The 144,179-nt window shown below is 39.9% G+C and overlaps 1 protein-coding gene and 5 long non-coding RNA genes across 10 annotated transcripts; 3 read left to right on the forward strand and 3 right to left on the reverse strand.

Annotated features, from left to right (window-relative positions):
* On the reverse strand, nucleotides 19,340-27,949 carry LOC110389565. Its single transcript, XR_002433297.1, has 3 exons — nucleotides 27,429-27,949; nucleotides 27,281-27,342; nucleotides 19,340-26,426 (listed from the first exon to the last, which is right to left on the reverse strand). It is a non-coding gene; the product is annotated as an uncharacterized LOC110389565 (long non-coding RNA).
* Nucleotides 28,041-85,660, forward strand: PIK3R1 (phosphoinositide-3-kinase regulatory subunit 1). Of its 5 annotated transcripts, XM_021380218.1 has the most exons (17): nucleotides 28,049-28,186; nucleotides 28,962-29,047; nucleotides 32,580-33,335; nucleotides 59,955-60,047; nucleotides 61,631-61,705; nucleotides 64,560-64,691; nucleotides 65,569-65,770; nucleotides 65,966-66,045; nucleotides 75,505-75,607; nucleotides 76,296-76,394; nucleotides 76,520-76,700; nucleotides 77,168-77,293; nucleotides 78,313-78,455; nucleotides 78,731-78,907; nucleotides 79,000-79,068; nucleotides 80,613-80,783; nucleotides 81,180-85,660. In XM_021380218.1, the coding sequence occupies exons 3-17, from the start codon at nucleotides 33,002-33,004 to the stop codon at nucleotides 81,367-81,369; spliced, it is 2,175 nt and encodes a 724-aa protein (XP_021235893.1). In that variant the 5' UTR covers nucleotides 28,049-28,186; nucleotides 28,962-29,047; nucleotides 32,580-33,001; the 3' UTR covers nucleotides 81,370-85,660. The 5 variants fall into 5 exon arrangements, with proteins under 5 accessions (XP_021235894.1, XP_021235895.1, XP_021235893.1 ...); XM_021380219.1 differs by lacking the exon at nucleotides 28,962-29,047 and having other exon boundaries at nucleotides 28,041-28,186; XM_021380220.1 differs by lacking the exons at nucleotides 80,613-80,783; nucleotides 81,180-85,660 and adding an exon at nucleotides 79,672-80,260 and having other exon boundaries at nucleotides 28,045-28,186.
* LOC110390096 lies at nucleotides 87,975-97,877 on the reverse strand. Its single transcript, XR_002433539.1, has 3 exons — nucleotides 93,978-97,877; nucleotides 89,193-89,385; nucleotides 87,975-88,697 (listed from the first exon to the last, which is right to left on the reverse strand). It is a non-coding gene; the product is annotated as an uncharacterized LOC110390096 (long non-coding RNA).
* LOC110390095 lies at nucleotides 89,406-98,646 on the forward strand. Its single transcript, XR_002433538.1, has 3 exons — nucleotides 89,406-89,729; nucleotides 97,920-98,124; nucleotides 98,417-98,646. It is a non-coding gene; the product is annotated as an uncharacterized LOC110390095 (long non-coding RNA).
* LOC110390097 lies at nucleotides 114,963-121,073 on the forward strand. The gene is made up of 2 exons (XR_002433540.1): nucleotides 114,963-115,345; nucleotides 120,961-121,073. It is a non-coding gene; the product is annotated as an uncharacterized LOC110390097 (long non-coding RNA).
* Nucleotides 133,187-139,087, reverse strand: LOC110390322. Its single transcript, XR_002433694.1, has 5 exons — nucleotides 138,940-139,087; nucleotides 137,194-137,280; nucleotides 136,726-136,922; nucleotides 134,977-135,057; nucleotides 133,187-133,302 (listed from the first exon to the last, which is right to left on the reverse strand). It is a non-coding gene; the product is annotated as an uncharacterized LOC110390322 (long non-coding RNA).

The following is a 144,179-nucleotide window of genomic DNA, read 5'->3' on the forward strand; positions in this document are numbered from 1 at the left end:
TTTATCACAAATGTCTGCTGACAGGGAAGAAACAGCAATATACCTTTACCCTTCAGGATGTTCTCTCTTTATTCTTTTTTTTTTTTTTTTGAGGGTGGACAGGAAAGAGGGAGAAGGAAAGGTGAGCCTATAATTTAGCAAAGATTAGGGCATATTTTCATTTTCTGAATTGCGTTCTGAGTTGGGTACTGGAATCAACACTATGCAATTTGGAATAGGTTGGAGAACTTCCATCATTCTACAAAGAAAGGAAATTTATTGTGCTTGCAATTGAATGCCAGCACAATCCTTCCCATGCAACATCTCAGTCCCTTACAGTGGACTGCATACAAGGAAAGCACGGAAAAAAAAAATCAGTCTTCTTGCATTAACAGGAGATGACTGAGGGAGAGAGAAATTTTTAGGAATGTTAATAATTTATGAGTGACATGAGGTGAGGAAGAACACTTTGTATTCCATCCATTTCTGCCTGAACAATTCTCACGTTGTCATACTGTTCCTGCTAAAATGAATATTAAGCATTCCTAATGGCCAATAAACCCCATTGCATTGTTCAGAGCATTTCCAAAATCCATTTTTCATTTACATCTTTTACAGAAGAAATCTCAAAGATTTTCACCAAGAGACACCTCAAATCCTGTAAAATAAGTATATATATATATATATATATGGAATATACAAGAATATATGTTGCTGATGAATTGTATTATTAAGTCAGTAAGATATGATAAAGCAATGACTAGCTGACATGATGCACCATTCATGCAGTTTTTGCAAATCTGCAGACAAGGAATTGTGAGAACCCGACAGTATTGAGTTACTATAAGTTTATTAAGTTCTTCAACATAAATAAAAATTAGTTAAATATTTGAAAGCAAGTAGAAATAGCTAAATTAGCTTAGAAATATGAAAAGGAAATTGTATTTTGTTGCTTGTCTCAATTTATAATCAAAGATCTATTAACAATGCCATAGTATGAAAAATAGAGAACATGAAATTTTCAAATATACTTTATATTAGCCAGCTTTTTGAATTTTCTTGAAGAAAAGCTTAATTATATTTGCCAAAATATGATTTAAATGAGAGATGTTTAGAAGAGCATTTGAAAGCAATATGAATAGGAAACTTTCAGTTAGGTCTTTTCATGGTCAGTATGTTTGGACTTTGAAACTAAAGACGCTGCTCTTTTTCAGGCAATAAGCAACTTGTTACCAGTAGTGGAAGATCTAAAGGAGTTGTAGGTATTGTGAAGAAGTAACATGTAAGTATTAAAAAAAAATTAAATCTCAAGCCATTTACAGTTACAGCACACACACACTCAACTGTTACAACAAAAAATAGTAGAAATGCTAATGTCTGCACTGTGATAAAGGCCGGGTTTGAAAGATAACATCATAAGGATCTTAGATCTGGACCTCAGTTATTTTGGTGCCTCACTACCATTGCCTCTGACCATGGAAATGGAAGTTAATGGGGATTTTCCAAAGGAAAGAGGTCTCTTTTGGTTTTGGCCATTGTAAAGAAGTTGTGCAAATGTTAATATCTGCTGTCCTGAGGATGGAAACTTAAATAATCTATTGGGCATAGGCTTTGTGCTGTAGTCACAAACAGAGATTTTGTTCCAACTTCCAGTTTAGATGATTTAGGCTAAGACATGCAGACCTGTAAGTAAGTGATTTATGTAAGTTTCTGCTGTCTGGGATTTCTGTCAAGATGTATATCTACACTGATCTGCTTAGCCTTGTGGGTCCTGTAGATTCAGTACCCAGAGAGTCACTCAAGGAAAATGGATTTGATGTTGCTGTTCCTTAATAATATATGGACAAGTATGAGGAGCAAGCTAATTTTGGTCAGTACCTCAGCACTGACTAAGCCAGGGACTCAAGCCATTCATTGTTATTCATTCAACTGGGAAAGCTAATATGATACAAAGCGTACTAGATGGTGTGTAGTTGTACTCTCTCCAGCAGCAGTGGGATGCTTACCAGTGACTTCAGTGGGTGGGGATGGGACCTTGAACTTCCATCCTACAGCTCTATCTTCCGTGGTTGCACTTAGGTGCTCTGCCTACAAATGAACAAACCAGGTTCTCATTGACCACTTACACTTTCTACCCACCCTTTTGATTAATTGCAAAGAGACAGTGCATGTGTCACACCTTGCAGACAATGAGACTTCTCTTGCCTTTTCAAACAGAGTTTCATACACTGGAAACATCCAAACTGCAGAGAGAGACACTTACTTGTTGTAGAACAACAACTATTCTGTAAGAAATTACTTTTGATAGCTGGGATACACCCAGTGCAACTGGGAAGTCCAGTGCTTTCTATTGTTGAGGCAACTTCTCTCCTTCTGTATGAATTTGCTACTGTGTCAATGATACTGATAACATCAGTTGCAGATGACATTTGAAATGTGAACGCAGATTGATTCCACAAAGTTACTCCAGATAAGGTTAAAATCAATCTATAAAATGAAGTGAAGAAAGTTCTGCTTTTGAAGCTTGTTATTTACCGAAGAAAACACTTCCAGATAGTGTAGATAGATATGGAAAAAAGGAGACATTAAAAATCAGGCCATATTCCTGCCTTCTGGCTTTTAGACAAAAATGATTACCAGTACAGAAGATGAGAAACATCCTCATGGATTTATTTTCTGTCAAAAACACTTCATTTGGAGTTCGTTCCATTTCTGCAGATTTCTACTCTAACAACTGAATTTCTTATTAACCATCCTATTTTTTATTTAGGAAAAAAATTGCAATGAAGTATTTTGATGACACTGAAACAAACATAATGAAAAAAAAAACCTCTTGATAAGTTGTGCTTCTGGCCTCTGGCCATCATATTTATATCGGCAGTGCTTCCAAACTCAGGTGGAGAGTCAGCACATAAAAAGCCATATTCTACTTGATTGGTTAGTACATCTTGTCGTACGTGTCTTTAGTGGAGAAAACCCAACAAACGGTTGGTTGCAGAAAGGAGCAAGCACTGGACAGCTTTGCTTTGAAATTCTAATTCTATAGTAATTTTATAGTTTAGTGCCAATAAAGCAAAGACATTTTTCAAATAAAGCTTTAAACTATGAACAATTTTTCTGATAAGTAGTTTTTCTAGCATCTGTGTAAACCTATAGAAGACCCATTCTCCCATTAAACAAGCTTGATGGATTCACACTTTTTAGGTGTTCTGAAAGCTGAACATGTTTTGTGGCAGCCTTCTGCTACAGGCTGAAAATGGAAACTCCTGATGATGGGATCAAAGCCAACAAAAAAAAATCTTAACACAGAAATACATACTTACGATATGGTAGTAAATCTGAGGCAGAAATACTGGCAGCAGTAGATTGAGCTGCAGCGGGAGCTAAGATTCAGTCTCATTCCATTGCTGCTGAAAAGCAGTGAAGACCCTTATTCTCTGAAAGACCAATAAGGTCCCTTAAGCAATTTATATTAGAGAAAAATCTGCATCTAGTAAAAATCTGTCCCTCTGTGCACAAAGATTGAGCAAACAGGCATGTGATTTACATTTTCTGGACCCTGAAACCTGTCTGGCATGATAAGCTATGCAGTGAGGTGTGTCCAGCCCACCACCTTCCCAAGCCTACTGGCTTCATTCTGTGTTACCAGTTCCCTGCAACTGGATCACAAAGACTGTACAAATTATAATCTATAACTGTGTTCATAAAAGCAAAACAAATCGAGTAGATTGGTCATTTGACATTTCTAGCTGAAAATAGTTCGGTTTTTTTTTCTTTTTTTTTTAATAAAGACCTTGGTTCAAATTTAGAAGGAAAAAAAGTCGTCCTGTCAGAAAGATAAGTTTTCCCTTTATCCAAAGTATATAATATACTAAATATCTGCTTCCTACTCAGTGTTTATTATGTCTGCAGTTTGGCCTCGTCTTTCTATTTCCAAAGCCATGAACTGGCTTACAGTGCTGGAGTAGCTGTGGAGTGGTAATCAGCAAATAAGGAATAGCAGACCTGTTCCACTACTGGAAAACATGCAGATTTAGGTAATGATGCTCAATAGGAATTGCATTTATTTTCATTTACTTATACTAAAATACATTTAAAACTGAACAAATGTAGTGAAAGTAACATATGATTTCTTTTGCACCAGAAAGCTCCCTGAGCTCTTTGGAAAAAACTGAAGTCTACTGTACATTTTTGTCACCTGCATACCTCCAGCCAGCATCTGCAAATGGGATAAACGTTTACTAAAATGCAGTACAGAGGAAGTTTTACACCAGTGGCTTAAAGTGGAGGGAAAAGACTGTTTAAAAAAGTCATAATGTCATAAAGAGTTGGTAAGTGGTGTATAACTGTGCATGCCTACAGTTAGTGTTGGCAAACATTAAGACCTTCTAAGTATTTCAGATGAGAGTATTCTGATTTATTTATAAACCTCACATACTCTGGAATTTTATTAGTCTGCATTCCACTCCCAGGAACAGGTTCCAAAGAGCTCCAGAAGAACAGAAAATGAGACTGTCTTGAGAGTGAACACTGTGGCTATAAAGTAATGGCACTCCGTGAGGAGTGGCATCTTTTGAAAGAAAAAATGGCATTAGGTAAAGGGGTGGGCTATTTGCTTTTTGGTTAGAGGCTTAATGCAACAAAATTTGCATGAGAGAAGGACAAAGGCCTATGTGAATATTAAAACTAAGGACTGACTATGAGTAATGCAAGTCACAATCATCAGGAAATAAAAATCAATGCTAGAAATTTAGGAAATTGCATTTATGGTTGCTCTTATTATACAACAATGCTGATCTCTGCAGGAGTATAAAGGTTCTGGGTTTTTCGTCTCTCACCTCTGTGCTGAAATCCTTCAAATACTTCAAGAACAAAATGTGATGTTTTTCTTGCGCCTTCACATTATAGTGGAAATATTTTTAAAAAATAATAAAAATGCTATCTACAGTCTCTCCCCTGCCATATTTCCATGCCTGAGTTTCTCACAGGACTGACTTGAAAATGTCCATATCTGTATTTATGTCCAAAGAGTAGAATGGTGGAATTCCTTACCCAACAAGGAAAAAATAACTGATGCTCATTTTACTCAGCTTAAACTTTCAGTCTGCACCATTACTTTGTTTTTCATATTTGAAGAGTGGTGATAAGAAAGTTATAACTGCTGTTCAAAAGAACAGCCTATAAATCCTTACGTTTCTTGAGGAGTTATGTGACATTTATCTCAGAATGTCATACTTCCATACCTTACTACAAGTGCTTCACTCTGAAGCCATCCTGAAGTCATTAATAGCCATCTGTGAGTCAAAGAACTTGAATTTGAGAAATCTGGATGGTAAATATTTATCAAGGACACCTGCCATTTCAAGAGTCATCTATAAGAAACCCAACACTCAGCAGTATATGGAAGGGCTATGCATACTGAAATGCCACCAAGATGTCAGTATGTGTATAGCTGCCATATGGAGCAACAGCACATGAAGGAAGAGGAGCAGCCTTTGCTCTCTGAAAGCATGCCTGTCTGCAGAATGCTGCCTGGTTTGTGTCTACCACATATATTTAAAATCCAGCAAATTTGGTAGGATTTATGATAACTTATTTCGGCACTTATCAAAGAATCAAAGAATCCTTTGAGTTTGAAAGGATCCTTAAAGGTCATCTAGTTCAACTCCCCTGCAATGAACAGGGACATCCACAGCTAGATCAGGTTGCTCAGAGCCTGGTCCAAACTGACCTTGGATGTCTCCAGGGGTGGGGCTTCCACCACTTCTCTGGGCAACCTGCTCCAGTGCCTCTACACCTTCACTATAAAAGACCTTTTCCTTATATCCAACCTAAATCTACCCTCTTTAACTTTGAAATCATTTCCTGTTGTCCTATCACAACAGACTTTGCTAAAGTGTCTGTCCCCTTCTTTCTTGTAGCTCCCCTTTAGATACTGAAAGGCCGTTAATCAGGTCAGCTCGGAGCCTTCTCTTCTCCAGGCTGAACAGCCCCAGCTCTCTCAGCCTGTCCTCATAGGGGAGATGTTCCATCCCTTGGATCATTTTTGTGGCACTCCTCTGGATGTGCTCCAGCAGGTCCCTGTCTCTGCTGTACTGAGGACTCCACACGTGGACGCAGTACTCCAAGTGAGGCCTCACCTGCATAGAGTAGCATAGGATCACTTGACCTGCTGGCCACACTTCTTTTGATGCTGCCCAGGATGGCTTTCTGGACTATGAGGGCACATTGTTGGCTCATGTCCAGCTTACCAGCCACTAGTACCCTCAAATATTTTTTGGCAGGGCTGTGCTCAATCTTCTCATCCCCCAGCTTTTGTTGGTAGTGAGGGCTACCTTGACCCAGGTACAATACCTTGCACTTGGATTTGTTGAACCTCATGAGGTTCACCTAGGCCCACTGCCCAAGCCTGTCTAGGTCCCCCTGGATAGCATCCTGTCCCTCAAGCATGTTGACAGCACCCCACAGCTTGGTGTCATCAGCAAGCTTGCTGAGGGTGCACTCAACCCCACTGTCAGTGTCACTGATTATGATATTAAAGAGTATCAGTCCCAGCACTGACCATTTGGTGACTTCAAGATGAATTCATGTTAGTTTGCTGTCCCTTCTGAAAAGCAGTAAGCTATTTCAGTTCTATCTTTTGTAGAGGCTTCACAAGAGGATGCCCATATTCCATAAATGAAAAGTAGACAAAATAAACTGAAACTAGTTTCCTTCCTTAAAAATGAAATGCCCAGCACCGAATTCAGACCAGCCTCACAGTTCAACCTTATAGTACAAAATGTTCTTGAATTTACTTACCTGCAAATACAAGTCAACTTTTAATTCATCAGTCACCTGTCACTGGCATGGGAGAGAAAAAGAGACGTAAACTAGCATTTGAACTGGAGAAAGAAGCAGCAGCATATTCACATCATGGAATAAATTTTTTTGGCGAAAGCATGATATTGACGTAAGAAGACTATTGTCTTTCCAGCTGTGTTTTCCTTTTTGACTAGTGAATTTCTTAATGAAAATTAAATAGGACTTTAATAATTAAATAGGACTTTAATTTTGATTAAGTATAATTTTTCTTTTCCATTATTCAAAGGAAACTATGACCACCGAGACACTGCCTGCAATAACACAATCAGTGAAAATGAGACAGAAAAGGGATCTCAAGAGGTTATTTAGTCCAGTACTTTGTTTTGAAGATGAAAAAATATGACTTCACACTTCATGTCAGATGCTTGTCTTTCACGTTCATTAAAATGTACATTGTGGTAAGAATTTAGGGAGAGTAGCAGAAAGAAATGTTATTTTCAGATGCTGCCTAAGAGCTGGACTGCACCATGAACAGCACAACAAATTCCACTTCTGGAGATGACTATAAAGTAAAACATGAAATTCATGTCTTAATACCAATGGTGTTTCTTTGGTCCATGTCTTTCCCACTCAAAATTATTTATTGCTGAATATGAGACCCAGTTTCTTCACTTCTTTGCACTTTTCTGAGTAAGAATTACATAATATTCACTATACAGATGGAAACAGAAATTGAACGACAGGGTAAACAGGCCTTGGGGATTTAAGTTCAAAGGGGAAGAAGAATGATCCAACACCCTTTTTTCTGAATCTTTTTGTAGAGAGAGTAGCACAGGGAGGAAATGTTCATTTTGTTCATTTCATTCCTTTCATTCAGAAGACAAACAGCTGTTTTAGCTGACACTACATCCAGCCTGATAACAGTATGCTTTATTGGTTGGTTTGTTACATCTAGGAAAACTTTGCTCACAATATACTATCTCAGGCCTGCTGGTCTGTGACATTGTCTGTTTGAAGTTAGCCATGCATGCACAGAAATCTAAATCTGGTAAAAAAGATTGCATTGCCTTTACTCAGAAAGCTAATAGTAATCTGAGCTGTGTTTCTACCATATTCAAGTGAAAGTTGCACTTTGCTCTTTTTCTTCATGGCAGATTATATACTTTCTTAACAGCCTATACATGCGAATCCAAAAAAACACATTTATGGCTCACTAGCCAATCTGCCATACAACAGTCATCTCACCTCCGGATGTAAGATTTACCACTGATTAGAAAACCAAGTGTGTCATAACAAGTCCCCCAATGTCATATGACTGGACTGGAAGAGGAGTTGCTAACCTGACTGGTTTTTCGAAATTCAGTACTTTCCATGAACTTTATTTCATCTGCGCTAACATTATTGGTGTCAAACAGCCAGCAAACAAACTCAGGCACAATTAACAGAGTAACACAAAAAAAGACCATGAATGCTGAAGCAAGGCTAACAATAAATATCCATAAATACAAAAATCTAAAAATGGTATATTCTTTGCCTCCCTTTTCTCAGGAAATTCAGAAAGAAGGCATGGAAAGAGTTTTGCTTAGTAGGGAAAAGGTCTGTGACATTTTCCATTGAAACAAAAATAATTCAGGTAAAAGAGAATTTCTTATATGTTATACATTCAAAGCAATACTATTTGAGAACTGCTCTTACTCCTGACAAGTAAGAGTGAAACCTCAGTACTTCTCTCCTGCTCAGTGAAGCCGTGTCAGTGTGATATCTGATGCATGCCCAGTTAACACATTCATACATGAACGTCTATATATAGCAGCCTATTAGCAGTTTAACACTATTTCAAATTACTATGAGTCTGAATGAAACTGTTTATTTCAGTCTGTGACTGAATACTCTGTGTAGAAGTCAATGGAACCAGTTCAGACTTGCTGAGAATTTGCCCTAAAATTCTAAGTCTTAGCTATTCTCGTAGCTATTTTCAGCAAAAAGTAGGCTGAAATATATAATAAATAAATAACCCTTGCATCCCACAGTAACTATGTTTAATCAGAAACACAAATAAGGTAACTTCCCAAAGTTGCATCATTAATGACAGATACAAAGGCAAAGATAGGACATTTTTTTCACAAAGTAATCCAGGTTCCTAATATGTACCCAGCATATTTCCTTCCTGCCAAGCTTTTTGCAGAGGTAAGCCCATTCCAATATTAATTTCAAAAACTGTCCTGGTTTCTGCAACACAAAGCTTCACCAAAGCTTATCAGATCTATGGAAAACAGGGTGATAAGAGCACGCTACAAGGAAGAAAAAGTTCTCTTCACAAAAACAAGTGGGAATAACTATGTTTACCTCAGCAATGCAGTGTTGCTGGGAGTAGACAAACCCAGAGACCAACTTTTTAAAGGGATTTGTAGATTTGAACAAATGCAATTCACATTTTATCTGTCCATCTGTAGGATAATGCCCGAAGCTCATCTGCACTTGATGTGCAAATGCTAGGTCTAGCATTTGCATGCACAAGTGATATGCAGGGACCCATTTGCACTTACATATGTAGAAAATGACATTTGAAAAACTGGCTCCTAGAATCATTCCTTCTGTGAATGTTATGCAGCCATCTGTACAAAAGTTAGCAACCAAATACTTTGCCATCAGCAGAGTGTTACCCTTTCAGATATGACTGGTTGAGATTTGTTTTTTGTGTTTTGTTGGTTTTTTTTTTTTTGGTCTAAACTTCTTTTCAACAGAAAACAGTTTTTTCAACTAATATAATTTTTCAACATAATGTAAATATGTTGTTAGTTTTCAGCTGAATCCTTCCTTTTCACACCATTGCCAAATTTGATTGATCTGATAGCTGCTAAGCTTGACTGTGCCCTGGAACTTCAGCTTTCTCTGTGGTACTCTGATCAGAGATTCTCAAGTCAAATCCTAGCAGCTCAGCAAGAGAAGTGCAATCTAATGAGGGGCTGCAGCTTACAGAAATAAACATTACCTCAGATAGCACCAAAGCATTTTAGCGGTTGGTGAGGATTAAGGGGTGAGGAGGCAGAAGCCAACATTCTTTTTCATACCCCACTTCCCCAAGCATAAAAAAATCCAACATGGAAAGAATTATTTCTCCAGTTTATTTTCAGTGATTCTGAAAACCCTAACTTGCCACAAAATGGTGCACCGCTCTTCCAGGAGTGAACTATTCAAGGACAAAGGTCTTTTCCAGAGAAATTATTGGGACAAATTGTCAAACAGATCTCTTTACATTAAGATCAATGTAAAGGCAGCTGCTCACAGCCAGTGTTCTGTTTTCAATGAAATATGCTGCTACTTGATCGATGGTGTGGGTGGACAAAGCGTGCCATGGGAGAGGCATGAAGGCCAGGGCCTTGAACGATGAGAACCACATGTGGAATCCATGGGTTATGCACTGTGCAAAATGCTCAGTATGTTAAATCTATCAGGAGACTCTGCAGGATGCCCAGTTACAGATATTAAATACGCGTGTTGCATGTTAGATTACATCTGACTCAAATAACCTAGACACAGGTGATAGCCAATGACAGAACCCATCATAGAGTCATGAAAACAACAGTGTGGCAGTTTTCCAAGATATGCTGAAATTGCACACATGCTAGGACAGGTGCTCTCTACTTCCACACTATGCCTGAGAAATTAATTAGGTAAGTGGAAGTGTAGCCTTTATTTGCCTTGTATTACTCTGTGCAAATACTTATTCCATTTTATCCTTCCTCAGTCCTTCAGTATTTTGTATGAGGCCGAGGTCATGTGTGCACACATGCATGCAGATCAGAGAGAAGGACTGTCAGTTTTATACTTTTTCTAATTTCTTCTGGTAGAAAAGAAGGGAAGGGGGGGGGATTAGAAGGTCTGTTACACTATACCTATGTATTTAGGACAAATTTTGCTCTCATTTACATGAGAACAAAATTGGCATAGAATCATAGAATTAGCTAGGTTGGAAAAGACCTACAAGATCACCTAGTCCAACCATCCACCTACCACCAACAACCCCACTAAACCATGTCTCCCAACGCTATATCTAAACGTTTCTTGAACATCTCCAGGGACAGTGACTCAACCACCTCCCTGGGCAGCCTGTTCCAGCGTCTGACCACTCTTTCAGAAAAGTAGTATTTTCTAATGTCCAGCCTAAATCTCCCCTGGCGCAACTTGAAGCCATTCCCCCTCGTCCTGTCACTAGTTACAAGAGAGAAGAGGCTGACCCCCAGCTCACTACAACCTCCCTTCAGGTAGTTACAGAGAGCGATGAGGTCTCCCCTGAGCCTCCTCTTCTCCAGACTGAACAATCCCAGCTCCCTCAGCTGCTCCTCATAAGGCCTATGCTCCAGACCCCTCACCAGCTTTGTCGCCCTCCTCTGAACACGTTCCAGGGCCTCCATGTCTTTCTTGCAGTGAGGGGCCCAAAACTGGACACAGTACTCGAGGTGGGGCCTCACTAGGGTTGAGTACAGAGGGAGAATGACTTCCCTACTCCTACTGGCAACACTATTTCTGATACAAGCCAGGATGCCATTGGCCTTCTTGGCCACCTGGGCACACTGCTGGCTCACGCTCAGCCGAGCGTCGACCAATACCCCCAGGTCCGTTTCCTCCACACAACTTTCCAGCCACTCTGCCCCAAGCCTGTAGCATTGCCTGGGGTTGTTGCGGCCGAAGTGCAGGACCCGGCACTTGGTCTTGTTGAACCTCATCCCGTTGTCTTCAGCCCAGAGATCCAGCCTGTCCAGATCTCATCTACTGAATCAAACAGAATTTTAACCACAAAACTGAATAAAAATAAAAAAAATACTCCCAAGATAATGTTGCTGCATGGCAACGTCCTTTTCTCACTTGTAAAGCCTCTGAAGATCTAAGGTGCCAGACAATGTTTATCTTCCTCTTATGAGGAGATACTTTAAAATTCTTCCCATGCCCTCTTCTATTCAAGGAAACGTAATGCAGGAGTAAAGTCATCTTACCTCACTTTGGTAGCACTTTATCTTTCCATCCTATTCTCATAGCTTTTTACACTTATATATAATATGTACAGTGTATTATTGCACAGGATGCAAAAGAATGACAAATTATGATCTAAAAGCCAATGGACTTGGGATTTTGTTTTGGATTTGACTAAAAAATGAATTTTGACACCCAGTCTTCTACTAACAATTGAAACCAGTCAGCAGTGCTTTGTTGTTGCTACCAGAAAACTTTCTGAGTCATAGCAAAAAAGATATTAGCTAGCTGACAGCTTTTATGAAGTACTTGAAATCATTTTCCTCTCTCAGGACTGACGTCCATTTCCATAGAAACAGAGGTGGAAATGGACCATTAACATCCACGAGTCAATTTAAGCTACTAGGTCAATTTCTATCACTGAAAAAGATTCTGAATTAGTGAAAATGGGAGTTCTAAAATGGCCCCTAAAACAATATTTTCATGTATTTTTCTGTACTAACCAGGCTCAGACTCTATGGAACAAACCAACAAAGGCACTTGCAGCCAGCAGTGAAGCAGAGGATGAGGATGAGTACTCAACATCCCATGCAACAGCTGGAAGAAAAAAGCAAAACAAAAGGCAGCCAAAATGTTGGGGTTCTACAGCCCACAAATTAAAATGGGGCTTTCAATTCATGGAAAATTGCATAGACTTGTTTTTTAAATAGTGGCTATTTCATAACTTTGTTTATTAAAACAAATTCTTGAGTTCCTTTAGCAAGTGCATCTAGACTTTTTAGGAAGCCACTGTCCTTGGAAAGGTGCAATTATGGGAGATAAGCAGGTATATAGGTCGAGGGGATGTTTAGTTATAATCATATATACTCTGATATGTTGTTTTACCGGAACAGTCTATCCCTGATGACATAAAAGAAGCAATTCTAAAGTATCTTTTGGTATATACATAATTGCAGAATCCTGAGCTGTAAGAATGTTAGACTTGCAGTCTGGAGATTATGGTTTAGCAGCATGGTGCAGATACAGAACATCACTTTTTTTTTTTTTCTTTTTTTTGTGGTATAGCTCCATTGCAATTAATGACATTACTCCTGCTTTCTAAGCATGACAAGCTTCCTTTGTGGGAAATCAAGGCAATCAAAACTAGTTTTGCAGTGGCTGCTTTCAAGCCTAAGTGTGCATGTACTGTGCTCTATTTGCACATTACATCAGCCACAACATTCGACTGCCATTTTTGCTCTTGTGTCTTTGTATGCAGTTAACAGTCTGTATGTTCTTTCTGGAGTTGATAACCACCTCACAAGGCTTTAAAAGCATCAGCTAGGAGTCTGTGCTGCAAAATCATGCTTCTACCTGAAGACAGAACAGCAACATTTCTGCATAGCAGTTTGGATGCCTGGGGCTCAGTAGCTTTGCATCTCTTTGGACAAGTTTTGCTCCCCCCCTCACAGATGGTTAAAGGATGAAAATTACATACTTAGTTTTTTTTCTTCAGGAATTCTGCCTGATTTCTACAGTGCATTGATATAAAGGTCAAATTCCATCAGCTTCTGCCAGAGAATTCTCTGAATTTTGTTATTTTTTTCCCCAAGACACATAATAAAGCAGAACACTTGCCTTAAATATGTTTCAACTTTGGGGGGATCTGTCAATTTCTTTTCTTATAAAAGAAGTGTTACCTCTATATACAATTTGTTAATTTCAGTATTTAGCTCCATTATTTCAGCATTTAGTCTTCAGCATTGGGTTGAGTCCTTTTTTTCTGTCTCCATAGCTCTCAGAAGTGAGAAAGAACATCGTGTTCCTGCGGATTGCCCAGGACACATGCTTCACAGCTGTGCCAAGTTTGCAGCTGACCAATTGGCCTACGTTGCAAGAAGACTCATTTTCAAAATTTACAATCGTTTTTTTTAATGTGTGCCAGATAGGCCAATTCACTGTGAGACTTCTTTGATTTTATTGACGTTTAGAGCCTCATCCAGTTCCCAGTGAAGTCAATGGATGTATTTCCAGTCCTTATAGCAAGACTTGGATGAATCCCTAGTGGGCAGAACCGTTTCCTGTCACCTATTTTGCCCACTGAGACATTCAAAAGATCACTGACTGCCCCATTCTGTAACACTGGATAAAGGCATCTATCCTAGAATTTAAAGGAAATGCATGGTCGTCAAAGGTAGCTACCAAAAAGGTTGCAAGTGACTTAAACTAGCAAATTCACCAACATTAAGGCTTTCATGGAAAATGGCAGTGCTAATGGCATTACTTTATTTGATCTGTTACTGAAACAATATGTACCTTCTAGAATTCCAAGCCCTGCTCCCTGGAAATGGCAGCTTGTCAAGGTGAAGGAAATGCAGGAAAAAGCAAACTTTAGGCATCCAGTATAAAATTATACTACTATTTCATTAGTAGAAATTTTGTAACAGTGGAAGCAGGCATAATTCAACCATAAAATGTTTTGATTAGTGTTTAATGTCTGAAACTATTTCAGACCAAACATTTCAGTTTACAGAGCGTATAAACAAACTTCTGAAACTCAGCATTTGCAAAGATGAAATCATAAGCTGGAAGACTCCAAACCCAGATGACATTTGAGTCTGTAGCCAACAATAGCATCCACTCTGCAAAGTAAAACCAACAGGGGAGCAGCAATGTTAGTATACGTACCTTACGCACAAGAAACTTGTGTACTATACACACCCTGATGTGACTTCTCTGCTAAGTGCAAAAAGAAACAGAACAAGTAAAAAAAGAACTGTGTAGTTCAAGGCTTTATATTGCATTCACCAAACAACTGGGAGGAAATGAAAGAAAATGAAGCTGATTAATTCCTTTCCACATTTGCTGCGGAAATTCTTTCTAGCAGCTTCAAGCAGCACCATATCAGTACAGCGTACATGGGAAGGAAGGAGGGAGGCAAGACAGTTCACTTGCTAAAAGAATAGGATATTTGTACCTTCCTTTTCTCTACCCTCCTGGGTCTAATCTTCTTTTGCCTCTAGAGCTATTATAAGGAAACACAAAGAATTATGAACTGAAAAGATCACTTTTTACAAGAAACTAAAAGAATATTTGTCCTTTAAAGAGTGCATAAAACTCCTCCTCCTTCTGCTGAGACATCCCAAAGACCTAGCGATTCCAGCACAGATGAAGTTATCAGTTTGTGGTGTCTGAATTCAGGGTTGCTTCAGGCCCTAGATTCCTTGAAATTCTAGATCATCATGCTAGCCAGTTTGGCACTGCAGACGTCTTTAGAGAAGCACTCCTGAAAAAAATAACCAAAATCAGAGAGCAAGTCACCTACTGTAGGCACAAAGGGACATGACTTGTCTGAAATTGAGCTAAATCAGGGTGATAGATTAAGAAAAGTTTTTAGTAGTAATGTCAAAAGGAACTTGAAATGCTACTCCAGATGTAAGAGTAGGAGAAACACAGAATCATAGAATCAAAGAATGGTTTGGGTTGGGAGGGACATTTAAGATCATCTAGTTCCAACCCCCCTGCTATAGGCAGGGACACCTCCCTCTAGACCAGGTTGCTCAAAGCCCCATCCAGCCTGGCCTTGAATGCTTCCAGGGAGGGAGCATTCACAACTGTGCTGGGCAACCTGTTTCAGTGTCTCACCACCCTCACAGTAAAGAATTTCTTCCTAATATCCAGTCTAAATCTACCCTCTTCCAATTTAAAACCATTTCCCCTCGTCCTGCTGCTACATGCCCTGATAAAACTAGCTTCCCGGCAGGCCCCCTTCAGGTACTGGAATGTCCCCTTCAGGTACTCCCAATGCTTTTGCTCAAGGTGCTTGAGAACATGCTACATGGAATCATTTTGATATGGAAAGCATAAACTAGAAGCATAATCTTTTTCATCCATACTTTCTCTACAGTCTAACATAATTGAAAGTATACTGACAGAATGCCTGGCAGAAGGTACAGAAATGATTTTCAATAATTCAGTAGAGAGAAAGAAAATGCTATGAAGTCAATTAAGAGAAGAACTGGGACAAAAAACAAGCAATTATGGAAGAGGGGATATTTGAATTCAAGAAGAAAAAATCTTCCCCCAAAAGACAAGCAAAGGCAGGATAAAAATCTACGTCACTGCAATTGTTAAAATTTTCACACTAAAATCGTTTTCATTTCCAGTTGTATCATTTCCTAAAGAAAACAAAGAGGTCAGTCATAGAAAATTGATGAGATCATGCTGTCTCTAATATGACAAATCCAAAAATAGGAAAAGCAATAGACTGAGACACCTGGACATATTTCTTCCAAGACAGTTTGGAGTCACACAAGGACGCTAAACCTATTTTCCCTCTCCTTTTCCCTTTGCTGTCGTGGCTTTCAACACACCCATCTCCATTCCCATCTTTGCCCTTATGTAGAAAAAAGAAGATGAATATAAAGAGAAGGGTCAAGAAATGACTTTTCATGAGCCACTACATCTGGGCTTCTGCGAAGTCTGGATTTTGTCATTATAATAAGAATGCAAAATATGAAAAGAAAGGAAATCTGCCTTAGCTACTGGAATTAGTCCAGTGGCTAGCTAACGTAGCAGTCATTGTTATACTACAACATCATTCAGCAGGCTTGTCCAGACTGAAGTTTTGTAATTTAAGGTGCTGCATAGGCACAAAGAAAGGCACCCTCTCCCAGGTCAGGAACTGTAAGGCAAAATGAGCACCTTGTGGATTTGGTAACCAGTGAGGTACAAATGAAGTATGGGGGGGCAGCAGCTAAAACACATGCCAAAGAAAGGAGCTAACAGGACTTGAGGCACTATTTCTGCCTAAGATAATAATTATTATTTCACTTTGACAGCTGATACTGTCCATGGATCTCACAGGACACTCAGGAATTTGGCCTCCTTGTCTGAACAAAAGAGACTTTCACAATGGGTGAATCTGAGCACAAGAACTGCAGTGTGTGAAAGCAATGCAGCGCTGAACCTGGGGAATAAGGCAGATGCCAGGAGACATTGTGCGTGCGTGTGCGCATGCATGTGTGGTGTGGGAGAACCCACGTCATCATCCTTCTTGTGTTTTGTTACAAAGGTTTCTTTGCTTTTTTCTCCCATTTCTTTACTAACTACTAGCTCATCAACAATTGTACCAAATATCTATGAGGCAGAGCACAATACTTTAAGATAGGTTCAATAGATCCTGTAGAAACATGCTTTGCCTATTTTTTGGAAATACACAGGTGGGAGATTGGTTCTGGACTGCACACCTGGATTAGATAGCAAAGACTGCAGGAGCTGACCAGGGCTTTGTACCTCTCTTATTTCTCTACATCTACAAAAAGGGAGGATGCATTAAAATATCCTTAGAACATTACACCAGGGAGCGCTACTGGTGAGGACAGAGCATCCTTCTGACCCTACAGTCACTAGGTCTGCACCTACAGTCCTACCATTGATCTTTAAATGGAAGCATGAACTGAACTGCAGAACACAAGAAAATGGCCCCAGACAACCAGCTCCTCTGAAGCCCCAGCTGAAGCAGCCATGATGCTACTGGTCATGAAATCCTCTTTTTAGGAATATCTGTGAAAAGATGAGACAAAATTTCCCACTTAGCTTATTTGCAGCAATGGACTTTTGAATTCTATAACAGAAGCAGATAAACGTACAAAGAATAAATGAATAGTCATGTTTTGGAAATGATGCTAGATATCATATGGGCTAACAATTCACTTGGAAAGACACAGGAGAGGAAATTGTAACTAGTTCCCTACTCAATTATTTTTACTTTCAGCACTGCCTCAGATAATATTCATACATTGCCCGCTGAACAGTTCCAGCTCTCCTTCTCAAAGATAAGCATACCCGCAGCCAAGATGTTCTCATAAAAGATTAAAATTCCTTCCCATATCAACAACAAATTAGTCATTCATTTTCACAGTATTGCACTCTGGAATCTGAAAAAATATAAATTATTAAATATTCTTATGCTCCATTTTCAAAAGCAACTATTTTAGTTAATTGCTAATTTGAGCATGGCTTAAAAACAAATGAGAAAATATACTGTAAATGTTAGCACTCAAATATATAAAGTGCATTCTACCAGGATTCTACCAGCTCTACTATTAGAGCTTAACAGGGAGATCTGGTGGAATAATCCTTCATAGGAATAACTGCTAATATAAAAAAAGAGAGATTTGCAGACTGTACTTGGTATTATAAAAATGGATCAAGATACTTAAGATACTATTTAAGTTAAATATGGCTTATAACAAAGATTGTGTTTTCTTTCCTCCTATAGCAGAGTTATTTTTATTGGCAGATACAGGAATATGGTTAAATGCACTTGTGACTATTTCAGAAACCTGTGTGGTAACCCAATGATAAACTCCAATGAAATCTTATCTATTGACAAGATGAATAATTATGACAAGACACTTGTCAAAGTAACACTTTAACTTCATAACATTCCTGAAAGGGAATCCTTGAAACAGATCTATCTGCATCACACCCTTTTACTAGCAACGAACCCAGATACATAAATCACCTTCTGGCATAAATAAAAGAACATGCCAGTTCACCTCAGGTGAGGACTGACAAGTAGGCTTCATCAGGTCTTGACACAAGGACATTGAACTATGTGATCTGGTTCTTTTGTGCAACTGGCTATTGCAGTGGTGTTCTAAGGAATAAAATGTCTTTTCACACAGAGGATATGTCCTGAACTTGCAAATAATGTTCACTGGAATGTATTCCATCCAAAGTTATCATCCAAAGCACTGGACATGTGAAAAAAAATACCAGGCAGCAACTTTGTGGTTTGACATGGAAGGCTCTTAAGACAATCTGTTCTATGAATTAAAAAATATATTCAAACATTAAAGCAATCCCAGGCAGACAATTTTCTTTTCTTTTTTTATGCTTTTGATTCACGGAAAAAAACTGCTACTGTACTGAGTTGGTCATCTGTCACTGTACCACTGCCCTCCTGCAGATGAGAAGGCTTCGGTACAATGCTATGTACCTGGCTATGGCCAGGTGAGGTGGGCAGAAGAGTCTGCAAGCACCATCCATTGTAATCCTCCAGAAATATTGAGGCTTCAGAGTGAATACTGGCAAGGGAAGTGAAATCTATTTCAGAATACCTCCAAAAATCATCTCCTTTCGTTTTTTTCTTGCCAAGACTCACTAAGATTCCATACAGTGCTGATACTGAAAGAAATATAGCACTGTGCAGGAAATAGGCTCACCAGGTTTACGGGAATGACTTAATTACCACTTCAGCTGTTACTTTATTATATGGGTCCCAGATATACATAGATCAGACATCTATTCATCCTGTGCTTGCTCCTACTACAAGTGGTGGAAGAAAACCAACTTTGTATTATACAGTCACAGTCCTTAAACAGAAATGCCACGCTTTATTGAAAATCCAGAAAAGGCAGTACTCTCCAACTCACACTACAGTAGAACTTCCAACCCACAGTGTATCTGTAGACTCCTTGATTTTTCTTTTAAATGCTTTTCTTTTCAGCTCACTACTACAAGAATTGAAATGACTCTTTAAATATTCCCTGAATCATTTTGTAAACCAAGAGCAATTACAGAAAAGGGGGAAAAAAAAAGAAAAAAAAGACACAGGGAAAACTTTCAGTGATTGAAAAGTGGGACAGTGGGCTGTGAATTCTTGAGGCTGTGCTTTCCTGCAGCCCTCCTGAGTACAGCACCATGCACAATACCTCTGCCTTTCCCTGTCGAAAGCAGAAACACTAAGAACAACTGCTCACAGATTATCTCACAGGTGAATCTACCACACATGCTGCTATAACTCATTTTCCACATAGTTTACATTAGCTACATTAGTTCTCTAGCCTCTTTCATTTAGCTGTTACCAAAAGCAACCGATAGCCAGTAGTGACTATATCAAAGTACCTAACTGAGGCAAGGCTTGACCTGGGATCACCCAGTTTGGAGATTCTGTGGGCGATACTGAAGACCTGGATATCTGAATTACTGTGGCATGTAAAAGTCTGTGCCAAGCGTACAAATGCTGAGAAAAACCACCCTTGCAGAGACACCAGCTCGCTCTGGATCCCCATTTTCTGCCTTACTGCCTCAGGTTGGATGCGGGGACAGTCTTCAAGTGGAGGATCTGAGATGGGGGATTTGCTTCCCACAATCCATTCCCCTTGGCAGTTTTCAGTTACCACATGCAAGACAGATGTAGTTTCTGAATACGTCACACTGCTCTAAAAGCACTTCCTCCCATGAGCTCCCAAGAAAAGGTTTGCTGTACCAGCAATTCTTACGACCTGCATCTTACCGTGATGCCCCTTACAGTGCACCTCACCCACACTCTGCTCTGACAACCTATATGTTTTGTTTTTTATTTCCCACACTCAAGCTATCAGCATCTTCTGTTTCTTCTATAATTTTACCTCTAGAAAGATCTATGAAAGTCAAACAATTTTTTTGTGTGTCACATTCATGACTTTTTATGTTGGCTTTTTTCTTAATTCATTTTTGTACTGACTTCAGGCTATTTCATCTTCAAGGCTGCCACAAGATCCCTGTGAGATCTGACTTATGATATGACACAGCTCATAAACTTCAAGTTCCCCAAATCCCTTTATTTTAAAAAGTGACACTTCAGGAAACAGGCCAGAGGGCAGTCCCATCTCTTATGATGCTGGTGACCCTACCACAAGCCACAATTGCATCAAAGGATTTCTTTTCAGCAGCAAGTTGCATAAACTGCACTTTATAACACAGCTTCTGCTTCAAGGAACTAGAACATGCAAACAAGGACAGTGACGGAGCAAACTCTACTGCAAACAACATAACTCACTTCTACCATGAACTGAAGAGGACCCTGGTATCTTGACACCAGCCACTATTTTATTTTGCCATCCCAATGCATGCCCATTCAATAAAAAAGCCCCAACACCAGCAATAAATATTCCCAGAGAGTACACAGCTCTGTTCTAGGTTCATTTCCCTCTCTTGTAAATGTTACTGGCAAGTTCTCCTTTTCCAAAATGCAATGTATTGCCAAACACTGTAGTAGAAAACACTTGATCTCATATGAAACATGCAACAACAATGTACAAATTGGTGGGTTCTCTGCAGAAATTACCACCCTTATAACTTTCATTCTTTTTCTTAGACCCCAAAACCTTACTTTACAACTGTAGCATTCTCTCTCCCCACCCCTTTTCTTTGTGGTTTAACAGATAAAGTCAGAAAGGGAGGAGGTTTCACCACTTTTGCTACCTACAAAAACATAACATTATTCTGTTTTTCTGACACTTGCTGATAGGATGAATATGACCACTGAACACCAAGGATAGCATTCTTTTGTTCTGCTAGTAACAGAGTGCTTCTTTGGTTGTGGGTTTTGGTTTTATTGCATTGGGTTTTTTGTTTGTTTGTTTGTTTGTTTCAGTTTAGCAAATATCTGATGCAATTTGATACCAGTTCTATGGGTATTTAGCTCCAAATTTTTCCAATATTTTTTCTATTATTTTTGCAAATAAAGTAATTTCTAAACTGTTAAGTTAGTACTGAAATATACTAATTCAAATGCATGTCAACTATAATTCTTCTATTGCAATAGTATCTCAAAAACATATACCAAGAAAGTATTCTTATAGAAATATCACATATAATACACTAACTACTACATTTCAGATGAAAATAAAACCAGTTCAACTTTCATAGAATCACAGACTCGTAGAAGCAACCAGCTTGGAAAGGATTTCTGAGGATCTCTCTAGTCTAGTCTTTCCAATTTGCTCTAAGCAGTGCTACTTAAAAGTTACATCACATAAACAATAAAGGGTTCTAAACACTAACTTGTCAAATAATTGCTTGTTTTACATTGACATTCATATTAGCACAGTTAAAAAACAATTGCCAATTGTACATGCATGTGTGTTAGTATTCATGTGCACGGAGGATACTATGATGAATCACTCTGTCCTGCAGCAGCAAGGTGGGACTGGCATTGTTGGTATCCTTCTGCTGTTCCTACCAAAGAAAAGGTAGAAGTAGGTAAGAATAGTAAAAGCAATTAGCCACCATGTCACTTGAACAAAGTGACAGGCAAATGTTCTCAGCCTTCTCAATTGTTGGGGAATTAAAGAAGCGTCTCTTTCTAAGGTGCAACGCAGCATTTACTCGACCATTTTGTGCTTGCTAGAATGACAGCTGTCATGCTGTGATGCTACAACAAGTCTAAGCTTTGTTGCTGTGCAGTCAGTTGGCAACAGAATACCATGAAACAACTAATTAATCATATTTCAATTTCACCCCAAAAATATAAAAATAGCTCTGGCCCATTAGATTAAAAAACAAAGATTTGCTGCAATAAAAAAAAGAAGTATTTTCCTAGCCCAGCCAGCAAAAGGAAACTGAATATGCTTTTCTCCTGGCCCTAAACTCCTACTAGCATCACAGGATGAGACCTAGTTTTATATTTGCTTCCCCGTACTGTAATTGTTAGAGATGTCACTCAAGATGTATTTTATGTAGGAGCAACAGCACATGTTCCCGCCTGGCAGAATTTGGATTATTCATGCCCATATTGCAGTTAATTTTGCAGGATCTACAGAAACACACTGAAATTGGCAAGCTTTTCAAGGCTTGGTCTTACATTTTTTGCTCTTTGCAAAAGAAGAGAAGGTACCCATATTGAGACTTATCGTGATCAGTGACTGTTATGAATAATTGATGTAATGGTCTGAGATATCTCAGATAATTGGTAATAACAAATTATCTCTTCTACTTTGATGTTACTGGAAGAAATTAGGACAACTCTTCCTCTGTACAAACTGATGCAAAATGACTAGATGATCTCAGCCTAATTTAAACTTCTGCTTCTGAGACTGAGCTCACTACAGCAGGATACAAATTTCCCTGTGATAAGATGTCAGTACTGAAACCAGCAAATGGCATCTTTAGGGAAACAGCCTCAATAGAATGCACATCTACAGATGGCCAGGAAAATTTTGATTGATTATTACTCTTGGGGGTCTTATTACCACCGGTCATATTCAGGAAGTGCTGACAAACACTGCGTGCGCAAACAGTACAGCACACATGAAAACTTCCAAGATTTCTGTTAATGCTGCTCCACTCATCTACACAGAAGATATGAGTCTTGCACAGTTGTCAAGCCTAGACTTTTCTATCACTTAGAATACAAGCACTGAGAGAGCAGAGGAGGAATTACTCATAGATTTCATAAAAAGAAGAATCTATGTTTATGTAATTTTATATGGTTGAAAGATAAACACAGATGTTGCATTTGCAGATACGATTTTTCTAACACTATTTTTATCAATTACACTGTGCTTAAAAGATGGAAAAACATTGTCTAATTATTTGTCTTAATAGCCTGTAGATCTGAAAAAATAATTTTTTGATTAAAAAAGGATTCTCCCCAAATCTAAATTTTCATGCTAGCAAAAGTTATGGGACCAGAGAAAAAGATTACACAAAAAGTCATCTTTCAGATGATTAAAAATAGTTGGGTTTTAAGCAAAATATTTTTAAGACTTTTAATGAATACAAAATACTTTCAGGCTGTCATCTGTGCACAGAAATCTTGTTTTCCACTAGTTCTTTGTTTGGATGTGTTCCAAAGCAAACTGGATAGACTCCTTTCCAATTGATTGCATTGCAATGATATGACCCGCAGCTTTTTCATCTACAGTGACCTGTTTTTTTAATATCATCTGGGGCAGAGGAATGATTTAGAACCCACTTCAATTGCTGGGTGAGAAAGCTTAATTCAGTGAAAGTAAGACGTGGTACAGTTTGTGTCTTCTTCAGAAAATTACTATGTGCATGCACTTTCAGAACCATGAAAAGTGGTCATCTATTCCATCTCTCTGGCCAAGGCAGCTCAACCAGAATCTAAGCTAGGCAGCTGCTTGACCAGCCTGTTCCTAAAACCTTTCAGAGATTCTACTGTCTCCCTAGTTGCCCTATATGCTGAAAAATAAATGAAAGCCTTAGATTTTCACCACAGCATTAGGTGAATAATAAACTGGTAATGAATTGGGAACGTCTATAAATGGAGATCTGACTGATCATCTCAGATAAAGACATCTGTTGCCGGTGTTAGGTTTTTGGCCAAACTGAACTCGTTCTAACCTTATGCAGAAATGAAATAAAATACAAATCAAATTGCTCTGCTATGCCCAGCAAGACCAGCACACTGTTAATCTGTTTCCTTCCAGTTCTAAAATAAAGGCTGTCAGGTTTACTTCTCTGCTAGTTAACTTGATTCAAGCTTCGTCTCTTTCTTTCCTGGATTCCTTTATTTTAGCTAATTCTTCTCCTTCATATGCTAAAATTCTTTTAGGCAGTGAAGTAATTTGTATTTCATGCTACTATTTTGTCTTCTAAAGCACACTTGAAACCATAGTTTTAAGCAGTAACATTTCATTTGTCCTGGCTACAACAGAAAAATATCACACTTCTCAGGCACTGGTATTTATGCTTCTTGTGATCTATGTCATTTATTTTGTATTTTAATTTGACTCTACAATAACTATGGACATTTTTTTTCTGTTGTTTTCCTGACTCCCCACTGCGGTCACTCTTTTGGGAATTCTACATGAGTAATTTAGCAATGTGTGCTAATAGAAAGCATACTTACTCTGTGTGAATTCATTTTCATCTTTAGGAGTATGAAAGACTCTTAAAGGTAAAGACTCTGGCTGAAATTGCACTGCTGCAAGACATTACGATATTATGTCAGGAGTGACAGGAATGCTCTGACTCAGTATATGACATACATCATTAGCATTCATCACACCTACAGTATACTCCAATAAAGATCTCTGGATCTCTGTACTGCCTTGTCCACCTTTGCCCACACTAACACAGATCAGATTTTGCACTGAGAAAATCCACTAATCTAGGTATCTTATTTTTCACATGGATTTGCCTTGCCTATCTTAGAAGAAACAGAAGGAAATTTCCATGCTTAATGTGCCAGTAAAGAAGGAAAATGGGGTTTGCCAGTTATAGTGACACAGATCCAAAGTTCTGGGAACTGTACTTTCCCCACAGATTCTCTTTGACGACTGCTTGCATTTTTTCCTATTCAATTTCTATATTTTAATATTTCCTAAAATCAAGCTGAACCTTTTTTGGTAGAGGGAAAAGAACTTTCAGGATATTTTCTCTCCAGTGCTGCATGACCTTTACTACAGAAAGCCTGCCCAGAGGTAATATGTAAAGGCTCAAATCACCTAACTGCTACTAGTACTAAACAAAAGACTTGCTCATTTTTATATTGCATTCCCCAATGCAGCCTGTGTCAGAAATGTTCCTCAAGTTATCCTGATGGACAGACAGTAAAGTTGTTTCCCTTAGCAAGCAGAAGAATCTATGGCTTGTTGCCCAATAAGCCCACACTCTACCTGTATTTCACCTGATTTTATTTCTCTCCACAGATTTACAATCAGTCTTGTTTACATGTTGCCATAATGACTTTCAATTGGCTAAAAAGTAGCCTTTTCAAGAAACCTGTATCTAAATCAGGCATATGTATGTATGCATCTTACTCAAACTGTAAGCTTTATATAGAAAAGTTTTAGGCAGCCCTAGGACTTTCACGAAAGTAGCTGATTGAAAAAGGACCAAGCTTTTGAACCTGGGCATCTTCCTCTTCTGCCTACTGGAATTTACATTACAGTACTGGTTCATAATGTTCTCAAAAGAAACCTTACTGCACAGCCTTCATCCATCAAGATTAAACTTGGGAAATGATCCCTGATGCCATCGGCATCATGTCGAAGTCTGTGGGGAAAGGAAGGTGAGGGAGCTGGAGTCACCTTGGGAGGGGAATCACAGCAGACCTAAAAGTACAGCCAGCAAGCAGTGTGATAAAGCAGGCTACTGCTACCATCTGCTTTCTCCTCCTGGGTTCCTTTCTCTCCCTGGTCAAGAGACAGAAACAAGCCAGGTGCTTGCAGTGAACTCAAAAAAAAAGTTCAAGGAGGAAATGTGGCATAGAAAGTAAATTCCAAGATGCTCCATTGCTGCAGAAAGGAAGCAGGCAGGAGGTCTATCTGGCTCTGCTCTGGGGAGGGAGTGCAGCCATCAGCTCCAGCTCTGCATTTCACCTGTGGGACACATCTAGTTATACCAGTCAGGGACCATTACTGCACAGGTTTTAAGTTCCCTTAAATACCCACTGTCAGGCCAGTGCCCAGGACTGGCATTCCAACCACCCAGTCTGTCTAATCCTCTTCAAAATCCATGCTGTTTTTGCCGTCAGCAACCGCAAATGCCAGAGACAGTAGTCTGGACAGAAGAAACTGAACACTTTCTCAACTTTGCTTCTGCCTGCATTTTAAATCTCACAAAAAAAGTAAGAGATGAGAGCTGGCATTTCCCTCAACCTTCCATCTTACTATATAGTAATTAAATCACAGCAATGCTTTTGCTTGCATAAAAACACCAGTCTCTATTCCAAAAGGAGTGTTTAGTTTAAAAGTCACTCTGTGCGCCTGGATTGTCAGACCAGCTCATGAGAGCATTTTTACAGTTTTCCGGGGACTGCACTCTGCAACCCCATGGCTGCAGCCTTGCCCTGCTGTCACACCCTTGCGTGGTCAGATCCGTGTTCCTGCTCCAAGAGGTCTTGGGAGCTGTCATCTTCTCTCATCTGCATCTCTGAAGGGAAGCAAGTCCTAATGAATCAATGCAGAAAGGGTTAAAGGGTGTCAGGAAACATGCCGTTGCCTCATGGAAGCTTGCACAGTCATGAACTCAATGGGGAAAAAAAAATTGTCTCCAAAGTATACGGAAGTAGCCGTGAAGGAGTGTGCTTTAAAAGAAATTTAATTACATTTTAAAAGAAATTATAACTGTTAAGAGATTTCAGCTTCTTCCTAACACTCCAAATTTCTTGTTTTAGAACATTTTTCAGCACAAATACCTCCAAAACCTGAAGATTCCAGAAACATGCATATTACCTCTACTGCACTTCATCAAAACCTGTTAGCACCATGTTGCAGTAGAACTGTTCTCACTTTTTTCATAGCTGTCTGTTACCAGACCATAAGCTAACTTGCTGTCTAAGAATATCCGGCCACCAATTAAAGCTAGGCAGAACTATTCCCTTCCCCCAGCCAATTTGTGCTTCTTTTTCCACTGTAAGGCTCTCTTAAGACTTCACCAGTCAGCCTCCCACATGGTATTTAAGGGCCTGATTCTTGTGTCCTGCCTCCACAATCGGAACCAAGTTTATTCACCTCTCTAATACACAACTTGTCCCCCTAAGACCCACACTAGGCACAGCTGAGAAAGACAACTCTGCAGCGCAATGGAAGGTCTGACCCCATCTTTTTCCAGCACCCCACCACAGCTGTGCCCATTTGTACCACCATCACAGGCACAAACACCTTGTCCTTATTTTTCAAGGCCTACACATCTCTCATCCTCATTTAGCTGCTGCTAATTAGGACACTCCTAGCACTTGTATCCACCATCCCATGGCAGTGGTCTGGATGGCTCCTTAGCCAGACTTGCTCCTGGCACTTACCTTCCATTCTTGTGTGCCCGGTACCTGCGCCTAGAGCACTTCTTCCTCTTTCACAGGAATACCTACAAGAACTGACTCACAGTAACTTATGTACTGGTATTTATTACCTGAAGATAAATAGAGATCTGTCCAGACACAGTACACACACCTCTCAAAAGCGTGATTCTGTTGCTGCAGCCTCGTGGTGTCATGTCACACCCTCGTGTTGTCAGATCCACCTCCAATTGTGAACACCTTGGGGCTGGGAATATGTCGCTTCACTCCGCACGGCACAGAGCCTAGCAGACTCCAGCACCCTCGGAGATGGTAATTAATGGTGTCAACCCAACATCTTGGCTACTTTTGACAGCCACCACCTCCACCCAGCACACTGGGCTTGCTGCGAGGCCGGGACTGACAGCACTGAGGAGAAGAGTGGGGCTCCCGACGGCCCAGGGCAGCCAAACCGAGGGGAGCGTAGGGCTGGGCCGGCAGCCCCCGTGGCAGCAGCCACGCACCGCACGCGCTGCTGGGACTTTGCTACTGCCTGGGCAGGGCCCGAGCCGTCCTCCCGGCAGCGGCCTGCACTGCCCGAGCCCCGCGAGCAGCATAACTCCGAAACCCCACAGCTCCCACGACTCGCACCGGGATCCGGCGCGCTACGAAAAGGGGCGGTCGGCGCCGGGCACCACCCCTGGTCTGTCACCGGGCGGGGCTCGGGGAAGGGGGCGGCCGCCGACAGGGTTGGAGCCCGCGCCGGAGGCGGGGCGGAGGCAGCGCCCGCGGCGGGCACCGCACCGCCTAGCGCTGGGTCGGTCGGCGAGCGCGACCGGGGGAAGCGGAGCGCAGGCGTGCGGCAGGACGGGTGCTCGGCGGAGAGCGGAGCGACGCCGCGGCGAGGAGGGAGGCGGCACCGCCGCCGCTGAGGTAAAGCGGGTGCCGCCGCGGCCGCGAGGCGCCTGGCACTGCCGCTCGAGCAGGGCGGTGCGGTGCGGGGCCGTGTGCGGCTCGGGCGCCGGCGGGGGAACGGCCGAGCAGGAGTCGCCCCCGCAACTTTTTCCTCGTCCGAAGCGCCGTGCCGCCGCCGAGCCCCGCGGCGCCGCAGGCCCAGGACAGGACGGGACAGGGCAGGGCGGGGGGACGGCGCCGAGCCCCGGCGGCGGCGCTTCTCCCCCCGCGGCCCCGAGCTTCCTGGTTGGGCTCTGCTAGCGGAGCCGGGGCGCGAGGTGAGGCAGGGCCCTCCCGCGGCCCCTGGTGCAGGCAGGAAGCGGCCGGACGGTCAAGCTGGCGGCGCCTAGCGCGGCGTCAGCCCGGTGCTCGGCGCCCGTTTCTGCGCCGGGGAGCGGAGGCCCCTGTGGAGGGCCGTCCTGCGGCGGGGCTGCTCCGCTGCAGGAACCGCGGCGGCGCTGCGCTCCCGCCCGGCGTTGCTGCTGTTGTGAGTGAGTTCTCTGAAGCGGTCTTTACGCTGGTGGCCTTCTCGCGCACCTTTGCAGCACCTTTAGCGGCTTTGAGATGCTTCAGAGTGGGACACGCTTTGTAGGATCCTCTGTTAAGTTAATGCGTTACTTCTTTGCATGTTATTCAGTGGTAGGGTCTCCACGGACTTTAAAGCTGTATTTCAAAGGCTGGAGATTGCATACGGAGATATACATATATATTTCCGAATACTTCATTATCTATCTCGGACATTATTTTCTTGCAGGGAATACTGCTCGCTGTGGCATTGCCGTGGTTACCTGCTTTTGGAGAGCGGCAGCATCGCGCTCAGAGATAACCGCGGTGTTACAGGTGTGTAGACACCTAGTGGGGAGAGGAGGCGGGCTCCGAGCGCGGCACTTGTCTGCACGGCAGCAGCTCCTGCTCCAGTGCCTCCCCTAGCACGCTAGTTAGATAATCCAATGTCAACCCTGTAATAGCTGTGGAAGGAAAGTTACTGCTTCCCTAGAAGTATTCAGAGTAAGTTTGAGAGGACCAACAAACAAGAATGAGAGAGACAGCAGTACAGCAAGGTATGGATCGTTAAATGTGATAATTGAACAGTAAAGAAAGTCCGTACTGCCTTACCTGAGGTGCACGGTCAGTGGCATGCACACCCCTCTGGCTGGACAGCAGCAGTGTGTATCCATGGAGCAGAAGCTGTTTTTCTCCTCTGTCTCCAAAAGAATGCTAGTATGGGAGGAAATGCACAGGTACCAGTGGGGTGGCAGCCAGACATCATCTAAACAGGGGGAGAAGCTTTTGCATCTTGCTCCTTTTCCACTTAAATTTACACAAACCTCTTGCAACTTTCTAGTGAATGTTAAAGTCTCCAACTGACAATACACATGATATAAATCATTTCATTGAGACCAGAATTGTGCCTGAAGTCGGGAATCTTTCGTTGGGATCAAGCTTTTAGTAAATAAAAACCAAATGAATGCTTGATTCTTTTACAATGCTTCCTCCTCCTTTTCCATTCCACCCGCCAACTGGAAATCCAGTAATACATCATCTCAAATATAACAGTGTTTCTTGCCTAAAGTGTTTGGTTTGGTTTTTTTTTCGCTCTACTTAGGATGGTCTCCAAGCTATTTATTTTAAGAGTAATTAGCTTAAATCAGCTTGAGTCAAAATGTCTGAGGGTAAAGACCGTGTAAGTCCACTTGGAGTAAAGGGAGTCTGTTTATATAGTGTCTTAACAAAGCAGAAAAGAACACGAAGAACTTTCCAAGAGGGATTTTTGGAGACACTACAGCATTACTGGGCTGGTGTGGAGAAATGCTCCTTACCCATCCATGTACCATAGGGCTGTCTGCAAGGTTCTTGGAGTCACCAGATTTGACAGGCACTGGGAATATAAAAAGGTGCACGAGCCTTGGATTGGTCAGAGGATGGGATGTGGGGACCCTGTACCAGGGGCAGTGATGAGCAGTGTCTATGGACCAGAGCCACAGCTCTGAGTCCTTGCTTAGCTTTATTTGGGGAAGCTTTGCTGTCATCATCACATGGAGTTGTTCTGCCATGCAAGTACATCACACCTTTTGTTCTCCCAGATTTTGATTATTTTTTTTTAAATATGCTTTAAAAATGTCATAAGCTCTTTCTTCTGTTATTACAGCATTTCAAATTCTGCATTGTCAGATCAAATGCAAGACATACAAGTATTCATTTTAAATATCTGTCCGTAAAGTTGCTACGGTACGTGTGATAAGAAAAGATCAGAGGAGTAGGTCAAGTCAGTTAAATTATGCAGCGTTTAGAAGACGTATTTGGTTAGCAGCCATAATGCCTGTAGGCAGTAGGAGTAAAATGAGTACTTGTAGCAGGACACTTGTTGAACCTTTCTTAAAAAGAAATATTTCTGAATATTTAGTGTTGTAGAAGAGGTAACTTTCTAGCAGGTTTTACTGTGCATTGTTGGTTTTGATTGATTGAAAACATTTAGATTAGCTCCAGCATTTAAGTCTAAGGGGTGAATGTGTGTTTTGTTTCTCTGCTTAATGGGAGGAATTTGTTCTTTTGAAGACTTCTGTACAATTTAATTGATACTTGTGCTGTAGATTTTTTGTTCTTCCCCCTTCCACTCCCTTTTTTTTTTTTCCTTCCTAATTCATGCCTGTTCACTTTCTCCTAGTAGAAAAGCTAAAATTAAATATCAGTGAAACTCTCTTCATGTTAATTTCAGAGTCTGTGATGTTTGGTGGTATGTGCTAAGGCACATAGTTTGGGTTTTCAGAAGTGGCTACAGAAATTTCTCATTAAAATTTTGGTAGGAAGTGGAGGCCTGATTTTTGTGACTAGATTTGCAGAATTTTAAAATACCTACTTGTGTGTAGGTTTTTTTAAAAAAAGAGAAGTCTAATTCAGACTCAGATAATTCTTCTCTACAGCAAAACTGGTTCCAGTGGATGATAAGGAAGTTCTTTGAGAACTTGCAAGACTTTCTTACGTGTTCTGTTACAAGAGATGTTGTGCAATAAGCTGCAGGGAATTATATTTAGACTCAATAGACTGAAGAGGAGCCACATGCAAGTTAGGGATCAGACCATGTACTGAAAAAGGAAGTCTGTATGTATTCTTATAAACACTAATTAGATTTTTCAGACTGTGTTCCTAGGACTTGCTGACTGAGATGTTAGAGAAAATGGTGTGGAAAAGAGAGGTCAGAGGTTCCCTTTTCCATTCCTATCTGTTGTTGTCCACTCGCGATGTGGAGTGCTACACAAAAAACTACAGCTTTCTGTGGCATTAGACATACAGTATGCAGTTAATATTTTACCTACTGGTGTTGCGTAGCCCCATCAGGTCCTCTATTCAGCTGTAGTTCAGGAATTTCCATGCTGTTTTGAACAGTTAGCACTTTCTGGTTCCCAGTGTAGCATTTCAAATTACGAGTGGGCTTGACTTTTTAAGGAGATGAAAATGAGTAAAGTCAAAATGATGTTTAGAAAACTTTCACTGTTCTGTATGCCTTTAAGCTACTGTTTTCTAAATTTTTTTTTTTTTTTAAGTCATATTTTTCCTCTGTAGTCAGGCAACCTTGAGTCAAACGGTTAGGCCTGTAATCTCTTGCGTGTAGTGTAATTTAAGCATACACCCTGGTACCTTGCTCCTGTAGTGCTGCTTAGGTGGTCTGGGCGTGTCTCTTCCAGTTGCTGGCTATTTTTCCAAAATTATGCTATAAACACATTAAAGAACATCTGGATGATGGGGGAGTGGGGAAGCCCGTCTTTTGTAAGAAAACAGAATCAATCAAGTAAAATAACGTCAGATGTATTGTTGCTTGTGTATATTACAGAAAGGTGCCTCGCTCCAAGAGCTTTTGGGGATATAAGTTTTGAGTTGTGTTGCCTGCTTTCTGCATAAACAGCAGGGGATTGAATAGCCCAGCACTGAGTGCTGAGTGTATCAGCACTAATTACAGCGAGCTCCACCTCTGTCCTGGCAGACACTTTGGCAAGGGGTTGTGGCTGTGAGTTTTCAGGGAGATAACTAGTAAAATCTTGCCAGGTTAGGTGCTGCATTGACAGGGATGACTCGGGCTTAGCCCTCTCTCTGTCAGTGACTTCAGTAGCCATAAGCCACAGAGAAGAAGGGAGACAGTACATAGCAGCTTGCCTTGTCCTGCAGGCACAGAAATTTGGTTCAAGTCATTAGATGTATCCTTTGTAAAAGCACAAATTTTCTTTATATATATATATGTATATATTATGTGTGTATGTATGTGAGGTTGCTTTCTTTTGTGGGATACACTATCTCTGACAGGGTTACAGAAAGCTTATATCATAACTGGAACCCCAAGTTCACAAATAACTATAACAGTTTTCTCTTTTCTTTCCAGGAAGAGCATGCGTGCAGTGTTCAGTGACAGAATATTTAAGGTACGTGCACGTCTATGGCAAGTTCATCAGATGGTGTGACTGGCTACAAGCATCAGCTGAAATTGAGTATGGAGACTGGGAAGTTCCTGCAAACTGAGAAAAGGAACTATTTGGAAGAGTTCTGCTAGACATAGAAGAAGTGGAACACATTCTTCTGCAACAGCCATTGACTCAGACTAAGTACTCAAAAATCATCAGCAGAGAAACAATAGACCCTGGTGCTTTTTGATTCTCTGGTGGATTTTATTACTTAGACATTGCTGTTGATATTTTTATTATCCCATTTGGTACATCTTGAATCTATCTGTAAATTAAACTATAACTGGACAATTGCATTTTGATACTGTTTAATAACACTTTGAATGTTAAGTCATTTGCCAAGATGAGTGCTGAAGGATATCAATACAGAGCTTTGTATGACTACAAAAAAGAACGAGAAGAAGACATTGACTTGCACTTAGGAGATATATTAACTGTGAATAAAGGTACCTTACTAGCACTTGGATTCAGCGAAGGGGAAGAAGCAAAGCCTGAGGAAATTGGTTGGTTAAACGGCTTTAATGAAACCACAGGGGAGAGGGGGGATTTTCCAGGAACTTATGTAGAATACATTGGAAGAAAAAAAATATCCCCCCCAACCCCAAAGCCTCGTCCTCCTCGACCCCTTCCGGTGGCACCAAGTCCTGCAAAAGCTGAAGCAGAGAGTGAGCAACAAGGTTAGTACTGACCTCAGAAGGTGTGTGTGTTTTTGTGTATGTGTCTCTCTCATATTTTTCAGATATTCTTGCTTCATTGGCTTATGTGACTATGCATTTACATGTATAACACGTACTTGTCAGTTTTTTTTAGTGCCTACATCCTTTCAGACAATTAAGAATTATATGTGCTTAATATATGTCTGTTTCAGGGTAGGGCATGCAGTAGGAAAAATAACACTTATATAAACAAGGGAAATAACTTCCTTTGTTTAAACATAATTTGCTTTCTGACCTACATTTACAACAGTATGTTGGACAGAGCTCAGGTAGGATTTGATTGGAATTCTTTTGCTAGTAGAAGAAAGTCTTAAGAATTGCAAAAGCGATAGATTTAAAAACAAAATGAAAAAGCCTTTGTCAAACTGATTTGTCTACTTTACTTACTGATGTTCAGATAATAGAATTTAGTTAGAAACAAGCCGCATCTGTCTGAGGATGAGTTGTACATTGGTCTCTCACTTCCCGAAAATCTAGAATATTTCATATTGCTTCAACATCTAACGCTTTAAATTCTCAGTATTTCCAGCCTTTGGAAATAGGAGTCGCAGTATGTCATCCTGACTCTTACCATGGTCCTGAATAGTAGCATTGCTCTCTGCCTTCTTCAAAACAATTGCTCCATTTTGCAAAGCTCTGTTGTCAGCTCATCAGCTTCCATCCCACTTCACTTACTATGATTATATATTCAGCTGTGCTGATAATCAGCAAAGATAAAAGTAGAAATTTAGAAAATTGTATGCAGCAACCAAGTGGAAACCTGGAAGAAGCATTTCTAGGTTGGTGAGGGCTTAATAATGAGTAGGCCTGAACTGTTCTGCATAGCAATAGCCTTAAGTACTGAAGAAGTGCTAGTTAGTGTATAGTATCTACATGTACATCATCATTAGAACAAAGGGAGGGATCAGACGGGTGTGTGGCTACATCTTAGGTTGCACCTCCCTGAGTCCTTACCCTCTAGTCACACAATTCTCATCGTTTCTCAGTCACTTACTTCTGAATATGAGGTATTTGCACTGGAATGAATTTTTTTTTCCTTCTTCGGTAGTTCCTTTCTTTAGATACTAGTTTGAGGTACTTCTTTTCTGTCTTAAGCCACTGGGATAGATACTGAGATAGTTGTCACCATCACATGTAACTGCAGAATAAACATTGCTTTATTTGTAGACACCTTGGTGTTAACAGGTTATTCTGAGAGGCAGAGAGTGGATGGAAAATCTGATTGTTCACATGCACACGCTGTGGTGAAGTAACCATCACCCAAGGCTTTGATGCACTTAATGCTTTAAGCTTCATTAGTGCTTTGTAACTAGTTTGGTCTCTGTGCTCATGCTTGCTTGATGCTCATGTGCCACAGCACTGTGTTGAGAAGTCTTGGTGTTAATCTTGCAGTTTCTGAGCCCCTGAGGTTTGCATTTGTAACAGGCAGAGGTGAAGGTTCTGGCTGGTGAAGTCTGAAATCCTGGTGCAGGTTTGGGGGGGCTCTGCTGAAATGCTCTTCTGATTCCTCAGGATTAGACCATGCCCCCAGCCTTAGGAACTAGGTCTCTCCTAACCTGAAGTTTACGCCTCCAGAACAGAGTACTATTTTCATGTAATGTGTTCATTTGTAATAGTTTGGGTCTACAGAGTTTTGAAACAAGAATGTGTTCTAACTTACCTGGGATTTTTAACCTGAGATAAAGTCAGTTTGGAGATGTGATCCTGTTATGTGCCGACGTTTTTAAGGATGAGTTTACAACCCAGACATGTATTTTTTTATTTAAAACAAAAAAGTGCCCATTGTCTTTTTTTAATTCAAGATTCGAAACTCCCATGTAAACGGCTAGGCATGTTCAGCACCAGGAATTAGACCCCTCTCAACAAGAACTAGGAGAAATGCTGAAATTTGAACTCCAAATGGCTCAAGAGATGGGGTAAATTATTTCTAAGATCATGAATACTTCAAAGAAATTGGGAAAACTTAATTTTAACAGTGTCTTTTCACAGTTCTTTTTGCAGGAGTATTTGGAGAGAGTGCTCCAAATAACAGAAACAAATATGGGAAGTACAAGGAAAGAATACTATAAAAAAACTAAGTGAAGGTAGAATCTTTGAGTTAGCAGAATAATACAAAATAAAAGATACCTATGATACCAGAAGTGTGGGTGGAAATACAGTTCAGTTAAAGATGAGAATAATATAGCAACGTACATCTGACTTTCAGAGAGCTTTGTTGTTTCTGCATTTGAAACCTGGTGCAGGGAATAGCTCAGTTAATACTGTCCAGCAGCCAATATCATGGGCAGCGTGCCAGAAGATTTTTCCCAGGTTGAGGCTCATCTTTACACCCCAAAAGTGTATTTCAAATGAATTAATGAATAGTGAAGCTTGCTTGACCAAATACAGTCAAGTTTACATTTTTAGCACTTGATGATTTGAAACTGCTGCGTATCAAAATGACAAATTAATGGGAAACTGGAAACTTTCTCCTTAAATGTATCTCAGTTATTTGTAATCCGTATACTTTTTTCCTTCTGTCAAAAGACAATGCTGTACATACATATGTGTGTATGTTTTGAATAAGAACGTTAGGAAGTGAATTGGGGATTTTAAAGAATTTGTATACAATTCTGTGAGTTTTTTGATTTTACTATATGCGTAAATGTTTCTGAAAAAAGAAATTACTTTCTAATCCGGTAATCTCCAAGACCTTCATTATTCTGAATATTTCTTCCCAGCCTTGTTAATTGTGTTCACTTGCTCGTCGGTATTCAGATTCTTTAGTGTTAGATCAAACTTGCAGTATTTAGCGCCATGCAGCGAGGTGCTGCAGGCATTTGGATGTGAATAACAGTAGACATCTAAACGTCAGTGGGGCTGGTAACACTGGCGCAGCTGTCCATCAGGCTACTGTCCTGTGCAGTCACAGTCCTATTCACAAATAGGAAGGTCTTTTCAAAATTAAAAGCTAATTTGGAAACAAATAAAACTGCTAGTGGTGTCAAATTCTGTTAAAAGATGTTTTTCCTTACTATAGCACCTAGGTCAAATCTTTGTCCACACTTCTATTTTATCGGTGACCCATTTAAATTGCTAGAACCATTGATCGAAACCAGAGCAGAGGACACCTGAATTAAATTTAAAGACCGTTGCATTTTGTCCATTTTTTCCTTGCATTTCTAAGTGAAGAAGTAGAGTTCATCTGAGTTTGTTTTGGTTTTGCTTGCTGTTTTGTTTTTTAATTGTATCTGAAAATACATGAAAAAGCAGGGGTTTCAGTTTCAGACCTGGGGCAGAGCGGAGCTATCGAGAGGCAGGTTTAACCCATAGGGTTGGTGCGAGGCCATTGGTACCCAGCCTGCCGTTTCTTCCCAGGCTGCTGTTCCCACACAGACACGCAGCACAGGGTCATCTTTACATTTCCTCCAGACCCCTGGAGTTAACATAAAGCAGAACTTAGACTTGATGTGAAAAAAAACCTCTTGTGTCTTCTTTTTTTTTTTTTTTTTTTAAACTTTGCAGCTACATAGTGCTGATTCTTGTTTCTTCTGAGTTCAGCTGAGTCTTCTGAACTTTGATTAAGCTGATCTGGTACCCGCTGTGTACTTTGCTTCATAAGTGGTGTTTCTCTACTAGGTTCCAGTAAGCTGATTTTAACCAGACTTCTCTGTGTAAAGCTTTGATTGATATAAATATTTTTTTTCACTTGAAATGCTAAATTCCCACTTGTAAGTGAAGGTCATTTTGCAGAAGACAAGAAATTTATGAGTAATTTGTCTGTTTTGATGTTTTGGAGCTTCCTGCTACTTCCTGTGTAACTTAAGAGGATTGTGTATGTTGACACTTAATACAAGTTCAGCTGTTTTAGAGCCCAAAAATAATCACAAGTTCTTATGATGAAGCATAAATTTAAAAAAAAAAAATGACAAAATCACAAAAAACAGCAGCTTTCTTTATTTTTCTCCTTGAACAGATACAGATCAGCAACTTAGACAAAGATAATGACACAGAACATTTGGAAACTCTTTTCTATCAAACACCAAGTTTTGCAATGTCTGACAAGGATCCAAAACTGACAGAGTAGAAAACCGTTCGTGCATGCTTGAACTGAATGTGCTGTAGGATTTGTTTCTGTATTTAATTTTCCTATAAAACCAGTAGAGAGATGGAGTTTATGAAAATTATTTACATTTGTAAAGTAGGGAATATAATAGCAAGAGGAAAATGCAGTGAGCCTGGAGCCTTAGCTGGGAAGAGAAAAGTCATCATCTCCCCTGACTCAGGCAAATGGAAAAAGGAAATTGTGGGGTGAAGTGATGAGTCACTATCTCATTTGGTAAATGTATTTGCCACTCAATGCAGAGCCTTGGACTTGTTCTAAAAAGCCTGGTTTGAGAGCAAGTCTTCGTTTGGCTGGTGTCATCAGAATGCCCTGCAGTTACTAACTCTCAAAGCTGGTTGATTTTTGCTTGCAATGAGAAAAGGGGCAGGTTAATGCCAGAAAACCTCACTAGCTACTTTATGGTAACATTTCTCAGTGTATGAGGCAAATTTATAACTGCCAAATTAACACATTTCTGGAGAAAAAAGCTCTCACACCTGCTTTTACGACTAATGAAAGCAAAGATTTTGCAAGCTGTATTGAAGTGAGAAAGAGCTCTTTTTTTTTTTTTTTTTTTTATTTTGCAGCAGTAAGTGGCAATTAAAATATTTTTGTTGCGAATGCTATGCAAAGCATGGGGTTATGCATACAAACGCTAGTTTGTGCTGCACATTTTGAGACCCGGGCCAGTTCATAGCTGATGCTTGTCCCCATCTGCTGGTGGAGGAGGAAGGAAGCAAGAGGAAGGAGGGAGATTCACAGCCTTTATCTTCCATCTTGTATTGTAATTGTGATGGGATACAATGTGAGAGGGAGTTTTTAGGAAAAATGTTTTATTTTACTTGGCCAATTGTTATTTCAGAAGAAAAACATACCACTTGGGGCACAGAGAAGCTCCTGCTGATCCTTGAGGATGACTGGATCTGAAAAGATCTGATGACCTTTCTCCACACACTTAAGAAACTGGAAGCAATACACTGTATAATTTTGTTGCTATAAGAAATGTTTGTGTGTTTTGCATTACACTCATTTCGATGCACTTTTCTATAGTTAACAACAGGAGCATCAAGTTGAGTGATTTTGTTGAAGTTTCTTTAGCCTTATGTAGTACAGATGAAGTATTTTAATATATCTTACTGGCATGAATGATCCTGGGGCAAGATGCAAAACAAAGCAAAGGTAAAACAGCCTGCTCCTCTCAACTGGATTTATCTTGAACATTCTTATCACAGTGATCCAGGAACATCTGAAAAAAGTAGCTCGCTAGCAAATAGTTCTTTCTTAGATTTGCATACGATAACATCAGTTAGTGAGTTTCAGCAACACATGGTACTTTGTATTTGCCAAGAATGGATCACTCTGCACACTGAGCAAACAGGCATGCCCACTTAAATAGTTGTGTGATGCCATATAAACATACAGATTTTCTTGTGTGAAAGAACACAGGTGTTGTAACTACAGCTGGCTGTGTGCTCTTTCGCATCTGTGTCTTGCTGCAAAGCTGCTTTCCATGATGAACATCCATGAAATCAATCTGAAGGCCACAATACAAAGAACTGCTTTATTTTAATAGCTAAGAATGATGAGGGGAATTACAGGATTTTAAGAAAGAATTCAACTGAAAGAGGATGTTAAGTCCGGAGAACAATTTGGTGAGACTCTAGATACTTACGACAATTTAAAGAGAGAATATTTGGCTGTATAAAAAAAAATGACTGTGGTTAAAGCTTAACTTCTACTCAAGCTTTCAGCAAAATACACGTCTAAAACCAGTCCTACTTTGTCTTTCCATCCATGAAAGTACTGATTTTTTTTCTCTCATGTTATATATGCATTTATTGTTTGCACTTTTTTACAGAAATTCTAACATTCTTGAACATCACCTGAAGTGTTGGCAGGTGTAAATCTTTTGTATAACGTAACTACTTTTTTTCATTCATATTTTAATTCTGCATGAAGTAGCCTAGAAGATAGCACTCAGTATTCTTTATTTATATTCTATTTTACAAAGAGTTTGCACGATTTACCTATAAGATGGCATCTGATAATAGTAAGTAGGTTCACACCTTTTCCTCAGAACAGACTTTCCAAAACACACTACTGTTCTGAGCCAGGGAAACGTGATTGTGTATAGTTCATACTCTTTCTATATCCTTTAGGACTATCCTGTATGTCAAAACTACTGTGTAAACTGTAGCATGAATGATGAAAAAGGTAACAGTTCAGATAGCTGTCAGGCAGTTTGCTGTTATAATTCTCTGGATTCATTCGTATGCGCTTGGCATTATTTTCAGCAGGCAGACCTGGAAGGCAGCCGCTAGTTCTATGCTCTGTGATCCAGCTTAGGACCCTTTCTGGTCCACCCATCTTCCAGTAGTTCTTGAGCAGTTATTGCATGTTTCAGTAAATAAGCAAGGCGTAACCTAGGCTGATTTTTCTACAATTTTTATTGTTTATGTGGTGTTACATTGCGCTGGAAGACCAGATGTAAAATTAACTCTTACTACATTTTCAGACTTCCTTCTTAAAAAAAAAAAAGTATGCACACTTAAAAATGTAAAGATGTTGCCCAGTTTCACCTATTTCAATTGAGCACATCAGGTTGGTAGTTCAGGATTTTCTTCCTTGCTGTCTTGGAGTTGCCTGATGTAGCATATCCCAGCTCTACTGTGCCATGGCTGTGCTGGAAAGGGAGGAGAGCAGTGCAAGGTGAGCTCTGTAGTCCAAGGAGGGAATACACCTTCCAGGAGGCTTGACTACTTGAGTTTTGCAAGTCTTGTTTACAAATATAACTGCAAAATTTATTTTAGGGGTAGGAGAGAAAAGTTTACCACCTGCACTGATTTCATCCTAGTTTTCTTCATCCCATCGAGCTGATGAACATGGAGGATTAGTCTTGGTGAAGGGCTTCTAAATGGTACTAAGCACTGTAGACCTGTGTTTCTTAGCATATTATGCTTGCTTCTCAAGCAGTCTGTGTCAAAGGTGGACTTTTAGTTTGTGAGGTTACCATTTAATTTACAAGCCCTCTTCCTAAGCTGCTTCTTGCTCAAGTTAGACCAAAGCACTTAAGTTACAAAATTAATGAAAGAAACACTAACTGTGCACAGTGATAGATAAGGTTTCACAGCTGTGAGGTTTCATTATCTCTCTATGCAGAACCATTCCAGAAAGAAACAGTGAAAGGCAAAGATTTGCAGTCATTTTCATACTTTCACATTTTTTAACACTTTGAGGACACATTCCAGTTCTCTGTCGCTGATCTTTAATTTTTTAATAAGCTGTGCTTGGATGGAGAAGTGAAAATGTCTGTTGTGTTTATGAACACAGCAGTGAATTGTTTCCTGGCTGCTACACAGCTGTTTGGCACAGGTGAGGGCTGACAGAGGCAATTGCAATGCTTGCTGTGGTTTCCTCCTTCCCTCCCCATTGACCGTTGTGCACTTGAGGGGTGTCTAACCTGCCTCAGTCTTAGAGCTGTAAGACACCAGGGTGGGATGCAGCAAGGTGTGTTCTGTGCGCTGTTCTGCTGACTCTGCCAAGCATGGGTCCCAGAGCTGCTTAACTGGGGTGATGCATGGGTCTTCTGTGATGAGTCGGTGCCATTTGGGAGCTCCTCTGCAGCACAAATTCTTGGCTGACCAGACGTGATTGCTTTGTGCCTCTTACTGTAGTACATTATTTCAATCTGTGTCTTGTATTTATTGCACTGTTTGCAGTATATTCTTTCTCTTTAGAGAAATGTCAGAAAATGTTATCCCTTGATATTCTGAAATGACTTATTTTGGGTGTGTTAGAGTTGAATCTATATGGATGTTTGAGTATAATAAAAGAGTATATTTTTGCCACTCCAGATCTATTCACTTTTTCTAAAGCCAGAATAATGTAGTAACTCATTAGCCTACGTAAGCAATTTTCTTAAGGGGGGAAAGTTCCACTGTAAGCTAGTTCTGAGACCAAAAGGGTTTTTTCTAGTGGATCTCACAGTCCGGCTTCTTTAATAGAGAAAGTGTTAAGGAACTCATACTCAAAACAGTAAGTAGCAAAATCTTCATATCAAATATCTGGAGATTAAGGACTTCTGTTTACTTAGTTAGGGGTCCTCAAGGGCACAGCAGGATGAATGTTTGAATTCTCTTTGCTCTGCTGAATTTATGATTTATTACTGTTGTTGAAAGATCAGTGTGTATTCCCCACTGCTCTCAGCTGCTTTTGCTAACTTCCTCTTGAGTTCAAACTTAGTGCGGACAACTCCAGGACCCTTTTGTTAGCCTGTGTAAGCTGCAACCTTATCTGTAAAACAGGAGATTTTTACAATCCGATATTATCAACCCCCCCCTTTTTTTTTTTTTTTTTTTTTCTGTTACAGTAAATCACCTAGGGTGACTAGCGTGAAGTCCTTCTGGCTTTTGGGAGAATTCCGACTGTCTGCTAGAGGAGCATTTGGCCCTCATCTGTTGCATGTAATGCTAATAATTGCTTCAGACTGTGCTGGTCTCAGTGCTGGTGAAACGTCTATTATATCCCTGATGTTAAAACTTGCACTGACAAGGATAGTGGGCTGGGGGTTCTCTCCCCAGTGATTTAAAATTCAGGACTTTTGAGTTTAGTAGTTTAGCAAAAAAGGGGAAGATAGTCACCAACTGTTATGTTTTTTTCTCCAGATGTTTCCTCTAAGACAAATATCTAGGGTTTTATTATGACACGGAAAAAACACGCTAGTAAGATGAGAATGGTTTGGGGTTTTTTTTTCTGTTCATTGTTAGAACTAAACAGCCAATCAAATACTGTGGTAGATGGTCTGGTAGTTCAGATGGAACATGCCTGTGCTTGTTAATGAGAGCTGCTCTTTTCTAAGCAGAGTATTAAAGAGTTTTATTCAAAATCCTTTTGGATGCAAACTAAAAATAAGATTATTTTAAAGTAATTTTATTGTAAAGTACTCTTCTTGTAAATACTATACGTGGGGTTTTTGTTTACTTAAAAGTCTTGTTCATATAAGAAGCAGCAGGCTTTCCCTAAAATTGGTGGCAAAGCACATTCTGACTTGAGAAGGAACAGGATCAGACCTATAGTCAGGATTTAGCAGCAGTGGGACAAATCCCACAGCTGTTACTCTCATTTCTCTCAGGCAAAATTCCCATTGCCCTCAGGGTCTGGAGCACAAATGCTATAATTACCCTAGCTCTCTTCTGCAAAGATTCTCTCTTTTCAGTCTACCAAATTGCATTTAATATAAATGTGCATAGTTTGCCACACGTTAAAGAGTGATGTAAAGAAGGACAGCCTCACTGCTTTCTTGGTGGATTTTGAAGACATGGAAGGGAAACACTGTAAGGATCATCTTGTCTTAGCAGTATCACAAGGCATGGAATTTCACTCCATAATTCCTGGATTAAACTAAAAACATCTGGATGATTTTAAGTATGTTTTTAATATGCCCAGACTACTCTCTTTAGTAAGTACTTAATGGAAACAAATTTTACCTATTCATATGTCCGTTATAAAATAAGACTTGCAGATTTCATGGCAGAAATGTCTTAACTGGGTATGGAGGGACAGACATTTTGTAGTATTTGTTTATGACAGTATAGAGATTATTTTCACCAGGTTATTTTCTGCCATTATATTCAGTCATCATCCCTAGTGCAAATGAAAGATTAGTTTCATTCTGCTTTGGCGAAGATGTTTTTTTTTTTTCTTCTGGACTGCCAGTTTGGGTATGTAGTGTGATGATAATTAGTGTTTCTTGTAAGTGAGAAAATGATATGGTGACAATTTTTATTGGATACTCTGTCATTGTAACAAATTACTGCATTTAAGATAAATACAGTTTTATAACCTTGATGTATGGGCATATGTATACACTTTATTAGCCGATGATTAAGATTGCAAAGCTGTGCATTTAGAACTTGTGTTTGTACATGTAATTACACCTCCTCACAGTGTATGAAGTCAGATTCAGTTGACCCGTTTTCCCTCGCATACTTGTTTGCCCATTTTAGAGGTCTTTGTTGTTTAGTTTGAGGTCTTAGGCTACCTTCACTGCATTCAGACTCACTTCTGGAAGCAGAGTTCCTCATTACCTCTTGTGCTTGTTCCAGTGGCATTGCTGATGGTACCTTCAAAGAGCTTCACAATTATTGTCACAGTCAAGACACTGTTGTGAGCAAAGGCAGCATCGTGATTCCTGTGAGTAATGAGTTGACCCAAAAATACTGTGACAAAGCAGTTAAAATTGTAAGGTAGTTTAAGGTTGGTCTCTTTGTAATTGGGAGGTCATGTGGAGAACAATTACAAAAAGCTGAATCTGAGGACAGAACTCAAGATTTCAGTTGAGTGTTCACAGATACAACTAAAACCAAGAACCAGAAATGTGTTAGATTTGACAGTGTGAGGCTTTATTTGTCACCAGCAGTGAGTACCATCTGCTCACTCTGCCACTGGCTTCAGCTGCTGAGTACTGGGAGTCCAAGAGGATTCCTTCAAGAGCAGGCACATTTTACTGGCATACCTCTGCCTGCATCATCCAGCTTCACCAGCTGGAATCCAGCTATAAGCATCAAAAGCAAAATAACTTTTAGAATGTGAGTGCACACATTGAACAGATGTGGTGATATTTAATCTTGTCTCACTTTTTTCCTGACACTGAGAATTTATAGTTTCAGATTCTCAGCCCTTTGTTGTCAATGTAAAGCATGTCTTGTGGAGAAATGTGGATATTAGAGAGATGCACACTTTAAGTACCTTTTTCTTTAAATTTTTATAATGCATCTCTAATAGTTTCTTTCATTGTATTGTAGTTGTGATTTGCAGGGAATCATGGTTTGCGGAAGGAATGCAGGGAATTTTCAAATTATGGAAAATTATGTAGGAAATTACAGTACTTGATACTAGTTTTCTAATACCAATTAGTAACTTGCGTACTTGAAAGATGCTTTTGCTGCAGTCTTCATTCTGCTGTGCCATAAGTTGCATCTTTATTTCATCAAGAGGTGTGGCAGAGCAATTTCATCCCAGTGTGACAGGCAAGAGTTTTCTTCTGGAATACTGCAAGATTTATGTCTAGGAAAATAATAGTTTAAAAGTTTGAAATTAAGAAGGTGTCACTATGGGTGATAGATCAGTAGTGGGGGAGATAGGAAAAAGACTCTTGACGCCTGGAATGGTTAACTTACAGACACACAAGAAACATGGGAAGTCTGTTCTGCCATGGAGGAATCTGTGCTGTGTTGTAGCAGACGTTTACTCCAAACTGGAAAAATTGAAAAATGCACTTATTCTATGGGAAGTTGACTGTACACCCTTTGTATCTTGTTTTTTTTAATCTCTCACGTGTCTTCTATATAGTAATTTGTAAACCATGGGGCCATTACTGTTGTAAGTACAAACAAGTAACAGGACTCTGAAGAACCATGGCATTTGATCTTTAAAAACCAAGGGTATATGAATGCATGCTCCAATGAAAACCTCGAATTGCAAAAATCATTTGTAATGGGCTGTAGAAGCATTTGACAGATTACGTGCAAGTATATACATGTGTGTTTCATTATTTGATTGCCTTAGGAGACTGGTGTTTAAGTTGGCAGATCTACTTATTAAAAGCAAAGCTCGTCAGTTGGCAGGATTACAGAATGCCAGAAGGAAAGAGGGAACAAATGCTTGAGAGTAAAAGAACATGTAGTGTGCATAAAGCGTGGAGAAGCTATAAAGCAGGCAGGAAAAAGTGGGCTTCAGTGTGGTTCTCACTTGTTCTTCGGGGCTCAGGTTGATAGCCAGTATGAAGTAAAAGCATGAAGTTATCTAATTTCAAGACAAATTCAATATTTTAGAAAATCTAGAATTTTCTGTCACTGTAAGTACAGTTTGGTCACCTGTTTGTGGCTTGTCAGAATTCTTTCATCTGTGCTTATTTTGCTGTCTCGAATGAAAATAAATAAATAAATAAATAAAGATAGCTTCCTCTGAAGCTTTACAGAGTACTGTCAGATGATGGTGTAAGCAGACGCTTTACAGCTTGGAAACTTTGCTCTTAGTCTTGATTAGCTTGATTCACACTGTGGTATTGATTCCCAGTATATGTTAAGCTTCTGCATGTAATCTGATGATACACAATTTTTAGCTGTTCTGCAGGGGGAAAAAAACAAACAAAAAAACCAACACCACAGTCTTTTCACGTAGCAGTTTAGAATATTCCAAGGTTTTGGAGACCAAACAAGCTGAGTATGTGTGTATCCAGATGAGTCTATACCTTTGGTTTCTCCCTTGCTCCTTCCAGTCACATCCCTTCACATCTTCTGCAGTACAGATCAGGATATTCACTTAGTGCTTTGCGTTTTTTCTTCCTGACTGGATGCTGTTAGAATAACCAGTAGCTTTGCTTTGTCTCTTAAGACTTCACAGTTTGAGAGCAGTGTTTGAAACGTGGGTAGCTGACTGGTGGAAAATTGACTTGACTGATGGAGTGAAACACAACAAAAAGAGAAGCAGAAGGGCTGTCTCCCCTGAGAAAGTAAGAAAAAAAGTGTTTCCCTTTAAACAGCACCTAGATTTAGATGATTGCTCAAATTGATCTCTCTAAAAGAGGCAAGTAATGACACATTTATGGCAGGTTTACCGTGAAATATTACAGCCCTTTGTGAGGCTGCCATGTAGGGATTCTGAGTCCTGCAGGAATTACTTACATGGTGGGAGATAAAGCTTAGGTGAGTTTGACCATTTGCCAGCTGTATCTACTGTTTTTGAAGAGTTTTGTATTGTAACTTTCTCAGTAAAGTTCAGTGAATATGGCTGAACTAATTAGGACACAAGTCTTCACAGATGTATGCACTAGTTTGGAGGATGAAACTAGAAGGAGGAATAGGTAGAAAGGTGCTGATTCTGATGTATCAGGCAAGTCATGTGAAGTATCATCAAAAACAGGGAGTCATAAGGCTATTACAAAAATCAGATCTGTTTAAAATTTATGCATTCTTCTTCCTTCTGTTCTCAACGGGGAACTAGCTTTCTGGAAGGATTCTCCATCTGGGAATCCAGTGAATCGTCCTTTCACTTCTCGGCTTGGCCACATTTAAAAAAAGAAAAAAAGAAAAAGAAAAGGAAAGAAAGAAAGACGTTCTTCTAAAATGTCAAATAAGTAAGGAAAGAGGCCTGTTTTTCTGTTGGGGTCAAATGAAGCTAACTGTAACTCTGGTTCTTTCTTTTGGCAAGATGATGATGGAGGGATTCCTCTGGAACAGGATAACAGACGTGTAAGAGTTCATTTATTTCATTTTATTTTAATTTTATTCTTTTTACCCCGGCAGCATAGCAGGAAAACAACCAGGATGATATACCTGGCCTTTTGTCAGAATAGCAACCAGTTCCCAATCCTTGCTGGCCAGTGCTGAAGGCGGCATTCTCCTTCCAGCCTTTCAGCCTCACAAACCTCCACCCGTTCCTTACTGAGTCATAGCTGGAAGACTTTTTTTTTATTTGATCACATCTTGTGCAACTTAGGCAAGTATTTTTACTTCTTTATTGTGTCCCATAATCAATGTATTGGAACAACTGAGTGATTGCAGCTTTAAGCTCTCTCCAAGCCTATGTGGAAAAACAGATGGATTTATTGGAAGTGTCATCGTATTATCAGATGCAGATAGCTTATCTTCTAACTAGCGTGACTTCTTGACAGGAGCAGAATGGTGGACAAACTGTTTTGTTGGGTTTTTTTTGGAGGAGAGGGCCTTTAAAAATGCAGTACATTTGCAGCTCTTAAATATGCAGCATGTTAGTGGCATGTTCGTTTATTTACTCAGTACTGCCCCAAGTTTGGAAAGTCAGCTTGAGGCCTGATCCTTCAAATTTCTTCAATAAAGTTGGAGTATACCCACATCAATTCCGTGGTTTCCCTTGTACAGAACAGGCCAGCACTGGGTGGCTGCAGGGAAGGGAAGGGAAGCAGCTGTTCAGGGTTCAGCTTGCTCACCTCTGAGTCTTTGCAGAGGACATAATAAAATGAGCTTCTGCCTCCCTGGCTCAGCCTTGATTTGATCACTTTAGATCATAATCACTGGGAACATGCCCAGTCTCAATCAGGTGCAGTCATTTTTTTTCTTTGCACAGCTTTTCTCCAGCTTAGGTTTTCCAAGTTCTTGTACAGAATATTTTTGCAATTAATTCAGCCTCTCTTATTCATCCTCACTCCTTCACACCGTGCTTATTTTCATGCTTATTTTTTTTATTTAAAGCTTAAGAAATTGCTAAATACCGTAAGGTTGCAAAGAATTTGCAAAATGATTTATCTGATTGAAGTGCCTTGTTAATTCCACAGGTTTTCTTACAGAGACGCTTTGCCCATTTCTTCTAGTTTATTTGCAAATGAATACTACCAGTGCAAACTGAAGTCCTGCACCAAACCTCCTCACCCTTAAGTTAGTCTTTGGCTTGCCAATGAAAAGGTAAAACCATAGTCAGGTTTTCATGCCAGCTTTTTGTTTACACCATCTTTGTTGTTCTTTTCAGTTCTTTTTTTTTAAACTTCCTATAAACAAATTTTACACTGTATGAATTTCTGCAGCACAGTGTGCTAGACAGTACAAAAATAAAGTTCTTTGTCCCACTGCAGCCAGTTGAGTCTCTGACTGCTTTGTAAAGGTCCATGAAATTAGTTCACCACTTTAACTGCTAGGATCTAAATTGCAGTTACTTTAGCAGTGCAGTGTGAATAAAGTTCGATTTATAGAAAAGAGGCCTATAAGTTCATGTATAATGTGCCTATACTGCATATTCCATAACATCTCTTTTGTATAGCATCTTGATAGTGTGAATTAATGGGATGAGAAATCAACATGGGCATTACTATGTAGAGAAATATAGGCAGGTGTATGACATGGGTCAGAAAATCTATTATGAACAGACTGAGAGAGCTCTTCTTTATATGAAATTAAAGATGATCGTGGGATTAACTCTCTGTAGCTCCAGTTCAGGAATTTCCAAGTAATGTTTTTGATTCTGTATCTATGTCAGATCAGTGAATGGTTTAATGGCAGTAAGGATTAACCCAGTTTAACTTTCTTAAAAGATTACATTTCATCTAGATCCCTAGCCTTTTTTTTTTTTAAAGGAGGAAAAATATACTTGATTTCAAATACATTCGTTTCCAGAACTAAAAGAATTCCTTCTGATGCTGGATTACTGCTACCATTGCTTGCTTTCTTTTTTTCCTGGGTGACTGCTATGCACTCATTATTTTTAACTTTGTGTACTTATAAATGTTTCCCGTAATTCCCAAAAGATGAAGGAGCTGTTTTGGCTTTTATCTGTCAGCAGCTTCTGCCCGTACTTTTATGTAAATCTTCCAGATCTAAACAACTTGACTTCTCAAGCACAGTAATACACATTATCTTTTTCTTGCCGTAATGAAGAGCTTATTCTTTCTCTCCAGACAGCTTTCCAACCAACAGTTTGAGTGTGTTCTGTATCCCCGCCACCTCAGTTTCTCCACAGCAAAAAAGCAGTAAAATAAAATATTCTTTCAAAGCAAAACAACATACTGTCCTAAGTTTAATGTATTCTGATTACTGTATAAAAAGAGAATGTTTAAAAAGATACTTCTCACACAGAGTCATCATTACAAGGCATTGACAGCCTTGCATAAGAAAAAAAATGATGTATTAAAAAAAGTAGAAAAGAGTAAGGAACATGGATCTGGTATAGGTGGGATGGGTCGTTTTGGAGAGAATTCCAGCTTCCCACTGAATGTCCATCCAGCAGATGTATTTCTGTTACAAAGAGTAGATGCTGCAGGAGTACTGCTACTAACCATCATTGTGATTATGTGAAAAGAGAACTGAGGTAGCAATCTTGGTAGGTTTGTACTCACCCATTCATAAGAGATTATGGCAGTGCTTTTTAGGTGAAGAGGGTGAAATGTCTAAAAACAACAAGGGAACTTGGCATTATCACTGAAGCTTTCCCCATGGAGGTCTTTGATGTCATCTCACCATTACATTCTCCACAGTCTTGCCCAGAAAATGTCTAAGATGGTACTGGCTGGACAGAATCAAAATTTTTAGTTGCTTCTTGAGGTGGACCTCAGCATTCCTTCCCTTAAAAGGTAGGCAGCTGTCTCTTGTGAGTGGTGACTGTTTCCAGGAACAGACGGGTATCTATTTCCTTCTCTACCTGCTACAAAGAGCTAGAGAACAAGGTGTGGAACTAAGTGCTCTTGCATGGTATTGAACGTGAAATAATAGAGGACTCAGGTTTGAAGAGGGAAGTGGACAGGAGAATGAGAACTTTGTAAGAAACCATGTGTCCTTATATAATCTGGTTAATGCTCAAGACAATAAATGCATCAATTATTTAAGTGGGTTCTATCCCTTGAGAGTGCTGGACACTGCATGCTGAAACGAGCAGAGTATGCTCATGGGAAAAATGCTAAATCTTGATGTGGAAAGAAGAACTGAAATTTCACTTGCAACCTTAGTTCATAGCTGTCTTAAGCTTTGAGTTCTTGACATTGTGATCTTGATGATCCTTTCATGTAGTTTTGTTTCTGCCTGTGTGGTATAGAAGACAGCAGACAGAGAGTTCTCTTGTGGAGTTACTGTAGTAAAATACTGAGTAAATTACTAACCTATTGTCTGTTTAAAATAAAGTACACTTTTACTATAATCTGGCCTTTTTTAAACTGAGAATGCAGAAGTTAATAGAATGTTATAGTCATAATATCTTTGTGAAACTTGTGGGAAGGTCAGTAGAGCAACTGGTATGAATTCTCAGAGATTTATTAGACAATCATAAGACCTGTAAGGGAGGCGGAACTATCACAAGTTTGTTCTTATTTTGATGAGGACTTCTAAGTACTACTGCTGCAATCTAGATGTTTATTGACAATAATAAACCTGGAAGTTGTATGGGACACCTGTTAAGTAGGTTCCAGATGCAGATGCCAGTGGAACATGCTATTTCCCGTTACACCTATGCTATCTACAGTACACCTCAGTATTCACTGCTTTATTTTTTCCTTCTTGATGTCATGTATGGTTTCACGTAAAACCACTGCCAGAAGCTGGAATGCTAGGTTTTTCATTGCCAGTTAGTATCTGTGAAGAGAATTTGGCAGAACTACTCAAATTCTTCTGGAGCTCAGCAGTTTTCTAGCTATGGAGCTGCTATCCTGAAGGAGGAAGGAATATACACGACCTTCCCTTGACAAGAAAGGCAGTGTTTGGCACTTCACTGGGTCTAACTTCTTGGCTGTCCCTGTACCGTCCTCTCTAACTGCAGACTGCTAGCCAGGGACCTGCAGATAGCCGCAGGACATAAGGAGTGTGTGTTGTCTTTTTAAAATTTTTTTTCTGTCTTCACTATCGTGCTGCGAGGACTCTTTTGGCATGCCCAGTTTAGAGACATTAACTGCTCTTCCACTGAAACAGGTGATAGGAGCTGCGAGAACCACCCTTACATGCTGTGCACTGCGTGTCAACTAGGGTGGTCTGTGACAAAAGGGGTGAAATGGAAATATGCGTCAGCCTATGAGCCCCGGAAGACTGTGGGAAGTATCTTGTTGTACCCTGTGCTCCAGTTTGCTGTGCCCCAGTGTGGCCAGTGCCTCTGTAAAAAGAAGCCCCAGTGCCTGCCCACAGCTCCCACATTGCCGGACCTGGGCTTCCCGGTTTATGGGTTTACTCAAAAGCACGAAGACAGCTTCTTTTACTGCATTCTTATATAGTTTGTGTATTACTGTTTATCTGACAACGCTTTGAAAGGCAGTTTAACAAACAGGTACTTCTCCCATCTTTTCCTTCAGTTCATGGGGTGTTTGCTTTTGCAAAGCAGCTCAAGCATTATGTATGGCATTACAATGCAGTGTTCTGCATGCCAGGAGATACTGTACTTAGTATTTTTTTCATAAGCTGTGCAGTTTTTCCCCAGCGTAGGGCTACCTGTTTCTCTAATTCTGCTAATACGAATTGGAAATAGTTGCTGCCATTTCAAATCTTGAGTTCAATTACAGTTTGAAAAGGAGTACTGCAAAAGCTCACCAGTAGAGGGAAGCAAAATACTGCCTTTAGAACAGTGCTAACTACTGGCTTTTCAAAAATTACTTGTGCTTCAGTTGAAGCCAACAAAGAACATCTGTTGCCTTATTTATAGCTCCTATTTCTAAGAAGTATATTCTGTGGCAGATGAGAAAAGTGCTTGACAGCTCATAATTCACAAAGTTACTGAGGTTTAATCTGATAGAATATTATGTACAGAATTCCTGCCCAGTACAAGCAGTATCACTTCCCTTTCAACAGATGATAGAAATAAGGCTTTATGAAACATTAAATTAATGGGTGTGGAACATGATTAGCAGTCAATGTTAGAAGTGTAAACTCTTGTGAGGGAGGAAAGTATTCTATACTGCTGTTGTTTGGTAGTTTTGTATTTTCCACATATTTGTGCAGCTGAACTAGTCAGACATGGTTTTTTTCTTTCTTTCTTTCTTTCTGAGCATTCATTTTGTTTTATCTTATATGAGTTTTTTAATTATCAGTACAGCAAGTATTTATTTTCTTGTGTTAGAGAAGGGTAAGGAGACCTCAGATTTCTCTTAGGAGAACAGTCACAGTATGAGTTTTTATGTCAAATCAAAGTTTTGTGCTGTCTAGTTCTGCCATCTGCTGTTTACAGATAACTTTATTGTACTCATCTGAAAGTGCTTTGGGCTGTTTCCCCTTTGTTGCAGTAGTTGCCTCTTGCTCTCCTTACCCCTGGGAATGCACTTGATTTGACATTATAAAAAAGGGATGAGGAGAGGAATTTATTCTTCCAGCTCCCAAACTTCCTGCATAGTCACCATGTACATGGTATTTTATCAGTCAGATCATTGGTTTCATGTATGTGCTGATAAACATAGAAAGTACCTAAGAAAAGTAATTGACTTGTCTCAGTTAAAGCATTCATTTATACAGATGACTATGTATTTTTTTCCACATTCTGTGTGTAGCCAGGATAAAGTGAAGTAACTTTCAGATTTTATCCCAGCATTTGTGGATTCAGTGGGTTGAATTATAAATGGCCCAATCGTAATATATATTCATTTGTCTTCCTGGAGAAACGACTGCCTTATTCTGTTAAGTGCCAAGTATTTTGTAACAAATTACACGCCTTTTTTTGTACAAGAATTGGTTTGAAATGCCCTTTTTCAAGCTTGTAAATGGTGTTGTCACTACCTGCCTCACACACAGGATTCTGCAGATGCTGGCTTTGTGTTTTGATTAGTATATTGGGATTGACTGAAGTTCAGAGTCATGTTAGAAAAAATTCCTGCTGTTACCTTTTGCAATAAAACCCTTCAAAAAAACTTGTCCCTCTATGTTACTTATGTAGGACCACAGAATAAATAGGAATGTTTTTAAAAGTAATTTACAGTCCAGAAGCATATTAATGAGTATTGTTTCTCCATAAGAGTTTATTGTTATCATCGAGATGCCCAGAAAACATGTTCTGCTTTTTCAAGTGTTTCTTCTTTGCAGATGAAAGAAAAAGAGGACTGACTGCAGATATGATAAACTCTTTTTCCAGTACAAATCTGAATTTTCTGCTGTGGCTAAAATCTTCAGTATACCATAAGCAGATAACATCTGAATTAAGATGTCACTCCATCTCCTGGCACATAGTCAACACTTGCTGACCAATGGAAGGAGAAAACTGGGCAGGCAACATATTATAGAAGAATTTTCTGACAAGGTTTTAGAATCAGTAGTATTTTAATCACTTTTCCTAGTTGTACTCCAGTCATGTAAGGTCAACAGCAGACACTGTTTCTCCATTTGTTTTCATAGCTTTGTGATCATTTTTACAGTAATAAATCTTGACTCACAGACATTTTTCTGTCTACGTAAAAGCCTGTGGGCTTATAGTGCTATTGGGTCAGAGCTTTTCTTTTTCTAGTGCTGGGATAGTCTTCATCTCTCCTCTTTTCTCCTGAATCTAGTCTCCCCTAGCAGTGTTGGCTTCTGTGGTATTCTGAGTCCAAAGAGTCTGCCCGATTGATGGCATCTGATAAAAATAAAAGACAAGTAATAGTAGGCAAACTAAACTATTCATAATGACATGTCAAATTCACTGAAGCCTTAGAGTTTATTTCAAATTTTCCTATGAATAGTGTTATTTTTTTTAAATATATCTAAATATGTAAGTACTAGAGGAGATGGCTGAGCACTCCTGCCTTTTTCAGTCATGCGTTCAGTACCTAGAGGAATTTAATTGTAATCAGACTTGAATTATCCCAGGTCTCATGGAGCATAAAGAGAGGTCTTTTTCTCTTCCAACAGTTGCAGCTGAATTTTCTGTCTGTTGCAGTGCTTGATTTATCTGTGACACACAATGACATAAACTTCTTTGTCTTTTCTCTCACTTTCTTGTTTTTCATCCTTCTCCACCAAAAATTTTTTGCTAGTAGCAAGTAGACAGTTCCAAATACTGTTTTTGCTTGCTCTTTTGATAAATATCAAAACTATAGGTACCAAGGCCAGATTACAGTCATCAAATCTCAGAGTGAAATTTCTCTGTGGTATTTGTAATTTGTAATGCCCGACTTGTCTTTTTCTGTCTTGGCTGAACTCAGCTCAGATCTCTATGAAAATTTTCTCTAGGTTGGTAGTTTTTTTCTCATATGCGTTCTACCAAAATTTTCTGCAAAGGTAGCTGCTTCCTAAGATTACAACCAAACATACAGAGGACTGTGAAGTGCCCCCACACTAAAGATTAGGTGTTTCATATCCCTGAGGTTCATTTCATTCCCTGCTGGGGGGTTCACATATCTGTGCTTCCTGTGCTGATGAAGGCAGGTGCTGAGGAAGGGGCATAGCACACCGTGGCCCTGTGTTGGGATGTCTGTGAGAAGCATCGAGCTGCCCCATCAGCCTTTCAGAGGCACTTCCTGGTGCTTCCTAGAACTACAGGATCCTCGTGGTTGTTTCTGAAATAACAGCTTTTCAGTCAAGAAAGTAAGCTCATACCTACTCCAGAATTTTCAGTAGTGAGTATGGGTACTGAGTCTGTTAAAATCCTCCATTGTCCTCACCTTGCTGTGCATTATGCCTTTGATGATGCCACAAGAAAAAGTATTTCATGTTTTTAATAAGCCATTTTTTCCTTGTTGTTTGCTAGTTGATCTCATTGAAGAACATGGTCACAACTTGCTTGACGATGGCCATTACTTATGCATTTCCTATTCTGTGTTAATTAATGCGGTTCTTTGTATTTCAGTTCATTTCAGTGCTGGTCAAAGTATTCATGTTCAGACGTACGTATGATTTTCAAACATGGATATGTGAAAATCTTATGAATGCAAACTTTTGTTTGTTAGTGGATACAGTTGCACACATAAAGAGTTTATCTGTGTGGATATAAGCCAGTTATGATCATTTGAAGACCTGTGCTCTGAAATATTAGACTTTCATGTACAGCTGTGTTGTCATCGAATGCAATATGTGCAAATAGCTTTAAATGTCATTCTGAAAAAAGAGTATGAATGGAATAATCTTGAGTCAGTGCTAAGTTCAAATAATGCTAGAATATAGGTCCTGTAAAATATCTAGAAATTGAACTCCAGCTCCTTTCCATGGTGTTTATATTGTTACATTTTAAGCCATTCTTTCTGTGGTGTCTGTATTCTTACATTCTAAGCTACATTTTTTTTGAATGTATTCATTTTCATTCTTCTTCCAGCAGTAACTAAAGATTTGGCTCAGAAACTTCTGAAGCCAAATTCCAGCTTTAAATTTCCACTTGATGTTGCCAGGTACTAACACTCAAATATCTCTTTTTACTGAGAACCCTTCCAAAAGGTGCAGCTGTGGCTGGTTTCATCTTGCACTTTGTAGCTATGTTGGCAACCCTTGAACGTTAGGTATGCTCTCATCTCCCACACGTTGCGGTTGCCTTAATGCTGTTCAGGCCTGTCTGTATCAGGGAGAGTGAAGAGTTCACAGATTGGAGAGAACCCTGGCTTGTGGTTCCTCTCATTGGTTCTCACTGTGGTAAAGGTAAAAATAGAGCTAGTGGAAAATCCAGCTTTTATCGTGTGTCATCAGAAGCTTCCTTACTATCTGGAGACATACTACTGGACTTGTGACTAAAGTGAAGACAAAGAAAGTGTATGACAGCTTCTCAGAACCTTAATATTTTGGAAAAAAAAATAGTTACAGCATTTGAGGGGAAAAAATGATTGCTTTAAGTGAAAAACTGATACTGGATTGTAGTAAAGGGATCTACAAAGTTGCTCAGATTCTTAAGAGTGGATTTGGTTCTCCAAACCTCTGTGCTGTGCTACAGCATGCTTCAAAACAAAAGATACTTTTGAAATCAGGTACTGAATGCAGGTTGCATGCTGGATTTTATTTCCTTCTCTTTCACTAAAAGTGACTTAACTGAAAAATGTCTTTCCAACTGTGAATGTCTTAATGTGCATGCTGTATTTTCTTCATCTAGTCTAGAATTAGGACTTCTTTAAGAGTATCTGGTATTATGGCTATGAGATTCAAATTGTCCAAAACTAGTGTAGTTTTCTTTACTTTAACCTCTGCCATTTCCTGTTGATGTTTTGAAAATGAAGGGCACTTCCCAAATTTCGCTGTATTTTATGTAGATGTTGTAAATTGGCTTCAGATCTACAAATTCTAGGTCTTTTTTCTTTCCTAATAAATGTGTGTTTTGTGAGATCTTCCAACTTAAAATGAACATTGTTTTCTATTTTCTGCAAAAGTCGTGGAGTTTAAAGTCAGTATGAAATTATATGAGAAATGACAGTAATGAGTAGGAAATCCTAGAATGGGTAGGAGGTTAAGTAGTATTCATTCATTAATAGCCTACATGCTTACAAAACGAAAGTTTATTTGCTGTTGTTGAGCAGTGTAACTGTATTTTTAGATGCATTGTTCTGACATTACTGTGCTGAAGGTGACAAAATTAGGGTTCGTTTGTGTGTATGTGTTTAGGTCCTTTTGCTACTGAGCTTTTACTCATCAGCTTAGCATTAACAGGGAGGTGAATATCCTGGATTTTTAGTCAACTATGTACATATTTTATGTTTTATTTATTTACGGAATAGATTTTCATTATTTTAAAGGTTCTCTTAATGTCTAAAATTTTGCTGTTAATGTCTAAAATCGCCCTGATTGACAGAAATTTCCAGTTTTGGATAAATTGAATGGGATATAGGAAAGAAGAGAAGAAATCGGAAATCTTGGTTTCTATTTTAATATTTTTCTGCTACTTTAACATTTTTATAGCTGCATATTTTAGGATAGCAGAGGAGCGAGGGAAGTTCTTAATTTTAACCAATGTGTTTGCTCTACATACATGTTCTTGTAGACATAATGTAGATTTTACATAAATAAGGTAAATGTTTCCAGAAGCTTTTCATTATCATCGTCATCTAAGAATATTATTTAAGAATACTGTGCAACAAAGAGATTCAGTAGCAGACGATGTAGATGAAGACATGGGGATGCAGAGGCACACTAAGATCTGAATTCACCCCATTATTTATATCCCATGAGGACAGACTGTATTGTGTAGCGTCCTTCTTAACTCTGCAGTGGCTTCCTCCCATGAAATCTTCATCTGAGATTAGATCCCCTTGTTGGTTTGCTTCAATGATTAAGCTTTGTTTATCAGTCATGGCCCACTCCTCATGTAAAAAAACCTAAATGTAGTGGCAAATGGAATTATCTTTCTAAATACATCTTGTTTATAGCTATTGGCAGAGTATCCCTTGCATTTTTTCAAGGCACATTTTGCTACATGTGAGGAAGCATAGTTCTCTCCTCTGCCTGAAAGGAAGGACAGCAGCTGGATATGCTGGGCAGACCATCCCTGAACTGTTATGCTGTCACCTGAAGGGTTTGAAGTGTCCGTCAGACTGACTTCCACTTGGTGCGAGTCTCTCTTTCTCCTTATTTTTTTCTCCTTCATTTTCTCAGTTTCAGTTTAGAAGGAAACACTGCCTCCAGCTGGAATTATTAGATGTGCAGATTATGCAATTTCTTTGCTGTTACTTAAGGAGTAGAGTACTTACTGTAACTGGATACCTAGGGGAGCAGAAAGTTATTTTCTTAAGTAAACATATGTAAACTGTTCTTAAATCCTATTCTTGCTTTGCTACCATGTAAGGGGTGTATTTTAGGCTCTTTGCTTTCTCTAAGTTTATTAGTATGTGTTATACTTCAAGTATTTCTGTAGAACACCCTTCGATATTATTCTGATCTGACCTTTCATTATTCTTTCAGTAGATTTGCCCTTACCATAAGGTAGATTCATAGTTTGGGGTGGAAAAGAATTCTGTGATCTGATCAAATAGTCTTTCCATATTTCAGTATGCCTCAGCAGAGGCTACTTGGACTGCAGAGTCTTGCATTTCAGCCCGACTTGTGTTTGATGAAGCAGATAAGATGCTAAGCTAAAGGAAGTGTTCCAGAAGGCACCTGAAAGTGGTTTGAAGATGTGAAGAGATGTATACATCTGCTCCTTCCCTGAGTAGCTTGTTCTACATTAAGAACTATATTTGGAGGTCTTCTGGTCAGCTACACTTTCGTACACATACTTACTTTATGTGTAGGTTTTAATCCTAAGGTTATACTATGTCAGCTATCTGACAGAGCTTGAGAGTTTATGTCAACTTACTTGCGTTTTTAGAATAACTGTTGCATCATAAGGAAGGAAGTAGTGTCATTTTTAACAGAACCTATCCTCTACAAGGTATGCAGACAATCCTTAGCTACAGTGCTCCCTTTTATTGTTTTATCATAGGAATCTAATATCAGCTTTTCCTTTATTTTGCTCAAGATTGACAGTGTAACTAGTGTGCAGTCATCAGGGTCATTTTACTAGTCTTTTCAGGCTACAAGCAGAGCATTAGAACTCTTTTGACCTCCAGGGACTGCTCTGATTTTCCATGAGTGATTAAAAAGTAATGTCAGCGGGCAAGAGATCTCCTCAGGCAACCCTTTTGAGACTCCTGAATACTCATTTTCTAGGCCTTCTAAGTTAAAACTTTTATGATTAACAGATGTTTTACTCATGTCCTTCTCTGTTATGAATGGACTACGAAGTAATTCGTGATCATCATTCAGTCATTCTGCTGCTTCTTGCAAGGGACACATTTCAATACCAGTATGCCCAACTTCTACTATAAATCTGTAAATAATTTATTATCTTTTATTTTTCTCTTCAGTTTTCTACACTTTCAAACTTTGTCTGTAATTTCTCTTTTCCACTTGCAAATTTTTCACATTTTTAGAAAGATATGTAATTGCTGTTCCAATATAGGGTAAGTTCTCCGCGAAAATTGCCTGCTGTCTCAGTTGTGTTAGTTTAATTTTTTGCTTATCTAAAAGATTTTAACTTAAAACTCTGTATTCATATTTTGCTGTCATTTCTTTTTTTCCCTCCTACTTAGTTATCCTGATAATTCTGTTCAGTCATGTGCACACATGCAAATGCATACGTGCATGTGTGCATTTAAGAATTACTCTGTTTGTCTTTGAATTTAATTGAGCAGACATCACCATTGTTTAGGCAGCTGGCAAATTTTACTTCAATGGTTAAGCTCTGTTTATCAGTCATAACCCATCAAAGTATGCCGGATGTTTCTGGCAGCTGTTTAATAATATCTTTATGTAAACGTTCTTGTGTTCTAGGAATTCAGCAGGATCTCTTTGAAACTTTTAAATTATTCTTTTGGCAAAAACAGTGCATTGAGAGATTGATCATCTCTCACATCACAGAGTTAGAACATTCGTTTATACAGTATGTTCTCTCAGCGAAGAAACTGTATTGCATGAAAATTGTGTAGAGATGTTATGCAGGTTTATTTGGATCTGCATAATGTTCCTTTCTGATTAGCCCACCATTTATTCTTAACCAATAATTGTAGAAATGAAAATTCTTGCTTCAAAAAAACTATCCTGTTAATACTGTTAAGCTTGAAGAATGAAAATAAATATATATATATGCATCTATATCTATATAATTAGTTTTTATGTGAGTGTGAACTTGATTCAACTGCTGTTCCAAACTTTTTTACCAAGTGGATCCTCAGCTCCCATATGGTGATGTACACCATCTCACCTTGTGCACACTGGATGTAAACATTTTAGGAACAATATTTTTTCTTTCCTTTCTTGCATTGTATTTCTATCCTCCCATAGGTGGCAGACTTTTATTGTATTTTATCTTCCTGTGTAAAATGGAGGGTGATTTTAGGACTGATTGAATTCTCTGAAAGAAAATGCTGTAAAAATACAATCCTCATAATTTTTTACAGCTTTCTGATAAGTTTTGAAGTGTTTGTACTTAGACCTGACAAGTGAGATATTTGCACAGTGTTTTACAGCTGATAAGATGAACTGTTTTCTACTTAAAAATGAACTGGTTTCATTTTATGTCATGATTTTCATAAATGATGGTTGAATTCAAGTGTAGCTTGGCTTATTATTATTTTTCTTCTTTTACAGCTTTTTCACTTCCGGATCTTACGGAGCAGTTTTCACCTCCTGATGTTGCTCCACCAATCCTCATCAAGATAATAGAGACAATTGAAAAGAAAGGTAGGCTGAAGTGCAATCTACCAAGAGCTTTTTATTACTTGTGTGAGCCAAGACTGCAGAATTAGATCCAGAATTGACATCTCCCTGTCCTAGAGCTATTAAGGCATCACGTTACTCAACCGATACGAAAATAATCTCATTTAAGGTTTGTTGCATTGGTTTCTTCTGAGAGGCTATTCAGACCTGAGCAAAGATAGAGGAAGAAGGGATTAGATTTGCCTTGTTATTTTCTAACCCACTAAAATGTTAAGTTGGTTATGGAAGTGGCATCATAACATTTAACTGGATACAAGGCCAAACAAGTAATATGTTTCTCCAAATCAGAAAAAAATAAACTAAATATGAAAAGGTTAGAAGAACTGTTTTTATACTTCAGGAGGCAGATCTTTATTACTGCTGTGTGCTGAGACAGTCAGTGATAATTTTTATGTTTATTTGCTCTCCTACTTTATCATGTTGTGTCTGTCTGTCCCTTAGAGGCTTTCACCTTTCTTTCACTGTCTTCTTCTTTTGCCCTTTCTCTCTTTTCTGGGCTTCTCTGTGATACCTCCTGCATAGTGCTGGTGAGATTAGGAGCAGCCTTGCTCCTTCACTGGCCTTGGAAGCGAGGAGACGTCGTATTCTTACATTCAGACTCCTGTCCTTGGGGATATGGGTTCTCACGTAGTGCTGTGACACTGGAAGACTGTAATCGTTTACTGAGTGAGGAAGAGTTTGCTAATATCAGTGAGAAGGGCCAGTGTTCAGTGACAGTTTGCATAAACAGTGACTGCTTCCAGGAAACACCAGTGATAATATGAGATTGCTGATGTTCTGCATCCTTGGGTACTGTCTCATTTCTTGTGTCTTCTGTATTTTCTCTGAAATTAGCAAAATTATAAACAGAATCTTTCACATGCAGGCATTGCACTGATGTCTTTTATTCAGGTGGATTCTGAGACATACTATATGATGCATACATTCTGTCTTACAGTAGTGATGTGACACACCCTGTTTACACACTGTGAGGTTTTGGGCTCTACAGATAGTCAGTGGCAACCCAAGACTTGCCTGTTCCTTAGAAGAGACTGTATGTCTCTGTTAACTGCATAGAGTGCCAAAGGGTGAGCTTGCTTGTAACTTAGAAGTCTCAGTTAAGTCTATTTAGGCTTAATGCTAATTAGGATGTGTCAGAACTTTTGTCCTGTTCCATTCCTGAGGTAGTATAACTCAGTCTTCTTACTTATTTAATAGGCCTGGTTAAGGAAGATCTGGCTCCAGTGTTGCTCCTGCACGTTGTCCTCTTTGCTGTATCTGTTGCCAAACCCTGACCTTCTGTGGTCATCACATGGAGCATTGCACAGAGTATGGAGGGCTGCTGGGATCTTGGATCTTCTATGGCCAGCTGTATTTGCGAAACCAAGTTAACATGTACAAAGAAGTATATTACAGCCTTAAAAAGCAGTTGTATTTAGTAGGAGGATAGTGGTGGGAGAGTGTTGCTAATTTATTCTACAAGTACATATTTGAAGAGTACAAAAGTATGTTGTTGCATGGCAGCAGTAACTGGAATATTAATACATCCCATCAATTTTGTTTTGAAGGTCTGGAGTGCTCAACTTTGTATGTAACACAAAGCTCTAGCAGCTCAGCAGAATTAAGACAAATTCTTGAGTGTGGTAAGTACAGCTCTCTTCACTAAAGAACTAGGTGGATTTTGGGGTCATACTTATCCTGTTTTCTTTGCTCCCCTACTCAGCTTATGTATAACTTGATTCTGAATAATATAATATTAAAAAGACAAGTATCAGTAAAAAAGATTTGTAAAGTTTACTCTTAATGTGGAAAAGTATTTTTTTTCACTTATGCAGGTTGTCTTTTCACTGCATCGGTTCCTTTTCCATGAATAATTACTTTAATCATTTGTTGGCCACCTGCTTGTTCAAGGACTAAAAGTTCAGCTGCACAGAAGAAAAAAAAAAAAAAGAGGTTCTGTGTATGGATTTTTTCTTTTTGAGGCAAGGGAAAGATACATCATTCCTATAATGCTACAGGTTAATATTTTGTAAACAAATTGTGTCCAATTGATTACATACAGTTCTGTGTATTCATGTTTGTGGCTGGAGAGGCAATAGCTGAACGTTCCCTGTCTGGTACGGAGATGATGATGGAATGGAAAGAAAAAGATTTGAGCTGATGTTGCTGCAAAAGTTTGGTTCTCAGGCTTTGGGCAATGAAAATGTAGTTACACCACTGATACCACATACCCATTCAACTTCTCTGACATATACTTCCTTCTCTTTTGGCATTGTGGTTTTTATACTTTATGCCGGAATGTATAGGTGTGGCAACACTTAGCTGCACTGTGAGAGGTGAGGAGCTTTGTAGCAGCAGTACTTCACTATGCTTTTGCAAACTGGTGTGCAATGTGCAGTGTGAGCTTCTTCTTGCATGAAGAAGCACAAACATACAAGAGCTAGAAAATGAAACTGGCTACATGCCATGGTGCCAAATGGACTGTGCAAGCAACTCATACTTCTCTATTCATTTTTAGTAATTAGAAGTATTAGTGAAATAAACAAGAGATGATGCTATGAGTTGACTGTTCCTTCAGATCAAAAGAGCATCTACTCCTCTGTTGACTGTGGTGGGAGAGAAGAGGTACATGCATGAAAGCAGAGAGAGAATACATACATGCATGTGGTTCTAACAGCCTAAGCCCTATTTTTAGCAATGTAATTATATTTCAGTCCATATAATTCCAGATTTTTACAGCACCAATATGAGTGTAGCTCTTAATTTATCTGGATCCCATTTTAAGTCTTTAAACTGGTGAATACTTTCATGAAAGATTTGTCTTTCTCCTAAGATCAAGAACTTCTGGTTTACATTTATTCTTATTTAAAATGTAATTAGGTTTGAGGAAGGGCAATCAGGACTTTAGCCGTTAGTAACAGTCTCTCGCTCTGTTCTCTTTAAGATATTATCAGGGTCTTCCAGGACAGAGCCAGTGTGGTGGGTGTCCAGTCACATGGATACAGACAGATTGGATCTTTGCTGCCTACTCTCTTGTTTTAGCAGTGTGCAAGTCAGCTTTGTTCTCCAACCTGTGAAGAGCATTAATGTGCTTTTCTGCTTCTGGTTAAAGTGCTCTGCGTATTAATTTGGATAACTGCCTATTAGCTTCAACACAGTGCTGTCTAGCTCCAAAATCAAACCTGTCTTGCATCTGACCAGCTCGGTTAGACTGAAGTGTTAAGGTCTATTTATAGGTTTACACTCAAAAAGCTGCAGAGTAGCTCAAGTTAACTCTTACTCGTGCATTCATGTGTAGGAATGGGTCAACACAGAGAGAATCAGGACTTAATTTATGAAATAAACATAATAAACATCCTGGGAGCAACAGAACTATTGAAAACCATTATGAATTTGTAGTTGGTCAGATTTTCTGATGCTTAATGGCTTTTGTAGAATTCATGGCCTCACTGCAAGTTTTTTCCATTATTTTCTCAGAAGGATTCTTTAATGTCTAACAAGGATTAAACTCAGCTGCAAGCTGTCCTTTGGGGATGATAGGAAGGAGGAGGAGGAAGACTGGGTGTCTCACTAACCTCTCTTGACTTTTTTCACAGAATGTGTAGGCAGACCATATAGCTGAGTCCTCTACCTCCCAGTATAATTTGGTTCAAGCTGGCTAAGTACATTCAAGAATTATTTTACAGGGGACTTGACTAGCCTAGAAAGTTGTTCAGCATTGGTTTGTCTAGATTCTTATCCCAAATGTGGATCTTTCTGTAAACTTTTGGGACTATACTGCACCAGATTTTCATGTTTTAAGAGGAAAATCAAACTTGCTTGCACTGTAACTGTGTTTTCCTATTTTTATTTTTGCTGCTGATATTCCTTGCTCCAGCACTAAGAAGTGGTGGTACTCTCAGACCTTAGTTTGAGTCATAACAGTACTGGAAGGATACCAGGTTTTAAAAGATAAATCCCAACTGCTAGATAAAACACTGAGCACCCAGTTCTGCATGAGTGTATTTGTTTCCACTTACTCACATAAATATTTACAGACATGGGGCTCCAAGTTGTTAATTGAGCTTCCAGTCATAATAGCACTAGCTGTCAGCAGAGATCCTGCATTTGTGTGAAGCCTTTATTAATACTTACTTCTTACACAAAATATTTATTGGTAAAACAGAGACTTGTTAAAAATATTCTGGTATTCCATAATATTGCCAGCATAAAGCAAATCACTATCATTCTAATGAGTTCAGCTTGGCACTATATATGACTGAAGGCCACAACTGTGGAAGTTATTTGTTTCATCAGATGTGAAAGGCCTGGGCACAGTGTTGAGCACTATATATTCAAGTCTTAACGATGTGTATTGATCTTTTAGATTGATTATATCTTTTGAGTTGTTCATCATAAACCATATATATATTAGCAGTTCTGGCTTGTTATTATCATAAGTCTACATTTTTCTTCTAATTGGTAATGTCTTAAAAGTATGTTGCTCTTTCCTTCTAGATGCCTCTTCATTGGATTTAGAAACTTGTGATGTGCACACTTTATCAGATGCTCTCAAGAGGTATCTCCTAGATCTGCCAAATCCCATCATTCCAGCAACTGTCTACAGTGATATTATTTCTGTAGCTCAAGGTATGAATACCAGATTATTTCAAATGTCAAACAAAAAGCTTTTGTTAGGATTTTGAGTACTCAGTGATCCAGTTCGTCACTCATAGAACATGGAAGATTCTGCACAACCTGGCAGTATCCCAGAAAAAAATAGATACCTTTACTGTTTTTGATGGGAACTGTTTCAGTTCTAGATGTGCATCATTTACTTACCTGTTTAGGTAAGCATAGTAGAAAATATAAGGGATAACATAATTCTCTGCATTTTAGTAGGTAGAATGACTAAAAAAAACGGGGGGGAAAAATCAAGGACGTATCTGTGTGCAGAAAGCTAATTTTTAACTTTTTATCAGCGCTGACGAAGTAAATGTATTAGAGGTCATGGTGTTCTGCAGTATGTTGGGAGTTACAGATTATGAAGTGACAAATACACGCATGTAAGATTCATCATCTACAGTGTTCATTTCAAACAAACAGCTTACAGGCTTTCAGCTCATCAGCCAAGTATTCTGCTGTATGTCTCAGGACAGGATATTGTTACTGGTAACCTTCAAAGTTAGAACAGCACCTGTGAGGCTTATCTAGTGCATCTCAGAATTACCCAATCATGTGTGACACTAAACACAAGACAGACTTCTACCAGTACACTCTGAACACATTGTGGTTTTTACCAAAATGCATATCTGTTTCCATTTGACTTTTGAATACTTGTTCTTTACTTTTTCCTGAGTATTTCACTTCTTTTTCAAAGAAGAAACAAGCCTTACAGCACTAATGAAGGACTGAATTATTATTCTTTTGCAAAATTGGTGCTTCCAAAGGAGTCACATATTTTTACATTTTACTTGCTGAATATTCCCATGTTGATATCTAGATCCTTTTATTTGTTTACTTGCAGATGTGCATAGTTCAGAGGAATATGCTCAGTTGCTGAAGAAACTCATTAGATCTCCAAATATACCTCACCAATACTGGCTCACACTCCAATATTTGCTCAAACATTTCCTCAGACTTTGTCAAGCCTCCAGCAAAAATCTCTTGAATGCAAGGACTCTAGCTGAAATTTTCAGCCCTCTCCTTTTCAAATTCCAGATAGCAAGGTACGTAGGACATCTTTGTTCTGTGCCATAAACTTGGGTTAACTGTATACAAAAGTAATTGTAATGAACTAATTCTGTGACCTGAGTTCCAGTGGGGAGAGTATTGTTATAAATTTTTCCGATTCTTCTGAATAATACTAATGTAAAACGTTTGTATTTTTCCTGGTTTTTTACTGTCTAATCCATCTCCTACAGCTCTGATAATACTGAACACCACATAAAGATTTTAGAGATTTTAATTACAAGTGAATGGAATGAGAGACAGCCTGTACCAGGTAAAAGTTATTTCTAATTTTAAAAGTTATATAGTGTTATTTTTTTTAAATAGTAAAATTCAGCTTAAGAACAGTAAATGTTTGTTGCTTTTCTTTCTATTCAAACAATGTAAAATGCATAATTACAGAACTAAGTTGTTTATATTTTTCATAGCAATGTGCACCGTCTGTTTTATAAGAAATTATCTTTTTCATTAGATCAGGTTAGTATCCATAGTTTCTGCAGCCCTAGGATTTTCGTTCCTTTCTCATTAAAGAGAGAACACTAATTTTGAAATTTTAAGACCTGTAAACCAATAAAATGTGTATCATGCAGTGGTGGAGGTGGGAGGAGTAAATTCTAGAGACTTTATTTCATTGTCACTCAACTCCTAGAATTTCCTTAGAGCTGCAATAGCTCAGAGATCGTCTGAAGAAGTCAAGACTTGCCCTTTTTTGTTTGTTTTATATTCTTTTTAATCCAGAGACTCAAAAGATTCATTTATCAATAAACTGCCGAAAATATTAAAAACACACTCAAGAAAATTAGATTATAATCATTTTGGTGCTGTGAGTTAGCATCTAATTTAGTCAGCAAACAATAAAAAACATTTCTAATTTATCCAGAAATCCCTCTTTTAAATTTAAATACTTGGTAGAAGCAAGACAGAGTTGCTTACTGTGTACAAAAGAAATTATTAACACAGGTACACTTTATGTGTTAGCTTAAAGTAATTCCTTTTACAGGTTATTAACAAAGAGTATCTGAGCAAAGGATAGGGTCAGAGTGGGTAGAACACTGGGCATGGTATAGCTCTCCCACCTCTATCCATGGTACAAGGTAAAGTTCGTGACAGTAGGATTTGTAGGGCTGCTTCAAGTTTCAAAGAGCTGGAACACAGGAGCAGAAAAACAGCAGCAAACGCTACCTAATTGCTAGTATTACATGTAGGTACATTCTGTAATCCTCTCCATCAACAAATGATTAATTTAAAATGTCTAAAGCAAAGTTGTTTGTTCCTACTGCTTTGATTGGAAGGTTTTTCCAACCTTGCCAGCTCTATTAATTTGGAACATTTCCCTAACAGCTTGTGTACATGTATTTTCAGCTAATTTGTAATTCTTGTTTTTTTTTCACTTTCCTCAAAATAATTTAGCAAGCATTTCCAGAACCACTCTGTATTTCAGTTCCTAATGTTTCATTAAAACCAGGAGAGTCCAAACCTTTAATGACTACTTGTATTTCCTCATTAAGAATCTGCAAATAACTGGTTATTATTAAAGAATGAGTTTTTCATTGCCACACATTTAAAGCATTAAAAAGGAAAATGCTTTATTGAATCCTCTATGCTTGAAAGAGTTTGATAATAGCAGTTTTTGAAATTATGTGTTGCGGATACTTTAGGATGTGTAGATTTAGGTGGCTTGAGACACTGATGTGTGGGATAGAGTCAGTATTGAGAGTTTCTTAAGTTGCAAAGTGAGAGTTACTGAAGATGCACTGAAGAGATTACTTAGTTGTATATAGTCCTGAGTTGCTTCATATGAGAAACATAAAAAAGTGAAAGGTGTTAATGTTAGAACTACTAATAAGGAAACAGTCATCCTGAGAGTAACATTAGAGCACTTGAAGAAATATGGCTGTATTCATCAGATTTAGAGTTTGATGCTATATTAATCATTAAGCATTAGTGATTAGAAACAAATATTTGTTTTTAATTTTGCTTCTGAGGTAATTAATATTTTGTAGTGCAGTTGTTTATTTTGAGGATCCTTCTGGGATTTCTCATATGACAAAAATAGATCTCCTTCTCTTTGTGTGTGACAGTCCATCCTGAACAATGGAATATTTTTAGTAGAACGTTGGCACATCTATTAATGTGCTGAAAAAAAACCTTAGGTACAAATTTTCAAACTTTGCAGTCTGTGGTTAGCTGCTCTGCTCTAAGGCATGTGAAGCACTTGAATAAGTTCTAAAAGTTGAATCTTTACTGAATGCTAAATGAGTCTCCAGGATTAGGACACAAGCCTGGGCTCAGCACCAAAATCATTTGGTGACCTGATTGTCCATAGTGCTGTGTTTTTATAGTTCTATAAGAACTTCTATAAGATGCATTTTTCCAAATTATGAACTTCAAGATAATTGATTGCAGTGCCTTGAATTTACATAGAAATGTTTAGAGGCATTGTAATAAAGGAAGATGTTTAGCAAAGATAATTTGTCACATAGGTGATCTGAGAATGACAAAAATTTCAGAAGATTTAAACAGAATCTTACTTGTTGAAAATAGTGTAATGACAGTTAAGCAATTACAAGTAAGCAAGTGCTACTTGTTTCTTTCCTTTTTCAGACTGAAGGGTTAACGTTGTCTTTTTTCTTTCTGTTATTCTGAAGCCTGAATGAAAATATTCCATCTGAAACGAATTGTGCATGAAATTCTAGTGGTATCTTCAGCAGTGAATAGATACATAAGATGCTGGCCTAGAGATAACAGATCGGAGTAGGGAGGAGACCTTCACAGAACCGTGGGTCTTTTTCTTACCACTTCACTCACCAATTGTGGTTCTTACTTCAACACAATAGAAAGTATGTTGATCAGAACACTGTCATATATTGGACATCGTATAGCAAAACTGATGCCTGTGCAGCATAGCACAAAAGCAGGTGCTACTTTTAGGCCATTACTGGATTATTATTTTTTTTAATCTAACAATAACTGTGGTCTGAATTTCTTTTTCCCTGTAACTGAAGCAAACTGTGTATTTTATTTCTTTTTATTACAGTAACATTTAGACCTCTGCAAAAGTTAAAATATCAAAGGTAAAATACCTCTTGTTCCTATATTTGTAGTATATGAAGACACAGAAGTGTTGCTGACAAGCAACCCTCTGGTTGACAAAGGGCAATAGGAGGTTAGGAATAGGTTTTGGGAGGGAACATGGGGTGATCAGGGTCCTTCTGGAGTGGAAGAGTGTAGAGTGGCTTTGGGTGTGCGAGAGGAAGGTGTGTCCTAAGGCAGGGAAGTGAAGGGGGAGGGGATAGCAGTGGGACAGCAAGAGGAACATGGGGAGCCTATGGTGCCATTGCAGGCAGGCAAAATGCAGGGGCTGGAAGGAGCTGCTGTGTGGTACCCACCTCGAGACTGCCTGTCCCCTTTTACTGTTGTAAAATAAGCATGGAGTAGTGGGTTTTACTACTCATGGGATCATAGCTAAGAAGTAGTGAGATAATGAGAGTGCCTTACACGTAACTGTTGGGGATTCAGTGAGAATCCTGGCAGTATCATCAAGGTGCAGGCACTTTGCTTTTAGCTGTACAAAAGATCAGCAAGATTAGCATACAGTAATCAGAGCAGGGGAGGCTATAGAGGCTCTTCCTTTTTTTCTGGAAATCTGTCTCAAAGCTGTCCTGAGCTGTGCTGGTCAGGCTCAGCTCATAATCCTGTCTGTAGTGTCTGAGGGCACAACGAGGAATGTACAAGTTCTGTCCCTTGTCTGGACTATTCTTCATCATGTCACAGGTTTTACTGGGCAGTTGGCCTTGCAGAGCATGGTTTGGAGTGTGAGCAGGAGCAGTACATCCCCTGGGAGAACTTTGTAGTAGCTGTTGTGCATTGGCTTCTCACCCGGCAGAGGGCTCCCCTTCTAAGCTAATGGAAGTCAGGCTTCATACCTGGAGTAGCGAAGAGCAAAATGCATTGGTAATGTCAGCCCTAGCAATGCTGAATTCTTGCATTAGATTTTGACGGTACGGTGTACTTCATACTTGTCAATGTCAAGTTGAATGTATTTGGTAAAACTGAAATGTGTGGCGTTGTAAGAGTTGTTTACAGATTAATGTGTGTGAATTTATATTTGTACGTAAGTGTATGCAAACCTGTCAGAATTGATCAGTCCTTTTTCTGCTTTATGCATCATTTTATAGAAACAAATTGGTTATTGATATTGATAGAAGAGCACTGTGCTTAAGACTGCAAAAGCAAGTATTCTGTTGCCTTTCAGCAAATGCAGATCTATAGATTCAATGGGCACCAGTTAATGTGTTGAAATTTCAATTTGAATAAAAGTTAAGAAGGGGCAACTGTGTGAAAATGCTGGAGTGTGCATGTCAGAATCTAGTTTTTTGACAATATGTGTGGTTCCTTCTGCAGGATGATTAGACAATCATTTTTTGCACAAGGCAAAGGAATAAAAAAAAAACAAAACTGGACTTAGGAACAAAGTCTTATCTTTCATCTCTGCCTGTGTACCCGTGCTTTTTAAAATGATAAGCAATTAAGTGAACCAATTTGGGGTTATCTTACCGTCTTTGAAAATATGCATTTGTATCTTGGCCCTATAAAACCAAAAATGTTATTGAGCCCTTTTGTAATTTTTAGCAGTAAATAGGAGGCATTTCAGTTACCATCAGGAGCTACGTTATTCCTCTTCTGCTGCTGCGCAGTGCCATGTGTTTAGAAACATAGGTTACCATCTCCATTTGCAGTAGGCTGTCCTTTCACAATGGCGCTGCTTTAAATTATATGTACAACTGATAATTGTTCAAGCAGGCAAAGGCTAAAATTTGGAAAGTGAGTGATTTTTATAGGTAAAGTTAATGCATCAGCTGTAAAACATTAAAATCGTACTGAAGATATTTCAGATTTAATTGAGTAATGAAGTATAAGTGACTTTTGGTGGGTACGGTATTTTGTAGCATAGAGGGATTTGGATAGGGGGAGTGTTTGTGGGGTGACAATTTCAATGCTGTTTGACTGCTGAAAGGAGCACAAGCAGAACTAAAGGAACCCTGCTACCAGAAGCTCTCAATTGTTTCCAAAAAGTGGGAGGAAAATACCCGTCCCCTTCCTCTTTTCTGTGAATTAAATCTTGTGGCTTGTTTCTCCTCCCACTTTGGATTTATTTCCTTGTAAAGGTGTAGCTGGCAAAGAAGTTAACTTCAGTGGGCAAAGGAGAGCAGGCTCTTCAATTGCTGCACCATTCCTTAAGAAGTCGGATCTCCACCAAGTGCTAAGGCAAGGAGAATAGATCTGACCTGGACTGCTCCCTCTCTGGACAGTCCCTTTTCCCACCTGCCTGCATGAAGTGAGTAACCCTGACATGCTGGCAAACAACATGGATATGGAGAGATGTTTTCTCTACTATTTCCGCTTTACAGGAAATGGGTGAAATACCTCGCAGCTTCATTCTGAGGGTTTTCATGCAATACTTGTATTTGTGATCCAGAGTAGGAGGTGATGCTGTGGTTGCAAGAAGGCTATTTTGCTTGCACAGGGCTGATCTGAGAGACGCAGCTCTTTTCAAGGAAGATTTTGATTCTGTTTTATTTTTCTGCAGAAAGTGAGCCACTTCCTCTAGTTAGTTGTTTTTAGTGTGTTTCTTCAGTACTGCACTCAGCAGCAAGTTACACAGCCTATTTTATTTTACAATGGCCTTCTCGCTTACTTAGCTAAAATGAGAAAGTTACCCCTGCATTGACCACTTGTTGGCTGATGACAACTTTTACTTTGAATTTGGCTCCCCTCCCCCACCTGAAATCCCTGGCTCAGCAAATATTTGAACCTGCCCAAGTTAATCATGAAACTGAGATCTTTATCTCTGAGAGACATGCAAGCTACTGAGGGTGGTGGTTTCTTTTTTTTTTTTTTTTTTTTCCTTAACAGTACTAAAGTCAGGTTCACTTTTTAATGATGAACCAGAGTAAGTGGATACCTTCTGCAGAGCACAGAGCTGTAAGCAGTTAAGAAGAGGCAGAAGACTGGGATCTTCTTATTGCATATTGCAGTGTTTTTAGAGATGTTGGTGGAATAGTGGTTGGAAAGCAGTCTTCTTTTTCAGAATTATCTTCTGCTTCAGAGAAGTTTCCTCAAAGAAGTTTTTTGCTTTGCCTTTTTTTTTAAGAAAGATTTTTATAAGAGGAAGCCAATTTTTCAGGTTATTGGATTATCTTTTCAGGCTGTATTGCAAGGGCAAGCGTTTGCGATGCATAATTTACAAAGTAAGTGACTCTGAATTTCTTTGTGTTTTCTTCATCACCTTGTGGAAGTATTTTACTATAACTGATTACCAAGTAGAGATTTCATGGTCTCAAAATATGGGAATGAAGGTCTGGTACCTGCGGGTTACGCAGGGAAACTCCTGTCTGCCTCCTGTCTTCCCCTGCTCGCGAGCAAGCCTGCCCCAAGCTGAGCAGCAGCCTGCTCGTGCAGCACAGCAGTCTGAATTCAGCCAGTGCTGAACCCCGGGAGAAGTCATTTCTCCTGAAAGACTTCATTCAACAAAACAAAAAACGTTGCTAATCCCACATTTGACCTAAGTGCAGCAATGTAGTCTTTGCAGGAGATCTTTGCAACCTAATTTAAATAATTACCTTGGCAACTCAGTGTTTAGGTAGCAGGTGGGCAAACCTCAGAGCGCGGTGTCAGGACTTGTGTCTGGGATGAGTTCAAGTATCCTGTTTCACTTCAAAAATGGAAGGAATCTTTGGAGCATGTCTACCTAAACAGGGAGGGGAGTCTGCTTCACAACGAATTTGAGCTCGTTAACAAGAAGCAAACTAGCATGCGTTTTTTTGTAACTGTTGGTCCTCCAGACATGTTCTGATGTGTTAACCCTTGTGTGAAGGGGGTGGGCTGGTGAGGGGAGCGGAGGGAGGGGAGATATGTGTGAAATGCTCTGGAGGGGTAGAAATTGTGTTAATTTTTTAATGGGTATTTGTGAGATAGAGCATGTTTCAGCTGCAGCAGGATTCCTTATGATGAGGCACAGATAGTTGCTACAGTTACCCTTTGTTGTGGTTATTTTTGGTATCTGGTTTTCTGCTGCCGTAGAGGATAGTGAGTATGAAGCATTCGGATTGCTTTCCATTGCGCTCTGCTCTGGAATCAATAGTCTGCTCTGTGCGTGTTTCCCGACGGGGTCTGACACAGCGGCAGTCGGTGGTGGGGGGTTAGGAAGCATATTTCTGAGCAGTAGAAGTACACGGGTGGTGCAAACTCAAGTTTGGAAGAAGACGCTGACAAGGACTCTTGAAAACAGTTAACTTGATAAATATCTCAGCGAGAACAGGATAGAGAAACTGTGTGAAAAGGTAAACTGAGTCCTGCTGTATCCTGGCAGACAGGCATTTTATATTCAGCAAAATCATTTTTCAAGATCTCAACTCAGTTTTGGCTTTCTTCGATAGTGTAGGAGAGTCTGGTGTAACATAAGGTTACAATATTTGATGTTTAGGTTTCGAAATGAGTTAGTCCAGATCAATTGGAATTGTATTTTATTATAAAGTGATACTGGGGGGAGGCATCTATTGCAGTGCGTCCACTTTATATAGCAATGCTAGGAGTATCAGATCTGTGTGCCTGTTAAAATACAGAAATCTGTACAGTTTAAAAACCTAATCCATATTTCATTATGTGGATAAATACACGCATAAGTGCGTGTGTTTGTAATGGGCACATGATGGATACAGACACACACAAACACACATGCAGAGTCATGCTCTTACTTCCTTCCTCATCATTAACATGTACAGAAACCCTCCAAAGCTTTTTCGGCGATAAACTTCAGGCATCTGAGTAGGAGAATGAATCTAAGAAGTGACCTACCTATCCATAAAGGGAGCTGCACTGTGTGTGAGCGTGCATGTGTTGTGTGCGCGTGTGTATGAGAGCTACGTGCTGCAGCATATCAGCCTTTTGTCATTCTGCCAGCCTTGGACTGTACCATGCTGCAAAGTCAGGAAAATGAAATGGAAACAAGGGTGTGCGAGGAGAGCCCGCTCGGTCTTTTTGCTTGTAATACCAGGTTTATATTGCAGTTCTGCTAAATGCAGGTTCTTTCTGAAACTGAAATTGTTTTAAGATTAATGTAGAACAAAATGATGAAACAGGAGTGGTCTGGTGACATTATTTTGACATGATTGGCTGAGGATTATGATGTAATAGGTTACAGTGCAGCCCCTTATAGGTTTTAAAATGAATTCCAAGGCACCATTACAAAGAGAGCCTGACTCTTTCCTTGTATCTGAGCTTACTCAGTGAAACTCATACAAATGTACAATACTGTTTGGAATATGGAAGAACTGGATATAGAATATCCTAAGACAGATATAAACTGTGGCACAGACTTGATGTTTTACATAGAAATGGATCCACCAGGTAAAACTGCAGTCTTATTATGGAAGACTTAATTCTTTTTGGTCTTTATGGTAGCTGCTGAAAAAATCTTAGTAGATATGTGGGATTTATTTACATTGTCATTGATACAAATACTTTTTCCTTTTTTTCTGTAATAAGAATTAAATTGTGTTTTAGTGCATGGTTATAGTAACTAGAATCATAACCTGTAGAAATACCTGCCTGCTTACTTAATTGAATTTTTCTGAATTGACTGTTTCTGTTTTGATTTTTTTTTGTCTGTTGTTAAAAATTTTGTTTCTTTTATAATTATTTTTTGCTATATTTGTTCTACACTGTGGCTAAAAAGAGATGCTGTAATAACATTTTTATTTTCTGAAGCACTGATTACAAACTGTTGGTTTGGATTGTTTTAGGAAGAACAGATTTTAAAATCTAATAATATTAATTGAATATTTGATATCACATAATCTTTTCATATCATATAAAAATGCTGTGCTCTCTTTATTTCCATTGCATCCTCTTCTGTAGCTGGTCATAATATACATTCAGGGATGTTCGTAATGAGTGTTGTACTTACTAAGAAACTAAAAGAGCTGGGATGATTTTTTATTCCTGACCCCAGTACAGTCCCCCTTGCTAGTAAGTCAGGAGTGCTGCAGTGTCTTCCTCTGGCACCCACATATGCATCTTTGACATTGAGAAAAGGGGATGTGGTTTTTAATCAGCCCTGGCATTTGGAAGACAATTTATTCTGAAGAATACTAAGATTAACACAAGGGATATTTGGGTCACAGATGGGTTTCGTAAAGTGTTTTTTGGCAAATCATTGTACAGAATGCAGAGAATCATGGAAATCCAGTTCATAATATTAAAACATACTGTACTACTGTGGGGTTTGCATCTTTTATTACTCAGCTTCTAGGTGAGAAAAACAGCAGCATTACTGTAAGATCACTACATAGGAGAAAAGAAAATCAATTTCTGCATGTTTTATTATTTATTGTTGCCGAAGATAGTGGAAGAAGGTAAAAGCAAACTTCAGAATCTTTTTTTTCAAATGCTTTTATCACAGTGGGAAGAGATGAGGTGTTATATTTTGCTTAAAATACATTATTGCAAGACTAACATACTTTTTTTTTGAAACAATACATCTATCTTGTGAACTGTATTGTTTTCAGAAAAACATCTTCATTCCTTTGGTTACTTTTAAATAGCGCTGGAGGTGGAAAACTTCATTTCATAACTATTTATTTTCTCATTCATGTAATAATCTGTAATTTCAAGGGATATGTGGTCATGTTTTCAATGAGTTATAATGAACTTTTTCCCCCTTTATTTGTAGCACTGCCTCCTAAGCCACCGAAACCTAATACTGTAACTAACAACGGCATGAATAACAACATGTCATTACAAGATGCTGAATGGTACTGGGGAGATATATCAAGGTAAATCAGTTCAAGACATGTATTTCTCATGTTTGCCTTTATATTCTTGCTGTGTTATTCTTTGTGTATGTACTCTGCTTAAGTACAGAAAAATTACAGTAATAAGAGCTATTTTTAGGATATTTTCCAACACAATCATATCACAGTTGGTTTTATTCCAAACATGACTAAAAAGTTACTGGCAGTCCATTAGAATGTAATACATGAAATGATTTGGTGATTGTTCTGTTATTTTAAGATAGCTGCCTGAAATGCTAGCATAAAAGGACAACACTGAGAAATAAGAATTTTTTTTCTTGTCTTTCATCCAGAACCTTAACTGTAGGCACAACAGTTAACAAGCCAGACTAACAAGTGCTATGTATTAGCAACATTTTTAACTGTACTATATATAGGTACATTAGACCAGCACTGGCTGCTCCAATTGTGCAGGCTTGTATGAACAAGCAGAAGACCTCTGCAAGAATATAATTTTGTTTCAGCAGTGAGAGGACATAGAATATACTGTTTTTGTATCCCAGTTGTTCTCTAGTAATAGTAAATAAGCTATTAAATAACTGTCTGTATTTATATGGAGATCAAGAAGGCTTATAAAAAAGTTATTTTAAAACAGGAATTTAGAGCACATTGAGATGATAAAGGAGTGAGAAGTAACTGAAATGATTAGTTACTTTTGCTTTCATTTTAGAGAAGAAGTGAATGAGAAACTTCGGGACACTGCTGATGGTACCTTCTTGGTACGAGATGCTTCAACCAAAATGCATGGCGACTACACACTTACTCTAAGGTAAGATAGTTATGCTAGGTCTGTAATACCTGACAGCAAAATGCGGTACTGCATTGAAAATACAGTGTTCTTTAGGAAACAGAACTGCAACTATGCCTGACTTTCTAACAAACTTTTATTTGCAGGAAAGGAGGAAATAACAAATTAATCAAAATATTTCACCGAGATGGTAAATACGGCTTTTCTGACCCGCTGACTTTCAACTCTGTGGTTGAGCTCATAAACCACTACCGGAATGAATCTCTAGCTCAGTACAATCCCAAACTGGATGTAAAATTACTGTATCCAGTGTCTAAGTACCAGCAGGTAATTTGGTCTGTTTTCTTTGTGTTCCACTTAAATACAGAGAAATTATTGCAGACTGGGGAGCCATTTGTTACAAAGAATTTCAGCTCCGTTAATACTTGAAAAAATAAAATGAGTATGAAAGTGAGTATTTTTGTTTAAAACTAACTCCAGAAACTGCTTGTAAATAATTAAAACTTCAAATACTGCAGATACATTATTATTAAGAAATAAACTTAGGTTAATAAATAGCCCACTCATTGCAGATGAAATACATCATTTTTAGTATAAACTGCACACTTGTAAAGCAAAACTGCTTTTTGTCATTAATTTCATTTGCATTTGCATATTGTGCATATAGTGTATCTTATCTCTGTGCTGATAAAAGAAGAGGTGTCACATTTACCATGTAATATTTGGATATTTTTAAGCAGTTCTGAAAATCCGTGCAGTGTATTGTTGATCTATGGAATACCTTCTATTCCCAGGATCAAGTTGTAAAAGAGGATAGCATTGAAGCGGTGGGTAAGAAATTACATGAGTATAATACCCAGTTCCAAGAAAAAAGCCGAGAATACGATAGACTCTATGAAGACTACACGAGGACATCTCAGGTAAGACAGATTTGAAACCAAAAGACTTATATGTATTGAGAAGAATGTTACTGTAAATTCATTCTGCCGTCTTCTTCCTTCCTTCTCCTCCCTTCCACCATCTTTTTCCCAAAAACAGGAAAACAATATACCTGATGTGCTTGCTTAGTTTAGTGGAATTGCTTACTTGTATTTGAACAGTCACCACCTGCAACCTAACACTATGCTCAAGACTGACACATGCATCCAAAGCAATCACAAAGCTACTCTGATTTACCAACACTTCTGCATACTGTCTTCTTCTGTCCAAGTTAAGGTTTTCAAGACGTGTTTGCAAGGAAGCATTCTGTTTTATCACTGGGTTTGAAAAGATCTGGTTTCACCTCTGCAGGCTGCAGGGATGGCGTGTAAATACATTGCTGGAATGAAAAGCCGCCTCTACCCTCCTTTCATTTTAACCAACTGTTAGCCAAGTCTTGAAGCATCAGTGAATTACTGCTGTTTTACACCACTGGAATCCAGACTGCTCCTTAAAGTTAGCAGAAAATAAGACTGAAAGTAATAGAAGAAAGGTGGAGATCTGCAAGCAACTTTCATTTAATCACTTCAAAGACTCAGCTATTGACTAGCTATGCAGAGGCAGGAGGATGGACCAGATGAATTCTGGAGACCTGTCCATTTCACTGGCTTGTAATTTTTTTGTTTCAGAAAGTCAGCTGTTCTTCTGAGGACTTTAGCTTGATGGAAAGGGAAAAATGAATTGCCATAGGGTTTTAATCCTCAAAAATTAAACTTATTTATACAAAACAGAGATTGCAGCTAACTCTTTGTGTAGCAGTTTTTCTTTCCTGGAAAGCCTCATTGTGATAGCCTTTTGCACAGGTCTGATTTCTCTATTTTGTACTGCAGACAGGATGCGTTCTGGTAATTGGATATTGAAGTCATTGTTAAAACATGCTCAAGTGTTTCTATGATACAAGCCAATAAATTATTCCTCTGTTTGATAACAACTATAATTTAAACAACTATTTTATTTTCAGGAAATTCAAATGAAAAGAACAGCTATTGAAGCATTTAATGAAACAATAAAAATATTTGAAGAGCAGTGCCAGACACAAGAGAGATACAGTAAGGAATACATTGAAAAATTTAAACGAGAAGGAAATGAAAAAGAAATACAAAGGTCAGTATTCGTATTTGCATTGCAAATTTTACGATTTTATAGAAAGAAATGTTGTCAAGTATAGCTCTGCCTAAAACTAAAGCAAGATGGCAAAGTTAAAGTAGTTCAGTTGTAAGCAAAGAAGACTTCAAATGGGGTAGATGTGAAATTGCAAAGCATGAAGCTACATTTAGAGAAATGATCTGTTCTTTTAAATGTCTTGATGAGAAAACAGCAGGTATAAAGATCAAAAGAAAACATAATGAGAATATAACCTACCACATTATTCTGTTCAGAATTATGCACAACTATGAAAAACTGAAGTCTCGAATAAGTGAAATTGTGGACAGCAGGCGTAGATTAGAGGAGGACTTAAAGAAGCAAGCAGCTGAATATAGAGAGATAGACAAGCGAATGAACAGCATTAAGCCAGACCTCATACAGCTGAGGAAGACAAGAGACCAGTACTTGATGTAAGTATCATTGTGAATTAACAAAAACCTTTCTTTAACTGGCATCCAATTTCTGCAACTAGTAATTAATTTTATTTGCAATTTTTGTCCAGGTGGCTGACTCAAAAAGGTGTTCGGCAAAAGAAGCTAAATGAGTGGCTTGGAAATGAAAATACAGAAGAGTGAGTATTCTGAGATTTAAATATTCCTGGTGTTTCAAATCATCTTGCACAAAAGTGAGGTAGAATATATTTGATTCCAGGACCACAAAAAGGGAATCTCAAGCTTAGGTGTCTTATAACAGTGTACACAGTTAACACATGGAAGCAGACCTAATGCAAGTATTCAAAAGGACTCTCTCTCAGACCCTACTTTGCCATTATTCATGGAAGTTCGTAATCAGGTTACCATAGCAAAGCACAAGAACTTAACCTGTGTCACTATTCTTATGAACGAAGTGAAGATTATAAAGTGTTAGTATCTTGGAGGGATGTCATATGGATGGGTAAATTGTTCAGAAGGTCTTTTAGGTGCAGACACAGTTTCCAAACTGCAGTTGTTGATACTATGGTGTTATCCTATATTAGATAACATCAAAATAGTAAGTGAGATTGTTTAAAGAACACATTCATTTCCTTTATCTCTGACTGTCCTTGTCAGTGAATCTGTTAAGTACTCAGATTTCTGCTGACACATTAAATTTTTAGACTTTGACTTTTCTTCTGAAGTTGCAAAGCAGAGAAAATGAGTGTAATAAGCAGTAGTAAAAATAGGAATCTTTCTAGGTGCTGAAAATAGAGCTGAACGCATTAGAGTATCTTTCTGGACGAAGGAGTATGATGGGACAAGAATGCTGGATGGAGAGTCATCTGAAACAAAGCTCTTCTTTCTCAAAGAATTGTATCTGTGTGAGATTGCTGATCTTGGTAGACTACTTGGAGATTCTTCAGAAAGACTGATTGTAAACTGAGTGGGAGAGGCAGAGCCCACCACTGCAGGCTTCTGGCAAATAGGCAGCTCTTGAACTGTAGAATATCGAAGTGGTGGTGTCCACATAGCTGAAGCAGAGGAATCTTCTTTCATGATGGATTTAGCTCAGAGAATTCTGTAAAAGTCTGAGTCAGCTTTGTAGAGGTGACTGTTTTGGTAGAGAAGGTCCTACATTACATGTTTACTTCATAATCTGGTTATAAGAAAAGAGAACCTTCTACAAGTTAACCCTTTCCACAAAGCCATCTTTCATATGAATAATGACAGATTCTACTTGTACTACTGATTGTATCTTTCACAAGCAGCAGATGTAATCAATACATTGCATGATTATTCACTGCTGACCAAGTGTTCTGATCTTCGGAAATAAAGCTGACTCCATGAGTACTGATTTCACTGGGCTTGCTGTTTACCAAAACATGGGGCAATGGTAGAGGTACTGAAGTGCCCGCAGTATATTCTGAAAGATAAAACAGCATCTTTTTTATGTCCTTCTTCAGATCCACATGAGTATTTTTAAAAGAAACAAGGGGCCATAAGTTTTATTTTTATTCAGCGAGTCAAATGTTGCAGTATTACATGATTTACACCCCTAGTTCTGTCTGGGAGGCAACCTGCTAACCAGCAAATTAGTGTTTTCCCCAGTAATATGAAAGGACGTCTATCTTATTCCTGCAACATGTTGCATGTAGCTCTGTAACATGTTCCACAAATATATTTTGTCGTATTTTGACAGCCAATACTCTATGGTGGATGATGATGAAGACTTGCCTCATCATGATGAGAGAACATGGAATGTGGGAAATATCAATAGAAGCCAAGCTGAAAATCTCCTGCGGGGAAAGCGAGATGGAACATTCCTTGTTCGAGAGAGCAGCAAACAAGGCTGCTATGCCTGCTCTGTTGTGTATGTACTCTATTCTGTGAATGATGTAAACAACCTTTGAGGCAGCTCAAATGCTGAGCCTTGAGCAAGGGGCAGATATACATTTGCATATGCATTGTTTCCATTGTGTCTTTAGGCTTAGAAGATGATCAGCAAGTCTTGAGGCCGTGAAGAAAAGAACACAGGGCACAGAATAACTCGTTTATCTGCAGCTACAAAATCCTGCCTCTTGTCTCCCTAAAGTAGCACAGCACCTGGGAATTTGGGTTAAACCTAGGCTTTTACCATTATCCTACAACAGAAGACAAGAGTGCTATGTAGTGATGAGCATTTTCAGGTTTCTTGCTAACACCTTATTTTCTAGCATAATTTTACTGTATTGAGAAACTAAAACAGGTTGTTTCTTTTCTTCTTTAGGGTGGATGGAGAAGTGAAGCACTGTGTGATAAACAAAACACCTACTGGGTATGGATTTGCAGAGCCATATAACTTGTACAACTCTCTCAAAGAACTGGTGCTACATTATCAACACACATCACTCGTGCAGCACAATGACTCTCTCAATGTCACACTAGCCTACCCAGTATATGCACAGCAGAGGCGATGAAGATCTTAATACTCTGGGTTGTTTGGTTTTTTTCTAAAGAAGAGATTTGACAACATTGAGGCCTCTGGAGAGAGAAGGCTCCTTTCAGCCTTACTCAAGAATTTGAGCTGCAGTGTAAAAGCTATCTGTCTTCAGATGGGACTAGAGCTTTCCTTCACAACTGCAGTGGGAGAGATCACAGTGTTGAGCTGTGAATGTATGTTTCTAATCTGAAGTGCTTTTTTTTTTTTTTTTTTTTTTTTCCAATTGAGAAATGGAAAACACAGGAGTGAGAAATCCTAACCTGATCTCCCTGCAGGGACATAGAGGCCTTTAACCATGGTGCTTGTTTACGACCACTTCTGAAGCTTTACCAGCTAGAACATTGGATTCTGCAGACACAAGGTTTAAGAGGTCTTTTCATTCAGTTATTGGAATTTCTTGGTCATGACCTGGCTTGGATTTGGTATTGCTGCACTCAGTGGATCCAGACACACAGCATTGTGGATTTTTTGGTTTCTGGTGAATGACATGTAGCAGAATGGCACTTTCATTTATAAGGGACACTTTAAAGGACTTCAGTTACAGTATGCTGTTAGGAGAAATCGTGATAGTGAAGTGCCAGAAAGTGTTTTGCTTAGATGTTTAAAAATCCTGTTTTAAGAAAACAGGACTTTCAATGGCATACAGTCTATAATAGTGTACATAGTATTGGATGGCTAACTATCATTGATGGAAACTATCAATACCAAACTGCTTCTCTTTTCCTCTTTCTGTTCGCTGAAAGCTGAATTCTTAGACCATGCTATGCAATACTGAGTTTTCTTTAGGCTGTAGTCTTCTCTTGAGCATGTCTGCAGGTTAAGCTTGTTTTTCTTTCTTCTTTCCTTGCCTTCTTTTTACTTCCTTTTTTTTTTTTTTTGCCTGATGATATATATTTTTTTTAATGTACAGGAAGCCACCCAGAGTTGGCTTCACAATTAAAACTATGAAATATTTTACAGTTTTCTTTGTACAGAATATTGAGCTACTAGCTCCAAGTTTTAAAAGTTCGTAATTTTTTTCTGGTGTTTTTTTTTTGTTTTTTTTTTTGACTAAATATTTTGTTGGGCAGTGCCTGATAAGCTTCAAAGCTGGTTTATTCAATAAAAAATATATGAACCTTACAAAATATCATGGACTCCAACAATATTGTTTCAGAGATACCTTTAGAATACGGTACCACGCTGTTTGCTTTTTGAAGCATTTTGAACTTCTGTCATGATTGTCTTTGTATTTAGAAGATGAAAAATTGTGTATCCTTCTCTGATAATGACTGCAGAAAAACAGGAAAATTTGGCTACTGGGTTAGATAGGTTGGATTTCAGAATGAAATCATGCTTCGTAGTAAATAAATGACATCTTGATCTACTGTGGCAGAATTTTTATCAGCACATCAAGGTATTTTCATTTCATATGAAGGAAGTTTCTTTCAACTGTTGCCAGAGTTTGTTTTTTGTAGTAGTATTCTGAAAAAAAGTTCCCGTCTTTAGGTAGAACAATTGGATACAACATAGAGCAAATTACAACTGGAAAACACCTTTTTTGAAAATGATAAGGCTTTCCTAATAAACACTCTGGATTTGTTTTCATAACTTTGTAGACTGAGGGAATATCAAAGTGAACACTTTCATAATTTCAAACTCCAGAGATTTTCAGAATTATGGTTCAGTTAAAGGAAACAAAAAAAAAAAAATCCCACTAAAATAAACTTATTAGTAATTCTGGGGCAATTCAGTGTGGATGGTTTGCAGTGGCCACTTTTCGCCATGATCATTGCAGAAATTCACTTATTGCAAATTGATAAAGTAATTAATTTCAAATAAATAATGGAAAAGTTTTGACTAGGTGAGAATATGAACTTATTCTTCTCCAAATATACAAAGGGAAAATCCATTGCTATTTAAGGGACTTGCACAAGAGTGAGTTCCATGGAGTTGTCTCATAATTGCTCTGCTTTAGTGATACATGTGGATTGATTCCAAGTATGCAGTGCTTCTTAAGCTGTTGGAAATAATAAGAAATTTGCAAGTCTCCAGTAGTTTTTTATTGTCTTTTATTTTTTTACATTATCCCTTCATTTATGAGGTTGTAAATCTTTTATTTTTATTTGGATTTTGTGCTTTTTTTGGTAGGTTGTCTTTGCTTTCCTATAGGTGTATTTTCTTGCTAGAATCTATATCAGGAAACAAGATTCAACCAACATTCATGTTTCGGGATAGTTACCATTTGCAAAATTATTCTGATTTTTTTTTTCTCAATAGAATTTTAGTCTTCATCCTTCCCTTCCGTATTCCACTCTCCTTTCAGGCCTCTCAGAAGAGAACCATGTAAATTTGGTATTCAGATAACTGTTTTTTACTATGAAAAACACCAACAATTGCGCTAGCATGACAGTCATACTACTGGGCTTGAAGTTACAAATTAGCTCAATATACAACTTAACACTTGTAGCAGTCCAAGGTATTCTTCAGACATATATTAATTTTTGGATGTTAAATATTTTATGAGTAAAATTGTATTTTTTTCTCTATAAGCAAAATATATGTAATCTGAATGGATGTTTCACTTTGTATTTCTCAAGAAATTTCATGGTAGTTAAGGCATTTGGATCTAATTTTCCTCATGTTAAGTAAACCTCTGCTGTGTCAGTGGGCCACATCCTTAGCATGCCCAGCCCAGTATGGGATGTCATTTGTTCCTGTCGTGCTGTACTACTTCACTTCATCTGTGGTTCTAGCAGAGAAAAAATAGTGTGCGTGCAAATTTGGCACTTGCTTTTATTGCACAAGCAACAATGAGAAATAAGCACTATGTTGTGGGGATAAATGCTTAGGGCTTCGTTAAGGGAAGTTCTGCCTACACAGGGTCTGTGCAATTCACAAGGATCACTTGCGCCCTCAAAGTGGGCACGAGTGGGATTTCTTTGGTACCTAGGTATTGTGTGGCCTCTGTATTTCCCTCCCTCCTTAATGCACAGAGCTGCATCCTGCCAAAGGCCCTATTCACTGCAGAGTTTGTCCTTAATGTACCATGCTGTTCACTCCAGTTTTGATCTCAAACTAATAAACAGGAAAAAAAAAAAAAAAAAAAAAGCATGTGGATATAACTGAAGAAACACATTGCTTTTCTGTGTTTCTACTGACGTGTACTTTTTTCACCGGATGTGATTGAAGGGTGGGAATTGTTTTGGTTCTGTTTTTTTTGGTTGTTTGGGGAATTTTTAATTTCATTTTAAATCCCTGAATTACGCTGCACTGCAGCAGCAGTTGTGCAAGGGTTTTGAAAGGTATGAGGCAAAACACAGAGAACCAACACCCACAAGCAAAATTAGGAGTTTCTGTTTGGGGATATTGCATGTGTGCATCTTGTGCATATGCGCACACACTTGCTGTGTTTATATATGAATAGATCTCAGTATAGGTGCATTTTCACCAAATGTGATCATTTTGCTGAATTCAGTAAGTGATATCATTAATTTTGTGTAAGACACAAACGCACTAGACCTTTGTGGGTGCAGCATGTTTCCAAATACAGTTTCTGTGTTGTTGTTTTTTTCTAAAAAAAGCTTGTCTGTATAGTTCAGTTATCTAAAAAATCTTGTCAAGCAATCTGTAAAACCAAATCTTCAAATTTTCTATTTGGTGTCAGCTGTTCTGTAGTAAAGAAATGGCTTTGTCTTGTAATTGGCAATGAAATAATAATGCTTGGGAAAACATGCAGATGCTTCTAATGGGGAAAACTTATGCCGATTTTCACACAGTGCTTTTGCTATGCATGGTATTAAGTTGGGAAAGTGAATCCTGATAGTACTTTTTTCAGGGTCACTTTTAGAAATGGGCAGCTCAAAACACAATGCCTCCCATAGGACAGGGTTCCAAAATGCAACATTTTATGTAGAATTGTGTTATATTTGCTGAGCGGAAGGCTAAACTGGACTGGGGGAGTTGGTAACGTTACACTGCGCTTGTCCTAATGAGACTGCATTAGCTGCCCAAGATGCTGCTATTTTTTTTTTTATTCTTGTTTTTAAAAATAAAGCTCTGTTCTGTTAAATGTCTTTAGAACATTAAGATTTCTTTGTTTTAAAATGGTCTTCAAGGAGGTGGAGGGTAAAGTGGGTTGTAAACTGCCTTCACAAGGCAACAGTGAAAACATGCCTCCTTGAAATTCTGTTCAAGCTATAGAGTTGATGGAGCTGTGTCTCGTTTTTAAGTTGCTTTAAAAATTGTAATAAGTCTTCAAGCAGAATAAAGGTTGTTTTGAAAAAGCATTTCAGTTGTTGAGGTTTCAGTAAAGACTGAGATGTCTGTTTACCAGAACTGAATGAAGTAGTGACTAGCTCCAGAATAGTCTTGCGCCAAACTGATAGTTCTACTAGTTTCATACTCTTGCAAGAGCAGTGCATCTGCCTTTTACACTGCAAGTGAAGTTCTGTTTCTTCTGAAATTTGAATGAGAGTGGTTATTGATATCCATCAAGTTTAACAACCCTTTAGCTAGAGGTAGCTCACCACTTCATGCCTTCCCCTGGCTCTGAAACTAAGGTGACAATGAAGAAGAGGGAGAAGTTAGCGGGTGACAGGGCAAGAATGATTCCAGAGTATTGTTTCTTTCACTTATTGCTGAAATGTGGTGTTAGAATTTTTAAAGTACATTCATATCTTGCCTTTAGGAGAAGTCCCATGGGGAAGCCAAGCAGTCCCTCTAGAAGTATAAGGAGATTCCTGTTCCCAGCATTTCCACTCCAGAATCTGCCCACTTGCTGCTCACTGTAGTCACATAATAATAACCCCCGACTGAGGTATTCAGGTACCACAGGTGGAAATTACTAATTTTCACAATATAATCACTGGTCCTGGTAGTTTCTTATAAGAAACATAGATTAAAGGCCATACCAGATTTTCAGGCTACTTAATAGAAAGTGGGGTTAGATCTCTGATGAACACGTACATTGCAGTTTTTGTCAATTAGTAAGTTGATTCTTTTAAATAGACACCACACTTATCTTCTTCCTGCTCACAAAGCATATATTAAGCAACACAAGCTCTTCTGTAAGTCAGAGAGATCCACCTCTAAAAATAAGGTTATGGTCATGAATCACACATCCTCCGTCATCAGCTCCTCAGAGACATTATGATTGGTTGATCATAATCTGCAGAAATCTACAGACCAGTGGCTTTCTGGCCTCTATCATACGCCGTATAGAAATCACACTTGGCAGACTGAAAAAATAGTTCTCAAAAATGTCATTCTATTTTTGTTCTCTGCAGACAAACACACTCCCACTTCTCTCTGCTTTCTTCCTAAGTCTTGGTGGTCATTCTTCTTAAGGAATGTGAAAAACTGCTTAAATTTATCTTTGTGCAGCTACAAGTTGGTGTAATTTTTTAAAAGGCTTGGGAAATCACATGAAGTCCCAAGGGCAGGTAACTTCTCACAGGTCCCTTGGAGTCAAAGTGAGATGAGGAGATTTTAGACTTCTTGCTGCTGACTTCTGTCCTCTGAAGGAACAGGTGATGCCTCCTCCCCCCTCAGAAGGAACATGGGACCAACAAAGACCCCTACAGCTGTCTGTGGGGATTCAGGCACAAAATGGCAGGCATGAGTGGAGCTTTCTGGCACAGCCCCATGTGCTGTGAGGGCCACCTGCAATTGCAGCTCTCCTTTACATCTCCACAGGGAAGGACACCTCTGTTTTGCAGGGGTGCTCAGAGGGACCCTGACATCTGTGGAGTGTAATTAGCATGTTCCTGTTGGGTATTACATTGAGGAGACAGCTGGTGTTTACAATGGCCTACCATGTCCTGTACAAGTCCAAACAGGGCTGCCTCTGCTTCTACCTGGGAAACAAGTTGGCTCCCTTCATCTTCCTGCCCTCCATGTCTTCAGTGCCCAAGGCTGAGACTGGCCCCAGCCAGCACGGTGGCTAGGCCAGCCCCACAGAGGGTGCCCTCAGTTAGAGGGTGGAAATTAAGAAAACTAAATGGAGGTCTTGCCAGCATCCCTGGTTGGAAATGAGGAAGAAAAGCACTAGTTCTGCTTTGCCTGCTGGGACATGGGGTCAGGCACACTTCCAGCCAGAGCAAGGTTGTACAAAAGTCACTAGCCCCTTGCTTAATGCAGCTGAAAAAAAGAAGCATTAACTATGGGAGCTTAGCAGAGGACATGGCTCTGGCCTGTCTTCCTTTCTTTTCTTTCTTCCTCTTTCTTTCATTTTCTTTCCTTCTTTCTTTCTTTTTTTTATCTTTTTTTTACCTTTCTTTCTTTCTTTCCTTGTTTTGCTCATTCTTTCTTCCTTTTTTTCTTTCTTTCTTTCTTTCTCTTTCTCACTTTCTTTCTTTCTTTCTTTCTTTCTCTTTCTTTCTTTCTTTCTTTCTCTTTCATTCTTTCTTCCTTTCTTTCTCTCTCTTTCTTTCATTCTTTCTTCCTTTCTTTCTCTCTCTTTGTCTCTTTCAAACCTCCCTTGGAGGACCTATGTCCTCAAATACATAGACTGCCAAAAATAGAAATGTGTAGGGGTTTTTTGGGGTAAACAAGTATCAGTCAATCAGCAGCTATTCAAACGCTGATAATCTTTGTGGGGACCAGAACTTAAACCTCTGAACAGCAATTAGATGACCAGAAACATCCTGATAATTCTTTGAAAAACAGGGTTTTGTCCATGGCTATGCCAGTCCGTATTCCTTGCCAGAACTATTGCACAAACATACCTCATCACTCCACTCTTTTCTTGCATACTAAGAAAGGAGTTCAGGCCATCAATTTAGATACGTGCAAATATTGACGGAAGAAAAATTTAGCAGGTAGCACACAAAAGGATCTCAAACCTGCTGTTCTCAGGTCCTTAAGCAAACAATATTGACAACACCAGACATGAGTATAGTTAAGTCAGATAATGATTTCACTTTCATTTGTCTGGTTTTCCGAAATCCTTAGAAGGTTTTTTCTGTAGGTTCAGAAAAAAACAATGAATTCACACCAGAGAAGACTTCTTCCTCTGTGAATGTTTATTTCCTTACACAGTTTACCTTGTTTTCCCACAAATCTTGTGCTTGGTGTAAAACAAATGTTTTGTGAAGGTTACTGGATTAATCCTTCCTCACCTGTCAAGAAACCTATGTACTTCAGCAGATTCTTCCACAGGGCATTGCATGGAAGAACTACACTAAAAGTCAATGTTATGTGACCCATTCTGAAGGGAAATGTATGTCTGGTTTTTATGGCACAATGGTACACCACACCAGCCTGTCCAGCACCCATAGCAGCGCTTCACACTGTTGCTGGCTTTGGTCCTGTTGCTTTACTGATCTGAAAGATAGGTAAAGAAAGTTTTAGCAGCTTTTATGTTGCAAGGCTGAATGGGAGTAAAGACCAGAGGGAGCATGAGATGAAAATATGACAGGAATGCAACTTCAGCAGCTGTGGCCAGCCCTGCCATACGGGGGGCAGAGACAAAGGGAGTGGCCTTGTGCCTCTCATTGTGTCCTCTGGGCAGAACAGCGGCTGCACTGTGCTGGGGTAGGGGCACAAGCGCCTTTCACTTTCTCTGTCCATGCAGGGTTATTTTTCTGTTGGGTAAAGGCTGCCAGTTAAACATGATGGCAATTTGCATGTTCCTGCATCCTGCAGCTCTCACTCTGGCTCTTCCCTGTTTCAGGAAAGCAGTGAGGCTGAACATTTTGAGGTGGAATTCGTGTCGAATTTTAAAGCACCTAAAAGAAAGGCTTGTCATCAAAGTCATCTGGCAAAGCTCTCATCACAGAGAGAGACAGGCAATTCCCCAGGGTGATTCACCCCACCTACCTCAGGCTCTATTCTTAGGATGTGGTGAATCATGCTCTGGAGTCACTCCATTGACTGGAGGGGGAGCCCAGGAAATGGTTGTTGGGAGATGTGCAATTTGAAGGCAGCTGAACTGAGATGAACACAGTCTCTTCCCTGCTGATAGGAGGTTCAGTTCATATCTTTCCAGTACCATCTGTGGTATCTTCTGCTCCTAGGCACGATGATAAGGCATAATCAAGTGGGAAGATCAGCCGGTTTCTAGAATTTGGGTCTTTTACAATAATTGTGAAAGTGACAAGTTCAAAAACATGCCAGGCCATATCCTCCTTGAACATGTAATGCTGGACTCCATGCAAAGGAAGGATACTGCCCTACTGACTTCTCTGCCATCTCCACAGCAAGCCCTGACACTGTCTCAGGCCTAGCTTATCGGTGCCTGCCCCTGGCATCATAGTGCCTACCAACAGCCTGTGTGTGACAGCTGCAGACCTATCTCCTGATGATCTCTTGCCAGCCATGTGATCAGCTGAAAAGGCGCAGGTGAAGATACTGCAGGTATTTCCAAGTGAGATCAGTTTCTTAGTCACCATCCTTGCATTTCCTTTCTTATCCAGGGGAAACTTACAGAACTTAACTTTCTTTCCTCCCAGCTGATCCATAGTCAGTATCATGGGCTCTGATGTTTTGATTAAAAAACTAAAATAGGAATGACTTCAGTCAAATAACTTCTAAGACACCTGAGCTTTACCACAGGTCAGGAGAGCTGGGTGAGATTCTCCGTTCTCTAGCTGTATGGAAAATTCAAGGATGTGGCAGACCCTATGGTTTTTTTGGGTGCAGCTTGCATACCCCAGCTAAACCAAGCCTTTCAGTAGAGAATGGTCTGCCAGGAAAAGCCTGGCATAGAGAGTTTCCCTGTTCAGTGAAATGGAAGACCTGGCTTTGCAGAGCTCCAGTGGTTTCAGCAGGTGCAGTGACATGTGGGATTAGGGTCAATGCCAGGAACAACATTTTGGGGAGAAGCTTCAGGAAACTTGAGATGAAAGAGAAGCTGTTATGCAAACTGTTGTTGCTGTACTGATAACAGGCAATGTAAACAAGAAATCCCCAGGCTGTCAAACAACCCATGAGCACCAGGGGTCCTCAAGGTAAGAGAATTAGACCCACAGAATGGGTTCACAGTATTGTACCTATTTATGGTAAGCTCTGGAGGCTCCTGAACAAGAGAACAATCCTCCAATGTGAGGACAGGCTGAGATGGCAGGTGAATACATGTACACAACCACGCTCCTGCAGGGCTGAGTATTTCAGAGGGGAAAAGAGGAAAAACTGATTTTAAAAATCAGCTGGTGCACAAAGACACACAACTAAATGATGATGCAGTTTCAAAATGTGTTTCACTAATAACAGTGTTTCTAAAACCGAAACCTTGTCATAGTCTGCTTCCCACAGTATTCTTGGCAGGCACAGTTCAGCAAGGCCTCATCTTGGAGAAAATGCGTCTTATCTGGCTGGGCCACATGGGCTTCCAGCAGGGTGCGGCCAGGGGCTGGGGTCACCTCCTCTTTGGTCAGGGCAGTCCCTGGTGTATGTGCACTGTGTTGTTTGGCTCTGTGTGACAGCTCCTGGGTAATGGAGGTTCAAAGCAGCTGACTGCATAGGGGGGAATTGCTGTTAATGCCTTGGTAAGAACTCGTTTTCACAAGAACTTTCCTTTTGCTGTCATATCTGGAAGAGCACATCCCCAGACAAGGCCGTCCTAGAAACCTCACTGTATTGGTTATTCTTAGGGAAGGCGGTGACCTGTGGCAATTCAAAACCCTGTTTTTCCCCCTTACTTTCATAACATCTACAGCAGTGTGAGTGCGCGTGCTCCCTCAGAATGTCTGTGCTGCAGACACTGTGACCGTGGATCTGCGGGCACATCTGGGCTCACCTGGCATCATTTAGCTGAATCCCTAACATGGCCTCAGCTCTGAAGATAAGCTGACTACTGAGCCAGGCTACACCACTGAATAGTCCTTGCTTCCAAATGATCGCTTCCCACATTTTAAACATTCATTTGTCCCTTGAAAATGGTAAAAAATAATACACTGAAAAGTGACAACTGCCACAGGCTTCTTAGGAAGCCTGGGAACTCCATGTCAGTGATTGAATAAAGAAGTAACAAGCTGCACAAATGAAACAGATTAATGTAGGAGTTTCCCAGAAAAGATGTACTGGAGCTTAGAAAGTGAATCTATCCAAATTTTATCACTGTATCCCATCATTATTGCATGTAACTGGAATTCCCAGATCAGGTTTTCTTGGTTCATCTCCAGTCAAAAACAAAGAGTGAAGTTTTTTTGACTGTATTCAAATCTTAATATTCCAGTTGCTCACAGGGGAGCTAGCTGAAGTGGGCCAAAGCTGCCCCTCTCATACACCCGGCTTGTTCTGTGGCAGTGAGCCTGCAAGGGGAGGTGGTGTTGTGCTGTGATATATAATCAGGACACACCTGAGGAACATGCCTGAACTCAGAATCTCAAAGAATGTGCTCCCATACTTAGTAATACATACCCTGGTTTATGTGTATCTAAGTCCGTGAAAATGCATGTTCTTTTCTTTGAGCTGCCACTTTAAAAGCTTCTTAGCTCACAGAAAACATTATCAGAAGTTAGGCAGCTGGACTTTTCTGATTTCTTTAAATATCAGCTCTAGTCTGTACAATCTTCAAATTGGACTAGCTGACTGTAGGCTCCTCACCAAAAAATTATGGGTGCCTTTGTCTGTCAGTCCCTGCATGTTTGTATCTGGCATCTGTTTGCAAGCTTTCACCTTTGTAGCTTCTGAAGCAAACCTGGCTCTGAAGCTTTGAGAACTGGTTCCCACTGAGAGAGACTGGATTTATTTATCTTTTTAATTTTGATCTAGAGAGCATTAGGAACCTAATTTTCCAGCCCAGCATCCTTATCAGTATAAAGTTATTGGTGTATTTGTTAGTAGTGACATATCTGATATTACATAGCTACTTTCCCATGTCAGATAAATTGCCCACTCTGCAATGGGATACTGTCATTTTCCATCCATTGTTAGCAAATAATCTAATCATGAACCTTGAAAGAGGCCAGGAGTGTAAGGCTCAGCGTACACACAGATCAAGGATAGTTTAGCAAGGACATTTCTCCTTAAAAAACCCTGACTTGTTTAATATGAAATCCCCACAAGGAGTTACAGTTTCAGCAGACTTTTTTCAGAGTTTAAAATGAGAAACAGGACTCCACTTTCTATCTAATACAGCCTGTTAGCCAACAGCGATCACACTAGTTGTCACTTAGCATCTGTGAGTTGTAGAAGAGTTTGCAGTGAGCAGAGGCTGAAGTCAGACATCAGGCATCCTAGATGAATTCTTTCACCGCCTGGCTAAAGGATTAGCTTCAATCCATCAGTGGTTTGACTCTATATGAATAAAAGTATTCACTGGGATAAAGAAAACTAATTAATGTGCCCAGTCATTCTGGCACTCACCAGAGTCAAGAGTAGACTGAATTCACATCCTTAACTTTAATGGTTAATCCATGCATCAAGCTTCTTGAAAACCAAGCAGTCTTAGGCTGATAAGTGATTGTGGAGCTATAAAGGTGGCGTTGTTTGCTCTCAGCAGTTTGATTTCCTGGCTCTTCACTGAGTATTACAGCTTAAGAATTGACATCTAGGTCAAAACTACTTTTTGGTTAATATTCACATTTCAAGGCCTACTTGGGCTGTGATGTGAATCTGGCTTCAGATTCTAACAGACCAAAGGCTGGGAGGTTTTTCAGCCATGAAAAACCATCTTATGCATTTGCAGAGATCGCAAATGTTCTGCTTTGAACAGATAGCTTAAAAACAGAACAGGAAACCAAACCCAGCCAGATCTGACTGCAACACAGAAAACAGACTGGACTGGTGTTTTCATAACTGTACTTTGTACACCCAGAAATCAAAGGTATTTTAGATCTTCATTTTTTGGTTTGGCTCATTTTTAATGAAAAGCTCAATAGTACCTAGGCTTTTGGATCAGAAACACGAGCACTCGACTACAGCAATGAAAATGCCAGTGAACGCGTATAGAAGATTTTATGGCTCTAAAAAGCTACCACAGCTTAACCGTTAACTGATTAGAAGCTGCAAAACAGGAAAGACCCTTGGGTCTCCTGTTTCAAACTCCCTCCCTCCACACCACTCCAACTGCAGCACAAATTCATGTGAACTAGAAGTGGACACACAGAGGCTGTGTGTGCTTAAAATCTTTCTGGGTTCACTGACTCCATTTAATCCCAGCTCAAGAATCTCCCCAGAATTATCTCCAGTTCCTATAGATAGATTTGGCTGCCGTTCAGGTTTGCCACTCAGTGATTAGCCCTGCTGACCTACTAAGCTAAAATATTTTAAAATTGTTTCTGCTTTGTTTACCAAAATTTTAAAATGTGAATGAACAGCAAACAGTGTTCTGAACTCCTAGTCTTGAAGACATACATGGCCCAGTAAAGGAGAGAGTTTTCTCCTGTCATTTACATGGGAGCAGAATTAAAGCACAAAAATCCCAAGTGAGTGACAGAATTACACCACGGGCATTCATTAAAGAATGTTTAGTGGAAGAGGAGTCACATTAAAACTTCTCTCAAGCAATCATTTCAGAGAGCACTGAAGGAACAGCTGTTCAAATGCTGTTCAACTAGCAAAATGGTCATCATACCTATAAGGCAACTTATTCGACACCTTTTTCTATAATTTATCTAGCACTGATGATATTGCATTTGTAAGTGAGAAAGTGTAAATTACCAGCTTCATTTAATTTTGCTGCCACGAGCTTCCATGGAGATCCTTTGTATCGGTGTCATGGAAACCTGTTCCCCTTGTGTACCCAGTATGTCTGTTGCAGTGAAAAATAGAACTTGCCTCTGCCGGTTAGAGGACTTGACAATTCTTACAGATGCCTGAGTTTTTGGATCTCTTTGCACATTGAATCTGAGCTATAAACTTTGAATATAGTTCCCATCACAATGTCCTCAGCTTTTGGGTTTAAGGACATTTTAAAAATTGTTCTTATTTAAACATTCTTCTGCACGTTCACCTCCCTGCCTAAATATTCTCTAGGGGAGGGAGGCCTGGTGCAAACCGTCAGTCTGATCAGCTGCTTGGCTTACCTTGTTGTCAGCACTCACTTTCAGGGTGAGACAAATAGTTGATAGGAGGGCAGATTCACGGGGTCTGGTGAAAAGATACTCTTGTGATGGCTACCTGCATCAGGAAGGTTTCTCTCTTTTCACCTCTGTTTTGCTGCAGAGACAGCTGGAAGCTGGGGAGGAGGAGGCAGCTTCTTTGTTAGTGGTAAGGACAAAGGGAGGTGTACATTTCCTCTTGTGAAAGTGCAGCATATAGAGACATTATTATTAATAACAACAATATTATTAATATTATAAATATTATAATTATTTTAATATAATACAATATAATATAATTGTTAACATTATTATTGTAGACAGTCATAAAGGACAAGCCATTAAGTTATTGTCACTGACACAGCACCAGCCTACACCTTAAGCTCACTGACAGAAGTCCTGCACCTACCTATTTTTCCCATGCTGGCCGTGGAAATTCACAGCTCAGTCTGTTTCTTTATCACACAATAATCTGTGAGAAAGCCCTTATATAGTATGCAACCCAAAGAAAATCAGTTCAGAAATTGGTAAGTAACAGCTGTTTCAAAGGCAGTGGAAATCTGAGGCTATGTTTGGTTGTGGTTTCCACTCACCTAGAAAAGCAGATAATAAAACTAGTAAAGGAAACAAGATGGCAAAGGTGGCTGAAGGCTTGGGCTGACTGCAACGGCTCCACTGAGCAGGCAGACAAACTAGTCTGGGATGCTCTAGTTTAGAAAAGTGGTTGTTGGGGAAGCGTGGCAGAAGTACAACTGTTTCTGAAGGACAGAGAAGGCAAACAGAACATTTTGTTATTGCTTCTCAAAACGCAAGGTCCATGGACATCAAACCAACTTAACACGTGGTTGATTTAAAACAAGTGAATGCAAATTATACATAGCTGAACTGTGAAATTCTGAGACCCAGGGAACAGTGAATACCAGTGATGGATTAGACAAATTCATGGCAGTCAAATCCACCGGGAGTATTGAGCACAAAAATGCTGCTACAACTGCCAGACAGTGAAATTCTTAAACTGGGGGTAGGTGGAGTACAGTCCAGACAAGTGTTAGTGTACAAGATATTTATACTCTACTAGTCATAGTTGCAGCTATTAAGATGCATTGACCACTGATTCCATCATATACTGCTCTGTTTTTATATTGTGTTTCCCTGTGCTTTTTGAGAACAAAAATAATAATCTATCAAGACAGCTGTTGTTAAGAGAACTAGAAGAGCATCTGGAAAAAAGTTATTGAAATAATGCAGATCTGGATTCCAAATTTGTTGAGGATTTTTGGGTTAGGCTCATTACTGCTTCAGCTGGAATGTTCAGGTGTTCAGGTCCACTTGATTTCCTACCTTTTGAAGGTTTCCTACCTTCAAAATTATGGGGGTGGGGGGTTCTCCTTTTGCTTTTTTTCCAGAATTTTGATTCTTAGTCATATCTCATGTATGTTAGTTTACTGTGTTTTGGTTTTTTTTAAGTCTGCAGGAGCTCATGGCTGATCTAGTAAAAGTTCTGGACAATCTGGCAGAATTCCATGTCCACAGGAAGATGTGACACTCACATTTAAATTCTGGAGTGAACAGTACCAGAGTTACATGTACTAAAATTACAACAAGTGTTTGTCAGCACAAATCTTTTTTGATCTTTTGCTTCAGAGGTAACTGGAAGCTTAATTTCTAGTATTTCTCAGCTTTTGCAAAGGCATTCTAGGAGGCTCAGTTTTAAACAAGATTAAACATGTTCACAGCTGAAATCTAAATGGGTTCTGCATCCCTGTTGAAATGTTCTGCTTAAATGTTTGATCCTTAATACAGTCTACACTCTGCCCACAGCAAATGTTCCTCCCAGCTGCTGTTCTTCCCGTTAACAGAAAGGGGAAGAAGAATTAAGGTACTGTTCTATCCAAACATGTTGAAGCCAAGAGTTCGGTAGCTGCTATCCAATATGCAATGGCCTATAATAGATTGGGTAATTGCCTGCCCATATATTCAGAACTCATGTTGCATGAAAATAACATCCACATTTTTAGAAATATTTTCCTGATCATTGAGTGCTTCTAATTTCCAGTCACTCAAATAAGCTTTCTCCTCCTTTCCATTTCGGAGAATTCACTCTGAAAAGGAAGAAAAAATGAGGATTTTTTTTCATCATTGTCCAGTATTCAGCCATAAGGATGAGTTTCATCTTGGAGTGAAACAGTGAATGCAAGCCTTAGTATCATGCCAGATTCAGTCTGTTCATCCCCAAATTAGCATAGGTAAGTCATTACATTCCATCTGATGCATTTCAAAATTTGTATTGCCTCCTGCCATTTGCCTATTTCGTCATTCTGCATTACTTGAACAATTAGGAGTGGAATGGAATCTGTTTCCGAACACTGAAAAAAAACCACCAAAACTCCTTCAAATCAAGATGGTGATAAATCGGTTTTTCCTCCAGCTTTTAGCTACACTTATGTAACTCTCGGTCATTTTCAAGGCGAACATTCAAATTCCTTCCATTCAGTTGAATATGAGAAAACATCTAGAATTCATCTGTGTCCCTAGCTGAAGTGCTGTCATAGGACAGACAATGTAACAGGGTTTGATCAACTTTGTCCTATCTGATTCTTCTGTTCCACTCAGGAGCCTTGCAGACATTTTTACTTCATTTTTGACCTTGTGAGTTAATAGAAATAAATTGGCAGAAGGCTAGGCAAAAGCTTTTAGCCTTTCAGACCAGCGTCTTTTCTTGTGGCCATCTGAGTAGTACAGCTGAACAATGCAGTGTACTAGGCAAGCATGAATTCCTCTGAGCGTGTATTAAATTATCCAGTGCAAGCTTGCCATTGCAATTGGTCTCATTTCTTCTTTTCTCCTTCAGCAAAGCCTTATATCTTAGCTTTCTGCCACAAGCTTTTTGAGGTGGGGAGGAAGGGCACAAGACAACGCTCAATCTATACAAAATTAAAAGTGAAAAACTATAAATACATGCATAAAAGAAAAAGACACTATTAACAAGAACAATTTCTATAGGCTCTATAATCATCAAGCATCTGCTTTTACTATCTGGGAGAAATGATCAAGGACACTTCTGAAAGAATATTCTAATACTGTCAATATACTATTAGTTCAGCAAACCAGTATCACCTCCAGACCCATCAATACCAATTTATTTGTGTTTATAGAAGTAATTAAACATTCACAGGCCCACAGCAAGCAGAGGCAATTAGGAAAGATATGATGGCCCAGTGGCTAGATCTCTCACCAGGGATACAGGAGAACAAGGTTTAAGATCCTACTCAGGCATCAATTTAATTATTTATATACTCTAAAAGACACTATTTATCTACTGTAATAGCACTAACAAGAAATCTCACTTGAAAAAGTCCTGTTCCGAGTATCTATTGGCATCATGGTAAGAGTACACCACTACACTGTTAAAAAGATGCTTTTTATTCTTAAACTGACTTGGTGAAAGAAGCTTATTAGCAATTAGATATTCTATTAGCCAAAGACTGGTCTCCCTTCCCCTCAAGTTTTCTCCTACCAAAAAACAGGAACATTATTCATGTTTTGTTTACTTTCATGAAAGAAGGAAGATGTTGCTTGCCCCTGATGGAACAAAACATGCTGCATCCCAGATGGGAGGTTACCTCGACTCAGTGCATACGTCTCCAGTGATCTCTGGGGTATAAGGAAGCCAAAGACTGTTGCATGTGAATTTGAAGTCACATGAAGCTGGCTTTGTTTGGGGAACCATTCAGTAGTGTGGCGTCACTTTGTCTTATCTAACCAAGGTAAAAAACCCCAAGAGCAAATGTTTATGATTTTATAAGCTTAGGGTCGGGGTGGAGGGACCAAGAGTTCTGGCCCCAGAATTGAGCCTGTGTTACAAATCAGCTTAGCTAAGTACTAATTTTGTGAGGATTACTGATGGAACAGCTAACAGCAGGATAATTTGATTAGAGACATGGAATTAGATGAAGGGGTGGCTTAAAATAAACTGCTTAGATATTTTAAAGCTATGAGAAAGAGGAAAGTCTTTGGGAGAGTCTTTGCTCTGAACATTTTTTTGTTTGATTTTCAAAGAAGGATTTGAAGAAGATTCTCCAGTGGTAGAAGCTGTGTGGAGGAGGAATTCATGTGAGTGAGCATGAGCGTAAGGATTGAAGCAGAGGTAAAAGTCTTCAAAGGCTCATGCAGAAAAATCTGTCTTACGGAAGAGGGTGTTTTATGAGGCATGGTTGCGGAACTGCCCAGTTCACATGGGGTATTATTCAATAAATTGTTTTTTTAGAATTAAATTGTGTTATTAATGCTGATTACTTCAAACTGAACCACTGCAGCAATAAACAGAAGGCTGTGGTTGCAGAAAATCTGTACCATTGCTGTATAGTTGGGATGGTCTTACAGCAATAACAATACCTCAGTCCACATGTATGTTTAGAATTCCTGGATCAGTAACAGTCCACTATGCCATCGTCTCTTTCTTGAACTGAATCTCAACTCATGAAAAAGCTGAGTTTTAGTTTTCAGTCGGAGTTCAAAATGACCGCCCAGGAAGCAAAACCTGCATTCATTTATCTGTAGCAAGACGCCATGTGCTTTAGGAATGATAGGAAAATGTATTTTTTGTACAAATTTATTCAAGTAAAACAGAAATATTATTCCTATTCAGTTTGACAATTCAGTTAGATAAATCTCATTCACCACAAGTCAGAGATTAAGAAAAGATGTCTTTGACCATGTGTTTTTGATCCTTTTTTAGGAGCATAAACGATGCAGCTAAGATAACTTAAGATGACTGAAAAGCACAGTACAGTAAATACATAGCCAACAACTTGGAAAATTTTGAGTAGTTTTTGATTAGGCCTTAATTTCACTGGTGTGAATGCCACTGCAAACCTCGAGAAGCTAGACAGTGAAGCTGTATGAATATCTGTCTGCATACGTATCAGTGATGGACATGTCTGTTTGGAATCCAATTATGCCTGTGTTGTTTCCTGTCATTGACAGTAGTATGTGAAGAGGAAAACAAAGTTTGAAGGTGTATTAATGCTTTGTAGCCTAAACTTCTCTTGACTAAATATGGGCAGCCAACATGTTTTTGAGAGTTTTAGCCTGAAGACTAACATAGTTTTTGAACTGCATGAAGTGCCCTGCATGAGCAAATGTTAGTGAAAAATGGTGTTTTTAACATACTGAGACAAGATCTCTAAGGAAGCATGAACTGAGTTCAAAGTGAAAGGATAAGCTTATGCTGAGGATTGTTCTTTTTCTGCCCAGTAAAATAATCAAGCATGCTCCTGAATGGCTGTGAATGTTGCCATAGCTATGGTATAAGCATGGTGCAAAAGCTGTGTACTCCTTCCTCTCCCCAGTGGAGTTTCTAGCCCAGCACTCAGCCATAGCCATAAACAACCACTGAAGCACAACAGCCTTTGTAGTAGTGTAGCGTAGGAAAGCACAGAAACCTGCTGTTTTATACCTGACATTTATAGGACTGCCATGGATGGATGGGACTTCTAGTGGGAACTTCTTGTCCAGCCAAGTGCAGTCCTCTGTTATAGAAGGCCAAACTGGAGCATTATCTCAGGACTGCAAATGAGCTTGCCTGGGATTATAGTCTTCAGATTGCAGACCTTTCAACCTCTGCCCAACAGCAGATATGTACTTCTCTACCTGCATGGTTTTGGGACTTGATTTGCAATGCGCCTGTTGGCTCAGCCTTCCCAGAGGAGAGATGCTGTGCACCTTCTGATCCTGCTGAGTTCTTGATATTCAAAAACATTTATCACCACTGGGAACTACACAACATTAGCCAAGCCCTAAAAGACAAAACACTGAATAGACGTATTTCTATTACATCTCTGCTAATAGCTATGCATAATGTCAGTCCAAGAACACGTTTGCTGTACAGTTAGTGACTGAAAACCACAGCTAGTTTTTAGAAAACTTCCAGTGTACAGTTGTCACTCTCTGCTCCCTCTCTGCACTCAGAATTCATCATCCACAATACAGACAATGCTTCCACTTGACATTTCATCTTGAAGGAGGAAAAATTTAGCATTTCAAACTGCCTGACTAAAAAATTTTATTAGACACTTCAGAGCAGTGCCTCTTTGAGGTTTCTTCCTATTACATCTAGAATAATATAGGTAAAAAAAGAGATGAAGAAAGTTGCTCCTCTGTTACAGCCAATCTGTTCTGTAGGCCTCATTAGTCCTTGGGTACACTGACACTCATCACAACATCAAGTCTAAATGCTTGAAATATTTTCTGAATATGGACCATTACTCTACAACTGTAGAGATAACACTTTCTTGTACTCTCAGCTTTCCCTGCACTCACTCATACTCCACCTCAACTACATGAGAATAACAGCACATATCTGCATAGAAAAGAAATAGAGATACTTTTAACAATCTTTAATGCAAAATCTGATTTATATTTTCTAGAAAAGAAGAAATTTCTACTATTCAGTACTATGCATAACTCTCCTCCTTGGTTCTGTGGAATATCAAACACCTGACAGCGTGCTAAATCTTCTGAAAACCCAGGGACAACCAACAATTCCTTCTGGACAATGTGAACTTTCTTAAACGCACCTCTCAGACCAGAGAATCATAGAATCACAGAACCCTTAGAGTTGGAAGGGACCATTAAAGGTCATCTAGTCCAACTCCTCTACAGTGAACAAGAACATGCACAGCTAGATCAGGTTGCCCAAGGCCTGATCCAGCCTGGCCTTGAAAGTCTCCAGGGATGGGGCTTCCTCCACATCACTGGGCAACCTGTTCCAGTGCCTCGCCACCCTCACTGTAAAAGACTTTCTCCTTATATCCAACCTAAATCTACCCTCTTTGAGCTTGAAGCCATTTCCCCTTCTTCTGTCACCACAGACCCTGCTAAAGAGTCTCTCCCCTTCTTTCCTGTAGCTCCCCACTGGATACTGAAAGGACGCTATCAGGTCTCCCCAGAGCCTTCTCTTCTCCAGGCCAAACAGCCCCAGATCTTTCAGCCTGTCCTCGTAGGAGAGGTGTTCCATCCCTTGGATCATTTTTGTGGCCCTTCTCTGGACATGCTCCACCAGGTCCATGTCTCTCCTGTACTGATGACTCCACATCTGGACGCAGCACTCCAGATGAGGCCCCACCAGCGCAGAGCAGAGGGGCAGGATCGCTTCCCTTGACCTGTTAGTCATGCTTCTTTTGATGCGGCCCAGGATATGGTTAGCTTTCTGGGCCGTGAGGGCACATTGCTGGCTCATGTGCAGCTTGACAACCACCAGCACCCCCAGGTCTTTTTTTGGCAGGGCTGTGCTCAATCCTTTCATCCCCCAGCTTCTACTGGTAGTGAGGACTGCCTTGACCCAGGTGCAAGTTCTTGCATTTGGATTTGTTGAACCTCATGAGGTTCACCTGGGCCCACTGCTCAAGACTGTCTAGGTCCCTCTGGATGGCATCCCATCCCTCTGGTGCGTCGATCACACCCCACAGTTTGGTGTCATCCACTAACTTGCTGAGGGTGCACTCAACCCCACTGTCAGTGTAATTGATGAAGATATTAAAGAGTATTGGTCCGAGCCCTGACCCCTGTTGGACACCACTCATCACCCATCTCCATCCAGAAATGTTCAGCAGAATTAGAAAAAGTAGTAATAATTTCCTCCATCTCCTGCAATAGCCTCATAAGCAGTAAGAGTCCTAAGTTATTTTCTTAGTAAAACCAATGTTGTAAATACAGCTCTTGTCCAAGTCACTAGTCTGCTGTCTCCTACTTCTTTTTCACTCTGATGCTCATCATGTAAGGAAATGCTCAGAAGGATAGAGCCATGTTTTGGGAGTATCAGCTCACTGAAGATGAGATTTGGGTCTTCAGGTCTGGAGGAGAAAAGCCTATAAAAGTTTTGAAGAATGTTTCCATGCATGTATTTTCATGACTACATTTATATTTTTGACCACTTTTTTTTTTTTCTTATCAACACACCCTTCCAATTTGCTTTATCTCACAGCTTTAGCAGACTTGAAGGGTTTAGTGTCTGTTGGTTGTGTACCCCAACATCATTTCAGAACTGCATTCTTTATTTCAAGGCCCTTATGACCTCACCTCTCTTGCAGCTCCTTCAGAGAGCACTTGATATTCCTGAGGGGTTTATTTACCTTCAGTATACACAGGGCTGTGACATGAACTCATTGTGAAGATGTTCCACATGGCATAGGTTCACAGTGGTACAGGGACCTGCAGATCTGGGCCCTCCCAGAGCTGCTTGGGCCATCAGAACTATTTGAATCATCTTTTGGGCTGTTGAATTTTGAAATTAGGAAACTGAAATCTGCTGAGGTTAAGTTAATCCAAACTTAAAAAGATCAAATTCAATTTATTTAGGAAGACATGCATACCCATAAGACAGGTCTTTCTGTACTCATTTGGCTTCATTAATCTCCAGGAAGGTTACACTATTGCAAGCTTTTCATTAATATTTTCTTTATGGCATAAATCAGAGAGAATGTAGAACAGGAGTAAATATATTCATTAATTAAGGTTCTGCTCTTTGAGACATTTTATGTATCTGGCTTACTCAATACGATTAATTCTACTGAACACATTTAACTATTTGTAAAGATCAGATGTAGATCTGTAAAATTATGGTCTAATTTATGTACTGCAGTATACACATTGTCAGTGATATTACTAATCTCTCTTAAGTAATTTCAGCAGAGTGCAATGTGACAGCATCTGGGCTTCTCCTTTAAGGAACCAAGAGAGAGTTAGAAATTTCTGGGATGGAGTTAATTGCCAGAAGGACTGTCTATGCCATATAATATCCTGTGTATACAGGTGATCCTGCTGGTCTCTTCCCCCTTGCTGTGCTGACATCAACACCTCAGTTTCCAGGTTAGCTGAAAGAGTTCACAGATCAAAACCCTTCAAGCAGTCAGAACTGGAAGGTCAAAGGTTAAGCAAAATGTTTTTAAGTACAGCGAATCCACACACCAGTCATCCCAGTTCTGAAATACTTTCTTCCTGTTTAGACTGCATAGAATACAACTCAGGGCAAACTAGCAGCTCTCTCTGATGAGACAACACTCCTCTGAGAGCAGGGATACCATGTCAAGAGTTAGCTGCTCAGAGTCCAAATGTTCTTCCCAAGAGGTTCCAGGGATTCAAATCTTTCTACACCTGTTTGGAGAATATAGGTATTTCATTAACCTTTGCTTGTTCTGCTGAAGATTAGGCACAACTCAGAAAGAAGCTGTTTTTACCTTTATTTGAGGATTAGGTCATTATCTGACACATCCCTGAAATTTGTCACTGCCCAGGTCCGTGTTTTTTGTGTGGGTTTTTTGTTGTTTTGTTGAAGGGCTTAGCTCTTGCACACAGGAATAATGGTTGTGTATCTTACTGCCATTTCAGAACTGTACTCCTTAAGTTCCTCAGATCTCCACCTCTCTAGCAGCTCATGCAGACAGTACGCTGTGCCCAGTGTCAGGACAAGAGGCAGTGGGCACAAACCGCAACACAGGAGGTTCCCTCTGAACATCAGACAGCGCTTCTGTGTTATGTGGCTGACGGAGCAATGGCACAGGTTGTTCAGAGGCTGTGGAGTCTTCTCCCTGGTGATCTTCCTCAACATAGGCCTGGGCACCCTGCTTTGGGTGTCCCTGATAGAGCTGGGATTGGGCCAGGTGGACTCAAAAGCCCCCCCCACCTCAGCCATTCTGGAATTTGGTTCCATCCTTGTCTCGGGATTAATTATGGTACATTCCTACACCATAACACCACTTCACGTATTGATTTCACGATCATTTGTTAAAATCATGGAGCAGAGACTGAAGCAAGCCTGATAGATGTGACACACAGAAGTTCAAAAGAAGAACTCAGAATACTCTGCATTTGTCCTGCCTACAACAAGGGTAGCAATGCTGAGATAGAGCCTAAAACATCCTCAAAATCATTGCACTGGTGAATTTCATGAACTCTAAGAAATTACCTGACTCCTCATAAGGTTTTCCTCATCAGCCCAGTTAAGTATGTCTGGGAAAATAACTTCATAAAGACATTGTTGCTTGTTCTTCTACTCCAAGAAAGTAGTAGTAATCCACCTCCAAAGTCTTAGCCTTAGGGCTTTTTGGTCCCCACCCTGAGTCTTTAACTGCAATTTCTGAAGCAAAGTTTCAAGCATAGGATAGGCCATGTTATTCAACTGATGGTCTTCATCACTGATTTTCCCAAACAGTTTTTACAGTAACTGGTTTTACTTGCATAGTAAAAGCTAAAATAAAAGGTTGCATTTCTAGCTCATTGCATCACCAGCCACAGCAGCAGTCCCCATTAACAGCCACCTCGCTCAGGGAGAGCTGCAGTCCCGAATGCAAATCAGTTAAATGAGAAGGGCTGCATCTAATGGTAGATAAAATTGTTTGACATTGTCGAGGTCACAATTGCCTGTCTGTTTTTGAAAGATACTGCTATCAAATTTAAAAGACATAAAAGGTCAAGTGTATCTTTTTAGGAAACACAAGGTTGAGGAGAGAACAAGAGAAGGTGATTTAGCTGTGTGTTCCTTACATTATTATTTTCATAGATTGTTCTTGCACTAACTCACAGAGCAGGCAAGAAATAACAATGCCTGTTTGTTTTCCCCTTACACCTGGCTTTCTCTACTACACACACTCTGCAGGCTATAACAAGCTTCAGGAAAACGAACCTGGCATAATGCTGGTGGGACCAAAATTTTATAGGCCTCTATGGTGAAGGGGAGCAAAGTTTAGAAGGTTCTCACTAGGAATGAGTCAGCCGTGAAAATCTTTTTCCCCAGATACGAAAAGCTTTGTTTGAACCATTATCAGAGAACAATGCCAATGTCATATTTCAAGTGCAGAACAGCAGTTAATCCCTTATCAAGGAATTATAGCAGTTGCAAAAACAAGGAGTCGCCAAGTGAGACTGGAGTGCTTCTTACAAGTAGGGAATGAGAAGATTCATCTCTTACATAGTCCACTTTTCAGTGTGAAACAGGAGGCTGAAAGCCTGTCTGTAAATATATTTCCTTTGAATTAGCTCAAAAATGAGCTGCTTTTCAGCAAAACACACAACATGCCTTCTGAGGCAGGGCTTTGTGTGTTCTTTTCTTTTCTTTTAGGGATTAATTCAAAATCATCCATGCAGTAGCTTTGTGTTTGCTCTATTTTGGGAGAAAATAATGGCATGAACAACAGAAAGTTAGCTACACCTGTGGATAAATTAGACCATTGAAAAAAAAGTTGTTTCCTTTTCAGAAATGTGTTCTGACAGGGACAAACTGATTAGCTGATTCCTATCTGCAGCAACATGACTTAAAAATTCTTCCTCTGTCTTTGAGTTTCCTCATATGTTTTATAGCTATCTGGCTCAGTCTCTGCTGACATACAGATTGCTGAAGATTGAGCCTGCTGAACTGCCTCTGTTGCTTCTCAGCACCTTCCAGTATGGTTAAGGCTGTTGGGGCTCAGTTGGCTTCTAGCAAAATAGAGAGTCCGGACTTAGTCTTCAACAGCATCTTGAAGCCATTCCCACTAGTGACAGAGCTCTGATCTTTATGCTGTGAAGGCTATTTTCAGGATGCTGATCACAGTGCCTACTCAGATGTGCTTGAGATCTGTTGTGTGCTTGCAGCTGGATGGGAACAAGCTGCCAGAACACATTAGGCATGATAATTGGTAGGATGTTGTTTATACACTTTCAAAAGACCCTACCCTAAAGAATGTTCTCCTTTTATCTTACTAGAATATTTCAAGACAGCCAGCTAAGCAAAAATAATAATAATAGTAATAATTTCAAAAAAGCCACACATGCAAATGCAGTTAAAACAATTAAAAGTCATTTTAAAAACTTCATATAAACCACAAAGTAAACAGAATTTTACCTGCAAAAGAGAAAAGTATCTGAGTTCTGCAACATTTCACTGTCACCACTGATTTTACCTGATGGGCTTTCAGGTACTCTGTTAATAGCTGGCTACAGAAAATCCCAAAACAAAGGTAAATGTATCTCTCAGTGAAGGAATTGCTTTGTCCTGTTGCATTGTTTCTCTGTATCACCACTTCACGGTGTGAAATTACCAAACCTGTAGATATCTGTAGTCACATAAACAGGGCACAGCCTCCATAAGGAGCGCTGCCTTGAGCCAGAAATACTGTAGTATGAAGTGCACAAAGAGCTTAAGATGGCAGATCAGATCTTTCTTTTTCCTTTAAAAAATCCAGAAGCTCCTTTACATAACAAATGCTTCCATTTCACCACAGAAAAGCAATCTGCCATGTACTGACTTCTATTTCTTCTATTACAATAACCAAAACACCTACATGAGGCAAAAGCAAGAACTGTTCTGGTTTTCTCTTGCTCAAAACAGAAACAAAAAAAAACCCTATGAAAATCATCCCTCAATGGCTGATAAAAATAGAACTGCAATTTATGCTCCCAAATACTACCTTTATCTTAAGGCTCTTAAGGAGCATTTTCAGTAATGATGGCTGATTTAGATGGATTCCCAGGGTGCTGGATCATTGCCGATGACATTAATGGTTTAAGGCTCCCTGAATTTTGATTGATTGCTGTAATCTGCAGAAACTATTTCAGGACATAGATTTATTATTATTAAGCCTATAAAATGGTGTCAGGGTCAAAGCAAGCTGATGATTTGTGTTGTGATGCAAACATTACACAGGAGAAGATGAAATCTTTTAATAAACATGAAATTCAAGAGCGAATAGTGTTTCATCTTCTTTGAAAAATCTGTAGCCAGCTAATACAGATTACAGCAGCAGGGTCTAGGTTGAGCTGAAAAAAATAACTTTCAACATCACACTGAGTCCACTGAGTCCATTCTACCCAGTGACTTAATGTGTTTCACTATGTTAAACCACACTTACCTCTCCTTCCTCATAATCTATCAGTACAATCTCATTTGATAATCTTGATTTTATGAAACATTGTGGACCAAAATCCATCTAATGACATGCAGAATTTTAACATGTCTTTCTTAGTGATTATTCTCCCATTGGGCTCCTTGTGAGAGAGAAGGGAGGCTGAACTATGCTCTAACTGCATTAGAACATAATCAGAGAGGCCACCACTGAACATGGAGACCACTGTTTTTTTGCTGACTTCGTGTATACTCACAGGCATATGCAGAGCAGCTGGTTTCTTACATAAAGGAGAAGCAGGATTATAAGAAGGTAATTCATTGAATTTCATGGAAGAGATGAATATCCTTGCTTGCTTTTCTACTTGTCACTGGATTGAAAAAAAATATAGATGTGGGACTAGTAGTACAGCCAAGAAGAATGGAAGAAAGACATGCTCTCAATAATGAGGAGTCACATGAATATTTCACCTTGGCCCAGCCTGCATGCTTGATGGGATAATAGGTTATTTATGCAACTGAATGCCTTCAGGCAAAAATATACTTTCTGCAAGTGACAGGACATCTACTGAAGCACCAGAAAGTGCACAAAATTTAATAATTCATTTATTCTGATGGTTCTAATCAATTAAAGACTAGAGTAGGAGACTACCAGTAAGTTTTAACATTATGCTCATTTCAGACTAGCATGGTTTAACTTTTTTGTGTCCTATTATGTCCAAAACCATTGCCACATCATTGTTATTTGTTGTTATTATTGAACACAGCCCACTGTGATGAACATGATGAAAAAAATACAGAAGGAAAAAGCCACCTTGATCTCTGTAAGCTCATGAAAGTAATTTAAAAAGTAGACAGAACTAAGGAAACTCAATATAGGAAAATAAAGTACTTGTGCTTTGCAGTGGCCATACTGTTTTATTTCCACTACGGATTGTGCTTTTATGTGAATATTTATATCTGCTATGTTTTATGTCGTTAGAACAGTGTTCTCTGGAGGTGGGGCAAGCTAGTGGAGAAGAAGAAGAGGAGAGAAATGGGCAGGGCAGGAAGTACAAAGGTTAATACAGGATATGGTGGTGACCAGCAGCCTTTACAGCATGTAAGCAGCCTTCTGGAGGAAAAAGCAATGCCAGTGCACAGGGTGTAGAAAATGGTGAGGTAAGGAGACCTCTCATATTCCTGGAGACTGGAGTGCTGAGCATGGGTGTGTAGACAATTACAACTGTGTTTTACAGTGAGTTTCAAGGAGGTGGAGTGTAGAATTGGAAGGAAGACAATGGTTGTCTGGGTAAGTTGCATCTGCAGTGGTTAGCTTGGTTCAGAAGTCACAAGAAAAGGGAACCTGTTAAAAATGGCTGTATGTACCCTCAACTCATAATCACTCAGAAAGATTATACAAAACTGAAGTGTTCAGAGACAAAAAATCAGTTTGAGGATTATGTAAACTTTTAAGAGGCTGTTTTAAATGATAACATTCTTCTGGAGCACTAATATCTGTTGCATCATCTTCAGAAGTCTATTTAAATTGTGTCTTTCATCCCCTGAGAGCAGTTGGAGTTAACTGGTCCATCCAAATACAAATGAAGGCTTCTTGATTCCTTGGGCCAAGTCCTGCTTATTTAGCCCTGCATTCCTTCTATTTTCTGCAACACTGCTGGAGCCAGGATGAAGCCCTTGGAAGGATAATGCTCAGAAGTATCTGAATATCACAAGCAGCTTGTTTGAAGGAGTTCAAACAAGTGTAAATCTTGTCTGTAAATCTTCTACAGAGTAGGGAATTACAATGCTGAAACTGCTTGGTTAGGATTTGTTCGCAGTCTGATGTTGGAGAGGTAAGAGAACAGCTCTGATTCCCTTCACAAGGAGTCTGAGCAAAACTTTGGAGAAACTTCCTTGGAGAAAATGAACGTCTACATTCTTCAGAACAAGCTTCGTGTCCCATGTAGATGATAATGCAAAACAGTTCTGTAATTATGGCTAATGAGAAAGAATAAGCACTCTGGGTCAAAAATCAAGAGTAGATATTATAAGCAGTTGATAGTATTGCCAAGCTCTCTAGTAATCAGTAGACTTTTGGGGTAAAGGGAGGAAAGGAACAAGGGTCTTTGTTTTGACTAAAGGATAACTGAGGAAGTGTCTATTTAAAGCTGAATCTTGTTCCAGCCAATCTTACCAAACTGAAATGCCAATTTTGGTGTAATGCTATGAATATATAGGCTGAATGCAACAACGGCCCAGGGACTCAGGACACAGACATGAATACTCCAAATGGTCAGATGCTCAGGACTTGAGTATGGATGCAACTACAGCTCAGAATCTCAGGACACAGGCATGCACTGAAACACTAGAAAACACATGAAGTCACTTTGAAACCAGACATCATCAGCTAGCAGACAGCAGACAGCCAGGTGGATAGCCCTATTATGAAAGGTACCTGTAGATGATAAAGTTGCTTAGTAGCAAGAAGCTGACTCGAGGTACTGCTAGCCTGAGTCTGAGACTATGTAGACTTCTGCCTGTCTCTTTCCTAAGTTGTTTTCAACAAGAAAAGGGAAAGGAGCCTGAAAATTGTAGTAAGTAACTCATTAAAATTAGACTGTGAAAAGGTAAATACACTAATACAAAAGGTTGCTGTAAGAACGTTTGAAAATTATTTATGCTAATTACCTTGGTACCATATGAGGGCTACAGAAATCTAAGCTAAATGCTAAGCTTCATTTTCAGCCTGGTTTTCTAAGGCAATGAAGAATATACTGCTAATATTCTGCATTGTCAATGTCTTTTGAATAGATTGGTTGATTTCTATCAAATTTAGAAGGGCAGATAAACATGAGGTGAGTGTGTGCTTTGTTTTGTTTTTCAACTGTGACCCTAGCAATACTGGGACTAATCTTCACTTTTTCTTTAAACCAGAAAAAATACATAGGTTTCTCTGAAAACAGTTTCTCAGGTTTCTCACCACCCACTGGATTAGGAATTGGATGGGTGGTCACACTCAGAGAGTTGCAGTCAGCAGCTCAATGTCCAAGTGGAGACCAGTGATGAGTGGCGTTCCTCAGGGATTGGTGTTGGGACCAGTGTTATTTAACATCTTCGGAGGTGACATGGACAGTGGGATCAAGTGCAGACTCAGCAAGTTGGCAGATGACAGCAGGCTGAGTGGTGCAGTTGACATGCTAGAGGGAAGTGATGCTATCCAGAGGGATCTGGACAGGCTTGAGAGGTGTGCCCACACCAGTCCCATGAAGTTCAACAAGGCCAAGTGCAAGATCCTGCACCTGGGTCTGGGCAATCCCAAGCACAGATACAGGTTGGGCAGAGAATAGCATGAGAGCAGCCCTGAGGAGAAGGATTTGGGGATGTTGTTTGATGAAAGATTCAACATGAACTGGCAATGTGCACTTGCAGCATAGAAGGCCAACCATATCCTGCGTTGCTTCAAAAGAAGAGCGGCCAGTGGGTCAAGGGAGGTGTTTCTGACCCTCTACTCTGCTCTTGTGAAAGCACACCTGGAGTACTGCATCCAGTTCAGGAGCCTCCAAGGCAAGAAGGACAAGGAGTTGCTGGAGCAGGTCCAGAGGAGGGCTATGAAGATGATCAGAGGGCTGGAGCACCTCCCCTGTGAGAACAGGCTGAAAGAGCTGGGGCTTTTCAGCCTGGAGAAGAGAAGGCTCCAAAGAGACCTTATAGCAGCCTTCCAGTTCCAGCTGGAGAGGGACTTTTTATGAGGGCATGTAGTGACAGGGTGAGGGGAAATGGTTTTAAACTGGGAGAGGGTAGATTTAAACTAGATATCAGGAAGAAATTCTTTACTGTGAGGGTGGTGAGACACTGAAACAGGCTGCCCAGTGAGGTTGTGAATATTGTGTCTACTGGAAATCCTTTGGACCTTCTGAGGAGGGAATCAGTCACTTAACCTGACAGCCATGCTCATCCCTGGGTTTCATTAGCTACTTTTAGAGCTTTCTCTCTCATATGCTGCAGCTATCTCCTCCATGCCTCCAGGATGCTGTGGTGCATATGGTGTGCTATTGCTGGGATACAGCTCCCAGGAACCACTGGTTATGCCCTGCTATCATACTCTAGGGAGAACATGGGTGTGGGGTTTCTGGCTCCTTAAAGAGATAACAGCAACCTACTTGCTTTGCCTTTCCTGCTGATGTGGTGGGGAATGTAACCTTGGAAATACACTTAATTTTTGCAAATACTACCTTTTGCTTTCAAACATTCTTCAACAAACTTATCTGCAATGCTGAACGGTTTTTGCATTGAGCTGTATTGCCAAAGTAGCTATTTAGTTGGGTTGTGACTCAAAAGATCTGGCATCAGTTCAGTGCTCTGCTACCAAGTCCATCTGCTGGCATAAGCAGATTCCTGTTTCTGGCTGTAATGCAGAGGGGTGAACAAACACTGAAGTGGGGTTTTTTTATTAAGTAACGCTTTGCTTGTTCAGATGCAGAAGTTACCATAATGTCTCATAATGCCTAAGCATTCTGAGAAGAAAAGGAGCCAGTGGAAAGCACTGGCTCTACAGCCAGCTCTGCACAAACTCAACATAGCACCCTAGAGCTGAGAAAAGGAACAAATAAGCTTCTAGAAAGTTCAGTCCAGCCCTGGAGCCACCTGAAGGCTCTGGAAACACTTTTGTATTTATCAGGTCAGAGCAGCTAATTAGGCTAATAGTAGATTTCATACAAAAATAGTAGTCTATGTGTATGTATTGGCATATTTAGCAATATAGAGTTATAATAAGCTATATATAGTTATAATTTCATATGTAGGTGACAGTTACATAAATTAATTATTACATTACATTCTATTGCTCTGTGACAGATGACAGCAGAGGGGCAGTCTGACAAAATGGTGTCTGACATAGAAGTGTATATAAAGCAAAGGGGTGGAACTGAATTCCTCCATGCGGAAAAAATGACACCCTGAAACATTCATTGACGCTTTCTGAATGTTGATGGAGACGAAACAGTGGACAAGAAAGACACAGAACTGTTAGAATGGGTCCAGAGGAGGGCCATGAAGATGATCAAAGCACTGGAGCATCTCACGTATGAAGACAGGCTGAGGGAGTTGTGCATATTCCATCTGGAAAAGAGAAGGCTCCGGACAGACCTCACTGCAGCCTACCAGTATTTAAAGGGAGCTTATAAACAGGAGAGAGAGTGACTTTTTACACAGTCTGATTAGTGATCAGGCAAAGGGGAATGACTTTAAACTAAAAGAGGGGAGATTTAGGTTACATGTTAGGAAGAAATTCTTTCCTCAGGGGGTAGTGAGACACTGGCACAGACTGCCCAGAGAAGCTGTGGATGCCCCATCCCTGGAGGTGTTCAAGACCAGATTGGATGGGGCCCTGGGCAGCCAGAGCTGGTGGCTGGCAGCCCTGCCCATGGCAGGGGGTTGGAACTGAATGACCTTTAGGGTTTCTTGCAACCCAGGCTATCCTGTGATTCCGTGGTTCTCTGATTCTCTGGACAGAGCAAGGAAAGGGAAGGCTGGGAAGAAGAGAAGATATTAGCAGTCACTAATCCTCACCTATGGTATGTGAAGAATTTTTGGTTCCAGACTGAAATTGTGTTGATAAGCAAATTAAAAGTCCTGTTGCTGTTGATTATGGGATTTACGTATAGCAGAGATAAGTTATGTGGGTTACAGGGACCCAGGAAACACACCTGGAGCAGAATGGTGTTGAGAGCTGCAAGCACACCCTGGACCACAAGATGAGCTTCCAGGCGAGTCACACCCTCACAGAGGCAGTAGTGGTCTAGCAGGCCCAGAGCCTTCTGAAGTTTTCTGAAAAGTTAGATGGGGCGGAAAGCAGAACTTTTTAAAATACTTCAAACAGGAAGATTTTTTCCAACCAGGCTTGCCCCAGCTGTTCCATAGTGCCAGAAAGGTGAGGTTCTCCCAGGACAGCAATTCTCTTTGCATGCAATATCTGCAGAGAAATAAATTAGGCAGTGAGTAAAGTAGTTCTTGTGTTCCTTTGCTGGTGTATAAGAACAACATCACAGTTTTTTGCAGTTTGCCAAAACATTTCAGCCCTGCAGATAAAGGTGTATCTGCTTTGCTTTACTCCAAACTCAGGCTTCTCTGAGTGAAGTTCAAGGAGAATATACTGGTTCTACTAATGCCAAAGCGAAGTAGCGACTTTTCAATTGCACATGTAAACAATTAACAAGGTTTCTAATAAAGGTTCAATGGGAGTCATGTGGTTATTTCAGAGTCACATCTGAATTATTTCTTTGTGTAATGTAATCTGTGTCAAGTGCCCTTGGGCAGGAAGCCATGGTAAGCAAGTTGACTAGTTGTTTACCTTATTCCTTTATCAAAATGCCTTACCTAAGTAACCAATTCTTCATTTACCTGCAAGATCTGTAAAGAAATACAAAATAGGCTACAGGAATAAATAGTCTTGTTAATCATCCAGGTGGAATGAATAAATTCTCAGTTAGTACCTTTCCCAGTTAAATCAGCCCATGTGTCTGCTTCCACAATATCCATAAGCAGACCACAATTACCCCTCATTTACCCTTTATTTGCATTTTCCCAATAAGTGTGTTGCAATATTCTGTGACCTGCTTCCCTGGCACCATCCTGCTGGGAGGACTCCTGTAAGTACTTCTTTCTCTGGGAGTCTCTCCCCCTCTCCTGTCAGCAGCACTCCCCTTTTGCACCCTGAAATACTTCAGTCTCCCTTTCTGTGCTCCTTCAGGTATTTTAACATGAGCCTTCAGCAACTGGCTGCAGGGCATTTTTCCCTTCTCTGACTCCCTGGTCCATAGCAAGGGCACAGAAGAGTCTGAAGTAGCTCTGAAGAAGCTGTAATGAAGAATTATAGCATCTTATAAAATTTCTGCACAGGCTTCTTGCTCAAGGAGACTTACCTATGAGTGAGTTATATTGATCCAGGTGAGGCCCTAGCAGTCAGCATTCCCCTTTTTCCTTCTGTGTATAATAAGATGCTTGTCTGGAGGATACACCTCATTTAGGAGGATTCCCTTTGAAGTTTCCTGATTGATTTACCATGCAATATGATGTCCACAGGCAAATTTCCAATCCCAGGCAGACCTCAACAACTGTCTATCTGTGCAGAAGTGTCCCCTCATGCACACTGATTCGCAGGGCCACCACCATGTCATGATGGCAGAAAAAATCTCTGGAAACATTTTTCTTCCTTTTCCCCAAGTTTTAGTTGAATCCATGAAAAATTTTCCAGCTGCATATGACAGATTGCTCTGGAATTTTCTTTCATCGCTCCTGTCATTGACTCAAAATATGTGTCTGTGTGCTTGTGTGCTGTGTAACATATCATCACCACTTTGTATCATCTCTCTGCCAAAGAAGAGAGGAAGGTGGAAACCTTCTACAACCTGGGGAACCTGTATCTCAAGTCTGCTTCCTTCTGCAGATGTGTTGATGCTCATACAAATTTTCATAGAATCACAGAACCCTTAGAATTGGAAGGGACCATTAAAGGTCATCTAGTCCAACTCCTCTACAGTGAACAAGAACATGCACAGCTAGATCAGGTTGCCCAAGGCCTGATCCAGCCTGGCCTTGAAAGTCTCCAGGGATGGGGCTTCCTCCACATCACTGGGCAACCTGTTCCAGTGCCTCGCCACCCTCACTGTAAAAGACTTTCTCCTTATATCCAACCTAAATCTACCCTCTTTGAGCTTGAAGCCATTTCCCCTTCTTCTGTCACCACAGACCCTGCTAAAGAGTCTCTCCCCTTCTTTCCTGTAGCTCCAGATATAATGAATACCCACAAGAAAAATGCTATTGAGCTGTGATACTACTGAGAATGAATAATATCATTCATTACAATGCTTGCATAACCCCCAGAAAGCAAAGAAAACCCATATGACAGCTGGCATATAAAATGGATGGACAGTGTGCCTGAGACTTCTTTTAATACTTGGTGTTCATATGCACCAATTCCACTACATTTGTTCCATACAGGCTCAAGCTGCGACCAAGAACTTAGCTGAAGAAACCTATGAATGGATAAAGTTTATTGTGATATGAATGTTGTGAAATGTGAGATGTGACTAGATGGTGAAGATTCAGACTGTGGAGAGATCCACCTTCAGGTATTTATCTGATTTCAGATTTCCCTGCTGAAAATGCTCCCAGCCTGAAACTGGAGTCTATTAGTGAGAATTATAACATATTCTTGCCTAACTATCCTCTATCCCATTCTACTGTGTTTTTTTCTACTGTTTCCATGGAAATGGGAGGGAGAAGGTCAGACATACGGCATAAGCAATTGTTTTTAAAGGTGCCTGAAAAGGCTTTGCTCTTTCCTGATCTCATTTTTTTTCTGAAAAATGGAAGAGGGAATGAAAGCCAGATATTCAATTTTTGTTATTTTTGGTGATATTATTTTGAATCTGTAATTTCAGGAAGCAAAGACAAGTCCTTTTGCTTCCTTCTACATCTAGAAAGTAGATAGGTCTTGAAGGAAAGCAATGTGATGTGAAGCCCTAGGGTCCATTCCTGAGCCTGTTATGGTCCTGTCACGTTGCGTACATCACTACTGTGCAGGGTGTAAAAATCCCAGCTTGAAACAAAGACTCTGTATGTACCTGGGAGAAGAGATTCAAGCCTAAAAAGTCTACTTGCCAATTGTAATTCGGGAGTAATATTTATCTGAAGGTTTTTTTAAGATAAAATTACAGTTACACTTGGAAAGTACTTTGAGGCCCACCAACTGGAAATGGCTCTAAATATAAAGCATTTGCCTTTTGCTAATAATAAGCAGAAGACAAAGGTATTACACTGCTTTTTTTGATGAATTTTTCTTATTTTACCATCATGCTGCTAGCTTCCATTTCCATGGAAACAGGGCTGGAGAGGCATTTTGTAGCAATGTGCAAGCTGTATTTGGGAATGACACGTGTAGATTTTAGCTGCTGGATGTCAGCTGGTAGCTATAAAAATCAACGCACAATCCAAGAGGAAAGGAAAGAGGGAAAGGAATGGACAAAGGGAAGGAGATCCAGAGATTTCAAAGCAGGTGAGAACTCCTCCTTCCTGGTACAGGCCACTAGCACTTTGTATTTTACCTCTCCATTACTACCTTCATTTTCCAGGCCTTTCAGAAAGAAGCTTGTGTCTGTACTTGGACCTAACCTGGTTTCTATTTTTTCTGCTATAATTAGGTAATATTTTGTTGCCATGGTGCTTCAAGGCCCCGGAAAACCAGAGACTCTCCCATGCAAGGAACCATGCAAACCTGGAGCATGAAATATTTCCATAATGTAAAGCAGAAAAAAGCACAGGAAAGGGAAAATGATTTTTCTATAGTCACATACACAGGCTGGTGTCAAAGTCAAAATTGGCTCTATTAAACACAGAGCAAAAGAGCCATGTTTTCCTCTCCCCAGTGTATGTAGGTCACTCTGAATTTGATGCCTCCTATTTATTTCCATGGAAACTACAACAGATACGAAGAGCACAGTATCCACCCTCCACCTCACTGTGCTCGCATCCACTGTTTGGTCTCCATCAACATTCAGCAAGTGTGAGTGAATGCCAGGGGGTGACATTTTTTCCGCATGGAGGAATACAATCCCACACTTTTGCTTCATATGCATTTCCATATCAGACACCATTTTGTCAGATTGCCCCTCTGTTGCCATCTGTCACATGACAACAAAATATAATGGGATGCTGGTGGTAAGGTTCAACCTCTACTGCCAACAGCTGCCTCTGATGTCATGGGCTGACATAATAAAATAGGAGGCAGTACTCTTGAGTAGTTCTTGTATGCTAAACCCTCCCTGTCTGCCCAATAGCCCTTTGGAGATAAGTTTTTCCTTCAAATTTATTTTTCTTGGAAGTTCCTGATCAAACTGTTCCTTCCCTTAAAAATGATGAGGCTTACTGAATGCAGGGTAATTCTATAATCTCAGACTCGGATATTTCAGCTTTGAATCTCTCTGCCTGAAAACACTTAGGCTGCTCCACTTTCCACTGACTTCTGTAATCACTCACCTTCTTTGCTATCAAAGATGTCTGAGTTTTCTTTGTTGTCACACAGCCTGGTTAGAAGAGACATGTACTCTAACCACACAGCTATTTCTGAATGAAAATGCATGATGGAATCATTACAGTTTAATTAGTTAATTATAAATATTGCCTTCCACATAAAATATATTATATTCAACACAACAGAACTTTTGCAGTTCACAAGGCATCAGTACGTGTTGCAGACACATGCATTACTTTATTGGCAGTTATGGATTACACTGAGAAAGGTATTTAGCCCTAGTTCTGCTAAGCCCCTGAGAGATGGCACCTTTAACTCATCTGCACTGTGGTAAGCAAAGAGCAGTTGCAGGAGAGAAGATACAGAACAAACTTCCCAAAGGCAAGTCTGCTAAAGGAAAACGAAGCTAATCTTTCTGATCATATGAGAAAGGATTATATTTGGGCCAACTAGGAGGTAGGAATAGCTTTTTGGAGGCTATAGTCATATGCTGAAGGCTTGATCAGACCCAGGAGAGATGAACTACAAATTACACCATTACAATGTCTGTCTAGAGCCTCCGCTACAAGAGCACAGGAACAGCAGGATGGGAAGCATTACTGTGAAAGCTGCTCTTTAGTGAAACGTGTATTAAAGGTTGTGTTTATGGGGAGAAACACAAACTCATTAATTGCAATCAATGTGTTTGTTCAGCATTTCTGTTTGGGTACTCTCAAACCTAAGTAAGTTCCAAATCTCATTTATATTATGTCTCTCTCACACACATACACTTTATCCTTCCATTAAACTCTTGTGGTCTACGTATGGACTTTTTCAGACTACAAATGGAAACCTGAAGCACCCTACATGTCCAGCCAAAGCCATAAGCTTGTTATTCTGTAGATACTTGACCAAGTAGGTACCCAGCATTCCTCCAAGTGCTCAGAAAGGATTGATATTTGTAGTATTGTGGCAGGCATTAAATCTCCTAACAGCAAATAAGGTAAGAACCTTACTTATCACACTAAAGAATTATTTGTTTTCTCACAAAGCAATTCTAACAAGTACTATATATATATATATAGTAGAGTATACTCTCTCTCTCTATATATATATATAGTACTTTTTGGAATATATATATATATGTATGTATGTATGGTTATTTATTTAGTGCACCAGGGCTCTTATAATCATTTGCTGTTCTTCTGTATATACTTGCCAATAAGAAGAGAAGAGAAGCACAGAGACATTTAGGCCATTTTATACTACAGGGAGAATGAATGAGGGGATGTAAATTCATTTTATGATATAGTACTATTGCCTTTGTTGCCCTAAAACTAAGCAGAGCAACACATCTTTTCCGTATTTTAATGACTTCATCTTTCTCCATCCTACCACAAATGCCTTCACTACTGCACAGCTGAAGTGCAACCTCTGGGAATGCCACCCCCTCTTTGGACCATGGCACTTAAAAGTTGGTAAGGAATTACAGACAAATGCAAACTAGGACTTCTATCACTGGAGAGCTGTTTTAAAACCGTTCCTGCAGAAAGAAAAATCACAGTATCGTAGAATCATAGGAAAAGACCTACAAGATCATCCAGTCCAACCATCCACCTACCACCAATAACCCCACTAAACCATGTCTCTCAACACAATGTCTAAACATTTCTTGAACAACTCCAGGGAGGTGTTCCAGGGAAGCCACCTCAGCCTAAATCATGAAAAAGGAAAATAGAACAGAAGGCACGGAAAAGATTACCAGAATTAGACATCCTCCAAATGTTCTCCAAATCCTGTCTGGTGGATGTGTTGAATGAAAGATGTCTCCGTTCTGCCTTTGCAGCAGTGAAATGCATTCCTACACTCCAGACTATCCACACCTCCATGTTCATCCCATAGCTCTCCCTATTCTTTCTAGAAGTCAGCTCTGCACTGTCATGGACTGTTAAGCAAATGCTCCAGGCATCTCTGGCACATTGAAGCCCACTCCACCTAGCAGCAACCACCCAGAAAGCACACCAGAGGAGATGTTTTTCCTTCTCCCAGACTTCAGCACATTAACAGAGTACAGCATCATAGAAGTGCTGAAAGAAACTAGAGTCACCACTTGTAAATCAAACCCATTCCAGTCATAGCTGATGAAAAATACCTACAAGCACCATTACTGACAGAGTTTGTCAACACTGCCATGAGGTACTTCTAAACAGAAGCTTGGCACCTCATGGCAGTACTTATTGGACCTGACTGATCCTATAAATTATGCTTGGATCCAAAGCACTTCTGAGTAACATGATTATGAAGTAACCGGAGAAATATTTGATTCTACATCTTTTGACAATTAGGCAAGCCCCTGAGGCTAACTGGAGGTGTAGGTAGCAATTACAGGTTAGCATCTGCATGTAGTCCAGGAGAAAATAGCCATGCTTGCTTATGGGATTTAATGTTCACCTCAGTTCAGGAACTGTTCAGTGGGTTGAAGATGAAACTTTTGAGAGAAATAATGGGAAATGTGTGATCTGAACAAACAAAGTGGAAGTAATAAAAAATATCCAAGTAACAAACACACAGAAAACAACCACGCCACCTGCCTGTTCATCAACAGAGTTTGCTCCAGCAGCATCAGAACAGATCACAATTCAGCAGGATGTCTGGTTCCTCAAAGGCCATTTTGCTTGCCTAAATACTGAGCATTAGATAAGGAGTAGATTCAGCCAAACAGCTGTGAGTGCTAAGTGCTTAGCTTCTAATGGCAGCTCCAAAATGCATTTAACACCCCATATCTGGAAGGAGGCAGAGGAAAATGAGCCTCCTAGATGAACAGAAGCATTCCTACTGGCAGTCTCATTATGCAGTGGATGTTCCAAAGGGTGGTAAAGAAAAGAGTTCAGGGAAATACAGATGACTTCATCATTTTGCATATGTGTAATGTAGATGAATTCATCCCCCAAAATAACCAACCCTAGCAAATATTTTTAGCAAGTAGGGAATGTTCCTGAATACGTTGATTACAAGACAAATGGCATTTTATTTAACAGATGGGTTATGTCATTTCTGCTTCCTTAAAATCTTTTACCTTGTAGCACAAAGACTTATACAGAAGAACACACAAGAGAACCGTTCTTCTAGGAAACTTATACTTTCTTGTGATTATTATTCTGATGGTACAAAGATATGACATTGCACTCTTTTTACTAGCTTGGGATCATGTTTTAGTTTCTTTTTCTTAAGCTGCAGAAATAAAAAAAAATCTTCTCAGAACACATGTATGTGTGAATAAAAGGCATTATTTGCAATCAAATGGTGTCCATGTTTTCAGAATGAGAAACGAAAACAAAACATGAAGAGGGCAATGTGCCCAAAGTGGAAGTTCCATTGCCCTTACTTCTTGTGCCAATGTGGCTTCAGAGTATGACCTCTCATAGCCAAATTGGTCCCAGCAACTGCTGTTATAACCTCTGCTGCAAGGTGAGGCCATCCTCAGGAGCACCTGTTACACCCTGGACATGAACGTTGGGTTTGTGAAATATCTGTGAAAGTCTACTCCTCTGTTCCTTGCCTATTACTTATCTGAACAGCTAAATGTGCAGAGATTTCCACAGCACCCATGGCATAGTCAGGTGTAGTTACTGCATAGAGCCAGAAAGAACTGCTTGCAGCTTCTTGGGTCATAATTTGATTCCAGGATCTGTTCCCACTGAGTAAAAGGTAACAGTTCTAATCTTGTTCTCTTAGGAGCCCACAGGATCTGCAATGAGTTTTGAAGACTAAAGTTTCTGAAGGACACTGCCCTCTTTCTTCAATGAGATAACAGAGATGGGGAAGTAAAAAAAAAAAAAAAAAAAAAAGAATGGAGAGGAAAGAGAAATCCCAAAGACCAAATAAAAGGCAGGGCTCAGCTTACAATGACCAAAATCATTTTTCTTTGTTGTGAAAATTAGATATCTATTACCACCTATATATGAAGCACAGTTTTGGCCAGCTCATCCAAGAAAAACACTGTCCCTGATGCATTCTGTCTCCTCTGTCTGGGATGGTGACAGCTCCCCAAAGCTGACAGCCAGCCTCTGCCACCTGAGTAGCCCCCGTGACCCAACATGCTCACTCCTAATGCTAAAAGTACAGCTGGCAACAGAACTAGAAGAAAGTGGGACCCAGGAAGTGTGGGAAGCATGCGTCCAGGAAGTAGCCAGGAGCCTACTATGAATCCTTCATGATCCTGGGTTTAAATCATTCCAACTTTCCACTGAACTCACAACTCTGGTAATGTTGTTTTTTTTTTAATGGAATGAATTATCTGAAATGTTTCCTACAGTAGATTTCCTAGTTTAAATATTTAAAAATCGATTAAGCTTATTTCTGCTTGAGGAACTGGATCTCTGCATTATTAAAAACATTCCTTACACTCCTTATTTGTCTTCATTTTCTTATTTAGGTCACAGGTCTGGGATTCTCTTTTACTTCCCTCAGCCTTCTTTGTTTTAAATCTGACTCAAACTGAGCATTTAGGGATGAAAGATGACTGATTCTATGCAGTCTCTCAGCTTTTATCAAAGGATTTGGTTAGCCAAATTTTGGTCTTTACGAGGAGAGCACGCGCTGACTTATGGCAGGTTCTGCAGGCAGCTGGAAGCACATAGAGGGAGAGTAAGAGCTGATCAGTGCATTTATTCGTTACGACCTCTGAAAAAATATTTAAACTAAAATAAAATCTACCTACAGAGCATGTGGTAAAAATCCTTAGGAAGGAAGAAGAGAGAAAAATGTGAGAGTTTCAGAAAGGCATAGAGGATCACAGTGATGATGACAATACTGAGAAGAACAGAGACTGGAACAATCATTTCATGGTGATGATTCACATACAGTTAGCCTCTTAAAATGGCCTTCTTAATGGTTTATAAACACCAGTTACTAACAGCCTTGCAATCTACCCGGTGGTGGAGCAGTAAGAACCTACTATTGAAAAAGCTGCATGTTTTCTTCATCCCAAGGAAATGTCATCTGATGGCTCAAGCCAGGAAGATGAATCAGATGTTCCTGCAGTCTGTTTCTAACTTTGCGTGACCAGGGGAAAATCACTCAGCCCCTCTGTGATGTGATTTTCTCAGCCGTGGGAAAGGCAGAACTTTGTGTGGAGCCTGTTTGTGTGGAGGGACAGACAGTGCAGATGTACATTTTGCAAAGTGCAATGTAGCAGAATGGGGTGCTGCTTTCATCAGTGCGTTTACGTGAAGATTCATTCTGTTACCTTACTACTAGCAACCTAGTAAGCAACTAGAACTGCCAAGTTCTGAAATCTATCACATCAAACCTACTGCATCCGTAAGCACTTCCTTATGAAGATAAGCTTGAGGCACACTTCCAAAGGTAGGAGAGACAAGCTCACCTTCAATTGCATGTCCCAGATCTATCTTTTTAGGTCTCTTACTAGCTATTTTAAATTGGGAATTTTGTCTTAGAGAAAGGTAAAATGCTCTTTCCTGCTAGACTGTGTATGCTGTAGCCCAGATGGATGCGCTGACCTCCATGCCCATCCTTCAGTAGCGCAACTGCAAGTATCTGTGGCTCACCATTACGAAATGGCTATGAAGTTAAAAACTGGGGCTCTGTCCTTGAAGGTTTTTTGTTTGTTTTTGTCACGGGCAATTATATTCACAGTTGGGCATGGCATGTCCAACCCACGTGGCCCAGCACATCCCTCAGCTGCCCCCTGCCCGACGCCATCATGGCCATAGTTCTGGCCTGCCAAGCAACCCAGCCTGGCCTGATCGCTTGCAGCAGCTGAACAGCAGTGTGTGATTGCTGCTGTCTGGGCTGAAATCAGGGCACAGGAAGGCCACAGTGCAGTACCAACTCAAGTTAGGGCAAATTATTCTACACACTGTGATACACTGGCTAAACATAGTCTTGTGAACAGCCAAAAGTATACAGTCTTGCTTTCCAATCTGATAAAGGAATTTGAGAATATATTTCAAGAGAGCAAAAAAAAATTTTTTTTGAAGCATATTTTTGTAACTCCATTTTCAGTCAACATAAATACATTATCTGAACAATTTCAGATTGAATGTGTAGAGTTGCAATCAGATATTCAAGTCAAAAATCTGATTTTACTTCTTTACCAGATTTCTGTAGTCCCTCTTGACAGAGAGAAACATCCCTCACTTCTCAGTCACGCCTCATTCATGCCACTACTTTTTGGCAGTATGTACATTTGTGAACAAGTGTTTTCAAGGATTAAGCACAGGAAGAGTAAAATTTCATCAAAAATCTCTGATGAACACTTTGAGACCTCACTAAAAGTTGCAGCCTACTTCAGTTGAACCAGGGTGATGCATTAGTTGCACAAAAATAGGGTCACATATCCCCCTAGTTTTATGGTTTTAGTGCTCTCTTTTTTTTAAAAATTAAAAATATTTTTTTTAAAAATAGAATAAGTGTTGTTACTTATATACATTAACTGTATCATATATTCTACATGTGGCCCAAGACAATTCCTAGCGTGCCCTAGGCAAGCCAAAAGTGTGGACACCCACAGCTTACGCTTAGCTTCGTGGGACTCAGTTTCAAAAGGCTTCTCAATGCATCAGTCACCTTTGGGACAATGCTGGCTGTTGTAGGTGGTGCGTACTGAGCTGGAGGCTGTTTGTCTTTGACTTGCAAAATGAAGGAAGCCAGTCTGGTGTAAAGTAAACAAAGGTGAGATCTTTAAACATCATTTACTGCTCATGTACTGAGGCCTGCCATAACATCTTCTCTTGGTTAAAGAGAATAACTATTCAAATAGATCAAGGCTTAGCAGGCCCTGCAAGTAATCTGTATAACGCCTTATGGTAGAAGGATGCACATCCAGGGGAGGTAAACCAGATAACCTGCCCTCCCCATATATGTCTGGCTCGCAGAGCAGAGAGGAGGCGACTGTAGGCATTGTTTGTTCAGCTGCTTCTCCCCTATTAGCACTGCAGTTTGCATCTAACCCTGATGTCCTGTGTCTTCTAACTGCTCATCAGCAAATGAATATTTTAACTGTTATTACTAGGACCTCCTGAATGTGAAACTGCAGTCCTGAAGAGGAATGCAGGCACAAAAGAGCAGATGAAAGTTTTCATGCAGAAAGGAAATGAATAATTGCTCTTGCATAAAAACAAAGTGAGCTATAAATCAAATCTGCAAGCCAAGCAAGAGAATTTGCAGAACAAAAAAGTACCCCCCAGAACAAACCAACCAAAATCCTACAGTCACCTGGAAGTACAGCCAACTCAAAGAGCACCTTGCCAAGCAGATGCAAGAGTTCTTTACATCATGACCACCAGCTATCTTGCAAGAGGGACGAGTCAGAGGTAAGCCGATCTGCCCATAGAAATGTAGGCAGTAGCAGAGGGTTGCAGAGCCGCTTTGACCTTCAGAAGTTGCCCCCTTTCTCTACGCGCTGCAAGAGCAAGAAGAATTAATTATCTTTTATAGGCTTATCCAGCTGACTGGAAGATTTAAAGGATCACTGCTCTTTTTTCTACGTGTTATTCTAGCCACTGTAAAGCAAGAAACATACAGATATAGTCTCTACTATATGCATCTTATTTATATAGATAACATACATGTGGCTAACAAACATACTACATTTAGCAACAGATCATTTCACTTCAGATTGCTTCATCTAAAATGAGATGTCTTTGTGAAAGTTTGTCAAGAGAACAAGTCTGTTGTTCAGAACAAGGGCTAATGGGCACAAACTGGAACACAGCAAGTTCCATATGAACATGAGAATAAAATTTAATGTGAGGGTGACAAAGCACTGGAACAGGCTGCCCAGAGAGTCTCCTTCTCTGGAGATACTAAAAACCCACCTGGACACTTTCCCTACTATACGGAACTTGCTTTAGCAGGGGATAGACTTGATGGTCTCCAGAAATCTCTTCCAACCTCTATGATTCTGTGATTCTGTGAGAAATAGGTGTGGGGGTCATAGTACCTGGAAATGTGCCTCATTCAACTCTGTCAAGGAAAACCTACCCAGTTACACACAACCCTGGCAATGCTATATCTGATGTCTCCCCTTCCTTTATTTTCTCTTTATTTTTCTAGTGGTTTCATCTGACTGTGGTGCCTTACTGACACTGGCTAACCACTTACTCCTTTGTGTCCATTTTTCGCTTTCACTGAACCACATTTATTGCTGTTCCCTGCCTGTAAGGACATCACAGTCTGACCCTTTGTGCTTATACTTTGTTTCAAGTTTGTATTAATTTGAATAAAAGATGTATTTTGCTTTCTGGGTTATTGATCAGTTGTGTACAGTTCTTATCTTGGGATAAAAGGATGTTTAGTGAAAACTGTGCTGCCTCTTCTCACACAGAAAGGGATGGAACCTGTAATTACATGTGACACCATATGCTTCTGTGATTCCTCAGTGACCGCAAAGGTAAATCTAAGAAGATACAGATATTGATAACATTGCAGCCTATGTTGCAGTCTTATTGAAGCAAATCATTTGCCACCCACAAGGTCCTCCTTCCCACCAGCATTTCTGGAGAGGCAATTCTCTGCAGCATAGCCATGAGCTTTCACTTCACGCAGAAGTGACTGGCAGCTAAAATGGGTCATCTTGTTAGCACTGAGTTCATGGGAATTCTTCTTCCAGAGATGGATTGTTATATAATGGCTTTGCCGCAGAGTAATGTATGATTACTATACTCGAGACATTAAAAAAATCAGATGCTACTGCTTAGTCCTAAGCAGTTATCAGGCTTTGCTTCAGTATGTTGGAAATCCTTTACGTAGCAGAAGCGTAGAACACATGTAAATATAATATTGATTGTATCTGACATAAAAAATGGTAAAAGAAATCTGCTCACGATGGCAATGAGTCACAGAGGACTTAGAAGCAAAGCTGTAGACACTTTCTAAGGAGGAAATTATCTCCTCTTAAAGGAGGACTAAGGGATCCCAGAAAGAAGCAGATCCACTCAGTGGGATGACAGGGGGAGGACTCTGAGGTGTCAGAGGGTCATGCCAGGAGGGACCTTGCAGGAGCTGGGTATCTCCGGGATTGCCTCAGCACAGGCAGTGCACTGAGGACCACAGCTGAGAAGCTGCAGTGCTCTGTGCTGGGACACTCAGCCCACTGAGCAAGGACTGTGCTCAGAAAGGGGAGCAAGGCTTGAAGCCCTGCCAGCAGCTTGCTGTCATCAGTGCTGCAGCAAGAGCTGCGCCTCAGCAGCACAGTGCGCACGCAAAGGATGTGGAGAGAGCAGGAGGCTTCTGCGTCACCACTGTTCAGTGCAGGGCTTGAATTCACATCCCTATGCAAGCACTGTGGTTGCTGAGAGCTGCTGGAGTGCCCATCCTGGCCACAGATGTTGTGCAACCAGAAAATGCTACCTTTTTTTGTTCCAAGCCAAAGCTAATACAATCACCAGTGCTGCATTTTTAATGTGGAGATGGGTTTGACCCTGTCCTCCACTGCTATCCCTTACCTGTTTAGTGTCAGAAACGTGCTTGGATTGGATCTCTGCAACTGGACAAATAAATGTAATCCCTGAGGTGATGATTTTACATTCACAGGACCTCCACAAAAACCTTACTGCCAGAAACCGCATGTAAGAAGAGCTTGTTTACCTAGGAGCTTTTGCATGAAAGCAGCCAGTGGGACTGCAGAGAGACAACAAGGCAGCCTCGGTTATCACCCTAAGCTCTCACCTTTTCTGAGTCTAAAGAACATTCACTTTTTGAGATGAAAATGTTCTTCTCTGCTTTCTGGCCACAAATAAATTTCTTTGGTGAGCTTCATGCATTCAATTGTTATTGAATTATGGCAGAGTAGAAAAAATACATCTTTTCTTTTGTTGTGGAATAAATTCTTTCAGTGCTGTTGGTTGTTTTTTTGTTGTTGCCATTGTTGTTTTTTAACCTGAACAACAGCAAAAAATAGCTGAGCTCTAAGAAATAAGAGCTGGCAAAGCCACAGTTCAGCTCAGGATTGATCCTTTTGCCAATCCTTGTTTAGGAAAATAAGTTAGCATGGACAGCAAGTTGAGTCTGTGTTCACAACCCCTTTAGGTCAGTGCTAGAGTTATGGTTAAGTATGTAATGAAGTGTTGTGTGGGATAGGGATGGCTTACTGAATTGTGACACAGCTATTTTTTTCATCTGGAAAACAAACTGGCCTCTGGGAGTTGAGGAAAAGCATTTCTAAGCTAGATTCCCAGGACACCAAAGAAACAGGCTAACTCTGTAGCAGCACACTTAAACACAGAGGCTTAGAGACCCAGTACTCACAATTGCATTAGTAGAGACTGCCCCAAGTTATGGCAGCAGAATTGGGGAGGGGAAGATGGGACAGTGACTCCATTGCCTGTGCAGATCAGCACAGACCAAGAACTTTATTAGACAGTTTTCAGTCTTCAGGCCTCTTTCTCACCCCATGGTGATGACCAGGCTCTGTAACAGACCAGGGAGCCAGGGGGCTGCTCTGCAGGGTCATTTCAAGCTCCTGCACCTGGCACCAGCCCAGCAATCAGCTACAAACTGCATCAGTGCGGCACGACCAAGAAATCACAGAACAATCCTAAACTACTTAAATAAGGATTTGATATTTTCTACAAAACCTAGCATATCAGATGCTATTATTCTTCTCTCTATTTCATTTTTAGTGTTTTGTACTGATAAATGACAACATTGAGCTAATGTCTTTCTCTTATTTATATTTTTAAAAACAAATCACATTAACATACTATCTAGAAACACTACAGTGTGTAATGTCTAGTTTCCCACTTGATTATTTTATGGAAGAAGACCACTGAGGGCTTGTAGGTACACTGCTGGCAGGGTTTGCTTTCCCAGGCAAGCAATCTGTTTCACTCTTTCTTCATTCTTGTATAGGAAATTTGAAATATTTTTGTCCATCTCATGCATATTTCAGAACTTCCTCAGCCTGTAAAATTCCAATTCCAGTATGGTCCTCTTCATTTGGAAACTACAAGTCGTGCTTAACAAGCTAAACATCGGACCTGATGTGAACTCATTAACTAATGTGACCTAAGTGGGGGTGGCATTGTGTTCCCGCCAGAGCTGGCAGCAGGAGGTCACATTGAGTCTGCGGAGGTCTGTGGAGCCCAAAAGCAACGTGAGCAAAGCTTTCCTGTAAAATAGAGACACATTAACTCAAGGTTCAGAGTACAGAGCAGCCGTATGAATGGAAACCTCTGATTAGGGATTGCAAAAAAAGAGGTTAATGTTTAGCCAGCTTATCTGCTGACAAAACATTGCCAAAGATCTTCTTTGGGTTGTGATTTCTACATGGTACATAGCACGCTTTGGGTATCTCAGGACAATTTTGGCCAGGCCCTTCTGAGCTGAGCAAGAGTGTAACAGATACACTGTCAAGTATACTTTGTGTAGCTCTAACTTGTCTGATTTCAATTCTATCCCTGTCTTTGGTGTTCAATAATGCATATGAGATACCTTTTCTTTCAACATCAAGATGAAACATGGAGGTGGAAATGGTTTGAAATGCATTAAATTGCTGAAACCTTGTGTGTGTAAGGTTAAAAAAATGCAGATGAATAGTTCTGAGCAAACAAATTAGAACTCTGCTGAGGTGGGAGGTGAGTGCCTTAGGAGACAAACGTGTACTGCTGCAGGTAGCCAGGGCTGCAAGACCAAGTGCTTTCTCACCCTGGCCACTAAGCCACAGCACTCAGCTGAGGCATCAGAAGCACTGCATAAAGCCGTTTTGGTTCTAACAGGATTTCACTGCATCTCCAGTTACTATCATTTTATTTTGCTATCATCCTTTTTTTCTTATCTCACAGATTGTTTTCTTTTAGGACTCTTGCAGGAATGGAGCTGGCTTGAAAACTTGTCTGTGTCAATTCACAAAAATCACTTCTTGCTTCTGGATCAGCTGGTTGGGCCCATCACGCAGGACTGAACAAGGCTTTGCCTGGAACAAAGGTGGGCTGACTCCATCCTTGTATTGGTTGTGGATGTTGCCTCAACCCAGATGCAAGACCTTGCTTTTCGATTTGTTGAACCTCATGATGTTCTCCTGGGTCCACTGCTTGAGCCTGTCTAGGTCTCTCTGGATGGCATCCTGTTCTTTCTTAGTCATATCAACTTTGCCATACAGCTTAGTGTCGTCAGCAAACTTGCTGAGGGTACACATGTTCCCACTGGCAGTGTCACTGGTGAAGATACTGAAGAGCACCAGTCCTGGTACTGACCCTTGAGGGACACCACTCATCACTGATTTCCATCTGGACATCAATCCATTGACCAGCACTCTCTGGGTACAATCTCATTCATCAAACAGTCCCCCCATGGAATCCATATCTTTCCAATTTAGAGTGAAAGAAGTGGAGGACAGTGTCAGAGGCCTTACTGGAGTCCAGACAGATGACATCAGTGGCTCTTCCTTTGTCCATTGGTGCACTGGTTCACTGGTACACCACAGTAGACAATCATTAGATTGGTCAGGAGTGTCTTGCCCGTGGTGAAGCCTTGCTGGTTGTCTAGCATCACCTCCCTCTCTTCCATGTTCTTTAGCATAGCCTCCAGGAAGATCTGGTCCATGATCTTCCCCAACGCAGAGGTGAGGCTGACAGGTCAGTCAGTAGTTTCCTGGGTCATCCTTTCTACCCTTCTTAAAAATGGGACTTCACTGGACTGCTGTGACTTTCTCAGGTGGTTGCAAACCTGATAGTCACAGTGAGAAGGACGCTCTCCCTCAATCCCCACCTTCCAGCTCGTCAACTGGTAAGCTGTGTGAAGACTAGTTGCCAGTGAAATCTGAGACAAAAAGTTGTGGAGTACCTCAGCTTTCTCTGTGACCATTGTGACTAGCCTTCCTATATTGTACACTAGGGGTGATATGCCTTCCTGGACTTGCATTTTCTGATTGTTGTACCTGTAGAAGCCTTTCTTTTTCCTCTTTTCATCCCTTGCCAAGTCTACGTGCAGTTGGGCTTTGGCCTTCCTGACCCCATCCCTACACAGCCTAGAAGCATCCCATACTCCTCCCACAGAACCTGTGCTTCCTTCCTCTGCCTGTGCATTTTCTCCTTGCTCTCCAGTTTGACCAGCATGTGTCCTTGAGATGACTGTTGCAGTGATATGGCTGCTTTTACCTATGATGTTGTCATGGTCCTCTCATCTCATATCACCAGTCTTCAGAGGCAGACTGTGCCTCATTCTGAGCATTCACTTTCCAACAGAATGACTGACACTAGCACTGGCAATTAATTGTTTTATGTAACTTATTCCAAGACTCTTTCTAACCTCTGTCTTGAAATTGCCTCATAACTATTTTGATAGATGTTTTCTATGTCATTCAGTTGCCTATGTTTCTTTCAATTTTATGATGTCATATTTTTGGTGAGCTGCCATGCTTCCTGTTACAACGTTCCTTCAGAAAAGAAGCCAGCTATGTGCATCTCAGTCTTCTGAAGTGTATGTTTAAATGTCAGCCTTTCAATAGCTATAGCATGTGCTGAAATCTTTCAGAAGCTGATAATAATGGCTTTTTAAAAATCTAGTGAATCGTTCTTGGTCATCTCCTTGAAGGCTTCCCACACTTGAACACGCTGGATGTACTTGCCACGTAACTTCCACAAGTACACATTCTTGCCAGCCCTTGTTCCAGTTTGACCTCCAATATAGAAGTCACCCACTGTCACTTCTGCAGCATCCGTCACATCTTTCTATACATATGTCAGTTTTTTAGATGGGTAAACCATGTCTGAAGTATGAGCTAGCTATATCATGCAGAGGTTACCATACATCAGAACTGAATAATAGCATGAAAGATTTCGAAAGATTTCTTACACAGAGTTTTGAAGAAGGGGGAGGTGAATGTAGATAATTTACAAATGCTGATATTCTCTAAACTGACTGAATCTCTTTAGTGTGGGCGTCTGTTTTAATAGTTCTGTCTTCCCAACATCAGGTCACAGACCATCAGAAGACTTCTGCAGGTGACACCACTCCAAACTGCAGTGCTGCTTCCCTGGATGGTCCCTCACAGCAGCCTTCACCAAGCTGTCATTGCATCTGTGCCGCCAGAACATCATCCGCTATGATGCAGCTTCTTAAGAATCTTGTTTGTGCCTCTTTCTGGTAACACTGAAAGTCTTGCCCTCAGTTTTTACCCCAAATGTCATTTTTTTGCCATTTCTATCAACCTGATGACATCCCAAATATGGTGAAGTAGCTCCCATGACATTTATTAATATCCACTGTTGGCTCTGGTTGAAAACATGTTTTGTTGATGTCAAGCCAGTTTATATTTCTCCTTTTTCAGGGCTTTGATGCTGAGCTCTTTTTAGTGCTTTGTTTGAAGCAACTGAGTCTCTTGTAAATAGCTTGCCTAGTTTCCCAGTGAGTACCATGCTACTCGTCCAGCTCTTGGCTTCTGTGACAATACTATCTCCTTTTCCATTCTCTTTGTGGCTCCCATTGTTAGCTGTTTTGTTCTTGTCAGGAAATTGATTTTCTGGGAGTCAGACCCTATAACAGCCAAAGTGTTTTATCTATTATCACATGTAACAAGTCTGGAAGACATCCTAGTCCATCAAAAAAAATAATAATAATCATGGTAATTTTCTAGCCTTTTTGCTGCCTGGATGGAACAGAAGATTTAGTTCCTCCTGCTATAACTTCAGTTTGCCAGTTGTCTACAAGAGGAGCATTTCTTTTAGCTTCAGAGGTTGCTAGGGTAATACATTTTAGTAAAAGCAGAGGCTCCTTTGTTCTTCTTGTTCTTGACCTGAAATTTCAGCCTGTCTCTTTCCCTTCAGTACTCTGCTTTTAAGTTACACTTCGTTTCTGGTTTTGTGAGCATCTCATCATATGATTTTTATTTGCTTTGTTTTGCTGCAATTTCACTTTCTTTCCTTGCAAAAGGCCTAGGGTGCCTTTGTGACATAGCATGCTAGGCCATGTCCCATTGTCTGGTTTTTGGCTTCAAGTTTATTAATGAATCCTACCCTTCTCTTGTATCTGGCACTCTACCAATTTTTACAGACATCTTCTGTTCATTTGTGTGTTTTGTGGTTGATGGTTTCTTTCTCCATTTTGTGTTGCATGGAGCTCATATATGTGCAAAACCCCACCTCTTGGATGCCTGCTTCCTTTTTTGATCTCATTCCTTCACTTGCTTTGTTTGTTTTCCTCCATCATGGTATTTGGGGTGCTTTTCTCTGTACTTTGTCTCCTCTGTTTTCGACATTCCTCCCATATTCATTCCACTACATCTTCTGGCAGTCCCTTTCTTTACATTATCTTTGCTCTGTATTTGGATGTAAGTTTGCCCACTAGCCTTGCTCGAGGTTATAAGAAGTAGTTGAGATATATGGCTGTTTGGGTCACCCTCCTACCACTGCCTTTCATCCTGGCTATGAATCTAGCCCAAACTCCTTCACCTATTGTGAGGTGCTTCTTGCTCAAATCAGACATTTTGCATGCTCTATCATTTGATTAGTCCCTTATTCCCTCTCTTTGTGAATGCTGCAGTTGAAAAGATAGATATTTGTTTTATGTTTCTGGGGGAGTATGCTTTTTGAACATTTCTAGGATTCAGGATGGAGCCTCCTTGACTGCCAGTTCTGCATGCTACTGATGTGGATGATGGTCTCTCCCATCACACTAATATTATAACTGGTTCTTAATTTTCCTTTTTTTTTTTTAACTCATCCTCTGGCAATCATTTGGTTGTCCCAGTACAATCGAAAGAAAATAATTTTACCAACAGAACTGGTGAATTCATCCCTTTTCAAGAGCATCTGTTTGGGAACAGGAAATCAGTCATTACCACAAGAAATATGTCCTTTGTTTGAGGAGGACTGCTTGCACTGTTGGGAAAATTTTTTGTTTTTCTTATTTTCTTCTATCCTCTCAGTCCCTGGTTTGTTTTCTCTATGGGGATGTCTTCTCTCTTTGTCAGTTGTATTTTCTTGAAAAATGGCTGTGTTTGAGTAAAGACCACAGTCCCTTTCTTCTCCCTCAACTGAGTGACTGAGTGCCAAATTGCTATATCTTTATAAAGCAAATGAATAATGACTGCACCATCTTCTCTTAGGACAAAGTCTGGGGAAAAAAAATACAGGTCTTATTCAAAACACTCCAGTATGCTCCAACTTGCTTTTGACCAGCGGTTCTATGCTATCAGTAATTTACAATATCTCACAAGGAAATTTTTTGCCTCTTTGCCTACAGTGTACTGCATGTTTAGCTGTCTGTAGGCTGTGTCACATTTGCAGGAGACAACATTATATAACAATTTTATCCACTGTGTTTTCCTTGAAGTGCTAAGAAATGTGCCTAGAAATACACTGAGTATAATAATAAAACAGTATAAAGCATATCTGTCTGATACAAAGGGAAGCAAGAGGCAAGCCTTCCAAAAGAAGTGCTTCCCACTTTGTGGAAATTTTTCCATTCCCGAGCAAACATGTTTTACATAAATTATTTCCCAAATATCTGTAACAAATCATGTTGTGATTAACATTCACATAATGCACGGAATTCCTCCTATATTTCTACTGGGTAGAAAAACATTAAGAGGGCTAGGGTGCCAAATGTATTCAGTGTCACACTCCTGAAGAACAGGACATGGATCAGTATTCAGCAATATATAATTCCTAGTGCTTAAACCCTGAACTGGTGTAAGGTGCTGCTGTGCTATTGAAGCCAGCAGGCCCAGGGGTCCAATGAAACCAGCCACACTCTAAGGAATCAGCAACACAGCAGAACGTCTCTCTTTTGCCTGTATGAAACCCTAAATACCATCAATCTCTTCTGAGTTCTGCAAGAGCATGTTTTCTTGCTGGGCTGAATTCCTCAGCTTCTTACAGAAGCCCTAGACTTTTTGCTAAGCATGACTGTAACCTGGTGTAATCTTGCTGATTGCTGGTGAATCAACCCACCAGGCAGGCTTTCTACACACCGCATAAGCCTGGTGAGCAGATATGCACATTTGTGTAAGACTGCAGTGTACGGTTGCCTACTGCAGCAGAGAGATTTCCTGGGCTGGTTCATGATTGGTTTAAGTTAATGTTATTTTGATTATTTATGTCATGACACTGTTGTCTCAGCTGCACAGGAAGGAGAAGTCGGGACAACATCTTCCCACCAACATCCAGCGTCTTTGTCAGAGCAAGAAGTGCATGGTGGAACAAACCTAACTCTGCCTTCTGAGACTATTCCCCTCATACTGGAGACTGTCAACATTCACCTTCTGCTTAGCAGGAGGAAAAAAAAAATGTTGGGGTATTTAGAGCATGCACTTCTACACCTGTAAAAATTGCTCTCAACAGTCTACAGTCTGGATTACAAATGCCAAATTATAATAATATCTCTACTACTTTTAGATATTGATCCCTTAATCTACCCTGTAAAGAAAATAAGAATTACTGTAAAGAATATTGGAGATTGCAGCTAAACCTCAGGAGCCTTCTAGCTACAGCAGCCGATTGGGAGACGGGCTTATCTTCTGACTCATAACCCAAACAAGCTCCTGAATGTGCATTGTACATGGGAGTAGATGAGAATGCTCTGGAGGAACAGAGCCAGGAAGAACAGTACTGAAGGTAGATAAGGTCAGACCAATTCTGGTAATATAGGCTAATTAGTAAATCAGCAGTGGAGTGTTTCAATAATGTAGGCTGCATTGCATCAGAAAAAGGAGAGACAGAGTGTACCACGTGTCTTAGGGGATGGAAAAACCCCAAAGGGATGAAGTCAGCACTACTGAAGAATTACCTTTGCTTAACTGTTGAAAGGCTGGGAATGTGACCCATCTCAGACACTTTTATTCACTCAGCTCCTTTTCATTGTGGAGACCTAAAAGATTCAGAATGAAGTTTACCTGGAAAAGGGGGACCTGAATGATGTTCAGTGTAAAAAGGACATAGCTGATCTTGGACACAAGATTAGGCAGGAAGTTAACATCACAGCTGAGGCTCTGGGCTCACACAGAAGACATTTTTCAAGACTAAAGAAAGAGGTCATTTAAGCATTTGTAAATGCAAGCTGATGTGTTCTATTGCAATGAAGAGGATAAATATTAATGTCATTAACTGAAGAAAGATAAATTATACAAGCCATATCATGAATCCATATCAGATATGGCACCAAACGTTTTTAGGAGTAAAAATATACTACTAAAAGAGGATTTCCAACAAAAGTAAAATTAAACAAAACAATAATTAACAAGTAAGTCAGTTTGTTTTTGCATTGCATGTCAGCAGGCTTGACTTTGCAGATAATAGCAAAATTTCCTTTGCTTTAGTTTTTAGGCTTCAATTAAGAGGTGATTCTTCTGTATGTATGGAATTACTGGGAGAGGCTGATTTCACCATGATATCACCTGCTTTGAGTTCTTGCAGCACCACAGACATGTAGTGGTCCTCATCCTTCACACCACTGCCACTGGGGTGAGTGCTGCAGGTCCTGTTTCTGGAGCAGGATCCCAGTGACTGAACAAGGCTCTGTGCTAAGGAATAGTAAAATGTCTGTCTCTTCTCCTAGAAATCATATTTCTTTCTCATCAGAAATACAGGCTAGAAAGCCCTGGAGACAAGGAAGACCAGGCTGAGTGAAGAGCTAATGAAATAGTGAGATTACAAAGGGTAGAAAAGCTCAGTAGGAACAGGTAGGAGTGACAGGATTTCAGAAAGCTTTGTTCTAAGCTCTGTTTTTTGTTTTCTCAGGGTTTTTTTTTTGTTTGTTTGTTTTTGTTTTTTGCTTTTTGCTTTTACTAATACCTAGGTAACATCAATTATTAATAAACAGGTGAAATAAGGAAACTTTTTCTTAAAGATCCTCAGCCTTCATTCATTTTCACTCAAACCACTAAACATTCCAGAGACTTCCCCTTCTGCTTCAGCTAACCCAGAAAATCAGAACACAGTTTCCAGTGTTTTTAGTACAGTAAATCTGCAGACCCTTTTTAAATTACCCCCTACCTCTTCTCCCTCTCTTCTTGCCTATAATGATGCTACAAGGCCTTTCTCTTAAAATTTATAGGCAGTTTAGTCCTACATAAATCAAACAGATGCTATCTAAAGCAGTCTTGGTTTGGATTTTTTGTTACAGAATGGGAACAGGCTGGACCCATATTTAATACAGAAACATGAATTGAGAGGAATTATTTTACAGTATTGATCTAATGTTGATCTATATTAGAGTTGGCAGGGAGGGTTTTTTTATTAGTTTTTTGAGAGAAATTGATGATTTATTGTCTCATGGACACTGTCTTGAGCTTAGTAGACTATTCATTCAAATAACTAGTGCAGAGAAAACGTGTCATTCCTGTTTTGCAAGGAGGCGATACAAGATTTCAGCGGAAAAGCCTTTCTTTCAGAGCATCCAAGGATGACAGTATTTGGGCAGCAGCTAACTTAAACCAGCTACAGGCTCTGGACTGTGATGGGTGCTCCAGACTGGACCCTGGCATGTTCCAGATGTAAGAATGCCTTTTTTCTTGATCCTTTTTGGGGAAGTACTCACCAGCAAGTGAAAGGAGGTGATGTGACAACCAGCCTCTTTCCCTTTTTTTCAAGCACTTTTTATGCTCAGGATGCTAAGAATAAACGTGTGACAAAAAGCTGCAAAGTGGAATAAGTAGGAGGAGGTAAATTGTATAAATTCCAGGAAGACTGAGTCATAAGTTTCTCTCTGGGCAGCACTATCATTTGGATGTCTACCTGCCAGAAAAAAGAAAAGCACAGATTTGGAGCATTTTGTTGGAAAATCAGATTCAAAAGTAATTATCTTCTCAAATGATAAGTTGTGAGTAATAGTTTTGCCTGACAGTTGAGTTCTGATGCTTGCAGACACATTTTGGGTACATCTGTAGAGCCTTTAAGGATTCTTAAAGGAAGCCTCTGGCCTCTGATAAGCTGTTAAGGAGTAACTCATGCCCACACTCTTCAAGACCCCTTGAGCAGACTGGCTGCAGCAGAACTTAAAACAAACCTTGTCTTGGTCTCAGTCGCAGAGCTTTCCATATTTAGTCATCTTCATGTCCCTGAAGCACCAGCTCCTCATCATCGATACCGCACTCTGCACAGAACCAGGACAGAGTACTTAAAAAAACAGCTCTTTACTCCCTGCAGAATTGATCACCAGCCTTTTGCCATCTCATCTGTACCTGCGGTTCTTGGCATATGATGGTGGAAGACCTTCACTGGGATGACTTCACCCTGAAGGTACTCTCCTGATATAGGACAGCCCTAGTTGAGAGTCACCACTGAGAGGGTGCAATTCTGGCTCCTAGATCACTCCTGCTTTTAGTTTTTTCCCAGCACATTCCGATTTGTTGAACACCCTGTTTTGTGACTGCAGCTGTGACAGTCCTTTCCTCACATGAGGGAGTTTAAAGGTTATGAACACTAGTGTCTGTCATTGTTGGCAGTAAATACATGAAATGGCCATCCTTGGATGCAAAATTTAGAAGGCTAGAAAGCCTCTGTGGTGCCTGGTTTGAAGCTTAGAGTCCCTTTGGTTTCATATCACCACACATCAAAGCCTCCCTTGTGGAGGTGTCAGACTTAATTAGGACATTGGTTTAAGAATTGAAAATATTTGTAGATATTTATTATTTGCAATGCCATTCAGCAGAGACTGTGCGCTCACATAGTCCACGTTTGATAGAATATATCAAGGTTTTGAAGGCCCTTGCTCCACAGTTCTCCTTTCTGTTGGAATGTTTCACTGATAAGCTTCATGTCCATGCTCCACTGCAGTAGGGCTAGCTGTTTTTAGCATATCAACCCAAGAGAAAACAGATAATTTAGGGAGAGAGGCCTGACAGCAACCCGCAAGCATGATAGTTTTATCTCAGGAAGGCAGCACTGTGTAATGAACATATGGAATGTGGAGGAGCACAAGGCTCCTAGAGATAATGTTGAAAGATTGTTGGACAGAATGGTGAAACCTCGCACAGCCCACATCTACACTGGCTGTGTGGACAGTTTTGGGAGGGAAGGCTTCCTCATCAGCCACTTTCGAGTTTTCACTTGGGATAAACTAGTTGATCCACAAGAAAAAGATGATTCGATGCAAGTTAGCTTGTAGGTTAGATGGGCAATCATCAGGGCAGGACTAGAGAGACTAAGTTCCAGAGCAACTCATGCAGACATGCCTTCTTTAATACCCTTCACCCCTTGGAAAATCTAGAGTTTCCAGTCTCTCAAAAGCAAGTAATACCTTAATTGGAAAAACACCTTAGTCATTTCTGCTTTGAACGTTCTTACACTAGGAGTAGGAAGGAAATATTCCTTTTAACAGTGATCCAAGCTATGTACATATATGGTGCCCTTGTCCTGAAGAGCTACTTCTACTAGAAGTACTGCCCCCCTCCCTGCATGATATTCAGCTGGGGATTTCCAGGAAAGCTAAGACTTTTCCTTTTGGGCTATGCTATGAGTCCACCCACTGAGGTCTCGGTTTCTCCATGATTCAGCTGCATTACTGCCACCCTCCTGGCTGGACCTTGGGGCTTTCATTAACCCCCTCTGCACTCCGGGTGCAGCTGCAGTGGCTCAGTAGCAGTGCTCCTAAGCTAATTCACTGTCCCAGCTGTTGTTTAACCTCCCAGAAGCCCAGATAGCTGCCATAGCCTCCATGAACCACATACCCTCACCAAGGCCGCTTCTTGTCTCCTGCTCCTGACTTTCCTGTAATTACATTTCCCATCTAATTTCTTACTGTTTCACTCACAGCAATGAGTGTTGCTCTAGAATCCAGCATCTGTACCTGAAGACTCTCCAGCACTGCGCAGTGAGGTGCTTTTCTCCCATATCAGCTACAGCCAGACCCTACCTTCAATAAATAGTTCCCTGACACCATACACTTGGCTGTATTTGTAATGTTGGAGGTTATTATTCAGAACCACACACTGTGTATGCCAACCATTACATTTAAATCAAAGCAAGTACAAGGTATTCAAATGTAAGAACAATAACTTTTGCTAAAAAAGAAAGCCTAGCTGGAGCTGTACTTCCAATTAAAGGACTTGTAGTAAAACTCAGCTGCTGGTTGGGAAGTGCAGGTAGCATTTTCTAAGTCATTACTGAGCCAGTTTCCCAGCATGATGTGAAGAGGTCATTGCACTTTCTCACATAGAAGAGGGATAAAAGCGAGATCTTGATCACGTGATACTCATTAGTTTTGATGTATAAATGATAGTTATTTTCTTGGATGAACTCGGTAGATTTTTCAATGACTTTTCCTTTGTTTCTAGGAGAAACTACATCTCAGCCTAAGTTGTAACTTTGATTTTAAACATACTGAGGTGAGGTAGTATGTTCTACACAGCTGTTACCTGCGGCAGACACCATTTAATGCACAACTTTCACTGCAGGAAGTGGGGAATTCTGTTTTCTGGTACACCAGAGGAGATACTACATTACTGCAATTAGTACAAAATGGCAAATGTTATTTTAATGATGCCCTAGTACTTTCCCAAGGGTCAAATCAATATCTTGATGGTTAAAATGAAACTACTGCTATTTTACTGAGAACATATATATGACCTCATAGACAATACTCAGAACATTGAGTTGAAAAAGAGAAATCTCCCTGATGAAATGCGACAGACTTCCAAATTCATCGACAATACAGAAAAAGCAAGTTCATTTAGGTAATGCTAGAAAACAGCAATGAAATAGAGATAGCTAAATATTCATTTTACTCAGGGTTCCTTCTGCTGCTCTTTAGCGTAAGCAGTAAAAGGTCACTGTCTCTAATTGAATTGCACTGTATTGTTCTAATCTACCTAATGTCCTGTTTGCAGCTATAGCATCATCTTAGACACTTTGCACTGTGTGAGCTAACATTCAAATTGTGTTCTTTACTGTGCTTCTGCATTTTGTAATTAAGTAACTGTGATATCAGAAAACTGTTGTTCCATTTATAGCTTTACATTCCTATTGAATGGACTATTTTTTACTGAATCCTTGCCTAAAGCCTTATGTTTCTCTCATATCTCCAGAATTTTTACTTGCAAAAACCCTCCTCCATTTGAGCCTGGTGATGATCTCTTGCTGATGGTGTTAGGGACTTCTGAGGATAAGAGTCCATTTTTGTTCCTTCATCTCAGAGCAGGCGTTATACTTACCAAGTACTTTCAGAAACACACACAGGCTGTGCTTTGATCAGCTGCCCCTGCTCTGTCCAGAGAAGAGGGAGCTACATTGTGGGTTAAGATGGGATTGTTTCTGACCTTCCATCAATTTTTACAGAAGATATCCTTAGGAGCAGTGATATTTTTGCAGATGTCTATCTGTTTTTCTTCTTCCTGTTCTTTTCAGTTTTTTTAGCTCACTCTAATGGAATTTCTTGCCACTGAGGTAGCTAGGATTTCTGTAGTGAGAAAAATATTAGTTAACATCTATACGAATGCCAGCCAGGAACCCAAAAAAATAAGCTTGCTCTGTCCAGGCTGAATGACAAGGTATCCTGCAGGAACCTGCTACCGACCTTGGTTCATGATCATTGCTGAAGAGTGAGGACTTCTGTGTAGAAGATACTGTGCTCTTTCCTGCTCTCATAATTTATCACCATCATTTTAGCAGTTCTAGCATCACTTTTTGCCTGACCTTTTCTCTAAGGACTCCCCAGATTTTTCACCTCATGTGAATATCAGTAGTCTACAATGCAGTCTTGTTCTTGTAACTGAAAGGCAATGCTTCATCAGTTTGCTGCGTCACGGGAAATTGATTTGGTCAGATATGTTGTCAAGAAAAGGCAGGAAATCAACAACTGAGACAGGCAAATGAACATGCACTTCTGGAAAATAATTATTAACAACATCTTTACTTATATCTGTTCAGAACACAATGGAATGACTGGAAGCACTTTGAAGACTGCACTACATCATGTTCAAAGTTGGAAAAGCATTCTAACATAGCAGAAGAAATATAAACCTGCACCACTAATCCTTTTATATGAATAAACAGACATAAGTAATCTTCAGGTCAGGGCCTGCATTTCAGTGTTCATTATATAGATTAGATTAGGAGTAACTCATTAGACTGTCTTTGAGTTTACACTGAAATTATTAAGGTCATGGCCAAATCTTACAAGTTTTTTTATTATCATTTCGTGGTCCTTAAGAGCTGGAAAAAAATAACTTTTTCAGTGTCTATAGAGTTTTTCTTGCACAGAGGAATCTCACATCAACTGATTGTCATGCAATGCTTGGCATACCAACTCTTCACCAAAAGGTAACATTTGTAGGAGTCCTTCACTTGCCACTAGGAATTTTGCTGTTGGTAAGGAGCTGCTGGATTCTTTGATGAGGTGGTAAATTTGAGCTGAGAATGGACAGTATTTTGTTGAAACAGGGCAGGTGGAATGGTGGTGTGGACAACTGCAAGCTTAACATTGAGAGAAGTGAGATGGTATCAAACTCTTATGACCTTTTATTTCAAAAGCATGCAGTTCAGCTTAAATTATAATACTACCAAACAAATGGAAGGAAAACAAGACAGCAACAAAAAATTCTTAGTCATGGAAGCTGCAGTACACAAATAGTGTGGATTTTTCAGAATGAGCAATTTTGTTGGAAACATGAGATTTTACAGAATTAATAATTTTATAGACTTGTTTCATAATTGTATTACTGTACCTTTGATTTCTGAATGTTTACTGGTTTGAAATCACAGCAATATACAGAACTCAGTAGGTATTGTCCTTGACTTGGTAAGTAAGTAAATTTGTAGCATTTTACTACAATCTGTGGAACCAAAATCTTGCTCTATTGTTCTAACTTATGAAGCAGCAGAATCCAGCTAAGCATTCGGAAGAGCTTCTCCAGCTTTTTAACATGAAAACTTTTTGAAAGATCATTAGTGATATGCAATAGTTACAGTGAAAATTTAGAAGTAAAAAATGAAGCTGGTATATGAAAAATAGTTGTGAATTAATTTTAAGTTCAGCAGTTATTAAACTATTGGAAGTAGAAATTAAACCCTCAAATTCCCTTAAAAAATTAATTTTAGCAAATTTTACTTTCACTGGAATTCACTGATGCAACGTGACTAAAATGCACTCTTATGTAAACAACTTGCACTGTCATCCAAAAGCTACTGTTTTGTTCAGCTTTACACAGTGAGAGCTGAAAATGCAGCTGCACCTTGCCAAGTCACTCCTTCCCCACCTACAAGACTGCACATGTACTTCATTGACTGCTCATAAGACATAAGCAGCTGTTTTAATAAAAGTAACGGTTAAAATATAGAACTTGCCTGCCAAATGCCAGCGATTCTCTGAGTGTCAAGGAATGCAAACATTGTATTAAACTTTGTGTGAGAAGAAACCAACCTGAATTAACCCATAACCGTAGGATAATTGCAAAAATTAGGAAATCATAGAATCATAGAATGGCTTGGGTTGAAAAGGACCTCAAATATCATCAAGTCTCAACCCCCCTGCCAAGTGCAGGGTCGCCAACCACTAGACCAGGCTGCCCAGAGCCACGTCCAGTCTGGCCTTGAATGCCTCCAGGGACGGGGCATCCACAACCTCCCTGGGCAACCTGTTCCAGTGCATCACCACCCTCTGTGTGAAAAACTTCCTCCTAATATCTAACCTAAATCTCCCCTGTCTCAGCTTAAAACCATTCCCCCTTGTCCTATCGCTATCCACCCTCACAAACAATCGATCCCCCTCCTGTTTATACGCTCCCTTCAAGTATTGGAAGGCCACAATGAGGTCTCTCCGGAGCCTTCTCTTCTCCAAACTAAACAAGCCCAGCTCCCTCAACCTTTGCTCATAGGAGAGGTGCTCCAGCCCGCTGATCATCTTGGTCGCCCTCCTCTGCACTCGTTCCAAGAGCTCCACGTCCTTCTTGTGCTGGGGGCCCCAGGCCTGGACACAGTACTCCAGATGGGGCCTCACAAGAGCCAAGTAGAGGGGGACCATCACCTCCCTCTCTCTGCTGACCACTCCTCTTTTAATGCAGCCCAGAACATAGTTGGCCCTCCAGGCTGCCAGCGCACACTGCTGGCTCATGTCCAGCTTCTCATCCACCAGGACCCCCAAGTCCCTCTCCACAGGGCTGCTTTCAAGTACTTCTTCCCCCAGGTTGTATAAATACCTGGGATTGGCCTGGCCCAAGTGCAGCACCCTGCACTGGGCCTTGTTGAACCTCATTAGGTTCTCGTGGGCCCACTTCTCCAGCCTGTCCAGGTCCCTCTGGATGGCTTCCCTTCCTTCCAATGTATTGACTGCACCGCTCAGCTTGGTGTCATCTGCAAACTTGCTGAGAGTACACTCGATTCCATCGTTTATGTCATTGATAAAGACATTGAAGAGCACCAGTCCCAGGACTGAGCCTTGGGGGACACCACTCGTGACCGGCCTCCACCCTGACATAGAACCATTAATCACAACCCTTTGGCTGCGACCAGCCAACCAGTTCTTAATCCACCAAACAGTCCATCCTTCAAATCCATACCTCTCCAATTTGGAGAGAAGGATGTGATGAGGGACCCTGTCAAAGGCTTTGGAGAAGTCCAAGTAGATGACATCCATTGCCCTCCTCCCATCCACCGATGCCATCACTTCATCGTAGAAGGCCACCAGATTGGTCAGGCAAGATCTGCCCTTGCTGAAGCCATGCTGGCAGGAAAGACCACCTTCATACCATCTGGCAAAATTATCAGGTAATTTCAGATCAGAGTGTTTTTGTCTAGATTTTTCCAGATGAAATAACCTTCTTCCAAAACACATTTAGAACGTAGTAAAATCTAGCACAGGTAAATGCTTTGGAAATAAAATTTTGAAAATCTTCCAAACAACACTTTCAAGCCAGAATATGTTTGGAATGTAATTATCTCGTTAACTGGAGATTTTTTAAGTTGTTTCTTTTCTGTATTTCTTCTCAAGTCAGCAATTGTATGTAATAATATGTAACAAAGCACATATCTAAATAAATATAAAAAATATTTATTTCA

Source organism: Numida meleagris, chromosome Z (assembly GCF_002078875.1).
Source record: "Numida meleagris isolate 19003 breed g44 Domestic line chromosome Z, NumMel1.0, whole genome shotgun sequence".
NCBI classification, from domain to species: Eukaryota; Metazoa; Chordata; class Aves; order Galliformes; family Numididae; genus Numida; species Numida meleagris.

Excerpts from the sequence above, each read along its gene's own strand:
- PIK3R1 (XM_021380219.1), top strand. The coding sequence starts at position 33,002 with ATGAGTGCTGAAGGATATCAATACAGAGCTTTGTATGACTACAAAAAA. Across the intron at positions 33,336-59,954 it reads AGCAGAGAGTGAGCAACAAG|CTTTTTCACTTCCGGATCTT; the intron begins GTTAGTACTGAC and ends CTTCTTTTACAG. Across the intron at positions 75,608-76,295 it reads TACTGGGGAGATATATCAAG|AGAAGAAGTGAATGAGAAAC; the intron begins GTAAATCAGTTC and ends CTTTCATTTTAG.